This window comes from Salarias fasciatus, chromosome 8, assembly GCF_902148845.1.
Source record: "Salarias fasciatus chromosome 8, fSalaFa1.1, whole genome shotgun sequence".
Taxonomy (NCBI): Eukaryota; Metazoa; Chordata; class Actinopteri; order Blenniiformes; family Blenniidae; genus Salarias; species Salarias fasciatus.
The window spans coordinates 10,975,304-11,097,199 of record NC_043752.1 but is presented as its reverse complement, the minus strand read 5'-3'; the positions used below and the strand labels follow the sequence as shown (position 1 = coordinate 11,097,199).

The 121,896-nt window shown below is 43.9% G+C and overlaps 11 protein-coding genes, 1 long non-coding RNA gene and 1 other non-coding gene across 22 annotated transcripts in view; 8 read left to right on the top strand and 5 right to left on the bottom strand.

The window, feature by feature from the left end:
- Positions 1-949: 949 nt before the first annotated feature.
- Positions 950-9,770, top strand: fshr (follicle stimulating hormone receptor). The gene is made up of 14 exons (XM_030097616.1): positions 950-1,137; positions 2,952-3,023; positions 3,679-3,753; positions 4,103-4,177; positions 4,282-4,356; positions 4,954-5,028; positions 5,463-5,543; positions 6,547-6,615; positions 6,730-6,804; positions 7,196-7,381; positions 7,866-8,086; positions 8,232-8,413; positions 8,490-8,681; positions 9,167-9,770. The coding sequence occupies exons 1-14, from the start codon at positions 950-952 to the stop codon at positions 9,701-9,703; spliced, it is 2,103 nt and encodes a 700-aa protein (XP_029953476.1). The 3' UTR covers positions 9,704-9,770.
- A 4,228-nt stretch (positions 9,771-13,998) lies between these two features.
- On the top strand, positions 13,999-24,724 carry fbxo11b (F-box protein 11b). 4 transcript variants are annotated; one of them, XM_030097615.1, is made up of 22 exons: positions 13,999-14,321; positions 15,519-15,682; positions 15,924-15,984; positions 16,213-16,354; positions 16,466-16,595; positions 16,795-16,878; positions 17,014-17,146; positions 17,313-17,419; positions 18,954-19,065; positions 19,815-19,921; positions 20,046-20,183; positions 20,271-20,488; positions 20,561-20,741; positions 20,988-21,110; positions 21,689-21,774; positions 21,872-21,948; positions 22,034-22,177; positions 22,307-22,417; positions 22,513-22,620; positions 22,705-22,813; positions 23,033-23,131; positions 23,221-24,724. In XM_030097615.1, exons 1-22 carry the CDS (start codon positions 14,234-14,236, stop codon positions 23,348-23,350), a joined length of 2,652 nt encoding a protein of 883 aa, XP_029953475.1. In that variant the 5' UTR covers positions 13,999-14,233; the 3' UTR covers positions 23,351-24,724. The 4 variants fall into 4 exon arrangements, with proteins under 4 accessions (XP_029953475.1, XP_029953474.1, XP_029953473.1 ...); XM_030097614.1 differs by having other exon boundaries at positions 16,210-16,354; XM_030097613.1 differs by having other exon boundaries at positions 15,924-16,005.
- A 575-nt stretch (positions 24,725-25,299) lies between these two features.
- On the bottom strand, positions 25,300-31,895 carry msh2 (mutS homolog 2 (E. coli)). Its single transcript, XM_030098825.1, has 16 exons — positions 31,681-31,895; positions 30,275-30,423; positions 29,892-30,185; positions 29,610-29,756; positions 29,165-29,314; positions 28,945-29,078; positions 28,659-28,858; positions 27,560-27,669; positions 27,350-27,473; positions 27,117-27,267; positions 26,947-27,044; positions 26,497-26,742; positions 26,191-26,395; positions 25,849-26,096; positions 25,589-25,764; positions 25,300-25,505 (listed from the first exon to the last, which is right to left on the bottom strand). The coding sequence occupies exons 1-16, from the start codon at positions 31,886-31,888 to the stop codon at positions 25,329-25,331; spliced, it is 2,817 nt and encodes a 938-aa protein (XP_029954685.1). The 5' UTR covers positions 31,889-31,895; the 3' UTR covers positions 25,300-25,328.
- A 1,907-nt stretch (positions 31,896-33,802) lies between these two features.
- gch2 (GTP cyclohydrolase 2) lies at positions 33,803-36,443 on the top strand. The gene is made up of 6 exons (XM_030098439.1): positions 33,803-34,088; positions 35,149-35,258; positions 35,381-35,436; positions 35,945-35,976; positions 36,090-36,174; positions 36,264-36,443. Exons 1-6 carry the CDS (start codon positions 33,803-33,805, stop codon positions 36,391-36,393), a joined length of 699 nt encoding a protein of 232 aa, XP_029954299.1. The 3' UTR covers positions 36,394-36,443.
- A 2,833-nt stretch (positions 36,444-39,276) lies between these two features.
- On the bottom strand, positions 39,277-49,719 carry cript (cysteine-rich PDZ-binding protein). Of its 2 annotated transcripts, XM_030098768.1 has the most exons (7): positions 49,709-49,719; positions 43,524-43,534; positions 41,908-41,935; positions 41,654-41,719; positions 41,461-41,515; positions 40,940-41,043; positions 39,277-39,658 (listed from the first exon to the last, which is right to left on the bottom strand). In XM_030098768.1, exons 3-7 carry the CDS (start codon positions 41,921-41,923, stop codon positions 39,594-39,596), a joined length of 306 nt encoding a protein of 101 aa, XP_029954628.1. In that variant the 5' UTR covers positions 41,924-41,935; positions 43,524-43,534; positions 49,709-49,719; the 3' UTR covers positions 39,277-39,593. The 2 variants fall into 2 exon arrangements, with proteins under 2 accessions (XP_029954628.1, XP_029954627.1); XM_030098767.1 differs by lacking the exons at positions 43,524-43,534; positions 49,709-49,719 and having other exon boundaries at positions 41,908-42,171.
- Positions 42,673-44,846, top strand: pigf (phosphatidylinositol glycan anchor biosynthesis, class F). The gene is made up of 5 exons (XM_030098766.1): positions 42,673-43,030; positions 43,777-43,868; positions 44,015-44,131; positions 44,218-44,326; positions 44,481-44,846. The coding sequence occupies exons 1-5, from the start codon at positions 42,803-42,805 to the stop codon at positions 44,592-44,594; spliced, it is 660 nt and encodes a 219-aa protein (XP_029954626.1). The 5' UTR covers positions 42,673-42,802; the 3' UTR covers positions 44,595-44,846.
- Positions 49,720-51,648: 1,929 nt separating the features above from the next.
- On the bottom strand, positions 51,649-56,121 carry cox7a2l (cytochrome c oxidase subunit 7A2 like). Its single transcript, XM_030098032.1, has 3 exons — positions 55,941-56,121; positions 52,056-52,190; positions 51,649-51,966 (listed from the first exon to the last, which is right to left on the bottom strand). The coding sequence occupies exons 1-3, from the start codon at positions 56,010-56,012 to the stop codon at positions 51,826-51,828; spliced, it is 348 nt and encodes a 115-aa protein (XP_029953892.1). The 5' UTR covers positions 56,013-56,121; the 3' UTR covers positions 51,649-51,825.
- A 5,787-nt stretch (positions 56,122-61,908) lies between these two features.
- kcng3 (potassium voltage-gated channel, subfamily G, member 3) lies at positions 61,909-65,780 on the bottom strand. Its single transcript, XM_030097811.1, has 2 exons — positions 64,985-65,780; positions 61,909-62,865 (listed from the first exon to the last, which is right to left on the bottom strand). Exons 1-2 carry the CDS (start codon positions 65,608-65,610, stop codon positions 62,220-62,222), a joined length of 1,272 nt encoding a protein of 423 aa, XP_029953671.1. The 5' UTR covers positions 65,611-65,780; the 3' UTR covers positions 61,909-62,219.
- Positions 65,781-67,269: 1,489 nt separating this feature from the next.
- On the top strand, positions 67,270-88,288 carry mta3 (metastasis associated 1 family, member 3). 3 transcript variants are annotated; one of them, XM_030097804.1, is made up of 19 exons: positions 67,270-67,488; positions 69,843-69,910; positions 70,977-71,070; positions 73,802-73,928; positions 74,132-74,195; positions 75,164-75,281; positions 76,217-76,319; positions 76,994-77,093; positions 77,186-77,374; positions 77,915-77,989; positions 78,670-78,728; positions 78,839-78,957; positions 79,870-80,027; positions 80,588-80,810; positions 82,484-82,576; positions 82,666-82,827; positions 83,405-83,436; positions 83,520-83,638; positions 88,006-88,288. In XM_030097804.1, the coding sequence occupies exons 1-19, from the start codon at positions 67,461-67,463 to the stop codon at positions 88,175-88,177; spliced, it is 2,103 nt and encodes a 700-aa protein (XP_029953664.1). In that variant the 5' UTR covers positions 67,270-67,460; the 3' UTR covers positions 88,178-88,288. The 3 variants fall into 3 exon arrangements, with proteins under 3 accessions (XP_029953664.1, XP_029953665.1, XP_029953666.1); XM_030097805.1 differs by lacking the exon at positions 88,006-88,288 and adding an exon at positions 84,536-84,698; XM_030097806.1 differs by having other exon boundaries at positions 67,271-67,488; positions 83,520-83,648; positions 88,006-88,085.
- A 4,407-nt stretch (positions 88,289-92,695) lies between these two features.
- On the top strand, positions 92,696-92,789 carry trnai-uau (transfer RNA isoleucine (anticodon UAU)). The gene is made up of 2 exons: positions 92,696-92,733; positions 92,754-92,789. It is a non-coding gene; the product is annotated as a tRNA-Ile (tRNA).
- A 5,924-nt stretch (positions 92,790-98,713) lies between these two features.
- Positions 98,714-119,113, top strand: ppm1bb (protein phosphatase, Mg2+/Mn2+ dependent, 1Bb). 3 transcript variants are annotated; one of them, XM_030097809.1, is made up of 7 exons: positions 98,714-99,107; positions 101,038-101,066; positions 109,205-110,047; positions 111,637-111,754; positions 112,622-112,733; positions 113,440-113,497; positions 115,126-119,113. In XM_030097809.1, the coding sequence occupies exons 3-7, from the start codon at positions 109,217-109,219 to the stop codon at positions 115,477-115,479; spliced, it is 1,473 nt and encodes a 490-aa protein (XP_029953669.1). In that variant the 5' UTR covers positions 98,714-99,107; positions 101,038-101,066; positions 109,205-109,216; the 3' UTR covers positions 115,480-119,113. The 3 variants fall into 3 exon arrangements, with proteins under 3 accessions (XP_029953669.1, XP_029953670.1, XP_029953668.1); XM_030097810.1 differs by lacking the exon at positions 101,038-101,066 and having other exon boundaries at positions 118,301-119,113; XM_030097808.1 differs by lacking the exon at positions 101,038-101,066.
- Positions 118,390-121,896, top strand: part of prkcea (protein kinase C, epsilon a) — a 42,599-nt gene continuing 39,092 nt past the window's right edge. Inside the window, exon 1 of one of the 2 annotated variants that reach the window (XM_030097802.1) lies at positions 118,390-118,611. In XM_030097802.1, the coding sequence (XP_029953662.1) occupies positions 118,540-118,611 (72 nt within the window). In that variant the 5' untranslated portion in view covers positions 118,390-118,539. The remainder of the gene's footprint in view (positions 118,612-121,896) is intronic. The other variant, XM_030097801.1, reaches the window with a different exon arrangement.
- LOC115393051 (uncharacterized) overlaps positions 119,734-121,896 on the bottom strand; it is an 18,575-nt gene continuing 16,412 nt past the window's right edge. The window contains exon 3 of the long non-coding RNA XR_003931921.1: positions 119,734-119,832. This is a non-coding gene — a long non-coding RNA (uncharacterized LOC115393051). The remainder of the gene's footprint in view (positions 119,833-121,896) is intronic.

Genomic DNA, 121,896 nt, shown 5'->3' with positions numbered 1-121,896 from the left:
AGTTTAAATCCATTCGTTGAGAATTTAGAATTTTATAACAGTCATATAAATGTGACTGTGTCACTCTTGCAATAGAATACATGGGCTTAACTCTCTCATAGAATTGTAGTCCTGTAGCTGAAACTATATTTTAATCCATAATAATTGTGCAGGTTGTAGAGGGACCTGGCAGGATCTGACCCCACAAGGACTCAGAAATATTTGTCATTCATTAAATACATTAATTTGAGTAAAAAAAAAACAAGAAATTTATGCACGCTGAAGCAAGTTTGTAAAAGTTGCTGTTGTTTGTGCGTCTCAGGGCAGACGGGAGGGAAACCATCACGGAAATAACACCATCATATCAATCTACTGATAAGACCAGGGAAGGGACAGAGAGTTTGGATGTACCTTCTTATTTAAACACATTCATAAATTCAGACCTTACATTTTAACAGCTTGCTTGATTTACATTTTTGTGTGCACTTCTGTGATGAAACACGCGTGTGCACAGTGGCATGGGGCTCACCCTCCCATCCTGAGAACCTCCTGACCTCAGCTCGCACCACTTCCAGCCGGAGTCGTACCCCGGCCGCACTGCATCAGGATCACACTGGTCCCCACCAGTATAGCAGAAAACACACACAGATACTCAGACGCTCACCCTCCGGCAGAGACCTCCTACATTCTCGAACACCCATGCAGCTTTTCACACGCCCCCAAAATTCACTACTGCATGGCTGAAAAAAAAACTCCACAACACCTCACGTTGCTTTCTCTCTCCTCCTGAACCTTGAGTGGAAAGACGGACGGCCGAGGAGTTTTATTGGAGTGTGGGCGCCGGTGGGAGACCTGTGTGCTTGTAAACACTGCAAAGGACTCAGAGGCAAAAAAAAAAAAAATCTCAGCGAAAAGTACAAAAGAAGAGAAGACGAGGAGGTTTGAAACGTGTGGACCCGGACAGGCTGACATGATGTTGGTAATGCTGCTCATCATGCTGATGGTCGTGATGATAAAGATGGCAGCGGCCTCGGTGCCCAGCTCGGAAATGGACGTCAAACCCGGGCTAGAGATCAGCAAGCCGTCCCCGTGCACTCCCAAGGTGGGATTTGAGGTGACAGAGGTTCCCTCCAACATCTGCAGTGACGTCCAGTCTTTGTGAGTAACCACACACGCACACACTAACACACTAACAGGGAAATATTGTGGTAAACGTTTGGATCTTCCTGCTCTTTCTCCTGGAGCTCCAGTGGAGAGTTTGATCTCAGTATGAAGGCTTCCGATCAATCGATTAATCTCTGTCTGACATGTTTTGATCCAGCCTAACATCAAATTCTTCTCAGCAGTGTTGGTATGATTATTCTAATCTCTCCTCTTCCCTGAGCAGCCCCAAAAATGAAATCTATTTTTAGCAGCAGTGTGTTTCTATTTATATTTCTCTTGTTGTTAGAATGCTCTAGTTTTATTCATCGAATAATTTGATGTTGTACTTTTACTATTTTAGGCCTCAAAAGTGTTCAGCACTGAAGCAGTGAAGCGAGACTTATTTTGAACATCTATATCTGAGAAAACTTCACATTTTTACAATAATATGAAGCATTACAACTACACTTGATCAAACTTCTTCCCCTCATGTTGTCACAGACTTTATAATGTCTTTCACAGTTCTTTCAGTCACAGATAAATTGACTTTCATGTTGAAAACTGATCGTTTCCCTCTACTCAGCTACACGCTTCATCGGTCAGTATTACAGAGTATATCTAAAAATAGTGCCTCCCATTCAACCCTGAAGAGCCAGAGGATGTGCAATGTTTACAAAATCCGTGAGCATGCATAATCATGTAGACTTTCCCGTCTAATCCTCATTCATGTTCTCTTGGACGGAATTTGCATTGAGTTTGCCAACGCCGGTTTTCATTAAACATTCATTAAGTCAGGAAACGGCGTGCAAAGTGTGTCTGGCTGCTCACCCTCAGCGTGTTGCAGTCACGCAACAGTTCCTCCTACTCCGAGCGACTGAGTAGCCGCAGGTTCAAAACGCCCTGTGGTGTTGATTCGCGAGGACGAAGAAATGGGCTTTCTGATCCTGTCAACGTCTATCCTTCACTGCAAGCAGAAATAGACGGAACACGCAGTCACTCGTTTCCATTTTAAGGAACCCACGTGTTCCCTAAGTGGCTTCAAATGAAGTGTGGGAGGTTAACATGCATAGTTTCCTTATGAGCTGCTGTATGTTCGATCCGGCGCTGCACCTCTCAGAGGTTTCAAGGTGTTGCTCTTACCTCCAAACATTGATGGAAAGCGCTGGAAGCATAAGGTGTCCTTGACTCATCCACACAGTGCTGAGGGTGATGGCCACTCGACGAAAACACTGACCGTGTTTTTTTTTTGTTTTTGTTTTTTTTTTTGGCCGTCAGTACATTTTCAGGAGATCTCAAGGTCTACTAGAGAAACTGGGGGAGTGGTGAAAGAATCAGGCCCACCTGGAGCATTTTGCAAACCCACACCTGTGTGCTAAAGGAAACTTTTGACAATTTCAACAGCACAAAAGCAAACAAATCTGCCGCACACTCGACATAAGCATGAACATTGCGGTATGCGCTAGTGACTATTCCCCAGAGACACGTAATGAATTCCTGGGCGGCTATGTGTGTGTACTCATCTGTTCTGTTCAGCTTGAAGGTCAAGGCTCAGGAACAGTGAGGATGTTTACAAGTATGCAGCGGTAACCAGACTTTCAACATGCGCTCCAAAATTACCAGATGCAAAAGTCTAGAACTCTTAAAAAGCTGTCCAGCAGGAAGAAAAAAAAAACTCAAAAGTAACTGAAAGTAAAGCATCAAATTCAGCCCCAAATCATTAATCAGAGTATAAATATAGCTGTATCCCACACACTTCCTCCAATATAAGCGAACTGTTTTCCACTATGTATGTCCCAGTGATCAATAAGTGGCTGTTCCTGCATCTGCAGGTCAGTCACCCGGACGCAGATCAGAGAGATTCCCCTGGGAGCCTTCACCAGCCTGAAGAACCTCCGGAATATGTGAGTGTGTCTGTGGCTCGCGTTTATTCTCGGCTGTGGACGAAGGGTGAACAGAGGAGACAGAAGCGCTCAGGAGGATACAAGAAATGAAGCATTTATGCTGAATTTTAAAAACATGATGCAAAGTTGCATTAAATATAAAGCACTTAAAATGTGTTTCTGCACTTGAGCGCTCAACAGACTACATTTGAGTTCTAAACTTGCTCTGTACTTGTAGTAAATGATCAATCAACTGTGAGCATTAATTATTGACATTTTTTAAAATTTCCCCCAAGTCCGCACCACCAACAACTCACACTGGCGGTTTTATTTTAGCAGGATCTTTGAAGGCAGACATCATTGATATAGCCGTTTGGCCTATTTTATCAATCCTTGCAAGAGATTTTCAACAAGCTGAGAGATCATGCGGTGGTGGTTTCCAGTGCTGGACTACAATCTTCTTGGCCGCAGTTTGAGCTGACAGGCAGGGAATTTAGTGCCATCTCCATGAGGGAAAGACAAGAACCGTCATTTAGAAGATGAGACTGTGATGTTGTGACTGACTGCTACAATTGTACAATTGTTGGGAATATACTTGGGTTTTTTTTTTAAACTATCACTTTAAAATAACTATCTGAATAGCTCTATTCAGACCTGTTACTGATTTCCCTCCTAGAACCATATCGGAGAACAGCATGCTGAAGTCAATCGGTGCATATGCCTTTGCCAACCTATCCCAGGTCACTTTTATGTGAGTATACTATTTTTATTTTTTAGAACGACTTTAATTTTACAGTTTAGAGTAGAAACACGAGAAAAAGTGCAGACAGAGACCCAGTGCAATGACATGCCCCCAAAGGTACAGCTACTGACGGCATTTGCACACATTTGCTCTGGTCCATTTCCTCCCCAGACAGTTTTTAAAAGCGGCAGCGTTCGCCATATTCAATCCCCCCCGTGTTTAGTCTCTGCATAGGAACACAGAAAGCTGGAAACTGTGACAGACGGAGTTGAGTCAAATGTTCATCAGAGACAAAATACATCAATGAACTGTGGCTGAAGGCCTGGTTACCGAAATGTTGCGTTTCATGTTTCCATAGCATGATTACTCAACACGTGGCTTTGAAGAGCATCGGCGCTTTTGCTTTTTACAACCTTCCTAAACTCGTTGACATGTAAGTAGAACTGTCGGGGTAATAGTGTTGCAACACTGTAATTCCAGGATCAGCCACTTTTGTGAATGATTACATGATTACTGATATGAATGCATTTCTTTCAGACACATAACCAAGTCGATACGTCTGACCTACATCGACCCAAACGCATTCACCAACCTTATGAAACTGCGGATTTTGTGAGTGCTGAGTGAAAGCGCTGTTAAGATGAATATTCTCTTTCTCTTTTATTGATATGGTCGTGAGTCTAAAATGAGTTGTGTACTATTGATGGCTTACACAAATGTCATTTTTATACGTTAAAAAAAAAAAGATTTTTCACTCATTGTGTTCATTTCTCACGGATGAAATCATGTTCATATCTTTTGAAACAAACTCAAGGTGATGATTTCAGAAAAGTACTGTTGAAATCCTTCAGCAAAGTTAACTGTTATGTTTGTTCTGCAATCTTATAATGCAGAACAGGAGCTACATGGAACCAGGAGGGGAGAAGACTAGTCAACACTAGATATGCGGAGGAGAATTAGGCTCTCTGGTGTCTTCAGTGACTAATTGTTGATTTTGTCCAGAAAACTCGACTTATTCCTGAAAAAGTCCATTGAAAGTGACGATGGGCATAAGATCGTTATGAGGTTCAAAAATCCATTCATTTGTAAATATATTCAAACTCATTCTGGCTTTTCACAGATGTAGTTGCCTCAAGTGTTTGTCAGGTGTTGTAGTGTGAATGAAGTAACATTTGGTGATTTTAACATTTTTTTTTTTTTTAATCGCAGGATCATTTCCAACACCGGGCTGAAAACCTTCCCAACCTTCTCCAAGATCCGCTCCATGGCCCTCGACTTTCAGCTGTGGGTCTCAGTGCAATAAACAAATGAGCTACAAATGAGATACACGCCCACACACCACTATTCCCACGCGCGCTTGAATTTATAGGCTACTGCGCGCACGCAGACTTAAATATGCCCCGAAGAAATCACACCATCAGACATCAAACGCTGCAGTCGAACCCCAACACGCTGCACTAGTCCTCACACAACAGAATATCAGCAACACAAACCGTGCCTCCCTACAGCCTCTCTTCCCCTCGCCTTTGAAAAATCCATGTTCAGACCATCTGACAGCAGCTTTACAGAGAAAGTGGGTTTATCAGAGACTGGATCAAATATATTTCAGCGGCATAAGCACATACATCTTCTGTTGTCCTGCTCGAAATGTTCCTTTGCCGTCTAACTCCCCAGCATTTGTGGTTTATTGTCTGTTTTTGATCTTTGTGCTGTTTCAGTAATCTGGAGGACAACAGCCATATAGAGAGAGTCCCCTCCAATGCCTTCAGAGGCCTCAGCACTCAGACCATCAAGGAAATGTAAGGGATTCGTCACATTTGGACTGAATCGTGCTCTGACTGCAACGTATTCTGATTCAGCTTCAAGTGCATGCCAGCAGTTGCTTTTCTCGGTGAACGGTGGCAGATAAGATCAATAGCAGAGGGCTCACTGGGCATATCTGTTCAAGTACTGTAATGCAAATTTAATTAAGGCTTCCTTTATTTAAGTATTTATTTAGGCTGCTGTTCCTTTTAGGCACATAGTGTTTTTACCAGAAACGATCCATCGTTCACTACCTAAAGGTAACACAGCCCAGCTCTCTGCACCTCTGAAGCGCAGCAGGATCGGTGTGTTTCTGGGTATTTCAGCGCGTTGAAAAATGTGGAAACGCTAAGAGATGTTTGTGAGGGATGGCTGCTTGGCCTAACAGTTGCTAAGCAACCAGTCAACTCCAGGAAGTTGCTGGTCGTAGCCAAATAGCTGTCTGGCACCTCACAGCTTGTCAAACTTTTGTTTTTTTTTAAAATTACATTTTGTTTTCACACTTCCTCAGGAAAAACAATTTAATAACCAGTAGGTGGATTTTTTTTTTAAATGTTTTTTTTCAAACCCTGCTTTCTGCTTTGTTTTTCTCCTATTTATCTATTTTTTTGTACTTAACACTGCTAACTAGCAGTAGATTCTTTTAAACTGTGGTGTTAATGTGTCAGCAAGGCTACAGTTTGTTAATTCTGCCTGTTATTCTGGGATACGCTTTAAAACGCAGGGTGTACACATGTGAAATGTGAATTTCCCTAACAACAAATTCACTGCAGCTTTAACAATCTCCCTGGATAAATAGCAGAAACGAAAGAACTCATTTACAATTTGCTGGTGGCTTTGTGCTGAAGTCCCATGTCTTTGTTCAGCTTTACTTACTGGGAACGAAAAAAAAAAAAAGGTGCAAATACTAAAATTAGCATGGGTCCAATAAGTTTGCTGTTGGGAATGTTCCGTGTTGGAGCCACATGACTCTAGTTTGGCTTCTCTCTCTAATGACAGACGGCTTTCCAGAAATGGCATCAAGGAGGTGGCAAGTGACGCCTTCAATGGAACAAAGATGGGCACGTTGTGAGTCACGGGCAGAAACACAATCGCAAACACACAAAATACAAGGGGGAAAATATCAGCTCACATTTTTTAATTCCTCTCTTTCAATCTCCTTTTTTTTTTTTTTAATCTTAGGCTCTTAAAAGGCAACCAGCAGCTTACTCACATCGATCCCAACGCCTTTGTGGGCTGCAGTGAGTTGGTGGTACTGTAAGCATGATGTCCAACAGTAACATATACCGACATGATTCACTCTGTTAATCATCTTTTATTAAACTCGAGATGAAGGGTAACACTAAAAATAATGTGGCGTGTGGGAAAACACAGATTCTGGGTACAATATTCTTCAAAGAGGCACTTTTTTTCCATTTGCAGCTGAATGTTATGGTTTCTTCCGAGCTTTCATCAGCACCGTGTTTTCATCTCCTGCAATTATCACTTGGCAATCAGAGAACGACTTTCATCCAGTAATATCGCTGGCTGATATTTTCATAAATCTCGAATCCCCGTTTGTCCAACAAAAACTAATTATTCTTCATTTTCTGAGCCCCCCCCACTTTAACAGAATTCCCTCAGTGTTAAATCCCATTTGCTCCTGCAGGGACATATCACAAACCGCCCTCAGCACTCTGCCGCACTCCATCCTCGGAGGACTGGAAATGCTGATCGCAGAATCTGCCTTCCATCTGAAAGAACTTCCTCCTCTGCAGTTCTTCACCAGGCTGAACAGTGCCAACCTCACGTATCCGTCACACTGCTGCGCCTTCCAAAACATGCACAGAAACAGGTACGGTCAGAACATTCCCGTGCACACAATCACGCCATCTTTTGTTTCGCCACTTGCGTTGCACATTTCAGTGTTTAGATCATTTGCGATGCCTTCGTCGTTGTGGTTTTGCACACAGGCAAAGCAGGGTAAATCCTACACAAACATTTGCAAATATTTACTCAGATAAATGAACTGGGAGAGCCAGTTGCAATTGGATGTGCCAGTATGTTATATTAATTAACAAGCCACAGGCTCCGTTTTCCCAAGGCAGTTAACTAATTTCATATGCAGGCTTTTGATTATTTTTAGTATTTATAATATGGGAATATAATCTAATTTGTGTTTATATTATACTATATACATGAGGATAGACAGCAGCAATTGCCTAAGTGTCAGATTTGGGTATAATAAACTTGTATCTCAAATGAAAGATGTTGTGAAAAGAATATTGACACTTTTGTTTACTGATGTTTTACACTTCTTATGTGTTTCTTTGCGCTAGATCGAAGTGGAACAGCTTCTGCACCCGCCCTGGAGCGATGGATTATGAGCATTTCTACAGGGACATCTGCTCCAACTCCACGTCTTTCCCCTGCAGCCCAGCACCGGACAAGTTCAACCCCTGCGAGGACATCATGTCCCCCAGCCCTTTGCGGGTGCTCATCTGGATCATCTCCATCCTGGCACTGCTGGGCAATGCAGTGGTTCTCTTTGTGTTACTAGGTAAGAAAAAGTCACGTTATGTCAAAATACAAGCAAATACATGCAGTTTTTCAATGCTCTGGCTTGCGGAAGTATTTCCAAAGTGTTTTTACAATTAATATACATACTTCCTCTTCAGAAAATGACGTTGCTTTCTTCCCATCAGGCAGCCGCTCTAAGCTGACTGTCCCTCGTTTCCTCATGTGCCACTTGGCCTTCGCCGACCTCTGCATGGGCGTCTACCTGGTGGTCATAGCGGCGATGGACATCCTCACCCGAGGCCGGTATTACAACCACGCCATAGTCTGGCAGATGGGTCTGGGCTGCAATGCCGCAGGCTTCTTCACCGTACGTACGGCGTGCACGGCAGCGACGACGCTCGGCAGGCGCGCACGTGTCAGACTGCCAAGTCTCCTCTCTGCAGGTGTTTGCCAGCGAGCTGTCGGTGTTCACGTTGACGGCGATCACGGTGGAGCGCTGGCACACCATCACGCATGCTCTGCGGCTGGATCGCAAGCTCCGCCTCAGAGACGCGTGCGTGATCATGACCGGGGGCTGGATCTTCTCCCTGCTGGCTGCGCTGCTGCCCACGGTTGGGGTCAGCAGCTACGGCAAAGTGAGTTCCTCCTTCTGATTTATGCAGATCCTTGTGATTTTTGATGCTTAGTGGCAACTGGAATTATACTCCCAAGGAAACAGGAATGTAAGATTTTTGGAACATAAACAGCCTGAAGTGAGCAAATGTGCTTGATATTCTGCACTGATACTTTAGTTTATGAGTCATACGAGTCACTGCTTACTGGGTTTATTTATCTTTTACACATTGTCCCAGTGGCCTTTCTTTCCACTGATAGGATGAGAGCAGCCACAGACAAAAAGAGCAAAGAGAAAATGTTCTCAGCTGGAATCCAAAGTAGCAGTTGTAGAGTTTGCAGCTGCGTCTTTCAACATCCCGGGTATGACTGCTCTTCACGGAACAGCTGTGTGACGGAGCCACAATAACTTCTGTCATCGTTTGTTTACTCTGAGTCTATGACACAATTTATTTATTTAATTATTTTGGTAACTACACAAATGTTTTCTTTATTTTTCTTCCTGCAGGTGAGCATCTGCCTCCCCATGGACGTGGAGTCCGTGGTGTCCCAGGTCTACGTGGTTTCTCTCCTCCTCCTCAACATCGTGGCCTTCTTCTGCGTGTGCGGCTGCTACCTGAGCATCTACCTGACGTACCGAAAGCCCTCGTCGGCGCCGGCCCACGCAGACACCCGCGTGGCTCAGCGCATGGCCGTGCTCATCTTCACCGACTTCATCTGCATGGCTCCCATCTTCTTCTTCGCCATCTCGGCCGCTCTCAAGCTGCCTCTCATCTCCGTGTCGGATTCCAAACTGCTGCTGGTGCTTTTCTACCCCATCAACTCGTGCGCCAACCCCTTCCTGTACGCCTTCTTCACCCGCACCTTCCGACGGGACTTCTTCATCCTCTCGGCTCGCTTTGGCCTCTTTAAGACTTGGGCACAGATGTACCGGACAGAGACTTCATCCTGTCAGCAGCCAGCATGGACTTCTCCAAAGAGCAGCCGCCTCACAATGTCTTCTTTGGCCAATACGCTCAGTGTAGACGGGAAACAAGAGTGCTGATCGTCACACGTCACACAGATATCTGCTGGTCCAGACTTTTGCTCAACTGCCTGAAGGAGCATTGATTTTATTCCCCCCCCCCCCCCCCCCCCCCCCCCCCCCCCCCTACACAAGCCATATTATCTCAGGCAGACAAAGAAAATATTAGTTTCAAACATGTTTAAATAGTATGTAGTAGAAGTGGAAAATGAAATATGCACTTGCTTTATTAAAGGGGCAATTGAACATGCTGCTAATTCCTTGAAGTAATACCTCTGCAATTCACTTTCATGATCCGACTCACAATGTGGACGTACCGATTGTTCTTATTAAACTCCATGGCTCACGGGTAAACTCGCCGCTGTACTCTCGGTGGCAATCCGAGCAAAGATAGAAACAAAAAAGCCGCAGATAGTTTGATCAAATCTAGGTCAAACAGCTGTCCTAGATACCCGTTTTGTTTGTTTTAAATTGACTGGAGCATCAGGAAGGTGGGTTTTTGGTGCAGCATCCTGCTTCAGAAATAAAAGTAGAAAGAGTAAAAGCAGCAGACGGATGAATTCAGTCTTACGTAACAAACAGCATCCATCTGGTGTCCAAGATAATCAAACAACATTATGTACTTTTGTAAACAGTTGGACTGAGGTTTCATGGGTGGGATCTCAGCACACACGCGTCAAGAAATCAACATTGATTTAACATTCAACACGGTGATTGAATGATATTCATTAAGAAGGTCACCGCAGGGACCTGCTGATTAATAATCCTCTCATACCCTCAGCCTGCCTGCTGTTTCGCTCCACACCTCCAAATCCCCTTCAAATGTTCACTGTCTCTGTTTTTCTGTAAATGTGACAACGTTTTGAATCTAATTATGTTCATGTTTGTAAATGAAAGTATTATCAAGAGTCGCTTTTTGACATTTCTGCATTTTGTATAAAGTATTTTCTTCAGAAGGTTTTTTTTTTTTCCATTCCTTTTCATAAAGCTCTATTATGAACGCCCGCTCTCTCTTCTTGAGCACATTTTGTGGCGTGACTGTGAGTGTTGGGGACAGAACACACACACATACACACACAAACGCACACATGCACACAATAATTGGGTTCCCTTTATCTAGTAATGCCGTCCTTCATTGCAGCCAAAGCTCTCAAGGACAAAGTGACCCTACCAACCTCGGCTCTGCGTACCAAGATGGGTGGGCAGGTGTAGGAGCAGAGACGACACAGCTGCTCTCTCTGCTCATTACAGGAGGATGGAAATGGCAGCGCGATAAGACGCACATGCACACACTGAACAGAGTTTCAAGGCTGCAGCTGCGAGAAGGAATCCTGGTCCATCTCATTGATATGGATACACTGCCTCCCACATGCCAGCATTGAGCCTGTGGGCGCACTTATACCCTTTAACCACGAGGCGGCGCTATTTACGGGGTGTAATTGTGATCACTGTTCTATTATGGTCTGCAGGTTGACTTTTACATGTGACAATGACATCAAAAGCAGCGATCTGCTTTTGTATGCACTCACATAAGTCCTAATTAAAAAAGAAAGAGAGAAAAAGATCAAATCTTTTTCTGTAGTTTATTCCATTGCAATGACCTCCACATGTGTGCATTCATCCATCCGTCTTTGCCACATTCAAGGTCACTGTAGCAGATCCCATCTGTCGATGAGTGAAGGCAGCGGAGACCCTGGACAGATCGCCATCCGTTAAATGACAGAGAGTCCCAGCCACACACTCCCGGTCACACCTGTGGGCCATTTGGGGTCAGCGCAGTTCATGTCAAATTCCTGTTTTTGGACTGTGGGAAGAAACCAGAAAACCTTCACAAACACACAGGTAGAACATCCAATCAGAGAGGCCCCCCAGACCAAAGCAGAGTCAAACAGGAGACGCTGTCACCGTGAGGCAGGACTGCTAACCAAGACATCCTTGTGTATTCGTCACTGAAAATATATGTGTTTTCTTCCCCCAAATCCGACAGACATAACATTTTCTTCCAGACAGAAGAAAGGATTGCAACAATGCAACAACAGTCTCAGTGCAGAGCTGTGACCGCAGGCGGTTTCACATTGGACCTGTCGTCCTGCAGCTAAACAACGCCCTCTAGTGGCTCGTTTGCATAATAGGAGATAAATGGAGCAAGATCCTTCTTTCCAAAACTTGTGCTTCGAGCCTCAAAGACTTCTCTTTATGAGATTTAAAATGTGGCTGAACCGCAGAGGGATTTTTATTTCATTATTTTAGCTAGATTTGACTCATAATACAGAATGAAAACCGAAACAAATACACCCACTGATCATATTAAGCAATAACAAATACAGTAAAATGCTAAAATAAAAAAGAAAGTGGCTTTTTTGTCAATATTCTGCATTACCCTTATGTCTCAGGAATTATTGTCATTGTTTTCTGCCCTCCTTCTATCCAGCTTCGTCTTGATCTGAGTAAAGAGAGGCTGACTATGCAACTGACTATTGGTAAGAGCAGATTACACCCTCTGCCGGTCACCAGTCCATCACAGAGTCCAACACAGAAAGACACAGTCAGGCACTCACATGCTCACACATAAGAAATGTATCAATAACATCAGCAACTCATCAAAAGTCATGTTTTAGAACTGTGGTAAGAAACTGCAGCACCAGAAGACCCACATATACACATGGAGATCATGCAATGTTCAAACTGAAATGCCCTAAATAGAACACTCTATTTCACTGTGCCACTATCCATCCATCCATCCATCAATCCATCCATCTATCTTAAATGTTCTGAATCTTAAATAACCACAAAACAGAGCAAAGAAATCAACCAGCAAGAAAAAAAAACAGATAAATAAACAGAATGTAAAAATAAAAGATTAACACCTAGTGCATGTTCCACCCTTCTTCTTCCCTGTACCTGCTGAACGCCATTTGTTTGAACTGCCTTTTGGCTGAACACTGCATCAGCTCTGCCTCCTTCTTTTCCAGTTTCACTACAGTTATTGAAATACTAAATGTTTTCAAAGCTGTGCCTGCACATGGATGTTCCAGTGACTTAATCAGATGCTTTATACATAGATTGTGCAGATTGAAAATTAACTATATCAGTGAATTTGATTTTTTTTCTTTGACTGTATGGATAGTGGATTATTGTGATCTCTAAAACCAGTGTTGTAAATTATCCCCTATTGCTTTTTTACTTATTATTTTATTTTAGTAGAGCCAACAAATGGAGTGTACATTTATTACTTTATTTATTGCTTTGGAAGAAAAGTCGCAGTATCCACACACACAGGGAGAACATTCAAAGTTCACAAGACTCAAAATGTATTTATACCCAGACAAGAGGCAAGAGCACTTACCACTGCTCCACCGTGTGGCCTTCTGTACAACCTTGTAATCTTATTTATAGGATTTAAATCACAGCTAACCTTTCTTAACGCTTCAAAATAGGAAATGGGAAGAGCTTGATATGTAATTTGGAACCTATATGCACACACACACTGATGCTACTGACAGACACACACAAAGAAGTATCCTGTTGTCTGGTTTGAACAATAAGTGGTTTATTGATTTTCAATTATTTTTCAAAAAATATATTTATGTAACATTTTCATTAATATTAACCTTTTTTTCATACATCAATGAAATCTCATGTTTTGGTTTTTCTTTAAAAAGCAGTTTTAAAAATGCTAAAGCACTAAATATTAATAACCCAAAACTAATGTTAATTCTTAAGGTTTTTTTTAACAACGTTTTTATATTACCAAGCTTTAATGATGGCAAAGCTACTATTTGTTAAATTTAAATTTGTATTTTGTGAACACAATACATGTGCGAAATTCAAATGTCTGCCTATTGATTCTGATTTGAATCTTGATACATGTTGTACACTGCACTGAATGGGGGGGGGGGGGGGGGGGGGATATAAAGCAGTGGATATCAGCACATGAATTTGAGTTTTTTGTTAATTCGGTGACAATGAAATTGATTTTACATTCAGGTCCAGTCCCTGTCAGTGGTGCAAACACTGCTACAGATTACAACATGTAGCTTCAGTTTTTCCTCATCTGGACACCTGCAGCTGTGAAACCCGGGACAGTATTCTGCACTTGATTTTGGACCGTGTCGCCCCTCGGTGTGACCGCACATTGATCGATTCACCGCTTGACCGATTCCGAACCCCAACAGAAAGGTTTTGTCGAGCTGATTGAACCGAAGCTCGTGATTGGTCGCCGGCGTGAGAGGTTATGAAAGACCGAATGTGATTGGCTGAACTGACGTTCTGTTCTTTTTTTCTCGCGATTGTTTCCCGTGTGGGTTAATGGCTCCTCCTGCTTCAGAGTGAGACGGAGCTGGCACTGAGCAGTGAAACGGGGGGGAGCTGTGACACCAACGGAGGAAAAAAAAAACGCGATTACACCCCAAATACCAGCGGGTTTTGATCGCATTTGTTTGGGTGTATCTGGGGGAAAAAGGCTGTCCGAGTGGCAGTTTGGGTTGTGGGCCGATTATAGGAGCGGGCGCTCGAGGATAGCAGGCTATTTTTCAACAACCAACTCCCCAGATGAACTCCGTCAGAGCCACCAACAGGAGACCCAGGCGAGTGTCGAGGCCGCGCCCGGTGCAGCCTGAGCGGAACAACGGGGATAGAGGTGAGCTAGGCCCTAGTCAGCTAAAGCTTTCTGTCGGAACCGTGTCAAGCGCGGCCGGTCTTTACATAACACTCTACTCCTCACTAGCGGGACGCTAAACACTCCCAGAGACGGCACTTTCATCAGGAAATACCGAGGCTTCTTGCTCAGTGGCTCAGGCCAGGCCGCGCTTTGTTTGGCTTGAGTGATTGGGGCTAGCTAGCACCGCTAGCTTAGCCTATCGGGGTAGGTGGAGGTTGGGGGTTGTCTTCGCTTAATGCGTATGTAGCTACACGGTTAACATTTACGGCTCGTATTCAGGTAACCTCAATTGTGGGCGAAGGATCGGCCACCCTTGCCCGTAGACACAGTCTTCACGTCGGCGCGGCCGCTGCATTCTCAGCTGTCACAACCGTTTCTGAGGGTGTAAATCTGCGGTGTCTTTGGACTGCCATTTTTGGGGTGTAACGTTAACAAAAACATTAGCAGCGAACGGGGGCAACTGTAGCTAGCTGCCCCTGCTTGAAGAGGCCACACAGATCAGCTGTGATGAATGATACGGTGTGATTGTGGATGGATTCAGTGGGTCCATTTTGCGGGCTTCGTGCAGGAGTTAGAAGCTAATGCAGCCCGCAGTCTGAGCCATTATCCCCTTCCTTATTCGCAGAGCCTGCTAGCAGTGGGTTGATTTGTTTACACCGCGGATTTGCCAGCTACGCAGTTCAGTTTTTAGCCATTAGCCGCACGTCTTACCGACATCATTCGCGGCCCTGAAACTGACAGCACCGTCAAAGATGGGTCCGATTCTGCTCACATATGACCCGGCTAAAGTCAAGCGCACACGCACTTATATCTGCAGCAGTATGTAAACATGTAAGACTGGCGACGTGGTTACAAGGGGATGCATCTGTCATGATCAATCACTAACCTTTGTCTGCCTTGTCTACCAACTATTACCCAGGCTCTTAGCCTGCGCAGTTGGCATACAGCTTGCAAGCTAAATGCAATGGTTTGTAGAATCAAGAGTGCTGGTGGTTCAAGCGTTTGCTGCAATTCCCAGAATCACTCCAAGCGTATAAATGAAGGATGCATTTTACAAACGTGTACCCACTGTCTTGTTAATTGCATGATCTGGCTCGACACTGCATAATTGTTCTTTCAAACGCCTCTTGAGTAAGTGATGTCTATATAGCACGTATGTTGCTTATCTATCTGTAGATGAAGAGGCTCCTGCAGCAGCCGCAGCAGAAATGGCTATTGAGGAGTCTGGTCCAGGTGCCCAGAACAGTCCCTATCAGCTTCGACGCAAGACCCTGCTTCCCAAGAGAACCGCTGCTGCCTCCGCCACCGCCTCTGCCTGTCCCAGCAAGGGTCCAATGGAGGTTAGACTGAAAGACTTGCATGCATTTCGTTTTTCATCTGTGTCAACTGTGCTGCAGTATGCATTCCTGCAAACTAGGGAGTGTACATGTGTGATTGAAAGAGAACTGCTGATTGGTTACCCTCCTGTAAAGGACCAATAATTTTGTGGTGGAGTGAGTGGTTACTATTCCAGTTGATGACTCAGTGCCCGGGTCTTGATTCATATACTACTTTTTTTCTTTTCTTTTTTTTTTTCAACAGGGAGCTTCCACTTCTTCAACAGAGGCCTTTGGCCATCGAGCCAAGCGGGCACGAGTGTCCGGTAAGAGCCACGACCTGCCAGGTGTGTGTTAAATCTCTGCAGCTGGGCAAGGAGAGTTTTTGCTGCTTAGTTGAGCTTGTATTGATTTTTTTTCTGTCTGCTGGTAAATCTTGTTTTTCATAATTCATTAGATAGCATGAGTCCCTAGTTTATTGTGCCTACAGTGAAAAGGTTCTGTAAAACTGAAATTTTGTGTGTGTGATTGTGTCTTTTGTATATTTTTAGCAGCCCCAGCAGAGCAATATCTGCAGCAGAAGCTTCCAGATGAGGTTGTTTTGAAGATTTTCTCCTACCTACTGGAACAGGACCTTTGTCAGGCAGCTTGTGTCTGCAAGAGATTCAGCCAGCTAGCAAATGATCCCATCCTATGGTCAGTGCTGGATGAAGAGATGAAAACTTCTCTGTTCCTGTTTTGCATGTCATAGTTTTTAAATGGCAGGTAGTTGAATGTTCTTTTTGTATGTGATATGCAATATTGTAGGAAGCGTCTATACATGGAAGTGTTTGAGTACACCCGTCCCATGATGCATCCAGAGCCAGGCAGGTTCTACCAGGTCAGCCCAGAGGAGCATGAACACCCAAACCCATGGAAGGAGAGCTTCCAGCAGCTGGTAAGATGACCATGCAAATTTATTGTTGTATTGTTTATTCTTGGAGATTTTAAGCTGTCTTGACATTGTTCTCCTTCATTTTCCTTTACTCCTTATATCTTCCACAACTAGGACAGCAAAGAAAGTTCTGTCAATGGATTGTGTGGTGTGGAAAAGCACTTGAGGAGCATTCATGTATATATTTTTGGTTTGTTTTCAGTACAAAGGTGCACATGTAAAGCCAGGCTTTGCCGAGCACTTCTACAGTAACCCGGGCAGATACAAAGGCAGGGAGAATATGTTGGTAAGTTATAGAAAGCCCAATCTGAAGGGTTTTTTTATTTTTGTATTGTACAGCTGATTTGAGGTTTCCCAGAAGCCCTCTGATGCACTGAAGATCTATAGGCGGCCCAAAATGCATTTGCTTTTTCTCCTGCAGTATTATGACACCATTGAGGATGCGCTAGGTGGGGTACAAGAGGCCCATTTCGACGGTCTCATCTTTGTTCACTCCGGCATCTACACAGATGAGTGGATTTATATAGAGTCCCCCATCACCATGATTGGTGCAGGTAAGCATGTTGTCTTTATTACAGTGGTACTGCAATGTACTTAAGATATGACTGATGCCAGTGCCGCGTGTAATCCGTCTCTCTCTCAGAAAGAGAATGCACTCTCAGCTGTGTTTAAGTCTGGACGTTTGAGGATGTTAACGGGTGTTTTCTGCTTTTCCCTCAGCTCCCGGTAAAGTTGCAGACAAGGTGGTGATTGAAAATACCAGAGACTCAACGTTTGTCTTCATGGAGGGCTCGGAGGATGCTTATGTGGGATACATGACCATCAAGGTAACTTTTAAAACAAAGCTATTTCTCTGTTTAACAAGCGTGAAGAATAGCCGGATGTCAAAAACTCACCTTTATATCCCCATCACAGTGCTTTGTGGTTAAACTGTGAAGTTACAGAGGGAAAACCTCTGTCTGTGTTTCATAACTTATTTATACTTAAGGGCACAAATGTTTCTTTAATGGACTCCTGGCTTTCTGTGGGGAATAAAGAGAAAATATAAGTAAGCAAGAATCATAAATGGGCGCAACAACGGACACAGGCTCATTAATGATGCTTATATCTGGCCCTTTTAACAACAACAGATGGCGTTGTCAACTAGGAGGCTTGTCTCTGTAGTTTTTAATTTGAAGGGACGCCATAAAAGACGACCTGTGAAAGGTGCTTTGTTGTCTTGAAATTTTAAAATGCGACGGGGTGAAATCTACTCCAAAGGTGTTTTGTTTTTCCTCCATCAAAAATAATTGATTGATGCCACTGACTTGATACATTTCGCTTTTATTTAATATTAAATTAATGTTTAGAATATGTGCAGAGAAGGTCGACATATAAATTTTTCTGAGTTCTTTGGCTTTTTTGTGCCATTTGATGATGAGAATGAGTTCGTTTGGCTTCTTTGTAAATGATCGCATATACATTTGAATAAATTAAATTACAAATGAAAAGAACAACAAAATATCAAATTAATTATACGTATACCCTTATTTTTTATTTTAATTGTGTATAAGAAGGAATCATTAACTGCTATCTGAGTTTATTGACTGAGGATCGCTGTGTTTTAGGGTGCTTTGATTACAAGCATATTCAGATTAAAGTAGTTGGGTTTTTGGCCCAGGTTTGATGCGGCTGTGCCAGTGTGGAAATCGATGTGAAATAATAAAGCAGCTCTGGATGAAGATAATAAAACATCTCCAGTCTGTAGTCATGTGACAGTTCCCAGCAGTTATAGGAACAAGAAGCTCCACTCTGTTAGTGTGGTGTAGGTCTAAAGAGAAAAGCTCCTCTGGAAGCTCCAGATCCCCCCTCTGGTCCACACTGACCGGTGTAAAAGGACCCTCGGTAAGAGTAGCTCACATACCAGAGCAGAGTTGAGCTGAGAGGTCAGTGATGCAGCATTGAAAGCTTGGAGTAGCTTCAGCAGCACAGCCGTACTGTGCGAGAATGTGTGAAAACATGCATGCTGAAGGTGACAAACTGTGCCCCCCTGAACTGCTTTTTACAACGTAAGCTTGAGAGGAGGCACTTGTATGTTTTTCTGACCTAAAATATCGATTTCTGTCTTAATGTATCAAATTTGCACTCATCCTCGTTGATGCCGTTGATGATGTTTGAAGAAAAAAGAGAAAAGATCTTGACTGACATAAAGCGATCAGGCCTCCCGTGGTGTCTTGTAGTGTAAGTTGTCACTACGCTTCAAGCACTAGCAGTGATCGTGCTGCCAGTAGGAAGCGTTCAGTGCGGATGTTTTGGGTGTGTTGACGTGTCGTCAGTGATCGCAGTCTCAGTCTGACTCGTGCCACTCTTCTCTCTGCACAGTTTAACCCTGATGATAAGTCGGCGCAGCACCACAATGCCCACCACTGTCTGGAGATCACCGTCAACTGCAGCCCCAACATCGACCACTGCATCATCCGCTCCACGTGCACAGGTAACACACACTGAGAAAATATAATTGAACATTCAGCTTGTTAACAAATATGAGGTATTTGTTTCACAGAAGTAGCATTTATTAAATGGCTGTTGTTGTTAGATGGCACTGTACAGCTCTTTCTTAGACTTTGTTTGTGCTTTTTCTTTCATCTGACAGCCGTGCGTGCTCCTGATTTTTCAATATCAGTAAATGACCAATGTGTTCAGCGTGTCCCAGAGTGAAGGACTAAATTTAATATTTGGGTCTTGGACTGAAAACTAAAAAAACCCTGGAACAGTTGTGGTTTTTTGGGGCAGTTTGACAGCTCATGGTAATCCAAATGGTCCTCCTAATGCAAATAATGGTTAAAGCTGTGGGAAGTCTAAAAAATGTTTTAAATCAGTGTAACACTTCTTTTGTACTTAGAGGTTTTAGAAGTGTGTTTGAGGAAGAGCTCGGAGAGGATTGGTGGATGTAGTGTCGGAGGTGGTTGAGGATCTGATGTGGTAACCCGAGAAGGAGCAGCAGAAACATGAAGAAGAGCAATATTTCTGAATATGTAAAGTGTGGTATTATTCTGTTGGTTTTTAATCTGGTTTTAACGCCCACATTGATCTGAGGAAAGTTTGTGTACCTTCAGTTATTAAATTTAATACATTTTCATGGTATTTGGTTATGAAAGCATCCATATCTCTCCCAGAGGTGCATTGGAATAATTCTTGGAATAATTGATGTTGACCTGCCCTGTCCTCTGTTTTTGTGTGCAGTTGGTTCGGCGGTGTGTGTGAGTGGACAGGGAGCGTGTCCAACCATCAAGCACTGCAACATAAGTGACTGTGAGAATGTGGGGCTGTACATCACAGACCATGCACAGGTAAAATGCTCTCAGTGTCACACCTGCAGCGGCCTTTCACAGCCAAAACTTGGATGTATTTTCCAAAAATAAGATAGAATGAGCCAGGAGAAAGGGAATCACAAAGCTGATGTTTGTGTTTCAGGGCATTTATGAAGACAATGAAATCAGCAACAATGCGTTAGCGGGAATCTGGGTGAAAAACCACGGCAACCCCATCATTAGACGTAACCACATCCACCACGGAAGGGACGTCGGCGTCTTCACGTTCGACCACGGCATGGTGAGGACTGCTGAATGCTTCACCTGTGAGATTTTCCGTCCCCTGGAAAGTCTCCAAACAGCTGATCGATCTTCTCCTTTGTTTCAGGGTTACTTTGAGAACTGTAACATCCATAGAAATCGCATAGCAGGTTTCGAGGTGAAGGCGTACGCCAACCCCACGGTGGTGCGCTGCGAGATCCACCACGGGCAGACGGGGGGCATCTACGTCCACGAGAAGGGCCGGGGCCAGTTTATAGAGAACAAAATCTATGCCAATAACTTTGCTGGCGTGTGGATCACGTCCAACAGCGACCCGACGATACGGTGAGAACGAGAGCTTGTCTGAAAATCTTAGTACTCTGTCTCAACACTGCCGTTTTCTGTCTTTGAATTCAGGGGAAATGCGATATTCAACGGTAACCAAGGAGGCGTGTACATATTCGGAGATGGCCGGGGTTTGATAGAGAGTAACGACATCTACGGTAACGCGTTGGCGGGAATCCAGATCCGAACCAACAGCTGCCCCATCGTACGGCACAACAAGATCCACGACGGACAGCATGGGGGCATCTACGTGGTAAAAACTCTGCATTTAACACAGAGCAGCTGAAGTGTTCTAATAAACCAGTTTGGAAGAAGGAAACAAGACTCACAAGTGCTTCACAAATGATTTATCGGTTTAGTTTTAGTTAAAAATTCACACTTGCACATCTAAATTAGGAATGGAGAATCACATCCGAGTAATTTTAAAACGTGTAACCCTGTGTGCAGAAAGATTAATTTTTAGACGTGTTTTGACGCATGATCCTGTTTGATGTTTCAGCATGAGAAAGGCCAGGGAGTGATCGAGGAGAACGAAGTTTACAGCAACACTCTTGCGGGAGTGTGGGTGACCACAGGGAGCACTCCCGTCCTCCGCAAGAACCGCATCCACAGCGGCAAGCAGGTACAGCGGGACTCAGTTTGCAGATTTATTACATTTTGTTATGTAACGCTTAAAATAATACTCATTAAATGTCCTCTGGCAGAGGTCATGTCAGGCCAGCGTTTGAAGCTCAAGGCAGCAGTAGAAGTATGCATGAAACTAACAATAGATTATGTAATGGAAAAACTATCACTTACGTTAAAAAGTGTTTTGTCTGGGATGTAATTAAAATTGAAGTGATCTGTTTCATTGAGCACTTTTTTTTTTCTATCCTTTTTTAAGCTGCTGTTGTTTTTGTACTCTTTTCTGATCACAGTCCAAGTTGTGACATTTTCCTTTTTGTCCAGCAGCAGATTAAAGTAGCAAAAAAAAAAAATTCGGTTTCCAAATTTCCAGGCCTTTCACTCCTCTCCTGCCGCCGCTGACTGGCGGTACATTTTGTTGTGGTTTTCTGTCAGTTAGGCTGAGAAGCCTAGATTTGATGATGTGACTAACAGCTGCAGGTTCCTCTCAGTAGAAATGTGAACTCCTTGACAAAACTGTAGTATCTTTGCTTCCACCTGTTCAGTCTTTTAGTTTTTCTCTTTGCTTCTTTTCAGGTTGGTGTGTATTTCTATGACAATGGGCACGGTGTGTTGGAAGACAATGACATCTACAATCACATGTACTCTGGCGTACAAATACGGTAATAACCTGTTTTCTGTCAGAGCATATGAGTTTCTTTATTCTTAGATTTTTATGCCTGTTAAGAACCGTCTGTGACAAGTGTGGAATCTCTTCAGGACGGGCAGCAACCCAAAGATCAGACGCAACAAGATCTGGGGAGGCCAGAACGGAGGGATTCTAGTCTACAACTCAGGTCTGTGTCTTATTCCGACTCTCTGTCCGTCCGGCATCAATGTGAGATTAGAATTTAGGCTCAGACTGTCTGTCAATGTGAGCAGGTTTGGGATTCATCGAGGACAATGAGATCTTCGACAATGCCATGGCTGGAGTGTGGATCAAGACGGACAGCAACCCCACGCTGAGGAGAAACAAGATCCACGACGGCAGAGATGGAGGGATCTGCATCTTCAACGGAGGACGAGGTACAGAAACAGTCTGCCTAATGACTAGTGGAGACGTCAGTCTATCACTTAGTTATAAACTTCATTTTATGGCTTGTTTCTGCTGATTTGGATCTGGTGTGACCGCGGCTCACTGTGAAACCTCCACAGGTTTACTTGAGGAAAACGACATCTTCAGGAACGCTCAGGCTGGGGTCTTGATCAGCACCAACAGCCATCCGATTCTACGCAAGAATCGCATTTTCGACGGCTTTGCAGCAGGTCAGCGTCTCCACAGTCAGCAGCATCTCCACTCCTGTCTCCGCCGGATGTCGATGAACCTTTTTTTTTTTTTTTTTTTTTTTTTGCCTCTTTAGGTATAGAAATCACGAATCATGCCACTGCAACACTGGAGGGCAACCAAATCTTCAACAATCGCTTCGGGGGCCTCTTTCTGGCGTCAGGGGTCAATGTCACGATGAAAGGTGAGTAGCTGCTGTGTGGGTCTTAAAGCTGTCTGTTCCTTCATCCTCCTCCTCACTCCTTATTCTCTTTCTGCTCAAATCCAGACAATAAAATTCTGAATAACCAGGACGCCATTGAGAAGGCGGTGAGCCGGGGGCAGTGTCTCTACAAGATCTCAAGCTACACCAGTTACCCCATGCACGACTTCTACAGGTAAAAGCAGCACTTTTGATTAGGGACAGGTTCACACAGAATGTGAATACGTGGTGATTTGAACCACTTAAAGACATTATTGAAACAATCTCACGGGTTACTTTCCGCTTTCTGAGCTTTAATGAGCAAAATACACCTGGTCCACGTAGGAGACAGTGCTGCTCTTTATTTTATCGTGTCTTCCTGATCAGATCTGAACAGTCTGTTTCCTGTCTGCAGATGTCACACCTGTAACACAACAGATAGGAACGCCATCTGTGTGAACTGCATCAAGAAATGCCACCAAGGGCACGATGTAGAGTTTATACGGCACGATAGGTACGCTTCCTCCCCGTTACCGGCTTTCAGAAGCTCGAATCGGCAGCTCAGAGTTTCAGGTTCTAACGGCCGGTGTTTGTCCGCTGCAGGTTTTTCTGTGACTGCGGAGCAGGAACGTTGTCCAACCCGTGCACGCTGGCCGGAGAGCCCACGCACGACACAGACACTCTGTATGACTCGGCGCCGCCCATCGAGTCCAACACGCTGCAACATAACTGAGGGCGCCTGGCTGAGTTCCGCTCTCACATAAGCATTCAGACACACACACACACAAACACACACACCCACATACACACACACACACTCACACAGAAACGCACACGGTTACATACACTCATCCACCTGCAGCCATAAGGACCCGGAGAGAGACTCTGTGATAGCGGCGCTCTCCAGACGGGATCGAGGTGGAGGAAGCGGCTTCCTGCCTGCTGCGGCGCACGCAGCCGCCAGCAGAGGGAGCAGCGGAGCTGAGCGAGGACCAACCGACCCACCGGCCACAAGAGATTCCTCACAGGAGGCTTTCTCAGCGCAGCCAGGGCAGAGAACAGCCGCGTAGAGGGGGCTTTCCACCGTGGCGGAACGAGAGGGAGCGCCCACCTGTTACTCTTCGTCCTCCTCCTCCTCCTCCTCCTCCTCCTCTTCTTCTTCTTCTCCTCAAGAACTGCAGTCAAAGACTTCCTGCTTCCTCACTGCTGCCATCCAGAATGACTGCACAGCCAGTCGGAACTTGGCAACAGATGGGCGGACATTGCTCTGTGTGTTTGTTTGTGTGCGTGCGTGTGTGTGTGTGTGAGAGAATATAAAGCAAGGTTGTGTGTGTGATGGAGCACTTGGGCTTTTTTTAAAAAAGAAAAAAAAATACGTTCTGATCAATGGATTTTATTTCAATGCTTTCTCATGTAGTTTTGTATTTTCAAGCAAAAAGCTGACTGTATTTGAATGTCTTTTATTTTATTATATATTATTATAATTATTATTATTTTTCTTCGTTTAGCGTCCCTCCTCCCGTCCCCCCAGAAAACCCCAGAAAACTGCAGAAACTCCCGACGTTTCGGTGGCGAAGTTCTTTCTGTGAAAGAGAATCTCATTTAAACACTAAAAACCCCTCTCCAGCATATTAGCTTCGATGGCAGGTGGAGCGACTCCACAGTTGTATAAAGGTGTGTGTGCGCGCGTGTATAAATGTGTGTATTGTACAGTGCAAGTATTGGGTGCGTGAGCGTATGTGTGTGTGTGTGTGTATATGTTGATGCAGTCAGTGTTTTGTGGAGAGGGTTTAAATTGCAGGCGTCGGAGCCCATTTGAACTGGAACCGTGGAGTCGGTCTGCAGTTTTCCCGTCCCCCCCCGCCCCTCCCTCCCTCCCCCCTCGTCTTCCCTCCTGTGTATCGTGGTGACTGTGGCTCCTCATGCAGCCTGAATCGTATGCATGTACCATAACATCTAGACTTAATATATTGTGAAGTATTCAATAACCATTATGTAGATGCTAGTTGGAATTCAAAAAGGGGTATACTTTCTTAGAAAGATTAAAAGAAAAAAAAAGAAAACCGGTAACTGGCCATTTCTAAGAAAATAAAACTTTATTAGATCAGCGGTGTCTGTCTTCATATTCATATTCTTGGCAGCTTTTTTGGTTTCCCTCCCCCCCCAGTGTGATTTATTTATGGTGCAAACGTCATTATCTACACTGCAGCCAGTTATCTGAGCTGGATAAAGATCTCAGCTGCACAAACAGGTCAGTTTAACGTGACCAGGACAGGAAACCCTCTCGGTTCCAGAAACCAGAACACGGACAAAACCAGAAACAATCGTGATGCTGGAGACGTCCGTCATGGAAGAGGCCCGAGTCGCTGCTCGGTGAGGCAGACGCCTGCTCCAAACGATGCGATCGGATCAGCTGAAGCTTGATTTGACGCAATAAAAAACCAGCTGCGTTTTAAATCCCTTCGATTTCCTGTTCACCTGGAATGTTTTGAAACAATCGAGCGAACTGCCTGTAAATAAACTTGAGGGATTGCGTGTTGGGAATTGCCACTCAAATAGCTTGACTTGGATGAATTAAAGTGACAACAAGCTCAAAACATTTAGGATCAGAAACCCTGGATCACAGGTGAAAAAACACACTCACAGCATTTAAGAAAAAAGAAACCTTTATTAAGTTGTTCTACATTTTAATAAGACATTGTGTTTGACCGTCAAGCAGTTTTCACGGAGACGCAGCGTGCGAGGATCTCGCCGATGTACGTGTTGTTTTTGGCGGCCAGCTCCTGCTTCATGGTCCTGAGCGCCTCCTTCACCTCCTCCTCAGACATGGTGGCGACAGGAAGTGACTTCACCTTCTGCAGGAAGTCTTGCATCAGTTCTTCTCCCACCTGGAGGAGAGAGACGAAACGCAGAGTCACATGAAACTCAATCAGAGGAAAATGTAAAACATGATAGAGAAAGTTAAACGGACCTGTTTGTCGGTTCGTCGCCTCTTGGCCTCGGGGCCGTCGTCCTGCTCCGCAGCGTCCCCGGCAGGTTCCTGAAACTCCTCCAGCTCTTCGGCCTTCTCCTTCGCCACGGCGAGGACGGCCGGCGGGAAGCAAGCCAGCTCGGCGACGTGGATCCCGAAACTCTGGTCGCACACTCCTGCGGGCAGAATTCAATTCCCGTCAACTTCACCATTTCTCCCAATAATTTGACGGAATGAAGAAGCTTCAGGACTGTTTTTACCCGGTTTGACTCGGTACAGCATGGTGAGCGTGTCGTGCGACGTGAGCGCCGTCACGTGCAGGTTGTGCACGGCGGGCTGCTGCGCCGCCAGCGCCGTCAGCTCGTGGAAGTGCGTGGCGAACAGGCAGAAGCAGCCGATGCGGGAGGCGATGTGCTCGCTGATGGCCCAGGCCAGGCCGAAGCCGTCGTACGTGGACGTCCCGCGGCCCAGCTCGTCGATGATGATGAGCGAGTCCTTCGTGGCCGAGCTGGGGGGGGGGGGGGGGCGGACGCAGCGAGGGAGGGGGGAGGTGAGTGAATGAAAGCAATCGCGGACGACGCGGGCGGGGCGTGCGCTCTTACCGCAGGATGGCCGCCGTCTCCAGCATCTCCGCCATGAAGGTGGACACCCCCTTCACCTGGCTGTCTCCCGCCCCCACCCGGGCCAGGATGCTGTCCGTCACGCTGAGCTCCGCCTTCTCGCACGGCACGAAGCAGCCGATCTGGGCCATGAGGGCGATCACGCCCACCTGCCGGATGAAGGTCGACTTCCCGCCCATGTTTGGTCCTGCAGACGAAGAGAAGAAACATCTTAAATGAGACTGAGTTGTTCTTTGTATTCTTCGTAAATAAATCCTGGAATAACTTTGGCGCCGTTCGTCTCCTCACCCGTTATGATGTAGAAGCTCTTCTCGCCCTGGACGAAGGACACGTCGTTGGGGATGAAGGCCGTGTCGGCGTCCGTCTCCATGCAGGGGTGCCTGGCCTGCAGCAGCTCCAGCCGCCGCCGGCCGTCGGCGGCGAGGCGCGGCCGGACGAACGGCACGGGCGCCGAGACGGACGCCACGGCGAAGCTGGCCACCGCGTCCAGCTGCGCGATCACGTCGCTCAGGGTCTGCAGGGGGTCGACGTAACCTGGCGGTCCCAAAAGGTTGAATACAGCTTTGATTAGTTAAAATAAAACCTTCAAACTGGAAACTGAGCACGAAAAAAAAAAAAAAACATCAGATAATAATCTGAGGATGAATGAAATTACACAAAGAGAGCGAGCAGAGAGAAGCTGATTATCTCTGTCATGGTGGAGAGACGCAGACTGAGGCATGTGATTCCAGGCGTCACCTGAGGCGATGTTGATGATCTCCTTCACGATGGCGTTCTGCGCCTCCTCGTACTCCTCCCTGCTCTTGGTGTACTCCTCATTCAGAGAGCTCAGCTTGCTGCAGACACGAGGGAGGCCATCAGCTGACATGAAGAGAAAACCTGAAGGTTGCGGCGGCGGCGAACCCGACCTATTGGTGAAGCGCACGCCGTTCTTCTGCACGTCCAGCGTGGTGAACTTCTTGTTGTTCCTCAGGCTCTTCTCCTCCTTGCACGTGACCCGCAGGTAGAAGCCCAGCACGGCGTTGGACTCCAGCTTCACCGTCTTACCGGCGTCCAGACCTGCAGCACGGATTCGCCAAAGTGAGATCAAACCGGGACGCGAATCACAATCTGTGATGGACTGATCGATCGATTTGATCACCGAGCTCTCTGGCGGCGCCGCTCAGCACCGCCTGCATGCTCTTCTCCAGCGCGTCCATCTTCTCTCTCAGCTCGCTCAGCACCGGGTCGAACGACGCCTTCACCAGGAACTCGTGGTGGTCGATCTGCATTTGACACGCGGCAAAGCAATCAGCACGCGACATCACACACACACACACATACACCGCCGTCCAGTAATTCGCCGCCCGACCTGGTTCATGTCCAGAGTCGTCTCGATCATCTCCTGAAACTTGGTGAAGTCGGACTGCAGGTCGGCGAGAGGAGACAGGAAGACCGCCTGCAGCAGGACCTGGAAGCTTCCTACAGCAAAGGCAAACGTTCACAAGATGAGAGATCTGTGCATCCGTGTGTATTTGCTTGCACAAATGTTTCTGGCATGTCTGAAATTAAAGTTTAAAATTCCATTTCTATTTCATCAGTTCAGCAGGAACGGCCGGCTGCAGTTTGGATCCGTTACGTAACGCCACGCTCAGTTTGAACAGTCACACTGACTTGGCAGCAGAGCAACACTTCTAAGAAATCCAGATTGATGAAAGATCCTGATGAATAAATAATACATTTTGCCCGTTGTAATCTCGTCTGTCGCGGGTAATTCTGTATCTTTTGATTTGTGCAGTAAGTCTGCAGTGTTGGGAAAACTCAGCATTTTCTTTTACAATAAATTGGAACATCAGAATAAATCAAATACATTTTATTTTCTGTTACCAGAATACTGAGCTTTACCTGCTTGTTATTAAATTAATTTCTATTATAATAAACTTAGAGAACTGTATGGGACTATCAATTCTTATGAGCTGAATCGTGCTGTATCAAGTGAACTTTTTAAGGATCATGAGACAAACTCCCCTGATAAACAGGCTCTGCAGAGATTGCAGGTCATTCAGGGTCAAACGGTTGAGTGAATCACTGCTACAACTGGTAAAATCCTCACAAGCAATGAAGTAGAAGAAACAGTTGAACCAAAAAGGACTGAGTCAACTTCTTTGCGCACATGGAAAAGAGGAAGTCGTGGCAGCAGCTATTAATATTGTAGCTTTTACATGTGACACTTTCATGATGGGAAACTCTTTGATCCTTTCACTGTGGATCTCTCCCATCAGTAGAGATTAAAACACAGCGTAAGAAGGAGAAGGTCCAGGTATTTTGTGTAAAAACAAAGACACCACTGGATAAACCTGGTCTCTGACAACCCCGCCTCCCAATACCTGCAAAAATTATTCTTGAAAATGTTTCTATTCACTGTCCCTCGAACACCGATGTGGACTTTCTGCCAGTGTGGAAGTTTGTACCGGAGTGTCTCTCCAGGGCTGCGATGAGCGCTGGGATCTGGCTCACGGCCTGGTAGACGCGGTAGCAGTCCTGCAGGGTCGCCGAGTGACGGTGAAACTTCTTGGCCAGGCGGTGGAGGTCGGGGAAGCGCCGCAGCAGGTCCTCCTGGCAGGTCTGCCTCAGTTCGGCGTCGCACACGAAGCTCTCCACCAGGTCCAGCCTGCAGACGAGGTTCCACAGCAGATTACCGTCGATAAGTCTGTGGAACTTTTTTTTTTTTAAAACCACAGCAACATTTTCTCTCACCTCTCTTCTATCTTGGTTTTGTCCATGAGCGGCTGCTTGATCCACTGGTTGACGAGCCGCTGACCCTGAGGAGTGCGGCACTTGTTGAGCAGCCCGGCCAGCGAATGAGCCCCGCTGGTGTCTTCAGGCGAACCCTGACGGGAAACAACCCACAACACTGCCAGTCAGAGTGTGTGTCTGACGGTTTTTGGCGGGATTCGCTTCGTCGGCAGCCGCTGACCTGGAAGAGGTTGAGAGCCCGCACGGCGGCGTTGTCCAGCCTCATGTACTGACCCAGGTCCAGGGTGGACAGGCTGAACGAGTTGAAGTTGGACTCGTCTGAAAGCAGCTCAAGGAAACGGACCACAGCCGCCAAACAGGACATGGCGACCTGCGATTGAAACCATTTTTTGAGCAACAGTTCAAAAGAATTCAAAATGAAATGTAATCCAGTTTACCGGTCGTCACTTCTCCTCTATTCCTTCACTGAATCATGACGTTTTAAAAATTCACTGTTACAAACTGAAAATGAGCGTCCAGCTTTGTGGTATAAATGACCTACTGTGAAAATTACACACCCTTCTGGGAGAATAGAGCTCACAGTTGCTGCTGTGGAGATATTAATCTCATCACATGATGTAAGATGACTCTGGAGCGCTCAGAAGTGGAATCTGGCTTTTCGTCACCTGCTTATCCAGCTCAGGAAGAGTGTTGCTCGCCACCGTCTCTCCTCTCTTGGCCCTCAGCAGCCTGTTGAGGTCCTGGACCATGTCCTTGCTGTTGAACTCTGCTCTCTTTCTGTCCGAGACCAGCACGCCGCCACGCTGCACGACCTAGAGAAACACAAGAAATGTGACAGCAGTGTAAATCTGTAATCAGACTCTACATACTGCCCTGTCTAGTGTTTGGTTTAATTTGGTAAGTTTAATGAATTCCGATGACCAGGTGTAATCCTGACTGCCACGAACCTCTCGCAGTTTGCTCCCATCCGCGTTGCCTTCGCCCTGCACCAACAGACACTCTTTGGGGCTGATTTGAACGAGCAAAGACTCCAGGTTGGAGAAGATCTCGTTGTCGGGAAATTCGCAGACTCCCATCTTCCTCTGGGCTGCGTCCACGTAACCGACGCCGACCACACGCTGGCCGTCGGCTCCCGAAGCGAAGCGCACGGCGACCACGCCGGCACAGCCGTCGGCTCCGGCTCCGCCACCGGACCCACCAAACAAGATCTCCTCGAACTGAGTCAGGTTTCCCGGAGAGGCCTGCATTCAGAAGCAACAGCGTTCGACTCATTTCACGGTTTATGGAAATCGTTATCGCCATTTTTAAGGTTATGGTGCTTTCACTGTACCTTGTATTCAATCTTCCAGTCATGCTCCTTGCTGCTCTTACTGTGGTTCTTGTAAACCTCCACTCGGTACTGTCTCACCAGCAGCAGGTCTTTCACAAACGCCTCAAAGTTCGACTTGCTCAGGATCACACTCTCCAGCTTACGATTTCCTGAGAATCATCATTAATACAAAGTACAACCATATTCACCTTGAAGAACAGAGAAACATTTTTTTTCTGTAATTAAACAATATCAACACATCTTTGGTATGACTCAATCAGCTGACAGTTTTCCTGGAGAGCGGTTTTGTACTCGCACTCTGTTACCTCGCTGAACCTCTGCGCCTCAAACCGTTTGGTTCCAGATTAAGCTTTGGTGATATTTTTCTTGAAAATTGGGTCAATTTCATTTTAAAGTAGAGCAGGCATTCTGCAGTGACGTGCAGAGCTCTGTGTGTTCATATCGAGGACAAACCCAAACGAGCTGTCGAATGTTTCATCAGAAGTGCGAGACAAGACTTTTTTTATTCCATTTGTATCATATTTGGGGATCAACTTCAGAAACCCTCGGGTGACTAATACCAGGATTCAACCTGTAAAAGTCACCATTAAACAAGAGAAAGGGATAAATAATAGGGAAACATTGTTATATCGTCAAATGCAAATGCCTTAGATCCATGTTTTGGGACTGTGAGAGGGAACCTGGAAAACTGTAGAAACTTAATGCATGCAAAGGAAAAGATGGAAACTTCACATTGAAAGTGAATCCAGCCCACAAGCTAGTTCCTCTCACTGTGAAGCAAGAATGCAAACCACAAGGGTCACAACTTATAGGTACACAATATGTGTGTACTTACGTTAACATATGTGTTACTGAGGAAAACCCACACACACTGCTGCACCAGAAAAGAATGCTTTTATAACTAACAGAGAAATCCTTTTTAAATCTGTTTTAAAATGAAATCATACACATCTCAGTTATGTGCAAGTGGTTAGAATAACATGTCATGTTGCCAAAACGTGGTCAGGCTTTCTAAATAAAGTGATTTTGCCACAGTTGGAAAAACTAGGTGGAAAAAGAAGTGAAAATGTTGTTAAACTGACTGTATATATCAATTAATTTAATCAATAGTGTCCCCTGGAAACAGTGCAAAAATGAACTTGATTGTATGGGCTCAATTTTAATGATCTGATCGGGATTTTGGAAGGATGTGGGTTCTATTCCCTGTAACTGAGTTCATCTTTTTTTTCTGCAGCGACAGCAAGGACTGAAGCTAGCATGTGGGATTCAGGCTAGCTCAGGAGTAGCTGCATTTAACACCAAACTGCATCCAGAAAAAACACAGAATCTGCATGCTGGAAGGAGAAATCAGCCTGTCAGCAGCCTGCAAGCTTCAGTCAAGCTAGCCGAGCCACAGGCCAGGTTACCTGCGCCCAGGTACTTGATGACCCCGTTAGTCTTGAAAACCTCCTTCGCTGCGAACAAAGCGTCTTTCCCGTGGACGGTGTAGTACTCGTTACGGTCGAATATCCTGAACGTGGTGTCCGGTTTCTCCGGCATGGAGAAAACAAAGCTCAGGAAGCCTTGCTCCGTGGCGCTGTCCATGGACAGGTTCTGCTTCGGCTGCACCGCCATGCTGGAATTTCCCGCACTGTTTCCCACTCCGCAGTAAGGAGAGATGCTATTGGCTCTCGCTGCGTGACGTCACGTCTCAATTTGCATAATTTCACTCCTGCTCGATCCTCGTTTTATTTATGGTCACCTTCATCCAGGCTAAAGTGACTAAACAGACAGCCTAACGGATTAAACTTTATTTTTGTTTTGTTTTTAATTATAAAAATAACGAACGAATAATAAATAATGAACATTTTTAACCATAGCATTTTTTTACTTCGATGTTTTTAGAAATAGAAATAGAAAAGCTGTCATTTGGAATATGAGAGTCGAAAGCTACCGGTTACATATTCCAAATTCTCAGTGTGGACTCACCCAAAACATGGTTAGAATAGAGGCAGTATGGACGAGCTCTACCAATGAAGCAGGTCAGCTGTGATTCTGTGTTCAACCAAGTTGTTTCTTGTACTGAATCCAAAACTGAATTACCCTTAAATTAATTGTCCAACTTTTGAAGCTAGATACTGCCAAATCACCACTGCCGTTTGGTCTCTGCAGCAGCTCTCTCCTCAGCCAAGGGGCTAAAAATTCATTATTTTTTTTAAAATATCTTTTTATTTAATTGTTTCAGAGGTCACTTTACTTTGACACAATTCTTAGACTACAGTTAATTTTTCCACAGTAAAAATGTTGTTTCCCAGATGTTGGCTCTCCAATGAACTCTGATGAACTTGAAAAACGAGGTCCTCCAAACAATAGTTTGTTGCTTAGTGGTCACAAAAAGTCATCCATGTAAAAAATGTGACACAGCGCTATCTTTCTTTTTTTTTTTTTCCTGGATTTTAAAGAATGCATGAAGCCATTGAATTTCCAAGAAATTAACCATAAAGCCCACTTCAATCTCAGGGGGGTTTTCTAAGGACAAGAGGATCACACGTCCCAGTATGTGATGCTTGATACATCCTGGACAGTTCACTGAGCCATCCCTGGGTCCCTCACCTTCACACAAATTAGACTTATTATTACATAAAATAAATTGTAGTTTGTTTGTTTGTTTGTTTGTTTGTTTGTTTGTTTGTTTGTTTTGGGGGGGTGGATGGTATGAGGACAATATCCATCCTCACTTCATCATGTAAAGCCAAAAAAAAAAAAAAAATCAAACCTATACCCCACTGTGTAGCCAATATGGAATGGTGTATTTTGCTTTGGCCTTCAGGAATAGTAAAAAGGTTGAAGATGGCCAGGTTTAATAGAAAAATCTTCAGGCAAGTATGGCAGCAGAAAGTAGAATCAGACTGTGCACAATCTGATAAGATGTTGTCATATCAACACAAAAATCTTAGCACTCAGCAAAATAAAAGGTAAATGAGTATCAAAATGTATTTATTTGTTCACTCTTTGCCTTGTTTTAAAATTCCTTTTACACATTTTAGGCATGTTCAATGAAGTTAACAATGTTTCAAACCCAGGTTGTAGATTTCAATAGTTTTCTTTTAGCTTTCACAAAGATACAGTTTGATATCTGTGTAATTTGAGTTTTCCAGAAGCACGCCTGAACTCCACGTGGAGTCATGAGCCTCATGCGAGGAAGTTTCACCTAATCAGAAGATAGTAAGTGATAAAGTGATGGGATGCGGAAAATGTGGAAACCCGTCTGATTTTTTTTTCCCCAGTCTATGTGAATGGGAGAGGATGTGTCCTGTCTGTGACACGCGGCTGGCCTCTCTGAATACGCCCATGTTTTGACGCACTGACGAATGGGGAACTGATGCGCAGCAGGCCGGCTTTATAAACCCGGCGAGACCCGGAGAAGGGATTACCTTCCATCCTCACCGGCTGAATCGTCCTGCGAGATCCTCTGAGCTTCTCCTCCTCTCTCTCTTCTCTCACTCTCTCCATCCACGTCCAGAGCATCAAGGAAAAAAGCGCTCCAGCATGAACGGCCACTGCAACGGAACCGTCAACGGCGCCACGGCGGATTTCTGCAATGGCTTCGGCGAGCTCATCATCGACAGCAAGAAGTCCGCTGCGCACCGCCAGCACGAGACCTCCCGCAAGCAGTCCGAGGACAAGAGCCGCTTACCGGCGCTGGAGACCGCCTACACCAGCATCCTGCGGCACCTGGGGGAGGACACGGACCGCGAGGGGCTGCTGCGCACCCCGCTGCGCGCCGCCAAGGCCATCCAGTTCCTCACCAAGGGCTACCACGAGACTGTGGATGGTGAGTAAACACTGAAAACAAAAAGTTCATGTGTGATTCAGACAGGTGTGGAGCCCCTAAAGGCACACAGATTTATTTTTTGGGGAGTTTTACGCGACCTGTTCTACGTGCGCTCTTAAAAGTAATAAGCGCTCCTTTAGTGAGCGCCTAAAACTCACAAAAAAAAAATATAAAAAAGTCTCAGTAACTCTTAAACAGAACGTCATTGAAACACAAAGGACACCTATTCTCCATGTTGTGAGGTGAATAATATGTCACAAACTTTTCTTTTTCATCAGAAGTATCTGTCTATCACGCATCAGGAATAATATTGATCTCTATGTGCAGTGGCGTTCAGGGACCGTCTGCAAATTACTAGATGATGCAACAGTGAAGACAAATACCACAAAATTATACACGAGTGTCACCAAAATCACTTGTTTCCTGCTGATCATACATGCTGATCGCAGTTTACTAGTCATTGAATGTTATTATTCATTAAAGAAAATAATGTGAAGAAGTCCTCTTTCATCAGAACAGTTACTGTGATGTGATCAACAGAACTCCTTTGATGGTTGAGTCAAGTCTCATACAGGACATGACAGTGGTGATCGAATTTCATCACTCACAGAATCCATTTAAACAATGAAAAATACATTTTTTTTCTATTAAGACAAGTGTTGTAGCATGATCAACAGGAGAAAAGGGAAGGTAGTAGTGATTTTGGTGACACTACAGTGAATACCAGTGGCAGTATTATGTATATAGACACCTATGGGTTATTTAAAGTCACCAATAAAGGTGCACTCAGGACGGATGAGCAAACACAACTACAATACAATCACACCCAAGTCTGGATTCCAACCTGCGACATATAATGAGAGCCTGCATCACTGTGCAGCCGCTCCTGCAACATTCAACATTCCAGGATTTGATGTAACAACATAAACACGGAGTGCACTGGGTTCATGCCCGGCCTTGTAAGATCATTGTAGCCATGTTCCCTTGTTTGTTTTGGACCAACGTGAACGTTTTCAAATTAAATATCTATATTAAAGTACGTGTGTGTTTCTGCCACCAGATGTCTTAAATGACGCCATATTTGATGAAGACCACAATGAGATGGTGATCGTGAAGGACATCGACATGTTTTCACTGTGTGAACATCACATGGTGCCATTTTTTGGCAAGGTATGTGTGTACACTCTGGGCATAAAGGCACTGATGAATTTAAAGCGCATAAAGATGTTACTGACATATTAGGAACATTTCGCCTGACTTTACCCCGACTGTGACCCCTGCTCCCGTTCCAGGTTCACATCGGGTATATTCCCAACAGGAAAGTGGTGGGACTGAGCAAACTGGCGAGGTAAGGCGGCACGCATGCGCCGCATCTGTCACCGCGGCTGTGCGTGTTAGTGTCAGGCGACTGCGTTCTTCTGTTATCTCAGTGTATTGACCTGGAGGCTTAGAGCCTAAGCCCACAGACCAGCGTCTCGTCCCCTCATCGGGCACACTCACAGATCACAAGTCTGAACTCCGTCCGCTCTCCGGCCATGAGAAAATCCCTTTGGTCCTGTGGGAATGACTCGTTATTATCACAGCCTCTCTTTTCCAAAAATATCGCACCAAATCTGAATGAACACACCCAGGATAACAGTTTCAGAGTCACTGTGGTTTTTTTTGTTTGTTTTGTTTTGTTTTGTTTTTTTTACCAATCCGCTGCTGATGGAACCTGCATTCCAGATTCAGAGAATCCTGCAGGGTGAATAATTCACAGACGATGGGACCAAAGCCAGTTCATGTTTATAAAAAGATTAATCATTAGAACAGCTGATGTGTAATCAGTGCTTTCCACTTTGCTTGTTTTCTTTCAGGATTGTGGAAATCTTTAGCCGGAGACTTCAAGGTAAACAGTCAAAATATTTGTATAGAAGCAGTATTCACCTGCTGGATCATGAATTAATCAAAAGCACAACAACATCAAGTAATGTCTGTGTTGGATTCTGTTGCTTCTCTCAGTTCAGGAGCGTCTCACCAAGCAGATCGCCGTGGGGATCGCTGATGCTCTGAAGCCCAAAGGTGTCGCTGTGGTCATTGAAGCAACGTGAGTAAACAAAACACACGATCATCTGGCCTTAACCTGCAGATTAATATGCGTGCTGTGAAATTTGAGACGTGTGTGTGTGTGTGCAGGCACATGTGTATGGTGATGCGCGGCGTCCAGAAGATTAACAGCCGCACGATGACGAGCACCATGCTGGGAATTTACCTGGAGGACCCCAAAACCCGGGAGGAGTTCCTGATGCTCTCGCAGCGCGCCTAGGAGGAGTCGCCCGCCATCCAGTCTCAGTTTTTAACAGCACACTGACAGCTAGAGAGCCAAAACAGATCCGCATCTGACTGATTCTCACACACACACACACACACACACACACACACTCACACAGACACACACGCATTCTGGAGAAAACCTCGACACACTGAAGCCTGAAATCAATCAGTCCTGCCACTGTGAACGCAATACCCTCACAATCATGGTGCCTTTCTTACATATTTTACAGTCTTACGTGGCAATATTCTTATCATAAAGTATGAAAACTGAGTGCAATATTGTGAAGTGATGCTTAGAATTCCCCGTCGTCTCTGATGGGGACTTTCACTGGTGCTTTGCACACCTTCCCTTTCCGTTGTTGATGTATTTAGAGGTCACTGATTTTATTAATTTAAAAAAAAAAGACATCTAGTGATAGAAAGTGTTCATTGTTTTGTATTATATGACCCTTTTATCTGTTGTCCAGAGAGGAGAGCTGATGGATGTACGATCAATGGGTGCATGTCTTCTGAAAAAAGCCTTTGTTGAAATAAAATCAGTAACAGCATGAGTTTAAGTCTTCTGCCTTGTTTTATATTCGTGCATCTGAACAGCTCCCGTATTACTGTCTCTTATGTTTATTTGAGAAAAAGTGGAAAGTAAAGAAAATTTGTAGACAAGTACACCTATACTGTTGCACTATTTTAATTGTACTCAGTCCCAGTCAAAGTATTGTAGCGACAAAATAATCTCTGCAAACAGTTCTCAAAAAAACAAGAGTAAATATGTCCACATGCATCTTTGCTTGGTAAACAAATATATGCATGAAATAGACATTTTGTTTGTGAAGATAATGAACTTACTGGCAGCACACACGCAGATGAAAAGATCTGAACTTTTGAAGTCTCACCTGTAATTAAAAAAATTGAACCTGATTGCATGCAAACAGGATTGGAAGGAGCATGAACATCTGGACGCGGTACGATTATACATGTGGCCTTTTGTTAAGTGTTGTTTTCTTTTACCCCTGTGTATTTTACCATAAACGTTTCTACTGGAACATTTCCTCTAGGGTTTTGTCCCAAATGGATCGATTAAGTTTTATTTGACAGAAATGGTACATTGAACTTTAATTCCTGTCCAGTAACCACTAACAGGACTTGGCACGTGCACGTCCCATCACTCCTTCACCATTTACCACGGGCAAATTCAAACCAGAGCAACGGAGCTTCGCTGAAACACAAGTCATGATCATTAACGTTTGACCCTGGTAGAGGAGCTGCAGGGTGATGCAGTGGGTTGCATTCTTCGTGCAGTGCATGTCTGGGTTTCCTTCCCCAGCCCATAATCATATACATGAGGCTGACTGTAGGTGAGGATGTCTGTTTCTCCGATGGACCAGTTACTTTCCTCCACATTCATCTGGAATTCACATCTTGTTGGATAAAACCATAAAGAAGATGAACTGACTCCTGAGCAATTAAAATGTGGCAATGAATGCAAACCTGTAATAAAAGCTTTATTTATCCTCTGCAGTGTAAAGAGGAGAATCCCCAACTGATTGATGAGCTCCATCCAAATATCACCATCTGCTCTAATAAAAAAATACCTGCATCACTCAGAGGTTGATGACCTGAGTTTGCAGCGGACATCAATGAGCACACATAAAAGCAGCGTGCGCACGTGGCTGATGGCCTGAGGGAGAGCAAGGCCTTTAAATATCAAATAAAGAGCCAGTCGTCACTCAGCCTGTGAACTTTGACCTCCCATCTCCGCGTGTGTGTGTGTGTGTGTGTGTGCGTGCGCGCGTGTATATGTGAATGGGGCGTCGGTTACACCTGGAAGTGCAGCGTGCGCTCTCCAAACATAATCATGTCAGAGTAAACCGATTATCGCAGCAAACAGGAGTCTGTTAACTCTCACGCAGTGAGACCGAGAGTCACGAACGTGCACGTTTTCTTACGCCCTCGAGTCAGTGCGAGAACACGTCACCTGGAAAAATTTGCATGAGTTTAGGAACATTACATCTCTCATGGACATCAGCTCTGTCGACTTTCACAGCTTCTTTTATACTACTTGCTGTCAGTTTGTGGATTTTGACATTTCACTGTTCTCGGTAACAATTTATGACAAATTATGCAGCACTTTTTTAACTACTTTTCCTTTTTTTTTATCTGTGTCTACATGCAGTCTGGGTTCTGTGTTTGGGTAATTTCTATCATCATGCAGATTTACTGACTCACTGCCAGAAGAGCTGGAGCTGTTATCTCAGAAAGACCAGAACTATCTTATGGTGGCCAAATTTCCAAGCTTACATATTTCTCTTTTTTAATCCCCTGACGTTTTAAGCATGCTGTAACAATCAGACAACGATAATATCTAATATATTTAATTATATCAAAATCCCCAGGTTCTACTTTGTGGAACATTTAGCACAGTTAAAGATTACAAAGCTGAAACAACAGAAATCTGTATTTGACACCTGACACTAATTTGATAAATCACTTATAGTTTGTTGAAAGAGTTCAAAGTTTTTTTCCCATGTGACTCTGGCACGAACCTGATTACAAAACTCCCACACAAACTGTGAAGGGGAACAAAGTTTGTACATTAAATTAAATACAGAGACAACTAAACATTGTCAAATTTGCTGTTTAATGAAAAAAAAAAGGATTTCTTTAGAGAAATGTTCTATTTTATTGTAATTTCAGGAGAGTCACGTTCCTTTACTTAAAGTACAAATAATTTAAATTAAGATTATGGATACAGTGGCACTGAAAATACCTCAGCCAACTTCCCTGGAAAATAAGCTGACCCCAAATTTTCTTGACAGCCCTGCAGGAAAAATGTGAATCTGCTGCGGTTAAAGTGATTTCACAGAGTAATCCTGTCAAATCTCTTCATATTGGAAGCTTTTAATTCAACCAAAAATCAAACATACAGAAATCAAAGGTTTACAAAGCAAAAAAAAAAGGTCAAGGTATTGCATTTACAGCTCACTGAAGGTTAGAAAGCCTTGGCTTGAGGAACAGGTGCTAACTGGTGGTGTATGGCCACTGGAGTCGTTTCCAGGAGCATTGTGTGATATTTTATTAGAAGAAGACAAAACTACATCCACATCTCTTTCTCTCTCTCTCTCTCTCTCTCTCTCTCTCTCTCATTCAGTCTGTGCTTTCTGCTTGTACGAGACTTGTCCAATCCACACCACGTTGTCACACGGACGTCTGTTTGTAGTTCTTGGTGTCCAAAACTTTCTTTCCGCACATCGCACAAATTCCTGTGGAGACAAAGAGAGGGGAAGAAAATGAAATGACTGGAGAGTAGAGAGAAGTCAGGAGGCAGGAGCTGCACTTTATCTGGAATCTGAACGGACACAGATATGAACCAGACATTTGCACGTTTTTTTAGTCCTATTTTTGGCCACCAGTCATTCCTGTGCATTCTTGGTCAGTGTCTTCACCGCCACCTCAGGCTTGTTTATTTTTTTTCCCCCCACAAGTGGTTTTCACTATTATTTTGCCCATGCACAGATTCATCTATAACAAGGGTTTGTTTGCCCTTGATAAGGACTGGCAGGCTCGCACTTGTAGGGCTGCGTGCCCTTTGGTCAGCACTGTGTCGTGCTGCGCAGCCTTTGGAATAATAAGCAGCAGTGTAACACACAGACCTGACATCGCAGGAACTGACAACACCTGGCTGAACAAACAGGACTTTTACAATTTACACTGAAAGGAAATACTTTACTCATCTGTTGTCGTGTCAGAACAGCAAAATCCCCAAAAAATTACAATTTTCACACAGAGTGAAAGTGGGATCCTCTCAGTAGAAGAGTGCACAGATTTACCAACTCTTAATATTAAATATATGTAGATTGACACAGCATTAGAAACTGTTCATGGCTTACAGATAAAACTGCACTGAGTAAAATGTGGGAAAGCTGAGCTTAGCATCAGTCACTGAGATCAACCAGCTGTTGAAGTATTAGGAGCACATATATGAAGTACTTCAGGGTAGCTTTCAGTGCAATACGTCACAAAGCCGGAAAATAACCTGAAATCCACACAGTTTCTGACATCAGCACCACAGGAAAAGCTTCTAATTCAACAATAATAATCCAATTTCGGTTCAAGGCCTTGGCTGAATGGAAGGTATTATCAGCTGCTCACTAAAGACCTTTAGTCAGCCTCCTCTTTAAAAAAAAAAAAAAAAAATACTGTTGCTGGGAGTGATTTTTTTTTTTTTTTTTTTAGATCAAAACAAAACACAGTTCATGGCCAAACATCGAAAGTGAGCTACTGGCAGCAGTTGCACACGTGTTTTCAGAGAATCTTCAGCACACGAAACTTCCCAGGATAAAATAGTGGAGAGTAACACTTTGAGGAACAAACATGCTTTGTGAAGAGGAGGAAAATTTACATAGCAATGAATTTTGTGATTGGCCACTTAAACTACTGAATAAAATAACAAAATAAAATAGGAAAAGGATGACAAAGTCATTCTGATATAGTTTCTTATTCCTAACGTAATGGCACAATGCCTCATCATGGTGACTGTGTACCTTTCTTGTAGGCACAGCCCTGGCAGTAGTGTGATCCAGACTGATGAACTGAGCTCTTGCAGATCCTGCAGATAGCAAATCCTGTCTTACTGTAAGGGTCAAACCTGAAAGAGATTCATACAAAGGACACAGAGCATACCAATTAACAAACATATGCAAAGGTGCGGAGATTCCATCTTTATTCTCTTGGCAAGTCAATGTCAGTCACATAAAACAAACTAAAGCAAATGAATTAATGCACTAATGAGATTGGACAGTGCCAACAGGTTAGTGTAATAGCATGTCTTTCTCTTCCATAGTATTTTTCCCCTTCATTACTTATTTAGACCATACAAACATGTGTTGTCCAGTATATTGCATTAATAGTTTAGACTGAGTTATTAATCAGTAGTGACGCAGTTAAGAAGCTATTTTTTGTGTTAGAAAAGGATCTTAACATTTAAATCCTAACCATCCAAATCCCATCCATGGCAAAACACTAATAATAATAATAATAATAACATTTTCTGAAGTCTGCTCACCTGGCTTTCTTAGAAGTTAAGATCTTGTTTTCGTTCAGTTTTCGTCCACCGCTCTCTGTACAAAAGGAAGTTGATTTAGAAAGTTAGGACACATCTCTGAGAACAAGTAACAAAGTTCAAGGTAAATATAAAAATTCTCTTAATGTCCAGGATAACGCAGAAGCTTTGATTGTGGACATAAACCTGAGCTCACCTGTGGTATTCCGTGCTCCATCCTTCCAAGTATCCGGAGTGATGACTTTACCGAGCTTCTTCTCACCTAGAAAGTCAAAATACAGAATAAACACTTACAATGAAGGACTCATTTTTGAAGGATAAAAGCGTATGTTGTTTACTACCTTGGTCACGACAGCTAGCGTCACAGAAAGAATATCAGCTAACAACGATAACATCCACTCAAATAAAAGCAGATTGCACAATTATGCCAGCAAATAATGAGATACGCACACTTTTCACAAACCATCTTCAACTCTGTCTTCGTTAAAATCGCCTCAAATCTTAAATAACACGAATGTTTGTTAGCTACTTGAAGCTAGATGAGAGTTGTAAACTTCCGGTTAAGGCTTGTATGCTTTGCGCATGCGCGTGGTTTTAGCATTTTTGTTTTTAATTTAGATTCTTAAAAAATATATTGATTTAGATTTCTTTTAAGATGGAATAAGGTATAAAATAAAATACTAAATTATAAATACATCGATTATTTTTCTGCCTCAGTAATAGTAAGCAATGTGATTGGTCCGTTTGTGTCACACGTCATGCTATGACTAAATAAACATTTCCGGTTCATTACAAAATAATAGTCTTTCTTCGTGTTGCATCCCCTTCATGAAAATACTGTAGGATTTCAACAAAGCATGAACGTGCTTAAAAGTAATTAAAACGAACTGGTAACAGTTTACACCGTTCGAATACTTGATAAATAAATACTGTGAAATCCAAACCTTTTAGTATAATCACACCACAGACATATTCGACATTTTCTATGTTGCAAGTTGGATTGTATGGAGCTCCAGACATAACATCTGACATAAAACTTCAAATTGTGTCTCAAATTAATATTTTGTGGCCTCTAATCAGTATTTTGCAGCCACAAAATAGTATTTTGTGACAAAAATAAAGTATGAGGTTCAAATAGATGACATGGTTTAAGAACTTTCTGTTCACTGGTTAAATATATACTTACACTCGAGGACTCTTATTCTGAAATGTTACCGGAAGTGAGATTAAGCGCCTCCTTCATGGATTCCTCTAGGTCTGTGTGTCATTTTTAACATTTAATGTATTTCATTTGAATCGTCTTCACTGTATTGGTGTGAGATTATCCAGCGGTCCCGCCTTCACCATGTGGGACCATGAGATCAAAGCCATGGCGTCCACGCACGCGATCATCGCCTCCTCGGTGTTCATGGCCACCGTCCTACCTGCGGTGCTCGTGCCGGGCTTCTCGGTGTACGGCGCTCACCTGTTGTGGCTGTACTCGGTGTCCGGGGCCGTGACCGTGGTCAGCGTGGCCGTCTTCTGGCTGCTCGGCATCACGCCGCCCACCAAGAAGCACACGCTGGGATACAAGGTGCTCACTTTACCATTTGAATGTTTAGATTTTTGTCGGGTTTTTACGAAGGGACACTGGAGGAGGTGGGTCACCAGTTGACTGGGAAGCCACTTAATCCGAAACACCTGCAAGCTCTACTGTTTTCATTCATTATTGTCAGAATAGATGTCAAGGTCAGGCAGATGAAGTGTGCCGGTAAAGTAATGACGTTTATTAATACTGAAAACAAAATCATGAACATTTTAATATTCTAGAAGATAGTCTTTTCTTTTCACCTATAATTTAGAGTCAATCAGCCTAGATTGACTGACTGTGGATCGAGGCACAGGAAGAACATGCAAACTCCACACAAAAAGGTCCTCAAATCCACCCCTAGTCTCAACCCTCTGTGAGGGGAGATTGTTCAAGACAAAACACAGTCCTTCAGTTAAATCACAAGTTCACAAGTGCTCCTTTTTAAGAATGATTTATTAATTTTTGAGCAGATATGATGATAAAATCTATTAAATACTCACATTTAAACTAAAATCATTGTTCAGACTAATTGAAATAATGAATACATCAGTGTGGAAGTATTAGTGTACCAGACTGTATATACAGTTTCTTTTTCCTAATTATGACTCATATTGTACATGTTTGACTACTCAAATCAAAACAAACTAATCGATTTAAGAACATCCAGGCGTATGCAGGGCCTTATTTGTTGCTGTTTTGTCTCCTTCTTACACTATTTCTTCATTTTAATCTTCTTATTCTCTCTGCAGCTGTCCAGGGTGGTCCGCTCCTGTCTGTACTTCTTCCTGTCGTGCCTCTTCTTCCACACCGTGGTCGTCCTGTACGGAGCTCCGCTGATAGAGTGAGTCGTTCATGTGCTACACTTATAACAAAGCGCTAAAGCTGAATTTATCACTGTGATGTTAATAAACACTGCACATAAAAATAAAATTGATTGGACAAAGTGTTGTGCCGGCTGACATCTGATGTGTTGTGTTGGCGTCTCAGATCGGCCTTGGAGACGTTCTCCCTCTCTGTGCTGCTGACCTCTCTGACCACTCTGAGGTGTCTCTGCGTCCTCGGCCCCAACGTCCAGGCTTGGATCCGGGTGTTCAGTCGACATGGGTGAAGCTGACGTTTCAAAAAAAAGAAGTTCTTCCTCCTGCTGTCGGATGTTTGATCTGCTCATCACGCCTTGTCTTTGTCCCCAGAGCGATGTCGGTGTGGGACACGTGTCTGCAGATCACAGTGGCCTGCACTCTGGTTGGAGCCTGGCTGGGAGCTTTTCCTATACCTCTGGACTGGGACCGGCCTTGGCAGGCAAGTACTATACTTACGTCTTTTCTTATTTAGCTCAAGTTATATTTTCTTTATGTTAATCTTTTAATTCTCTCATATTACTGTGGAATTGTTCATTGAAACAAAAAGACTCAGCTCCAGCGCAGCATCACGTCCTCTGCTCTCCTTTTCGTAGGTTTGGCCCGTTTCCTGCAGTCTGGGCGCGATGATCGGCTACCTGACCGGACTTGTCGCCGCTCCGGCGTGGATCCACTACCATCGCAAACAGCTCACATACAAGTGCAAGTGAGAGGCAGGCGGCTGCCTGTTTTGTATCAGTATGTCCATGGGGGGGGAATTCGTTGCGTTCCTGCTGAAGTTCTTTGACTTTATTTATTGAGTGTTCACTGTGTTTGCAGCCTGGAGGATGATGAGATGATTTTTTTAACAATGCAGAGGTTATTTTCTACCTGTGAAGCTGAACCTGAATGTTTTTTATTCACATGAATAAAACATACTTCATTAATGATTTGCAGCAGTGTGAGTTTCCTTTTTCAATATCATGAATATCAATAATTTACTGAGTCTTTTTGTGTGTTCTTCCTAAGTCTGTGTTTTTCGTTTCTTCACCATCAGAACCAAAAACAAAAACACACTGTTTTATTATACTTTCTCAGGTATCAGGTGTTTGGTGTTATGGATATTTTCTGACAGGTTTTTACTTGTACTCCCTACATGTTAAGAAAAAGAATCCATTTTTTTTTATCCTTATATTCTTCAAACTGCGTCGCTGCTTGTTTTAACTTTGATGAGAATGATTCAGAGGTACGGTCACGATACAAATCCCCCGATGGTAACAGGGTACATTCTGGATTTGCTTTTTGTAACCAAGGTATTGATGAAAATTCTACATAACTAATGGCTGAATTTCAAGAAATAAAGAGTATAAATGGGTATTTATGGTATTTAAATGGTATAGTGTGTGTGTGTTTGATATGAACATGTATGTTCATCATATTGACCCCTCCAACCGCCTCCAAATAGTCTTGAAAAGGAATTTTGTATCAAAGCTTAAAAATATTTCACACTTAAGAATCTGTTCTTTAATTTAAAAAAAAAGGGTAATTACAATGTTGTACTCAAGTCCTCCAACCCTAGGTGGTGCTGTTGACTCAAAAGCTGTGTGTGTGTGTGTGTGTGTGTGTGTGTGTGTGTGTGTGTGTGTGTGTGTGTGTGTGTGTGTGTGTAAGGATGTAAAGCCTTCAAATTAGACCAGACATTAAGCCTCATTTGCACTGAAATGCAGAGTTATCAGTGTTATATTTGAGCAGTCAGTTATTGAAAGCCTAAAGAATGGAAAGTCAAAGAGTGTGCCTCTTCTCCAGCACACACACACACTCACACACTCGCACACACAGCTGACTATAGCTGATGAATCCTGCTCCCTTTTAAACAACCATTAATCTTGCTTCAACTCTACTCCAGCACCCTCCTCCCGCCACAGCCCTCATTCTCATTCCACCTTTTCACGTCCTCAGGCAACCATATTGATTCACTTTCATTTTAGGGACATTAATTTTCCTCTTCCCAAGCCGCCCACATCTTTTGTCCCCCCCGCCCCCGGCAGGCGCTAACCACAGCCAAACTTACACTTTCTGCATTGCGGTGTCAAATGGTAAAGGAAATGAGGGATGCTGTTTAACAGCAGTCCAAACACTTTGAAAACAAAGCAACTAAGCATTTACGCCAACGTTATTAACAGAAGTGACTGGTCTACGCCGTTGGAAATGTAGTGTTGAGTGTAACTGAGATTGGTGGACGTTTTCAGTGCACAGCTGAGGGCAAAGCTGTCCATTTGCCCTGTGTTTGAACTCTTATGTAAGATTGTTACCAGGGACAAGGATGGGAAAAACAGCCTGAAGGTAGAAGAGAAAAGAGGGAAAAGCAGGAGAGAAGCCTTTTCAGAGGGCTACATATGCTTACAATGGCAATCAACACGCCTCGTTTTTTTTTCATGCTCCAATCTGCTCCCCCATCCCTGATGAAATCCAATCTGACCTCATGCTGTTAACTCCATTCTCCTTGTTCAACACACTTTTCTTTTTTTTTTTTCCCTCCATTTTCCACCTCACTTCTGATACGTCATTATCAGCAGAGAGCAGAGGAAGTGGCAGGAAGGGTCCTTGGAGATCAGAGGGTGTGAACAAACTGATTTCGCCCTGACCTGTGCAGAAATCGCACCCTGGTTTCACCTCCGAGATCATGTCAGTGTGAGTGTGTATTTTTAGTGGATGCGTCATACGATTCACACGTATGTCGATATATTTGAGGGTGTCTTTTTCAGAGACTTGATGGGGTTTTCAGGGGAAAACGGTGCAGTTTTTGTGGAGATTATTCTGGACGGAGCTGCTTTGTTCATCTTGCACAGATCCACTTGTGGTTGTTTCATCTGTGGAACAAGCACAGGGCCATTTGCTTTCTCCCTCTTTTACACACACACACACACACACACACACACACACTCACACACTGCTGCTTCACACAGATTGCTCTCCTCATTCAATCTCAGAGAACTTTATTTATTCATTATTTGTTCCCAGGCAGTGCCATTGTGGCAGGGCATTGTGTGGAAACATAATTTGTCACTCCCTTGCCAATCTCTCTCTCTCTCTCTCTCTCTCTCTCTCTCTCTCTCTCTCTCTCTCTCTCTCTCTCTCTCTCTGTCTCTCTCTCTCTGGTCTTTTCTTGCGAGGCGGTTTTCTGTGCACGAGTTTGCAGGCTTGTTATGTTTCTGTTTTGTTCCTCAGAGGAGCAACAAGCAGGATAGTGGACTCTGATCTGGACTGGATCCCTTTTTCCCCTCTACAGTAAATAGTATCACCTAAAAAGAAATGAATGAAGGGAAACTGTGACAATGCATTATGCTGATACTGTAATGTAATGATGTAATCTCTCTGATTAGACAATAACACTGAATCAGTGCTGGAGGACTGCAGTGTGAGGAGAGTGCAGACAACAAGAGAGAATTAACAAACAGTCTCACATCATTTTCCGTGCAGCCGCTCGGCTTTAGATCATTTTGCTTATACATCCTACATATTTAATGTGCGGCTCAGCTCATTCTTTCTGCTGTTTCCAGATCCACAGGCAGCTGCTTTCAGCCGGAAGTTCCTGATTTATTCACCTTGAAGGAAAAACGAATCACTTTCTCCACGCCGTGATTTTAATGCGAGGAAAAGCTCATTTGCCTCAAACTGAATTTATTACAGCTATTTTACATTGTTGTATCTCAGAAGCAATTGTCCAATTATTATGGTGTGAAAACTTTGACCCATCAAAACAAGCTTGTAATTAATGGTTTTTAAATCCAATGCAGTCCTTTTATTTATATTGCCTCATCCTCTGCTTTCTTCTTCTTCTTGTGCTTCATGTTGTTCTGGCTTTTCACTTTCTCTCATTGTGTGTATCTACGGTAATTCACCGGCAGGTTTTCTCACAGCCTGGCTCGGCGCCATGACGAAAACGAAAGGAACAACAGATGCCTGGCCCCAAAACATATTTATTTTGACTCATATGTAGATGGATCGAGCAGAAGCCAAATGAATGGAGCATGTGTCATCAGCGGTGAAGAATGGTGGAAGTGTGAGAATGGTTCTGAGAAGAAACCAAGGAAACCCAAGGAGAGCGTGAACTGCAGCACATCTCAACAGGAAGTGGGGTTTTCTCTCCTCTCTGGAGCATCTGAGCAATATTTCCTTACACTGCTTTTGACAATGTTTTTAACGTGTCTTTTTGTTTAAGTATTTCAAATGTAGATCACACGAAGTCAAAATACCTGAGAACAAACAGCTTCCTGTTAACACAACTTGAAATTGGCTCAGATTTCATTTTGCTCCTGATAAGTCACACCCATCCTCCATCTCACACCCTGCCCTCCTCCCCTCTCCTCACATCCCACTGATTTTTCTTTTTTTTTTTTGTCTGTTTTTGCCCCAGTTTCCGGTGTTCGCACTCACTCCAGCATGCTTCATTAACAGTCAGGAGTGGTGCGTCGTAAACACGTCGCTGCACGGCTCCCCTGTCAGCTCCAAGAGTGGCAGCGAAAAGGAGTCGCTGCCACCGAGTGAGATGTCATGACGCAGGAGGGACGGGGGGGGAGAGCGAGGGCTGGTATGAAAGAGGGGTGCTGAGGGAATCCTTCATAAAAACCAGGTACAAGGTTTAATGTCAAAAAGAAATGAGATGAGTTCTCAAAAATTAATGAGTTCACATATTGGATCTGCTTTCCAAAGAGAACATGCTTCCCAGAGGTCCAGCCCCCACGATGATCCCCAGACTCACAGCACTATCCGCCGATTGAACACTTTAATGACATTCCCCACAAAGATGGCGGCTCGGACACTTCTGCTTGTTGCTTCAGTTTTGGATGGAATGGTCAGTATTATTCATTCAAACTTCTTGAGATGATTTTACTGATAAACAGAGACTGATTTTGTCAAGACTAGTCTCACAACCATGGTGTTGTCCAAAATTAATAAAAAAAAATGCTTCCCTCTCATGCCCTCCTCAAACTAACTACCCTGAACTGTTTTGTTTTTTCTCCCCTCTTCCTGTTTATCAGCAGTATACTGTATTATATGATTGAAAGCCTTTTAGTGTCAGAACAGTTTTCACTCTCGCAGCTGGAGGAGCGAATATCCTTAATTGTTATTGACTGTGTCTTATAGCCTCCTCTCTTCTGTGTGTATTTATGTATTCGGTTTGTCATCAGTTTATTCTGCTTATTCAGTTTGACTGCGATCTCTATCTGTCCCCGTCTGACTCTCAGTCTTTCTTCTACTTCGGGGTTGCATGTTGTTGTTGATCTTTGAGCCCTGCAGGGTCCGTCCCTTTGCTCCATATCCACTGGCTGCTTCAGAGGCTGATCTAATTGTCTGTTGTAGCTCCTGCCCACGGACTCCAAATAATCTTCCAGAAGCCTGATGGTGGAAGAAGCGTCTTCTGTCCTTCTCAGATGAATGATGGGATGGGTGGCAGCATGTATGCAGAAGCAGTTGATCGTTTCCATCTATCTATCTCATATATCTTTGCTTCCTTTCTATTTTTTTTTTTTTTTCACAATCCATCTGTGAGCGGGGATTGAGGTCAGGCCTCTGAACACTGTGCTGTTTGGCTGACTGACTTCCCTCTGCTCTTGGGATTGCTGTCCTTCTGCGCTCAACCCTTAAATAGCCCTGTTCTCTATGTAAAGCACGGCAGAGGAATCAGACGAGGCCGCCAGTCGCGGGGATTCAGCTGCAGAGCTTCACGTGACGCCGCTCGACTGCGCAATCAATACAAAGTGCCTCCGAGCAGATCAAGGTCTGCTAACTGCTTTTCAGCAACAGACGAAGGTTTCAAGTCTTCTTAATACCTTTCTGATACATCGTCTTGAAAAAAGATCACTTAAGATGACAGAAAGAAAGCGAAAGAGGTGAAAATTTCTTGAAATGATGACATGAATTAATACACTGCCAATAATAAGAAACGTGACATTTGTTACGCTGAAGTTAAAGAGGTCCACAATGTGCCAATAATCGATCCCCACACCCTCCCTGCATCACCATCAGCCTAGACTGTGGACACAAGGCAGAGCGGGTGCATGGATTCCTCATGCCAAACTGAGATTCCACCATCTGCCTGCCTCATCAGAAACGGGGCTTCATCTGACCAGACTTTTTCTTCTTTTTTCAGGCTTCATCTGTGCGGTTATGGTGAGTCTGCTGCGCCCACTAACGCCTCACATTTCTATTCCTGGCTGACAGGAGACCAGGAGCCCGGCGAGGTCTTCTGCTGCTCAACATGCTGGGCTTTCGGAGGCGCTTCTCAGCTCATCGCAGCGATTCAACACCCTCTAACTGGGCCGAGCCGACCAGCCTTTCAAAAAAAAACTACAGACGCTGCTGTGATCTCAGGAGGCAAGAAGTGTGTCAAATTGTCATTGATGAACAGTCCAGTGAAACTTCTAGTATTTCAGGGATCTGCTGCTACCATCTGGGTACCAGATACCACAATACGTACGTCTGCAGAGGATTAATGGAGTCAAACGCCCCAACTGGTCAGTGCTGTTCTCTTTCATCCATATTCCTTCAATCAACTCAACATTACTATATGCATATGCTAATCACCGCCATTTTCATACATTTAATAGTGACATTATTTAAAGAAATGTATTCAGACAGATGGATTAGACCTTGGAAAATCTGTATTTCATTCCGCTATGGCGGAATATGAAAGCAGTGATCTCTTTCTTGAGGGTCGGATGAAAATTGTTGTGGTCAACGAGGCAGTATGACTTCAGTTAATATCGAAATTAATTTATCTCCGAATAGAAGGCCGCAAACATGATTTCAATGAGCTGTTAATCATCTGCTTCAGTGTTAAATGTCACAGCACATTACTTCACTTTAGCGTTTAGTAAATAAAGACAGAAATTCCTGGGAAAAAAAAAAAAAATCCTTTAAAATCTGCAATCATCTTTTTTCATCTAAGAGACCAGATGTTTGTAACTAATGTAAATACAGTGGGTGAAAAGATAAATTAGTTGAAAGCAACAGTGAAGCAGCTGTAATGCATTATGGGAAAGTAAAGAGTCACATGTGGCTAAAAGCTAAAAGCTGACCTTCTCAGACAGTTCCGGCGATTCTACTGGCAGATGCAGTTTTTGTGCTGCGAATAACAGAGTAAATGTTTGGTAGAATAGGAGGCTGTTCAGCATGTCACTGTGCGCTTGTATGTTTCCCTCTCACTACAGAAAACCGCATTTGAGACTTTGTCCTTTTTTTTTGTAATTACAGTGTTATAAACTGCCTCATTCAACACACTGCATAGAGAAAAAAAAAAGCACTTTTCCTCTGGAGTATAAACGAGCTGTGAAATCAAGAGAATCATTCGGTATACGTCGAGGAAAAAAAAAAGGGAGAAAAATGAAGCGAGTGAGGCCGATCGCCGGATGAGACGGAGAGGAGCATCTGACATCACACTCGGGCCCACACATATAAATACTGTATGAGACATTACTTAAGCCAAGTGAGCAGCAGCCATGTTCCAGACGAGGTGTCTCCAACATGCTTGCTCTCTGTCACACACGCATGGCTGACTACACCCGCACAAGCCTGTTGAAAGCTCAGAGGAAAAAAAACAAAACAAAAAAACAATCCCTCCGTTTCATCCACGAGTGGAATGTCGGAGGTCTCAAGATTTGAAGACTGATCTCTGCATCACGGAGGTGACAAATTATAAGAAAACAGAAAAAGACAAAGAATTCAACCAGTTTTCAACCTTTTTCCCCATTCAAATTTATTCACATGCACATTTTTTCTTTCAAAGAAGACATATTTTTGTTGTTGTTATTGTTCTGATGTCCTGAAAACGATAAATTCTCATCTAAAAGGAGTCCCAAGAGCTGGCACGGCGAGGGCAGATGGAGACTGCGGCTGCCGAGCCGATTTCGGTGGCGGCGTGTCGGAGGTGTTAAAGCGAGATCCGGGCGGAAGCGTTGGTCACTTTTTGCTGGGCTGGGCGGCGATGTAAAGAGCCACCATGCAGTAGATGACTCCTCCCACCGTGAGCGCCATGGTGGTGCGGTAAAGAAGCTTGTCGGGAACCCCGCGCTTCAAATGGACGGGGAGACCATCTGACGACTGGGAGGGAGGTGGAAAACATATTCATGTGTGTTCTCTCATTTAAGTCTTTCAACTTGACGTTTTTGAAGACGTGAGTTCGGGATTACCTGGAATAGCCTCTGGAGGTCTGGAACCTTGTTTGCTCCCAGGTACTCCACTGTGCTCACGCCCTCCGACACCACCTTGGTGGGCGTGGCAAAGATCATGGTGGGGGCCTCTGCTGGAAGGCCTGGCTTCAGCCCCTGAGGAGGAAGGAGCATCGGGTCAGTACCAGCTGGAAACACACCAGGAGGGTGAGAATTTCGTCACAGTCGCGTCAAGTAAGAGATTAATTTGCATCATTAAATCCAAATTTTGAACAGCGCCTTGCAAATAAACACTGAATGAATGTGAGGGAAGACCAGCCTATCTTTATTTATTAATGTATTTTTTTTTTTTCCACAGAAGGATCCAGAGTTGTTTTATCGGCACTTTACTGAGCTTAACAAGTGATTACATGAGTGCTTCATTGATTTTATTTCGTAAGTTATGGCTCCGCTTCTTACACTGTTCGAGTGCCTCTTCAGGAAATTAAACAGTACGCACTGACGGAGTGTTTCAAAGCTTTAAGTGAGAGAATGGAATTTCATGGGGGTTCCCTCTCAAAAGCAGAACATCCTCAAGAAGAATTCTTCATTTTCAGTTTCTTTTCTTTTCATGTCTGCATGTTTCTCATCCGGAAATCTCAATGTTCATACATCTCTCACGAAAAGCAGCTTCCTGTGAAAGTTAGTGGCGGTCTCTTTACCCCGGTTAGAGCCTGTGGAGGCAGCTGGAGTGGGAGCGGGGAAAATTAAATCTGACATATGAAAATACAGAGGCAGCGAAGGCCGAGTGTTTGTGCTTGCCATTTTCTAAAGGCCTCTACTAGACAGGCGCACAGCGGGGGAACTCTCCGAGGATTAAACCGGGAATGCGGGGATGAGTGGTTTGTATTTTCTGCTGCTTGTGATCACAGAAAACGCCGAGGAATAATAAGCAGGATGCGAATTGCGAAATAGTAAATGCACTCCCCCACAGGTGTCTGTCTGCTGCAGGTCAGATAAACTCAAAGCTGCAGGATGCGACTCTAAAGTGTCGATTTGCTGGGGTTTTCTTTGACCTGTCTATATGGAAATAACAAGTGTCTGCCGGCAGAGGCAAGACGGGCAAAAGAACAGATGGAGGTGAGGTCAGATGACCAGCTTTCAAAGTGATAATTACTTTTGGTGTGAAAAGAACCGGTTGCTATGACATTACATCTGGCACTTCTATAACAAACCTGCTGGTGGATTTTTCTGGGAATCTCAGGGTTTCAGTTATCACTGCGTGACGCATGTGGGGTCAAAGTGCACGTCTGCAGGCTCTTCGTGGTTATTTGTTTCAAAGGTAACACAAATTAAAAGTACTCTATAAGACAAAGGGTTACCAGAGGAGGCGGTATAGTGGTCAGCTCTACATTAAATGATGTTCTATTTCAGTGATTTTATTTACAAGTACATCTGCTATTTATGTATTCTCTCATTAGTCTGAGTCCCATCACAACATATGGGACTGAAAAACGACTAATTCGGCTTGATTCTGTAAATTAAACAGCTGCGGGGAGGAGAAAACAGCAGACAAAGCGTGGGATGATTTATAGAATCGGCTGAGCTGAGGAGATACAGGAAAAAGAGAAGCAGATTGTGATGTAAACAAGGCAGCACATGATCTGTAAAGAAAAAAAAAGACTTAATCTGCTGTCGTCGTCAGTGCTACATTTACATTTATTTAATTTAGGGCTTTTATTCCTCACGTCCTTTTCTACATCCATTTCTAAAGCTTTCTAAATTATTGAAGTTGCGTGATTTCCAGAGAAAGAACACGGTTCCAATGTTGTTCAATTAGTTTCTATTTTAAATGAATAAATGTATAAAACCAAAAATGCTCTGCTATTTTATTCACAGAACTGAGCTAAATTCCAATAAAAGCCCTGGTCAGGACACCAAATCTGCCTTATTGCTATGAGAATTCATCGCTAACGATGTCATCCACAAAGGTATTACAGAAAGGTTGTAATCAAAATTATCTTTGGGAAAAAAAAAAACAGCACGAATTATTATTCACGCCATGAGTAATACTAGCTTAAAGGACACAGGAACTGCAATAAAGGTCACATCTGGCAGATGATGAATCCAGAAATTGGCTGTAAATTTACAGAGAAAGGCCAGATCGACAGATCGGAAATAACCTTTGTGAATAAAGGTTAAGTAAAGGCTTTGTGACAAGCCGGTGAACCAATGAAAAAAAGTCCAAAGAAATGGAAAAGAAAGGCCACGACTGCCTGGTGACGTGGCTCATCCTTTATTAACTGTGTGGAAGATCAGTGCAGGCAACATTATCTAGAGAGTGAAAAAAGGAGCTCAAATTAAGCTTAATCCTTAATTTTCTTTCAATAAATACATTTGAAAGAAGAACACTGGAGTATTGTATTATTTTATTTTTGAAAGAGATGGGCCAATTTTTATTACTGGAATTATGTGCTGTAATTTTCTTATTGAACTCACTAGTTAATGTTTCCTCCCATTTCTTTATATTATTTTTCCATTTTACCTTTATTATTATTAATTCATTTTAAAGCACTCTTAGCATTTTCATTTTAAAATATTTTAAAAACAAATCCTCTATGTAGAGAAATACTGAAAGATACTGAATCGTTCTTTGGTGACTTTTTACAAATAATAAAAATGAATTAAAGCATATGATAAATAGTTGAAGAGAATATATCTACGTCAAAACAAATTTAAAATACACCCTACCACACGTAAAATATAAAAACATTATGATTCACTTGATGCACTGGGAATAAAATCAAGTGTCACCAATCGATTCGATCAGCAGTGACATCGCTGGGTTGAACAGTAATGCATTGCTCGGTGCTTTTGTCTCACATTAAGAGGTTGTGGATTCAAATAACCGCTGTATGGATTTTGCATGTACTCCCTGTGTGTGTGTGTCCGTGTACTCCACATTCCTCCTACAGTGTGAGGTTAATAGGTGACTCTGAATTGTTCCTGGTGTGTGTGGTTGTGTGCCTCTGCGTTTGTCCTTAGATGAACTGGTGACCTGTCCAGGTGTCACTCTGGACAGGAGGGACTGGCTTCAGTGACCCACAAGGACAAAGCGGTCCAGGAGACGGATGGATGACCAATGGATATCAGCATCTCTCTCTGACAGGAGTGGAACTGGAAGTGTATGGCCTGAGGCAACTGATGAGTGATTTTATGACTGTTGCTTGAACTATATTTTTCTTCCTTCCATCCACCAACCGCAACTGGACCGACAGAAAGCACCTCTGAGTCTGGTTCTGTGGTTTATTTCAGATTAAAAGGGAGTTTTCCCATTTTTACTGTCACTTATCCAGGTTCGTGTGGAATTGTTGGGCTTTAGTCTCCAGCAGTGCCTTGAAATGACTATGTTGTATTTGGCGCTATCGAAATAAAATCGATTTGAACAGAATTTAAAGATAGACGCAAAAATTCGCTTCACAGAGGTAAGATGTGAGAATAAGGGGCAGAACAGTGAATGTGTTTCGAGAAATGTCGACAAATCTTTAATTAAAGAAATCGGGAACTAAATCTGATCTTTGTGTGAATAAAAGAAACTACAAAAAACAGAGGAAGTTAACAAAGTCACTTGTCTGATTAAAGGTTAAGTGCAGCTAACTGTTAAGTAAACAGTATCCACATCGTGAGTGTACGAACACGCTCACAACCATCATTTCACAACCCAACAGCATATATAAAAGTTAGAAAAACTTTCCGTTTAGCAGACCACGGTACATTCTATTGGCTTGTTGTCGATGTGACTCTTCAGACAGGATCGTTTAGATCCGTTTAGCTGCTCGGCTACTGCTACATGTTGCATTAACCGGATCAAGGTCACGCCCGCCGGATACCAATTCCCCACACTGACCCGCCGCTTCCCGGGCTTACCTGAGGGCTGAAGGAGGCCCCAGGGGCAGAGCCGGTCAGCTTCTGGGTAAAACCGCTGAATTTGTAGTACATTTTCACCCTGAAGGGCAGGAGAAAGACGCTACCACAACAAATCCTCACCGGTAAGGACCTTCCGGTTGGCGGCGAGCGGCGAGGGAGAGTGACGCAGATCGAGCTGGCTAAAATATCGCCTGTTCAAAAATGGCTGCAAGTTCCGTGTCAAAATTGTGAGTCTTTTGATTTTGAGTTCAAAATTTAGCTTGTATGACAAAAGACAATATACTATAATAAGAAAATTTAATATTGTTATCGAAACATTAGTCAGTCTATTCTGTTCTTTTAAAATTAATTTCAAAATACTGTAAAACCATTTCCTCCCTCACCCTTGATTGACAAAGTATCAATTGAAATTTGAAATTCTTATATAAGACAATAAGACAAATTTTCATTAAAGAATTATGTCCATTTTCATCAAACAGAGTCACAGTTTTGCAATTCTTTAACAATAATTTTAATAAAAAAGAATCTGAAAAGTTAAGATGCAACTTTTAAAATTCCCCTGTGGCCCCAAAAGAGAGGAAGTTCCCATACAAACACACACACACCCACACATTCATGCATTTATTACCAATGGAGACAGAGGACCTATGAGTAGAAGAAGGAGGCTGCAACAAAAAGATGCTCTCTGCAACACCCATGAGATTACAATCAAGTATCTCACGAAGGAAATCACGTCGCTGAGGCTCACTATGAAGGACTCCCTCAACGAGTGGAAGGAGCGCTGGGCAGAGAGGAGAAGGCAGCTGCACAAATCTCTGCACTGGATGAAGACTACTTGGATAGTGTGGCCAAGCTCATTCAGGTGGAGACTCAGATGCACATCATGGTGTACAACTAGAAGAGGAGGTTTAATACTCTGGAGCAACAGCTGCAGTTAGAGAACAGAGTGAAAGAGGAGCAAAATGAGAAGCAGCTGAAATGATCTAAAGAGGCAGAGGAGACCTGGAGGGCCAAGAAGGAGGAGTGGATGGAGAACAAGAGGAGAAAACTGGACATCCTGGTTCGCATCAATCAGATCATCAAGCTGGACAAGCTCGCCTCGAAAAGAGACCAGGAGAAGGCCAAAATGAATGAAAGAATTGCAAAGGAAACAGAAAAAAAAGCACAGTGGAGAAGTAGTTGCCTCTGCTCCAGCCTGAAGAGTGTCTGACTTTTCTGTGTGGACCTTCCATATTTTCTCCACATTCGTCTCACTAAGAATCTAAATTGTCCCATTTTACTCATCGGTTCGATCATAGAAAAGTAGATCATCGCATCAATTGAATCACAACTGCATGTCTGTCTGATTGATAAAATTTTTTGGGGTCATATTGTCTTGACATTGGATAAAGTTAGGACTTTTAAAAGTCCTTGTGTTTTGGTTGTTCTTTTCACATCTTATTCCCAGAGGACACTGTGATTCTGTCAGCTAATATTGTTGAATACACTTTTCACAGTCGCCTCTTATGTCTTATATCTATGTATTTTGAACTGCAACTTTTATTAGGGACTGAGACCCAGAGGGTAAGGACCTGACTGTATTTATATTACTTTTTTAACACTTTAAATTCATTTTATTCTGGTGTATTTTCATGCTTCAGAAATTAGAAAGCCTGCTCCTCTCACAATGCAAATGAATAAAACACAACAACAAAGAGAATGCCACATAGCAAAGAATAGTGCAATATGACAACAGGTTCACTGATGTTTCAAGGCGGATGTTTGAATCGTTTGTGTAGGTGTGGTGTGTGATGTGCATAAAGTGTGTGAATCAGTAAATGTGTGAATTTCAGGTGGTTATAGCTATGGCAAAGAAACTGTTTTGCTTTGATATATCCGCAGCGCCTGCCGAAGGCCGACAGGTCAAACAGGTGGAAAACAAGTGTGAGCTGTCCTTGATATGGTTTAGTGCTCTGCTGAGGCATCGGCAGGTGTGAATGTCTGTCAGGGAGCGGGGAGGGCAGCCAGTGATCTTCTGCGCCGCTGTGATGATCGTCTGCAGCCTCCTCCTGCTTCAGCGCCGTACCATGCTGTTACACAATACGTCAGCTGGCTCTAGACGCTTAAGCGGGCTTTTTTAATAATTTAATGTTATTAATACTCATTTGTTGTTCATATTTGTCAGTGTAAAACACTTGGCGTCACCATGTTGCTGAAATGTGCAGCACACAGGCATGGTTGCCTTGGCTTGCAAAATAACTCATGTTGATGAAGCTTGAACATCAAATGTGACATAAACCAAAATATTTGATTGGGATTGGATTCCAGCACAACATGATAAAGAAGTATAGAAGATGCATAGGTTAATGGCTGAACTGATGGGTGGATATTTTATCATGCATCATAACACATGAGGTCTTATGAAATTGACACTGAGTGTTAGTGTTATCTTCATTAGAAATTTCAGAAAGTAAAAAAAAAAAAAATAATCATTTCCTTTCCACATGCTGAACTCTGCCTTTTGAATATGAATGGAAACATTTTAGAGCAGCTAGAACAAATCAAACAAATGAGTTTCTATAGAATAAATGTAAAAATCCATTCTCACTACAACAACTGTGAATACATTTTATCTCACAAATGATTTTTTTTATTTTTTGATTATTCTAAAATAGACCTGCATACACACTATTTCATACCATCTTTTGTCAATCGGTGAAGGACACATTAATTAAAAAAAAAAAAAATTAAACAGAAGGTTTGTTAGAGGAAAAAAAAAATCATCAATTCTGAGCAGACAACCGCTCCGCTATTTATTTGGTTAAATATATTCAGCAAGCGTGACAGCTTGGTAAACATTAATTAAATCCACTGTGTTCTCATGCAGCTTAATGTGGGCAACATATGAATTTCAGTCCATCACTCGGGCCCGTCGTGATACATCTCAACAAATGTTGGAGGGATTTTAATGACTTTTTTCACAAACATTTTTTGGTACCCTGAGAAAGAATGGTAATGACTGTGGTGATCCCCTGGATGTTTTTCTGGTGCCAGCAGCAGGACAAGAAGCCCTAGTTATACAGAAAAATGTCTGATCATTAACTGGATAAACAGTGGCAGAAGCCTGTAGACACACTTCTGGGGAGAACAAGCATTTTCAGATAATCTTTCAAAGATTTTAGTTTTCTCTCATCCATCCATCCATCTGCTCTTATTTTATCCAAGAATGCTATAAATTCTTTCACAGTTATTTTTTTTATCTTTGTTAATAAAGGTTTATTAATTGCATCTTTACAATTATGGCCAAATGTTCTTAACAGTCCCATCAACAGATATTTGGAAAAAACACATTAAGGAGGTTGTCATGATATTCCTGAAACTCTACCAGAAAAATGTGGAAATATCTTCTGAATCTGGGTTTGTAGGTGTTTTAGTGTGGGGTTTCCATGGTCTCTGTTTGCCTCCAAAGGTTTTCTTCTCTGACTTTAAAAAAAATACATTTAAAGTTAATTGGTTCCTCTGAAATTGCCCGTAGGTGTAAATGTATGTGATTACATTTCTGCGTTTGGGCTGGTGAACTGTTCAGGCTGTGCTCTGAATGAACTTGCTTTAAACACAGGCACGTCTCATAAAACTACAATATCATGAAGAGATTCAATATTTTTTTTCAGTCATTTCAAGAGAATAAAACCCAAATATTATATAAATTCATTACACATAATGTTGACTGCAGACTGCTGTTCGTTTATTGAATGTCATCAACAAACCCGACATACCTACAATATCTGTTTATAATCTCAGGTTCATTTAAAACAAAAGGGGCCAATATAAAGCAAACACAGCTGCCAAAGTTCACTCTCAGACGTACAACAGTTTGATCCCAGAGAGCCGCACAGCTGCTGTTTGTGATTCAATAACCCTTTCCGCTGCACATTGTGAACCAGAGTGTGCTGCAGTGATTGTGTGAGTCCTGGTGAATGGTGAATACACCCTTGCCCAAGGGCTCAGGTGTTTTTAGGATTAAAATATTACACCTCAGTGCCTGAGGGAGACTACCAAACACATCATTAATGACAACCTGAAATCAACGACTGTGTTATTAATCTATTTTAGTAATTTAATGTAATAACTAGAAAACTGTATGTCAGAAATAGAATAAAGAACTTTGGCTTACACATTCAAAAACATTCTGAAATTCATAGTTTTATTATAAAAAGACTCATACATCAATCACATTAATTACAGCTTCATAGTGTAGAGAGCAAAAAAGATTTTGACTGATGGTTTCAATCAGGCCGGCCTTGACCAGGATCCACTGAGCTATATCTGCTACATGATTTATGCATCATAAGGTCAATAATAAAAAATTTTTCCATGACGGTACTTAAAAATGCACACCAATAACAACCAGAAGGATGTAGAAATGGCTACAATACAGACGAAGCTCATACAAGGCTACAAAGATAGAGAAGGAAGGACCTACAAAGACTTTAAAGGTGAAGACAGACAGATAGAATACAGACTAATTATTGATTCCACTGCCATTAAAGCCAAAATGATGGATCCTGTGTGGGTTTAAAAAGGGGATGGATGATGGCAACGGGAGGAAGAGGAGAAGAGACGCAAGACTGTTGTGTGGGAGAGGTGTTGACTTGTTTGTTTGGATCATGTGCCTCCTCAACATATCACATCATCTCGGTGAACCACGAACAGTGCAAACATGTCTGAATCACCGGTGACACAAAAAAATATCGGTGACAACCTGAGCTGTTCTTTTTATCCTCTCCATGCGCTTGCCTTTTCTCCATCCTTCAGTGTATTTAGTTATTTTAACATCTATTCTCATACCTTGCAAACAAGCCGTGGTAATAGGATGTCAGTTCTTGAATGTACCATTAAATAGTTCAATGAGAAAAATGATATTTGTTCAAGATTTTTAGAATCTGTGAACATTATACTTCTCTTGCTGATGTTGAGTTTTGCCCTTTTGATCTGATTGACGTAATGTCAAGAAAGACAAGAAGATATACACAGTATTGACATATGGCTCTCGACTATTTAGAATATGAATCAAATTCAGGTTGTTGGTTGAATTTACTTATTTGTTGTAAGTTTTCTTAAATTCAAATAACACATTAGATTATAGGACTGTGGTGCTCAAGACTGCTGTGATTTCATAAAGTGAATAACCACTTGCAAAAACAAGATATTACTTCCTTTTTACAGCTTCTTTTTGATCAACATTTGACTTTCCAACAGATTTCAATCTATAATCTCAAAGTGTTTATTTTCTTATAAAACGCTACAAAAGGAAAACGGTATTAAATCAATCTTAAATAATGCCCTCATGTTTAGAATCGGTATTTCCAGATAATTTAGAGACCGTTAAATGGTTTGAAGGAATTTCTGATTTCTGATTCTGTGATGTTCTCAATAAAGTGCAGGAGAGAGGAGCCATGTGCCAGCTACGGCGTGTGCGTGGATGTAGCCTATTTGTGTGCACACGAATCAACCAGGATTATGATTGACACGTTGGAGGATGCGGTTGCCTTGGAGACGGAGACATACAAAATGCCTTACATTCACCCACAAATGGAGAAGCAATCCACACTATTCATCCCTGGTGTTCAGGCTTGCGTCGCGTTCTATCATTTCTGTCCAAACATCTTTTATCCCTCGTTTCACGCTCCGTCTGCCTCGTCGTGTCTGTCTCTCTGTTTTATTGTCTGCCACCTCAGTCCTTGCTGACCTGTCTCCATATTTCATTACTCCTGGCTTAAGCTCTCCCGCTCACTAAGCCCTCTGTGCCCCCACCCTCCGACTCCCCACTTTGCACTCACTCCTTCACTCATCTTTATTTCACAGGTTGAACGGATTGCATCTAGGTCACACGTCCGTCTTGTGTATCTCGCAGCATCTGGCCGCAAAACTTAAGACAAAGTGAAGATCTCACGGTCAGATGGAGGAAACGCGAGCACGCTTGATGCAGCCATTTCTGGATGTGCTGTCGCCATGGGAACACAGTGTAAACAGAAAAAACTGGATCGACTGCACCTGCGTGTGTGCTTAATAAATAATTATCTGTGTTTTCCTGTTGTGATGTTCGCTCGGTGTTGTTAGGGAGACTGTTGCAGAGCATGCTGGTTGAAGACAGCGATTGGGAAATCATCGACACACCAGTCAGCCCAAATAAAATCAGACAGGAAACGGGGTCGTTTGCAGAGACGATCATCGCTCCACAATGGCATCAGCAGGTCAGTTGGTTTGTTGAGCTTATATTTTTGTTCTGCCAGCGCAGGTTCACCGCAGCACCTCCGTCGACAGGTTGCGTGCGTATCTGGCTGAGCGGATCTTCAGTTCATGGTAGCACTGGACGAAGCTGTGGTAGATGAAGGTGATGGGCAGCGCCAGCAGGACGATGCCGCTCACGACGCACATTCCCCCGAGCACCCGTCCCCCAATCGTCACCGGGTAGACGTCCCCGTAGCCCACCGTGGTCATGGAGATGATGACCCACCAGGCGGCGGCCGGGATGCTGGCGTAGTCGTGGTTCTGCGTGCCCAGGTCCAAACCGTGCTCCAGCAGCTGGGCCAGAGCGCTGTATATCGCCATGGCGACGAAGACAAACACCATCAGCATGACCATCTCACGGTAGCAGCGCCTGAGCGTCATCCCCAGCGTCTGCAGGCCCAGAAAGTGTCGGGCCAGCTTCATGAGCCAGAACACTCGCATCATCCTCAGCACCCGCAGTATCACTCCTGCAACCCCGAGCCCGGCGCCCGGCATCCCGGCCCGGGCCATCGCCATGGTGACATAGTAGGGGGTGATTGCAATCATGTCGATGATGTTCAGCGGCCGGCGGAGGAAGTCCCACTTGTCTCTGGCCACTAAAAAGCGCACTATGCACTCTGCTGTAAACCAGCCAATACACACTGCCTCCACGATCCTACAGAGAAGAGCAGAGGGGAGAAAAAGGAGTTTAATAAACAGGAAATGGACGAGGAGCTGCAGAGACGTATGGCTGACACATGATACTGCTGGACAGCTCATGCATTATGTGCGTTATATACAGTCGTATATTAATTTATGTTGTTGATAATAAATTATTTGGACAATGTGTACATTACTTCTATTGCTCCTGTTTAAGTTGTCCTAATAATGTGCACAAACTTGCCCTACTGCAGTGCTTCTGTGACACATTCGCTGAGCTGTCAGCACAGTGTGTGTGTGTGTGTGTGTCTGATTCATTTGAATAAATTCAGCTGAAGTTACATCAGTTGGCTGGAAGGGGATATGTTATCAAAGCTTGGAGAAAAAAAAAAGATTTACAAACTAATCAGAAAGAACAAGCTGCAACAAAGGAGCAGAGATGAGGTCCAACAATGCAAGCAGGAGCAGACAGCTTTTCAAAAGGTGAGATGGAATGTTAATTCATTATCAACGGATCTGTGGATACAGGCAGGAGAGAATACACTTTACAGTTCTGAATTAATGAGGTGCTTCCACTACAGTACGGTTAAGAGAACTGCCTCTGCTTGACGTAGAAGTCTACGTCTAGAGTAAAACTGAGAACAGCAGCTCTGGAGTATGACAAATGTATAAATAACAAGTTCAGAGAAACTTTTGTTAATTTTAACTGCAGTTAATGTCATACCAGTGATCAGTCATAGCCTCACTGCCAAAAGAAGTGTTTTTTTTCCAATGTTGTTGGACTTTATATTCCCAACACCGAGCAAATCTGAGGCAGGGACGGAAAAATAAATTACAAACAAGAAGGAACACGTTTCGGGGCATTTTGGGTTCACACAATCAAACCAAGACAGGAGGAAGGCTGCACAGTCAGGACAGAAATCTTGGAAATGTTCCATAATCTGCACAGGGGGGAGGCATTAAAACCCCTCAAAGAGAGACTGTGACAAAAACAGTCACATAATTACCCCATTGATTAGCACAGCAAAGGCAATCAAAACCAATTAGAGAGAGGAGGTGCTGGTAAGAGTAGTGAAGCCAAGCAAACACGCAGGGCCTCAAGGGGAACTGCCAGCACAATAAAACCAAACCAAATTACGGAGCAGCTGACAGAGCTGCAGCACAAAGTGGCATGAAGCTGAATTGGAATCCATTTGACCTTCTGCGTATAAACTACACTTAAAAAATATATTTTCCAACTACTGTAACAGGTCTGAAATACAAAACTATATCCAGCATCTGTGAGAGAAGCTGCCTCAGGCTTCTTAGAGAAGACAGACAGGATGTGAGTAGCATAAGCAAGAAAGAAGGACCCATGTTGTCACTCCTAATCTGTAAAATCAAGTTAATTTAACAGGTCAAAGGCCGAGTACACTGGAGGTAGTTTAATTTATTTTGTTTGCTTACATTATGATATAATCCCTGAATAAACATCATACTTTCACGTCATTACCCCCTTAAATATTATGAATCTGTATTATCTGCTATCCTAATGGTTTACTGTAACCTTAACAAAATGTAAACATATTCAGGGAGATGAGGTGAATTGGAGGGGGATAGGACCAGGGGAGATTAATTAAGTATTTCCTGTGTCATGATTACAGCTCTCCACTATTTTTGTTGATAATATTGATTTATTACTGATTTTCTTTCCTGGGAGCTTCTCTGATTGTCATATCAGATAATTAAAGAACAGCAATTCACTCAGGACACATTTCTTAATGCTTCCATATTGTCAACATCTTGTTTCAAAATTCATTTTAGTTTATCTTAAATTAAATAAACATATATTCTCATTAGCACACACAGCAAGCAGCAATCAAAGAACAAACGGCTCAATAATGCATCTTTCTAATGAATGCATGGAGTGCAATGCACACACTTGAGTGAGGTCCTCAAGTGTTTTAAGGCTGTTTGTATATTCATGAACGCTGTGAGGCAGAGCAGAAAGCGTCCTTGACAAACAATTCTCTTCAGCGCATCTGAATTCACTTTTACGCACAGATCTCAGCATCATCTGTGGGACACCGGCACGCATTGCGCCTCCAATATTTGTCATGATTGGAACGCCACCGTGACCCGGGATCATCGCCTACCTGTGCTCCTCCACGGTATTTCTTTTAGCTGTATCCCAATCCGGCAGGGTGCTCGCGCACAGCATTATCATGGAGACCAACACAAAGATCACGGACACTGAAGCCAAAAGCTGCGCAACAATTGAAGAGTTGGGCTCCTCAAACGTCTGGCGCATCCTCTCGAGCCATTTCGCTCTCCCCGTGAGCGCAGTCCGGGGCACCTGTTCCCCCGGGCTCTGGGACTCTTCCCCCGACAGTCCCATCTCCCCTTCTGACAGACTGTCCAGTCCGATGTCGGACATCCTGTCGTCCAGGCGCTTCTGGCAGCAGGAGTCCAAGTGCGCGCTCTCCAGCCCCCAGTAGAGCATCTCAGTGTAGAAAGACAGCTCACACACTCCTGGAACAAATCGGAGTTTACCGGAGCGCACGTAGAGCATAATGAACATGAAAGCCTGAGCGTGGCGATCGAAGAAAAACTCATTAAGGTCCCGATCGTAGTCGTCGCACAGTTCCAGGACCTCTTTCTCGGTAGCGCAGGCATGCAGGCGGCTGACGCGTCGGAGAGGGAAATCCCTGATCACCTCACGGGTGAAGGCGTACCGGGTTCCCCCTACGTTCAGCACACAGATGCTCTTCCCGAACTTCATCTTGTCAACCTGCAGCCCGCTAGAAGTCCTCGTCACGGTCCATGATCGCGGGAGTTCGGGCAGTTTTTTGGGGGGAGCTTTCCGTCCCCCTGCCCCGGGGCGTGGTTCGCTCTGAGTGGCCGTGCGCCGAGACCCGCGCCTGCTGGAAACTTCCCTCTGTCCCTCACTCTCCTCTCCACCTCTTCTTTCTGGAGCCTTTGGAAGAGACTCTCCTCCCCGCTCGGCGCGCGAGCCAATCCCATCAATGATGTCACATGCGCGCGCGCGCGCAACGGACGCACGCGGCGGAGAAGAAAAGCAAAACATGGAAATATTAATTTTAAACAATTTTATGTTCATTTTGTCTGTAGATACAACGTTGCATGAATATATTTTTTTCACACTCCTGACATCCTGTAACACAGTTTTCATTTATTTCTCATCAATTGTTTGTCTGAGCTATTTATACTGAACGGAAATGATAAATAGTCATGATACTCCATACTGCTTTTCACACGTTACAAAGTGAGATTGAGATGGCGACACATTTTAGCACAGTAGGACACTTCATCAGTCACAAAACATGTTGATCTAAAGTTTGCTTCATGCATAATATTATTGGAAAAGACGCACCGGCTCTCATTGGTGACCGAATTATACGTTACATAAGTATTTAACTATATTAAGAGAGTGAAAAACCTTTTAAAATATCTGTCAACTCTGCACTTTTCCAAATATAAACATTCATCATGTGATCTACAGAGAAATCAAAACGCTAGGGGGGTTCACAAAAAGTACTGTGGCGTGTGTGAACAAGAGGTGTAGCTTCTGTTGAAAACCACCCAAAAAAGCAAAAAAAAAAAAAAAAAAAAGCAAAAAATAAAATAGACTGATATATCTAAAAATAATTATGTAGTCTTGGTGACAAATAAAAAAGTAAGTAAATAAGTAAATAAATAAGTAAGTAAGTAAATAAATAAATAAATAAATAAATAAATAAATAAACAAATAAATAAATAAATAAATAATTAAAAAAAAAAACTTTGAGGTGCGTCCCAGAGGAAAGAACCATTCAATTCCTCAGGTAAAACTTTAATATCGAGTTTTGCAGAGCATCGGAGTGAAACTGAGAGAGGTGGAGACATGGTGTGAGTGTGTGTGTGCGTGTGTGTGTGCGTGTGTGTGTGTGTGTGTGCGCGCGCGCGTGTGTGTTGGGGGTTAGATTGTGGAGATCATGAGACGATTAAAGAACACACGTGAACTGATCATTACCACGGAAAAGAATAATAATCAACAAAGAAAAAAAAGAAAACAACGGCAACATGTAGAATTCTTCACTTTTCGTCCAATCTTTGAATGAAATGTGACTTTACTCATGTAATAATATAACACATAATCTTAGTCACAGTGAGATCTTTGCTGGGATTGTATCCCCTGCCGGTATCTAATGTTCACTGTGTGGATGAGCTTGAATAAAACTCCCCCCTCGCTTTTAAGGACATCTTCCGAGCTCGGCGTTCTCAGAGGTGTCGGTGTTTGTTTGTGCGCGTGTCCGTGTCTGTGTTTACGCGTGCGCGCCCCCTCGCCGCGTCAGTCGGTGGTTTTTCGGGTTGATCTGACTTCTTTGGGCTGCCGTGAGTTCACTGTATTGTAAACGCTACTGTGAAGCGGAGGAGGAGGTGGAGGAGGAGGGGGGGGGCTTGAATTGCCAAAATTCTCCCGATAGGGTACACATCCGGAGTCTCCACCATCATAATTTAACGCACCTCCTGTCTCTAGAGCAACCGACTTTTATTGTTTTTTTTTTTAATTTTTAATTTATTCTATTTCTCGTAGTTTATGGTTTACGTTAACACTCTGGGAGGGCAGAAATGGCGGCCAACATGTACCGGGTCGGAGGTATGTATGTCAATGTGGATCTTTTTTCCCCCCCTATCAAACAGAAACCTGTCCGGTTTTGCGTGCTCCGGGCTGCTTTGCGGCGTTACTTCACCGCGTTTTGCATTTAGCGGTCCCGCACGGCTGCAGCACGCACGCGGGGACGCGTGAAAGTTGAAGCAGGAAGGTGAGAATTGTTAAATATTTGGGATCCAAAATGGGTCAGGCCTCGCGTCTGTCGTGGCCACAGCAGCTAGCCGCCAGCCTGCTAAGCGGCTAGCTGCTCACAATGTAAACATTTTTCCAGCTGTCGGCTCCTCGGGAGCCCGCTGCCTGTTGGAATACTTCCACCGGGGATACCGGGGAGCGATACGCCGCGGTGCTCCGCCGCCAGACATATGTTTAAAAGCTTGCTAGATTGTTACCACGGGCTGTCTGAGGCTGCCTTTGTATTTGCCTCTTCTGGCATGCAGCCATTAGTACGACTCCTTATTTAGCTAACGTTAGCACCACCGATGGCCCCTCTGATTAACATTGTGTCGCCTCGTAGCTCGTTTGCTCCACAAGAGCGATGCTTTTAACAGTCTTGGTAACATTGCACGGCGGGTTTTGGGTGCACACTCCCCCCCCAGATTGATCTTAAGTGTAATTAATTAGCAGACCGGGGGGGTTGCTGGGTGGTTGGCTAGCTAGCTCGTTAGCAGTCTGCTGGAATTCAGCATCAAATTATTGTCTCGGTTCGTGGCGTCGTTTCGTCTGGATTAAACCCCTCGCACCTCCGGTCACACCATCCCCACATCTTTAACAAGAATTATGTTAAATGTATCCGCATCTGCCACCTATTCAATTACGATCCTGTCGCTATGGGATGTTATAATGACGGTTTTACTCTTTATCACTGCTGTGTTACAAGGTGCTTCACTTTATGGTCACCTTTCCCCAAGTTCCGATGCTGCCTTCACGTTCTCCACGTAAACTTCAGCTCCTTCAACTTTTTTGGGATTTCCACAAAGCTGTCACATAACTATCACTTTTCACAGATTACATCTGGCAACATGTGGTCAGATCTGATTTAAACAGTCAAATTAATAATTAGGTAGATGTTTTACTTTGCAACAGGGTTAGCAGTGATCCCCTACACAATGTAATATTCCTTGAAGTGTATGTGCATAAATTCACTCAGTTCTTGTGTACCAATCGATGTGTGTTAATATATCCCAAAGTCTCCCCCTAACTTTAGACCTACTAAAGCATTTAATAGGTCAGAGTACATGCAAGTATTGTTTTCTGATTCTGGAAACTCAGTAAATCTAAACTTGTCTGCTAGATAACTGTCTCCAGTCGATTTCATAATTAATGTTGTTTTTTTTGCAGCTCCATTTTACAGAGTTCCTCCTCATTTTGTTCAAAGCACACCTGAAGATGCCCACGTGTCAGTCTATTAACCCTGGCTATAAATCAAGCGTCTGCAACCTTAATAACTAAAACAACCTGTTTTTCCCGCTTTCCACCAAATAGAATTTGCCCGGAGCTGCAAGACATGAGAATTCTTGAAATAAAGAAAGACAAAAATGCCGAATAACCGAACTGTAGCTTACGGTTGACTTCTGAAATTTAAATCTATAAGGACAGTTAAGATTTTCTCATTTTTTGGAAGTCCTACCATTGTTTTAAGAGCTTTCTGCATATCTGACATGCAGCTAAACCTGCATCCTGACAGAGAAAGCTGATTCCTCTATTTCAATATTAAGACTCATCTTTTTTTGGATTCACACATGATTAGTTTACCAACATTCAATGTGAAAGGTAGCACATGACCGGCTATTGAACTGTTCTTTGATCTAAATATCAGAGAAACTTTGACCTGTCTGACATGTTTACCCCTGCAAGCGGACTGTTTACGAGTGTGGAGGACAGTAATTACTATCTTTTGGACGCAGCTTAAACACAGCGTTGGCCATGGACTGAAACTGCACAGAAAAGTCATGGTTAGGTTGGCTGAATTCATGGCCATTAAAAAAGAAATCTTAAATTTATAAATCTGACTTTCCCACAGACTTTGAAAGCCCCACGGTTTACCAGAATCATCCAGGCCCTTTTTTTTTTTTTTGGATCCAACTGGCTTGGAATTTGATATTCTCGGTTCAGATTGTTTGCTTTCAGCAATCCATTTTTATTAACGGCAGATCTGTTTTCAACTTTTTCTTGCTTCCAATTCCAGAAAGACTAGTTTTCTCTGCTCATTACTACACGGGCGCCTTTGTCAACTTACATGGTGCTCATCAGGCAGTTGGACTCTCTTCAACTGATTATTAACTCGCTCATCACCAGTGTCTGCGTCTCAATTTCTTATTTTCTCCCCATGTGTTTTACAGATTATGTATTCTTTGAGAACTCGTCCAGTAACCCTTATTTGATCCGCCGGATAGAAGAACTCAACAAGGTACTGAGGTGTTTGTGTGTCTTAATTATGTGTGTTTGTGCCTGTTTATGCCTGTGGGTGAATAGCTTGGATTCCTCCTCTTCCCTGCCCCCACTGCCCCCTCTCTCTGTTTGCCATTGTGTGTGTACGTGTGCGCATTCAGTGAATTTGGATGTTTGCAGTGTGACTGAAAGAGGCAGGTGTTCTCCTCCCCTAACCGTCATCACAGCGGACACACCTGTAGGAGTGTACGCACGTCGACAGTTTGATTGTTGTAATAATGCTCATTGAATACAATTCTAGAAAAACTGCAGTTTGATGTTTTTTCCCTGTTTTAGTTGCATCCCGAAGAGATGATTTCCAGAGTGAGCCCAGAGTTTAGTGAAAAATGCTTCTCAAGCGGCTTTGAAAACAAGCAAAAGCTTCAACCGTGCCGCATTTGAAATATTCAGAAATTCAGGTCATTAATAGATTGTGTGGGCGGGATAATGTCTGATCAGACCAGTATCAGCCTGAGACGGACGCACTGCATCAATATGACGATATTTTCACTTTTACAGCTGATATAAAAGAGCTTTCTGCAGCATTAATGAAAATTTGAACTTTTCTATTGTATTGAGAAGCACGTTTATGTAGCCCATAATGGTATTATCTTATTAAAGACAGGCTGTAGCCTGCAGTAGTCTTATCATTTCTATGCACTGAAGTCTTCTGTTCCACTGTTTTCTTCCGCCGTCGACTCAAACCAGCCCAGAAAATGGGCAGAAGTTGGAGTCTGCGGGGTTACGCTGCCTCCTTAGCCTTTCACAAAACCACCTGCAATCACCCCACATCAGTCATGGCATTTAATACCGGCTCAGTCCTCCAGCCTGTCGGCCTAATTACACAGCGAGACAATGAATCAATCATCTGATCAAAAACACGGCCGCGGCCCCCGGTCGCCCCGTCGCAGCGGCGACGCTCGGCGATCGCACAAAGGAGCCGGGCCTCCTGGGAAATTAGAGGGTCCACGCAGGGAGGTGTTGCCACTTCTTTCAGTCAACCTGGCCGTCTCTCTGCTCTCCTCCTTTTTTTTTTTTTTTCCCAGACCGCCAGCGGGAACGTGGAGGCCAAGGTGGTTTGCTTCTACAGAAGGAGAGACATTTCTCACAGCCTCATCCAGCTCGCAGACAAACATGCAAGTGAGTCGGAACCGTTGTCGAGAATCCCGACTTTTTTTTAATGTCACAACTGTGAAATACTCAATAGTACAGGTAAATACTTGGAAAACAACACAATACTGAGGGTGTAGCATGTTCCTGCTGCTACTTTACTGCTAGAGACAAAGCGTGATCTTATCTTTCTGCTGCTGCGGCACTATTGAGATCTAACTATTGTGTCCGTGGCCCCTGAGCCACAATGAGTTTGACGCCCGTGTCAGAATCAAGTCAAATCCTGAGCCGAAACTTCCAACTCGACAACGCTGCCGCTCCAGGCTAATTGGCAGAACCCGATCTTCTCAGCGTCACAAACATAAGTGTGATCCCTCCGTTTCGTCAAATAGATTGTTTTCGTGTTTTAGGCCACTGTGCTGATTTAATAAGCAAACTGAGTGTGTGACCTTTGGGGAATAATCACCTCTTTATACCAAGCAATTAATGGGCGAACGCGTGTGTTGTTTGTGTTTTTTTGGTGTCGTTTAGATTTGACAAGCGCTCAGCAAAATTAAAGCAATTAATTAAAAAAAAGAGAGAGAGAGTTGGAAGTAACTCGTTTAAAAAAAAAAAAAAAAATCTGTTGAAAGAAAAATTAAATGATTGAAAGACTTTTTAATAACATGAGACTAAGTGGATTTTCAGCCGAAGTTGAAAACAGGAAATTTGCCATTATATGGTTTCTCCTGTCGTTAAGAGGTCATTTCCACCAGGTTTTTTTTTTTTTTTCCTTTCCATTTAATGCTTTTAGACACTGTAAGATTTACAGTGAATAAAAATGCTCTTTCTGAGGAGACAATCGGAAAACAAGTGCTCAAGTGCAGCTTGTCAGTTTGCCGATATTCGCATTTAAATGCGGTTTATCACCGGGTAGCAGAGCATCGGGCCGGCAGTGAGGCCGTCTCGAACGAAAAAAGGGAAGGAAGAGAAGGTGTCGTTGTCACAATAACACCTCTCCTGCGTGGGAAGGCTTCTACCTGCTTCCTGTGGCTTTCTGTCACAATTAAACAAATTATTAGTCAGTGTCTGGAAGTGAAAGGCTCCCCACTGCCGGAGCAATCTCACAGTTCGGCTGATGTGCAGCCGGCGACCAAGTCAAGCGTTTCTGAAGTTTTTGCGAGCGACACCCGGAACGGACGGGACAGAACCTTTGCTCTTTGTGTCATGAAGAAACAAGCCTTGCTGTGTAAACATAAAGAAACCTTCAGAACGGATGTGTAAACTCGGCGCAGCTGGTTGGGAAAACATGCCGCGATCTCAAAGCCAAGTCCTCGCTCACATGTCGGCTCCCGGCGAGTCACAAGAATGAGAAACGCAACGATAAACTTTAGTGCGGCCGACCGAGCTGCAAGGAGAGATTTGAGGCAGAGAAGAAAAGTACAGCCATTAAATGGGAGTTATCAAACAGTATTAAGCTTGTGCAAGAGTCCGGGCTGAACGACAGCTCTTCGGGTTGAGTAAATGTTCCAACAGACCCTCAAGCATCACAGTTTAACGTCCTAAAACTGGAGGAGTTTGTCTGAGAGCAGCGAGAAGTATTGAAACATTCAAAACTTGATTTTCCAAAGAAGATGCAGTATTTACATTCTGTTATTTTTTTGGTATTTTAAATTATTTAATCAGCAGTTTTATTGTTGTATCACTCTGAAAAACTTTAATTTACCATACTGATACTAACATAAGTTGACTGATTAAAAGACTAGTCGGCTTGTCTTAAATGAACTTTGCCTTTCAGTTCATAAATACCACTACTTCTCTCTTTTTTTTTTTTCTTTGTAGACATCTCTTAATACATTAAATTTGTCACCAAAAAAGAGGAAACAGTCACCTTTTCTGGGTTTCGGTTTGGACTTCAGACATAATTATCAGTTCTTGTTACGTCCCGACTGCACGGCGAGAGTTTGGGTTTTTATTTGACAGATCTCCCATGATTTCCCGGGACAATAGAGGCGAATTGAATCATGTCAGCAGCTCTCACAGCGTCCAGAAATTACATTTGAAAAATTAAGCTTGCGCTTTTATTACTTTAACCTGCCGTCTTGTGAAGCGTTAGATTTGTCAGAAACCCCCTCAAATGTTCATTTTTTTTTGTCCTTTTTCTTTCTCTTTTTTTGTGTTCCGTGCAGCATTTTAACAGTAGGGGTTCAGTTAGTGCAGCATCGTGGGAAAACAAATCAGTGTGATAGTTCCCAGCAGAAAGTAACTTTCATTTACGTTATTTTTGTGGATGACTGATTTAAAGAGTTTTTTTTTTTATGCAGCGTTGCATTATGTGCTGATTCAGCTGCATCGACGCAGCTAATCCAGTATTTATAGACGGGACGCTGTTTGAGAAATTCCGTCTCTCCTCGGCGGTATTGAGCTCGGCGGCCTGAACGGCGGAGCAGTTATGTGGAATCACGAGGTCTGAGGGATTAGAGGCTGAATTTGGGATTCTGTTCACACTTCTGTCACAAAAGTACATTAAAACTTGTACATTTCTGCCCCGTCCACGTGCGTTCGTGGGGAATTGAACCCTATTTGACACTGCTGGAGCCTGTCAATAAAGTCCATTTATTTTCAGTGTGAGCGCTCCAGTTTTAAACTCGTGTGCACTTCAACACTAAAATGAGAATGATTGATAAAATCTGCAAGTCAGAGTTTATTATTTGCCAAAAATGCACAGAATTGATCCTACTTTTTGGATTTGTGTGTGTGTGTGTGTGTGTACGTTTTGCAGAGGAGCTGGAAGAGGAGAAGGAGAGCCCAACAGAAACAGAGCTCACAGAAAAACAGAAACACCAGCTTCGTCACAGAGAGCTCTTCCTCTCCCGGCAGTATGAAAGTCTACCTGCGACGCATATCAGGTACCGCGCACGCCGCCGCCGCCGCCGCGCTCGCCAGGCGCAGGCAGCGCTCGTGAATCGTTGCTCATTCAGCCATGAACACCTCCATCCAGCAAGGCTCACTTCCTTTGTGTGTTTTTACATGGTGCGCGCCTCTCCCTCTCTCTCTCTCTCTCTCTCTCTCCCCCTCGCTCGCCCTTTCTCTCTCTCTCTCCCTCCATTAGGGGAAAGTGCAGTGTCGCATTATTGAATGAGACTGAAGCCGTTCTTTCATACCTTGACAAAGAGGTAAGCCTGAGAGAACAACGTTTCATGTCTCCAGTTTCTTGCCAGCGTCGTCGACGGTTACGTCACACTTCGTTTCCTTTTAAAATGCAGGCATTTCTGAGTGCAGCTGATGATGGTTGAATGTTAAAAAATTAAGTTTAAATTGAAAAATATATATCTCTTTCCACCATTGTCCTCCTCATAATGCCATTAATCTTGCTTTTATAATTGTCGACCTGCATTTTCGGAGCCAAAAGAGCATTTATCACACTTGCCTTTATTTATGAGGCACGTCTTCATTTCAGGACCATGAAGTTCCAGCAAAATTTCCACGGAACTCAGAAATACCCTGTTTTGCGACGGTGCCCGGGGCGAGTGTGTTAAATCCTCCCCAGCGCTTTAAAGGAGCACTGAAGTGTCAGTAATTGCAAAATAAAACATTCAAATGCGTGGAGGGATGGACATCTGAGCGATTATTGATTTCCTTGCATTCATCCGTTTGTACTTGAGGCGTTTTCCGGGAGATTTCGTTGAAGCGCTTCGCACCAGCCTGAGCTGGTGTAAGGAGTCACTGCTGCAGCTGGTGCAGAGGAGACGATTAGCCGAGCTGCGCGAGAAGAAAACATCACTAATGGAGGCAAAACTATTAAACAGCCTCCAGTGCAGAACCAGTCTTTGGATATTTGAGGCTTTCGAGCAAAGGTCTCAGAAATGTGGGAAGCGATGGCCTTTTGCCTACATTAATCCGAACAGAAATACAGCAGCGGGATGCAGGATTTAGTACATAATATATCCGACTGCGTATTGAACATGAAAACGTTTCAATCTCTGAGAATTTATGAGGAGAGACTCTTTATAATGAGAGATCCAAAGTATTGTTTCAGTCTTTATTTTTGTCTTCATCCGAGCTGAAGGGAGGATTAGCTGCGCTTTAAATGACGAAGCACGAGCCTCAGTGTTTTGTTGATTTATGAGCCGTTTTCCCGCAGGATACCTTCTTCTACTCGCTGGTTTACGACCCGACGCAGAAGACGCTCCTGGCCGACAAAGGGGAGATCCGAGTGGGACCGCGCTTCCAGGCGGACGTGCCTGAAATGTTACCAGAAGGTCGGTCAGACGCGGAGCCCTCCGCCCAGAGGCTGACGGCGCTCCGCCGCCCGCAGATTCTGTTGTTGGCTGCAGTGTTAACGCCTCCTCGCCGCGTGCGAGCGGGCGATGATTAGTCTCATGGGGTTACAGCGGGGAGAGCATTTGTGTGTTGTTGTTTTTTTAAAGAGGTGAGAATATGCTGGCTTTGTTTTAGCAGTTAGAAAACATGGCGGCTTCTCTCTCCCTGCTGAAGCTGCAGTGATCCATTCATCAATTTCATTATTTCACCATAGAGTTGCGTTTATGTCGAAAGCGTGGATTTTAAAGAGTGTTTTTCTTCTCTGTCGCAACGATGTCAACAGTTAATCTCTCCTACATTGACACGTGAAGCTTAGTCCTGCTGTTTGTACGTCCAATAAGCTGTTTAATTGGACTTTGGCTCCATTGTTGAAATGGCCTCACCTCAGCAACAATAGCTGGCTGTCGACAGTCTTTAAGATGGTCAGTATTGGAGGATTCCAGTATCTATGAGCCAGCAAGTTTTCAATCCTCAGACTCGACGGTGTTGCAATTTGTCAGTCAGCTTTTTTTTTTTTTTTAAAGTGTGATCTCCATTTTTTTTTTTTTTTTTTACATGCTGTTCAAAGTCCGGGACATGATTTGTTGCTCTAATCCTGCAACACGTGGATTTCAGTCGAGCCAACAAATTTTATGTCCAAATTTAATGTTATATGTGACAAAACAGGAAATGGTTATTTTGCGGTTTTGCATGAAAACTGTCACCAAAATAGCAACTAAAAATTCCTCCTTTGCTGTTGTTAAACAAATATATGTCGGACTTGCTGTATTTTTTTCTGCTCTTTTTGTACTTTGTTCCAGACGCTGTATAGATCCCTCCTCACTGATTCATTCAGGGTTAGGGGTTCACTGTGGTTTTTGCGTGTGTTTTGCAGGCGAGCCAGACGACAGGGACCAGGCCAAGCTAGAAGAGAAGCTGTGGGATCCGGAGTGTCCCCTCACCAACAAACAGATAGACCAATTCCTAGTAGTGGCACGGTAGGTCGCCGCTCACAGCAATGGGTGGGGGGGGGGGGGGGGGGGGGCATGGTTCGATCCCAGCTGAGTCTGGAGGAAGGCGGCTCACTTCCTGAACAGATCTCCAGTCGGACTCAACCACACATCTGGGGCCAGTTTTAGTCAATGTAAGCAAAGAGAGCACGCAGACTGTAAACGTTCAGGCCACCAAGCCGAAATTCAAACCAGGAGAACTGCGTCACAACACAGCTGTTCAGAAAACCAACATCGCTCTCGTCCAAAACGAAGCCGTTCGGTATAACGTGAGCCGAGGGACTGACTCTCCCCAGACCGATCGGAGGAACGGCTCTCCAGTTATTAACTTATTTTTATTCACGATATGAGATTATCTCTGTTTTGGTTCTTCAGAAATGAATGGAATTGAATTAAAAACCAATCAGGAGCAGATCTGCTTTAAAGTCATTGTAAACAACTCGGCAGTAATAACCTGTAAACGGCTCTTGATTGTGTTTCTGGCACCAACATCTCATCACTGGAGGCTGTTTGTGAGCCACGAGACGTCGTTTGATTCATTATAGTAAAGACGGCGAAGCCCCACTCGTGTGCAGATGTTTTGCAGATCACAACACACACACACACACACACACACGCGTGTATTTTTCCTGAACCTGTGTGTTTGGGCGCATCTCTTCCAGAGCGGTCGGGACCTTCGCCCGGGCGTTGGACTGCAGCAGCTCGGTCAGACAACCAAGCTTACACATGAGCGCGGCCGCAGCCTCACGAGATATTACACTGGTGAGCTGAACACACACACGCACGCACACACAGATGTGCACACACACCCTACAGCAGGCGGTTTAACCCCTCTCTCTGCGCGCCGGCTGCAGTTCCATGCGATGGACACGCTGCATCGTCACAACTACGACCTGTCCAGCGCGCTGAGTGTGCTGGTCCCGGCGGGCGGCCCCGTGCTCTGCAGGGACGAGATGGAGGAGTGGAGCGCCTCCGAAGCCGCCATGTTTGAAGAGGCACTAGAGAAATATGGGAAAGATTTCAACGACATCCGACAAGACTTTGTAAGTGATTTTTTTTTTTTTTGTTGTCGCTGAGTTCATTGGTCGAGCTGTTAAAATCCTGAGTGTCACTGCTGAAATCTGCTATAATCATCATAAATCTGACCGCAGCTGCTTTCCCGTGAAGACAGATTTCCCCGTTTACACCCTGCCTTCAGCTTCATGGCAGCCAGGAGTGACTTCTGATGCTTTTGAACTTTTTTTCCCTTCCCACCGTCTACCTTTACTGTCCTCTGAAGCCCGGGCGGCAGCACCAGGTGCTCATGAATACATATGAAATGTGCGCGTCGGTGTGAGGGGAGCTCGTGTATTTTTGTCTCGGGCCAGAACTGAGCACAGCCAGCAGCAGCTCTCTCAGCCACTGTGGTCACGATGCCTCCATCTCATGAATATACATGAAGGCTTTCGCACCCAGATGGCAAGAACATGAGATATTAATATCATTAATTTGCTCTCTCTCTCTCTCCTCTCTCTCTCTCTGTCGTCCTCTTCCTATTTTTCTCCCCACTCTTGCATCACGTTCGGCTCTTTCTGCCGGTGAAGCTGCCATGGAAGTCCCTGACCAGTATCATAGAGTACTACTACATGTGGAAGACCACAGACAGATATGTGCAACAGGTGAGACTCTCGAAACTCTTGAGTATTTATCCCTCTGACAGTTTGACACTTTCATTCTGGACATTTTAAAACGCCCATTTGTACTTTTAATTCTTATCATGTTGAGCATTTCCTTCAAAATAATAAAAAAAAAAAGAGAATTTCCCATCATCAACAGTGATTTAGATTTAAATGAAAGAAACAAGAATTTGTCTATTTCATAAAGAGCTAACTGAAAAAGTTGATGTATGACAGAAATAAGCGGATTAGTCAAATTTGGAATTTGTTACCACAGAAAAAAATAACATTTTTATTAAATATGGATTTCATGTTTTCACCTGAATATAAATATTCTTTAAGATTTATTCCATTATTCCGTGTGTCCTGAAAGTAAATCATTTAGCCAATTCTATCCTCAGATCTCCTCAGACTATGAAATCAGCTTTGCGGCGAAATGTTGGAAAGGTTGCGATTGTTGGATGATTTCTTCATCGCAGCAGAGATTCTTGCTTCTTTCTATTGTAAATTATGCAGGTTTGGTGGCAATCCGCTTGTCAGTGAAGAAAAGAAGCAGCACCTTTTGGGAAAAACTCTCACATGAAGCGGTTTTCTTCATAATCCCACAGCGCTGTTTTCCGAGAGGATGTTTGTTTTGGTGCCATTAATGAATAAACCCCCCGGGTGTCTCTCTCTCTGAGCAGAAACGGCTGAAGGCAGCAGAGGCAGAAAGCAAACTGAAGCAGGTTTATATCCCCACATAGTGAGTCTCTCCTGCTTTTCCCATTAAAAAATCTTTTTTTTTTTTTTTTCATTTAGAATCCCTCCAGAAGACGGCAGCCGTAACTCTCTCCCCTTTCTTTGCTCCGACAGTAACAAACCCAACCCGAACCAGATCTCAATGACCAACGGCAAAATGGCGACGGTGAACGGCGCCGGGCCCGGGGCCTACCACGCGGCGGGCGGCGGCCGAGCCTGCGAGAGCTGCTACAGTGAGTCCCGCGCGAGCGAGTGTGTAGTTAAAGACGGCAAGTGTGAAATTAAATGGCCGCCGCGGTGACCACAAGTCAATTACAAATGGAAGGGTCGTAAATGGAGTGTTAAGTCGGAGGGAGGATTCCTGACTGCACAAGTGGCGTTTTTATTTTTAAGCCACTCCCACTTATTAAACAGCTGCTGTCAGTAATCCAGTGATCAATACCCGCTTCATCTGACTTTGAACGAGGGTTTTGTTCTGCATAGAAATGTTTCTTTCTTTTTTTTTAAATTGGTGCTTTGAATTTTGTCGCCCACGGCTCACATGCGGCCCTTTTCCTCATTCTTAGGCTCTCTGTGGCTCTGACAATTAAAAAGATGTTAATTAATTATTGCTTTTAAGGAGTATTTTAAGCACAATTGAAGTGGGTGTCAATTCTGTAAAATAATATCTTCCACCTCAGAGATGAGATTAAAACCAGAACAACTGCACTGTAAGTACATTAACACCAGGTGATTCTCTTCTGTAGCCGCTGGTCGTCGTTCAAAGCCTTAGAAATAAATAGGCGTGATTAATTCTGACTGTAATCATCGCCCGTCTCATTCTGGGTTTAATGCTCCTCCCTGAGCGGCTCCTGGATGACTGATGCTCGCACTGCAGCTCAGCTGCCCTGAAATCACCTGCGTGTTCATCGCACTGCGTACTGAAGGAGCCGCGCAGTAAAACGCGACAAAACCCTGCCTGATTTAAAGATGAATCAATTTAAACACATCAGATTTACGGCATTGGAGTCATCCATGGGTAGCGTGTGGGCCGGTTTAGAGGTTAACGTTTTCCACGGATGACCGAGGCTGTGGAGAGGAGCTCTGAGCGCGCTCCCGTCGCAATCCCCCTCTAACCAGCATGAATTGATGTTGTGCGTTGACAGCCATGCAGTCGGCTCAGTGGTACTCGTGGGGCCCTCCCAACATGCAGTGCCGGCTCTGCGTTTCCTGCTGGATGTACTGGAAGAAGTACGGCGGCCTGAAGATGCCGAGCCGGGCCGAGGCCCCGGAGGAGCGGACCTCCCCCAGTCCGGCCAGCAACGTAAGATCAATGAGAGGGCGAAGGGCGAACGCGATGCTCAGAGGGGCTTGAATGTGACCTCAATAAGATTCAGCTCAAAGCACTTTGTACCTCCATCATTCAGCATGATGTCACACATGTTTAGTAAGAGTGAGATGGAGCATGATTGTTGCTCTTTTACCATCTTTGAAAGAAGAGCATCGTGCAAGAGGAAGCCATCTGATTGGTTCCACACTGACTCTGCAGCAGGACGCAGTGATCCCAGCCTTAACGCTGATGCTCCGGGATCAATACCACTTCAGGGTGTGAAGTCTAATTAGGGGTCCCTGCAGTAGTGACAGTCCTGATCTCATCTGGGATTAATTGTTGGGGGGAGAAGAATTTGCTTCAAGGTTGTGGAACGTGCCTTCCGGAACGAACCACAAATCGGATGCGGAATATTTAGATTGTTGACTCAGGTCGGAGTTGGAGGAACAGATGGGTGCCCGGTCTTATAGTGGACCCTGGGTTGTATTTTTCGATTCTCCATCAGCAGTTTAACGATGTTTCCTCTCTCCTCTCTGTCCCGCCGCCGACCCCAGGAGTCCCGCTCGAGAGGCCACGCCCCCCGCCAGTCCAACCACATGGTGCCGATGCGAAACAGCGGCAGCCCCAAGTCCTCCATGAAGACCAAGCAGGCCTTCCTGCTGCAGGCCACCCGCCTCACCAAGCTGGCCCGGCACATGTGCCGCGATATCATCCGGCTGCGCCGCGCCGCGCGCCGCCCCTTTGTCCCCATTAACTGTGGGGCCATAAAGGCAGAGTGTAAGAGCTCTTTCAATTCCTCCTAACTTCTGCCCACATGGAAGCACACACACTCATAGACACACACACACACACACACACACACACACACAGACATAACACACACGTAACACACTCGCTCAGTCACAATCCCTCCTCAACCCGACCGCTCCCGCCATCAACCCCCATCTCTGCTCCCCGTCTGTCCCCTCCTGTTTTTATTATTATTGTTATTATTATTATTTTGTTTTTTGTATTCTCCCACCCCCTGTTTCCAATAAAGACTGCCTGTCCTCATAACTATGAGTTCTGATCATCTTTTCATTTGTGATTTTGTTGTTGTTTTTTTTTTTTTATTTATTTATTTTTTGTTGTCATTTTCTTCCGTTTGTTCTGGTTCTCGTTCACAGTCGTCTGAATCAAAACGACTGATTAAACCGGACCGTTTCACATAAAGCTCGCACACTGCAACAGCGCATACGAATAATAATAATCCCAGTCGCTCCCGTCATTAAACACGTAGACTGTTGCAGCGCCCGAGAGGAGCCGTGTCGTAGTCTGAGCCGTGCACTTGCCTAGGTTAGCTGTAGAGAAGATGTATTTTACTAAGAGAAGCTCTATTTTGCACGGCGCTCCCGGTAAAGGCCGACCGTCACTGTAAATACCGAAGCTTTAGAGTGTTTGCCATCGTCATTTTATTATTTTTTTGTCCCTTTTTTGCTCCTCATTCTGTCCATAATGTGTGTTTCTGTGAGTGTATTCAGACAAAATGAATGTTTGATTGGAAAGCTTTAGACAGACTGGGATGAAACTGAAACTTGGGGAAAAAAAAAACAAACAGGAAGGAACCATGACTTTACCGTCATACGCTATAAAAATGTCGCTGCTCTTGACTTCCTTGCTGCTGGATCATCTGCTAACGTAGATGGACGTGCGCCGCTCTGCTCATCCTGTTAATTTCCATGCAATATTCATCTGAACCCATCCTGTCGCCTCCTCCCGTCTCGTGAATCCTGCGGACAGGATTTACCACCCAGCCTCATTTCTCCCTCCCCGGTTTTTAACCCTCATTCTTCATTTTCCTAATGACTGTTGCAAATGTTCTCATCTCATCCTCTACCTCTCGTTTGCTCTCCTTCCTTTTTTTTTTTTTTTTTTTTTAATTTTTTCTTTCATTACTGTGTGAATGTGAGAGTTACACCTCCAATAAAGTCTCACCTGAAAGCATTTCTTCCGAGTCTTTGTGCTTCATGTGTCTTGTGTTATCTGTCCCATCACACTCCACCACACTGAGAGGAAGCCCAGCAGCACCCCCCCCCCCCCACTCCCTCCTCCTCCTCCACCCCCACCCTCACCCCTCCAGCATGGACTCGACCTCATGTCCTCACGTCTGTGTCCTCACAGTGAGCATGTCCTGACTCCTGCATGCGATGAGGAAGGAGATGATTTTAATTTTGTTTTTTCCCCCAACAGTTCTCATTCCATTGCCTCAGTTTTAACTCTTTTGCGCCGGCCGCTGCATCATGTGACGTTCCTCCGCACCCGTCCGCAGCCAAAAGAGGCCCTTTCCATCCTTCAACACTTCCTTGTCCTCATTAGAAATGGATGAGGAGATCTCGGTCAGGTGCCGTCCCAGTGAACCCGGGGAGTTTGTGGAGCCTGACTGACAGAAATGTCTTGTGTGTTTGGTTCAGATATGTTGAGGGTGTCGGAAGGGCAGGGGACCCGCCTGCCCAAAACCAGAGCGGCCCAAAGGAGCACTCTGACCAGTGTTCTGCAGTTTCTAGGTAAAGTGGGTCGCGATCACCCCCCCCCCCAGGCCTCCCGTCTGGAGGAGTCAGTCTGATGCAGCTGAGGTGTGGTGTCTCTGTTCCAGAGTCCCGCCCGGCGACCCACGCCCCGCGCTCCCACCGCACCCCGGGCCTGCAGACGCCTCCGCCTCGCCGCCTGCTTTCCTCCCTCCCTCATGGCCCTCACGGCATGCTGGGAAAACGCAGCTACCATCACCACAGCAGGGCTGAGCCGGACAGGCGCTCAGGTACACACACACACACACACACAGCTGAACCGCTTCCCCCAGAGTGATTATTCACCCTTTGCTTATTTATGAGACTTTCATTGCTCAACTAAATCCTGGCCTAAAGCAGGAAGTCGTTGCTTGTTGTGTGAGAGCCCCCGACACGCAGTCCAAAATGCATCCCCAGTATTATTAAGCCTCCTGTGATGTGAATGAATCCTGGGGACCAAACCGTGTTCATATCCAATGTCTTCTTCTGTCCTCTTTCTGTTTGATGAAGTGCAGTTAGTGGACACACACCTGGACTCGATAACCTTTTTCTGCCGTTTCTCATCTAAACTAGCTCGTTGGAGAGAATGACAACTAATTCTAATGAAAACCAATCAGCAGATGGGGGTCATTTGGATAATTTGGATGTCTCAACTTCAGTCTGACACTTTGTTTTTTATTGGTAACTCTACTATTTCTCCTGACATTGAAAACACAGTTATTTGTTGCACCACTTTTAAAACCAGGAAATTGAATCAATACTGCTCACAGATCCCCTCACGTGTTCTCTGCATCTCTCTCTCACTGCTGTGGCTTTTGTTTTTTGCAGAAAACCCAGGTACGACAAGTGGACCTCTCATGGTATTTACCTTGTTTTCATTGTCAGTCATTGATCAATATGTTGATTGTAGCAGCTGAACTGAATTCAGCTGACATATTTGCAGCATAACGGGCGAAGCAGCAGCGGCGGGAGCAGCCGCGGAGGCATGATGATCCGCAAGAGACGCCCCAACTGGATCGATGCCCCAGACGACAGCTTCTTCCTCGTCACCCGGGAGACCAGGTAAGCAAAGGTGACCCTTTATTGATCTCTGATTGGTTGACAATGCATGTGTGTGTGTGTGTGTGTGTGTGTGTGTGTGTGTGTGTGTGTGTGTGTGTGTGTGTGTGTGTGTGTGTGTGTGAAGGGAAAGCCGGGAATCCCGAGAGGCGAGAAAAGGCGCATAAGAGGAAATGATGGGAAAGAAGTTGTTGTCAGAGAGCTGTGCAGGCTCATGCACACAAACATCCTCCAGAGTTTGAGACTGTAATGCAGGTGTCAGACCCTTTAGAATGACTTCAAAGTTCAAAATTAATTCAACTTCATGGTCGGTTTCCTTCTATATTATGTTTCATCAGCTTCACGGTTTTGTTGTTGACATGACTGAATGTGCTAGTAAATAAATAGGCATTAATTTAGGCCCGGTGCACACGCGGAAAGAGGCACGCACTCTCTCCTCTATCTGCGCTTATGAAATAAATCAAGGTTTGCATGTCCGCATGTGAGGGAGAAAGATGTTCCTCCATTAGGCCCCGTGTCTAAATGAGCCATAGCACCCGGCTCGCACAGCCGCCCTCGGACCGGCGGGGCTAAAATTAGAGCAGCTAACTGGTGCAGATGGAGCCAGGCACCGCTGGGCCCTGAGTGGAAATATCATTACCACATTAGCCATGGCGGCGCTTGCATGGATCACTCACTTACCAGCAGACGCAACATGGACGCAGAGATAACATCAATCTGAATTTCTCTGCCCTTATTGTCGTATCATTCTGCCATTCACTCCCCTAATAGGCACGTGTAATGCTTCTGTGAATAAAAGGCATTATTAGATCTGCTCTGAAAGGCTGGTGCAAATGATTGGAAGTTTCATTTTCTCCGATTTTCAGCCTCTTTATTCCCCTCTCTCCCTGTCTTTCTCAGTGTGACGGAGAACGCAGCGCGTTGCAGAGCAGAAAGAGGGAGTGGGACAGCACTCCCGCTTATTCAGGGAGGGGAGAGAGACAAATCAAAATGGAATACAGATGACAAATTAACACTTTTCTTATCATAGGTAACACTGTGGCTTTTTCGGTGACATAACAGCAATTCAGCCTGCAGTCAGGACAAAATATGAACATCTTGCACCCTAAAATATACAAATATGCCTTCTTTGAGTGTGGAGCTGAGAAAAAGTCAGAGGATCGTTGAAGTGGGTAAGAGGGATCATCAGGGCATCGTAAAAACTGGCAAAAAAAGAAATCTACGAAGGAGATCAGAAATGGCTGCAGCCTTTTTTCATTTTTAACCATTTCCTTCACAAATGGATGCAAACTTGTTGCATGTGTCTGCTGTTCGACGGTGGTGCAACTGAAACACGAACTGAACGTGCACGGTTTAGTTTCATGTTAAACATCATCCTATGATGAGCTGCAGTGAAACTTTGGGCTCAAATTGGGCATTTCCAAGCAAGATTTGATTTTACTGAGCATAACTCTGCAGCTGAGTCAAGCACGCTCAGAGACTTTATCATTAATAAAACATTGCAAAATGGGTCATGTGCACCACTATCGAAGGTGTGTATGAGTGTGTGTGCATGCATGTGTGTGTCCGTGTGCCTGTCCCATCATGTGTTTGTGTAGTTGTGCCTATGTCTGCATGTCTATTTCTACTGAATGTGGGACAAAACCTGAATACACATCTGTGACCGTTAACCTGATTTCTTTGGCTTTTTGTCTGCGTGTGTGTGTGTGTGTGTGAAGCTGTGAAATGTTTCAGAGAAAAGACGCGATCGCTTGTGGAAAGTTGGAGCACAGTCACAAACAACTCAACAAACCCAGACTAATAACTCCTCATGAAGGAGCGAACCTTAAAAACACAGTTATACAACAAAGTCATGCAGTCCCGCCGAGGAAATCGGGTGCAGCGTGTAGCAGCCCTTATCGGGAAAATGGATATTTTAAATCTTTGGCTTTACAGTGAATTTGACCACGGCTTGAACTCCAGCAGCTGCATCCACTCTGTGGATCCCAGCCCATCAGCATATTGGATAAACAGCATTTCTAACTCCTGCTTGGAGAAACTGGCCGCGTTCCAAATGTTACAGCCGTTCCCAGCCTCACCGACATTTAGCTGGAAATCTCTAACATACTTTACATGATATAATTTACAGGTTTTTTAAAAAAAATCTGGTTTTAAATATTTTTAGTGGCTTCGTTTTATCAGATGATGATTTCATAATATATTATTGTGCAACACAAAAGTACCTTTCGACTTTCGTTACAAATAATATAAAAACAACCGACAACTTCTCCCTTCTTCAACTTTCTTCTGGAGTTTCTTCCATGCTTCCTCTTTCCTCCAAGTCGCAGTATTTGAACATCTGTTGGCAGTGGTTTATTGGTGGCCTGCTCAGTCACTAAACTGATGCTGTAATTTGCAAGCTGTTCAACGATTTTCAACCACCGTTGCATAAACACATAATTTTTGAGATCGTGCAACAAGCTGCACATTTGATGGTAGACCCTCCAAAACCCTTACAGGGTAAAAAAACATCTGAGAACATGTCGCACTCCAGCAAAACCAAACTCTGAGAATGTTTGGAACAGCGAGGTAAACAATTAAAGTGTTTATAATGGATAGAAAGAGCTTCTTTAACCAGTTAAAGCAGTGAAAAACAGCGTACAGTCCCCCCAAAAGGAGCAGCAATCAAATGATATCGTCGCTCTACGAATGGGAGCCGGAATTGCAAAAAAAAAAAAAAAAAAAACTAAGCAGAAATGTAAATGAGACAGCTTGTTGTGTTTGAGGATAGATTTACATGTTTGCTCTCCGTCTCCCGATAGACAGCTGAGCAGACAAACGGCGGAGCTTTGGATCCTGCGCCACATGAGCTTAATCGATTCTGTTCTCCTCCACAGAAAATGCAGCTTTATCTCCAAGAGACTAAATGAGAGCAACTTCCTGTGTCACAATTGGCCTTGGAGTATGTTGCGCGTCAGAGACGTGTGTGTAGATGCACGGCAAATGCAAATACGATAGACGATCGAGAGCGTATAAGAACAGGATGTAATGTGCTCATTTGATGCACAGCTGGGGACTCCGGCGTTGCGTTTCCCATCCGCGGAGCCGGCGGTGTTGCTCAGAGAGCTGCAGACGAGGAGGAAAATCAGAGAGCAAGAGAACTTTGCTGTTCATTAAATCGCAGACTACCGAAAGGGAGCCGTGAATAATCACCTATACATTGTGGTTGCGTACCTCGCATTTGTCTCAAATTGAATTCCATTAGTGCTGCGTCGAGCAGTCCTGAGTGTGTCCCCCGGTTGGGATTTTAGTGCAGTCAGTGGTTGTGGGCTGTTAAAAAGTGCCTTCCTGTCACAGAACAACGTCCACTGCTGCCTCCAAATGACTCCTGAGTCCCTTTACAGGCCGGGAAATCCTGCAGGGATGCATCTCTTCTCTCTTGCCTCCTACCTGAGAAGCGTACTTGTGCGTCCGTTCCTGATGCTAATTAATTGTTACACCCTCCTCCAGTCAATCCTGTTAAAACAAGAAGATTTGGTTGTTTCTAATTACTTGCTGGGCCGCCTGCAGTCTTAATTTGTTGCCCTTAGTGTGAACTTTTGAGCTTGTAAAAACATTTCTGTGAACTCAAACTTTATGGCTTTCTCTTTTTATGAGTTTTTTTTGTTGTTTTTTTTCACCTTATGCGTCCGATTTATCGAGCTGCCGCCGGAGAGGTTTACACTTTCCACCTCATATAAAGCTTGTTATCTGTGCCCAGCTCAGAAGACAGACGGTGTCAGAGGAGAAACACGGCAGGAAACGGCTTCAGATCATGACGCTGGCAAGACGTCCCTCCTGATTGACTACAAACAGTCCGACAACGAAATCATTTTTCTTGTGCTTGCTTTGCTTAATTTTGTTATTTTTTTCACCAGCTTGCAGAAGTACTGTAATGTTTTAATTAGTTAGATGTACAGATACACAAAGCACCCATTCAGCTTATTTTATTTCAGTCAATTTATTTTTCAAACATAGACCAAAAATAAGATGAAAAAGGCAACTTCGAAACTTGAGTCCCTTGTAAAGTATTTTAATATTTCCCATTAAGGCTCTGGTGCAGCCCTGCATTCACCCTGGATTGATGTCAGCTGTGCTTCATACAAATGTGAATAAAACAAAACTACTCCAGCTAAAAAGACTACTTTTCTCCTTTCCGGTACCGGAAGCCCTGAGTTTAGCCACGTATTTCTAAAGAATAATCATTAAACTAAATTAAATTAGCACTGAGGAGCGCAGCTCCTTGATGGTGTGCCAGTGTTGATGAATGTGTCTTCACTGTAATGTTATCAGCTCTGCATCTCCGTGCGTTTCTCCTCGCTCATGTCCCATCTCGTCTCCACCCCCCCCAGGAGGGCCCGGCGGCTGCTGTCGCGCTCCCAGCTCCGACACGCCTGCCGGCAGCCCTGCGAGCAAATCACCCTGCGCAGGGTCTCCCAGGGCCCACCGCAGGGGCTGGTCCTCGCCCCGCCGCACCCCCACCCGAGCCTCAGGATGCGAGGCCCCATCGTCATCCACGACTGACCGGATATGGACTCTACTATCCCCGACAACACACACACACACACACACACACACACAAACACACACACACACTGCTTCCCAGTCGACATACACCGTAACGAACTCTCACCTCCTGTCGTCTCATCTTATCGTTTGATTTCAGACTTCTTGACACCAGAGTAACCCCAACAGGACTTCAGCAGGCTGTCTCACTGTTAGACTGCAGAACGATGTGAAGAGCCACGATGCAATAGAAACACACACCTGTCCCGACTGCAGGTGCTGACTGTATCACCCCCCCCCTCCCCCCGTGAATGTGTTTGTATGTGTATATACTGTATCTGTGAGCAGAGAGAGAGTGTGTGCGTGTGTGTGTGTGTGTGTGTGTGTGTGTGTGTGTGTGTGCGCGACTGTGTGTGTGAGAGCGAGGGGACGCTGTTCTTACTTTTTACGGATGGACATAACGACGGATCTCAGTGTGACCTTTGTGTTGATGGTGAATTGTCGTGAACTTTTATCAGTTTGTATAAAGCTAATTTTTGGGGAGTCGGGGTGGGCTGGGGGGGGGGGGGGGGGGGGGGGGGGGAGGGGTGGGGCGGGTTGGGGTGGGGGCATGAGGTTGGGATTTCTGGGCCTTGAGGCCCTTTTATCATGGGAGAAGAGACACATGTCCACCGCTGACATTAAAAAAAAAAAAAAAAATGCACTAAAGTGAGGCTGAACCAGCGGCCTTTTGGGAAATACAGGCTTGAGAACTTCCAGGTTTTTTTTTTTTTTTGTTTGTTTTTTTAAGCTCATCTTGAAGTCTGACCCGGAGCCGGCGTTGAAGAATGATGACCCGGAGACAGTATTATTTGACATACCCCCTAAAAAAAGAAAGAAAGAATCACATCTCCAGGTTTAACACTTTCAATAAAGCATAAACCTTGCAGATCCAGCTTACATCAAACAGCATAAACCTCCCTCCTCCTCTGTATATAGAATATATTGTATATCTCATGACAACACTGTAAATTCTGCTCACCTGATTTCTATGGCCGACTGTACCTACCTAGCCGTGACATGGGTACTAAAGCACTTCCTTTGCAGCAGAGAAGGGCATGGATCTGTCTTATTTCCCTCCAGGCTGCGATACACCGGCAACCTTTTGTGGCAAAAAAACAAACAAAAAAAAAAACGAGTAACATTGCCAGCAGCTGCTAGCCGTCTGCTGACTACATCGGTCGATCCCCGATCATTTGTTCTATAAATCCAATAATCACGTTTTTCCTGTCGTTCCTCTGTCTCTCTCTCTCTCTCTCTCTCTCTCTCTCTCTCTCTCTCTCTCTTCCTGTCCCTCCTTCCCTGCTGCATGACAATGTTACAAGCGGGCGTTGCCCCACAAAGTTGCCGGTTGACCCCGTCAGGCCTTCAGGCGTGTTTATTCTGAGTTTTAAACTGGCATCGCCGCCGCATGTCTTTGAGGATGAGAGCCTCCGCTGACCCGTGGGTCACATGATTTCTTCTCTTTCATTCAGAATGTTTATGTTGGTGTTTCCTGTACGTCATGTGTTGAATTATGAATATGCTGACAACAATAAAAAGGAAGAAAAAAAAGAACAAAAAAAAACGACAACACCTTGACCGTTCTCGGTGAGTCATTTGTGGTCATTTTCTTTGCTATTGAAATAAATTAACAGATCAAGACAATTTCATGAATTCATTTAACAGACAGGACCTTCAGCAGCATGTGAAAGAGTCGCAAGCAGCTGGTCAGCAGTCTGCTCACTCCCTGCTGTGGGGCAGAGCTCATCGTTCCATCAGCATGTGGTTGCGTTGGTCACTTACACAAACAGCGGGTCCAAGCTGATCCCAGCCTCTGCCAGTTTTCACAAATGTTCAATTTGGTTGACGTCCGGAGATCATGGAGGGACTAGAAGCCATAAATGTACCACTTAAAAGGGACATAAACAGGCTCTTAGTTTAAAATTAAATGAAGAAACAGAAATGTTGATAAACGTCATGAGAACAAAGAATACTTATTCCTTTACTTTCTTTTGCATTTTTAGTTAAAGAAACTACTAGAATAATAGAATTTTGTTTTTGATCCACAACTTCAGTGAATCATTTGCTTCGAGAAGCTTGCAGTGTATGAGCCACCCACTTCATCTCTTCACATGTGTTTCTCTCCTTTCACTGCCTTCAAAGGGAGAGAAGCGGGCTGGATGGTGCTGAGGAACACGGCGGCCTTTTGAGAAGATGTCGTAAAAAAAAAAAATATCCCTGCCGAAATATGGCAGTTTGACATAGTGATGAGGAACAAGGAGTGCCGTCGGAATATAAATGGCATTGGAGGGAGCTCCGAGCCGGCCTTGAGATACTTTGCTGCCTTTTATACGAATGTGTTGACGCTCGCTCTGTTATTGTGCTCAGAAATGGGTTTCATTTGCAGATCATGCTCTATCATCACGGCTCTTTAAACATGAACATGGTGTCCAGCTCGATGTTTATGTCTCAATATTTCCAATCAGCAGCATTATCGTAATATCGTGTTTTATGATTGCATATTTTGATCTTTTATATCTGCTCAAATGACTGATTGCTAATTAAACATTTGCCTTTACACAAGGAACCATGAAAGAGTACAAGATGTGCTTCTTATATAGCAGCCAACACAAAAATCATTAGAATGTAACAATCACTTTTTCTACTCTTGGCTCATGGAGACGGTATCTTCAGTATCTTGGGTTCATTTCAGATTACTCATCGCTGGTGCATGTGAATGAGTGTGTGATGGGTGTAACCTGCCTTTCTAATATGTGGTATACAGTATAAAGGTATCCCGTCTCTATCTGATGATAGTATTCTGCTTACAGCACTAAACAGCAATAAAAAAAGTTATTTTCTGTTTATCAAGACACAACTCCAAAGTTGCTTCGTTATCCAGCAATTTCAGTGTTATTATTACCCAGATTCAGATTAATCTAGTTAAAAGAGTTTTCAATCATTTTAAAATGATCTCCACAACCGTTGATGTTGTCCGGACATATTAGAGGTTTTTCAAAAAAACATGTTCAACTTTGATGATTATCTTTGAGAAGAGACGATCTAATAAAGCACGACAGGCACAAAGTGGTCCAAGCTGTCTGCACCTCTGAAAAGGCTATTCATAATTTATTTACTTATATATTTATTTATTTAGTGAACCTGATTGCACAGATTTGCTTCATTTCAGCTCATAACACCATGACTGAGTTTGAGCGGCTGTGCTGGGAGAGAACATCCGATTTGGAGTCAGAGTTACAGTTGATCCCAAAGCGTGACGGCAGGGATGGAACAGAGGTCAGGGCGCTGTGCAGAGACAAGATACAAAGTACGACAACATCTTCTGCATCAGTCGGGCTTGATGCGTAAAGGTGCTGCCACTTCAAGGCAGGAAAAGCGCGGTACACAGATGTGGCTTTGCTTTGCTGAGTTTGTTGTCCAGTCAGCTGTGAAAACACTGCTGCCGTTATCTCAGTCATTCACATCTAAGTTATGCCATGAATGCTGTTAATGAACAATAAGTGTTCTGGAGAACAGACACTGTTTTCATAAATTGGGTGAAAGTGAAAGTGTTTAATACTCTACACCTCATGGTAAAATATCCCAGGATGAAGTCCAAGTTCAGGGCCCTTTCTGTGTGGAGTTTGCATGTTCTCACTGAGAGTTATCAAAGTACTTTCTCTGACAGTCCAAAACATACATTTGAGGTTAACTGGCGACCCTCCATGTAAATGTAAACGTCAGTGTAACTTGTTTGTCTTTTGATGGACTAGCAATTTTTTTAAAGATGAGCAATGCTGGATAAAGCAATGCAGAGTATGAAGTTACTGTGTGAAGCATTATATAAAAACATTTTTTTAAACCTTACTCAAAAATTATTAAAGGCTACTTCATAAACTGTCATTCCCTTCATTCATTGTGTAATAAATGTTAGCTTTGTTTTCTGAAAAAACATTCTGATGTAAAAATCACTATGACGGGAATCCAAGGGGCAATTTGTGGTGTAGCTATTCTGCTATCTTAATGATAAAACCTTTGTGCACAGCTCAGGTTAATGATGGATTTTGACAACAACAACAACAACAACAACAACAACAACAACAACAACAACAACAACAACAACAACAACAACAAAAACACACACATTGCAACCAAGGCAATTAAGAAAAAATCAATTAGCAACAGAGGAAACACATATAACCGATTTGGAAGTGAAATTATTAAACTAATCAATATATTTACGCTTTTAAATCACTCTGAAGATCATTTGTTCCAATACTGATTTTTCCGAGCTTTGTGAGAGGTACGTGAACGCAGCCCATGCCTTGGCTCCACGGGGCTCCCGTCCTCTGTCTTCACGCGACCGCCGGCGTCCCGTCAGTCACACACCTGCTTTTTACTGTCGTTTCCCTCACGGCAGAACAAAAAGAATGACCCGCACGCTGCAACGAGCGCGAGGGTTCCTCTCAGGTCCTTGGCTTTCTTCAACCCACTTACCGGCCGCGGACAGCTGAAGCTCCAGTGGCGCAATCGGTTAGCGCGCGGTACTTATATGACAGTATTCAGCTGAGCAATGCCGAGGTTGTGAGTTCGAGCCTCACCTGGAGCAGAGTTTTTAGTCTGACTGTCGCTCTGGACAGCACGTGAAGCCTCTGAAGTTAAACACCTGCTGACGTTCATGACAAACCATAGCCAGGTACACTCAGAATAGTCACGTCACAGCACTCTGTCTGTTCACACACTTCTCACCTGATGACTGGATTAAACCGGCGGCTTTATGCTCGAACAGAAGAAACAATGAATCCATTTGATTCATTCAATGGGATACCAATAACTACTTTGCACTTTTATTGTTCTGAAGTCGAGTGGTGGGTTCCCTCTCAGGTATGGTGTGTGACACCGCCCCCTATTGGTTGACAGTTCAAACTACTCCCCCGTTGTAAAACCAGAAGAGAGCCGCTAGAGGGCAGTATGACCGCAACAAACAAGCAAAGAGGTGAAGTGCATGGTAACATCAGATCCATTCATGTAAATAATAATAATAATAATAATAATAATAATAATAATAATAATAATATAAAATAATTTCAATAAATTAAAACATGTTTACAACCTCGAAAAAATTTGATCTATTCACATTTATTTGCAGAAAATTGAATTCAAGTTGTTTTGTATAACAAAACCAGCCTGAGTGCACGAGATACCGTTTTTCTGGTCCCTGAGTATGTATATAAATTCAACTAGAACCTATAACAATTGTTTGACAAATAATGTATGGATGAAAATACCTAAAGGTGTAACCAAATGCAAATAAGCAAGTGTTAATCTCTATATTCATTAGGTGGGAACAGAAAATTGGATGCAGACATGGTTAAAAGGCAGCCTCTGTGAAATAAACATACCTTTTCCCAATTTTTTTTTTGTGAGCCAATTTTCAGAAATAGTTTATGCAGGTTATGAAAGGTGAAGAGTCATTTTAAGCATTTCTGTGTATTTATTGACCATAATTCTTTAATGCACCCTTAAAGTATTCATGAGTGGTGACAATGTTACTTGCTTGTAAAATGGTGTGAATAATTTTGGGAATTATAAAAAGGCCCTTCTATACTCTCGTGTGATACAGTGAAACAAACTAAATACAATTACTTCTTGAAATTTATTGGCATGTTCATGGTAAGTTCATGATTAGAGGGCTGTTTAAATGGGTGACATGATGCCAAATTTTTATTGCATTCATGATAGCAAGTTTGTGAAAGACTTTTTTGTCTGTGCTTCTTGGAATCCATCAGCTCTGTCAAACCTGTGCATGTCTTCAAAAATGCTGCAGATTTAGATTTTCAGGAGGCTGATTCCACCCAGCCTCTCACAGCGTCCCAATAAATCACCGTGAAGACACTGTCCAAAATGTAATCTTTTCTAAGATGTCATTTTATTTCACTGCGCACAACTGTTACACGCAGCGTACACGTCTTTATCCCTGTGTGTCTGAGTGTTGATGTGCTTTGTGTGTTTTGGTCTCTCTTAAGCCCAGTAAAGCTGGGAATGAACAAGCAGAAGATTGCAGTAATGACGTGACCCAGATGTCCCGGGTGCAGATCTCCAGGCTGAAAATGAGAGTGCAGATCAGGACCTCGTACCACCTCCTGTCACCCCCTCCCCTCTCCTCTCCTCCATCCGGCCCAGACGCACAGCGTGGAACAGTGGGGGTACACTTCTCTATGTGCACACACACTCACACACACGCACATGTGTTTAAGCTCATCCAGGTCCGTGTTAACATGTGAGATCAGATTTTGGAGTGTGTGCCACTTGTTCTTGGTGCTCCGGATTAAATGTAACAGTTTTTTAATTTACTCTCCTCAGCTGCCTCCATAAGACACTAAAGCCTGGCTACGACCCCGGCGCAGCCCTGCAGCGCCTGCCTCTGCCATCTCCTCTCCTCGCCCATCCCCGGAGGTCACCAGGTGGCTGAACAATCACATAACACACACGGCCCCGACAGGAGGCTCAGCAGGCCACTTTACTCGATGAGGAGCGGCGCAAAGCATCTGTGTTTTGTGTGTGTGTGGAACTATGTTTGTGTGCTGGGGATTGAGGCAAAAGGGGACAAAAGACGGAGAGTTTAATATTTGGGATAAGCTGTGATTGAACATCCTGAGATCAGAGCTGAATGATCAAATTCTGCCAGTGATAATCCCTCATCTTGGAAAATTAAATACCACTCTGAAATCTCTCCTCTGCTACTCACTCATTCTCCTTCACACACACACACACACACACACACACACATACATACACACACAGTATTTAAACCGGGTCTTAATCTTACATGTGTCTCATAACCCTGGTTGGTTCCTCAGGGAGCTGTTCTGATATCTGATGAGTTTTTCATTAATAAGACACAAGTCTAATCCTAAGGGAGAGACACAAAATGACAACGGATAAGCCCTGATTTCCTGGCATCCTCTCTCTCTCTCTCTCCCTCTCACTCCCTCTCCCCCAACACACACATGCACACACACGCACACACTTTTGTACAGCATTACTTGTGGTAGACACTCATTGATATAATGGATTTTTTGCACATTTTTTTTCCTTAAAAAAAACTAAAAAAGAGACATTTTCTGTCATCTACAGAGATTATTAATATTGTTATGCAAACTGTGAGGGTCTCTGGTGAAAAATAAATGGGAAACATTCATTTTGGTTCTAGCAGGGTAGGCCAGACCATGCAGGGGTGATGTGAACAAACACAGACCATCAAGTTCTCCTGAAGATAAGATAAAGTTCATTTAAGGCTGCTGTTACACACTCGCTGTGGCAACAGGCTATAGTTACTTATTTTCTTGTCGGTCAATTCAAGATGAATGAAAAGCTCCTCTTTCAGTGAACAAGAGTTCTGTGACATAGAAACTGAGCAGGTTGGAACACCTGCTGGTGAGCGGGACAGAGAAAGCAGCTCCGCAGCTCCACAGCTGTTTTCACGAATGATAAAAAGAAAGGAGTCAGGATCTCACTCAAACGTCAGCATCTGCCTGAGTCGTGATCAATACTAATATATCAGGTACAGATAGAATACAATCGGATGTCGGTTGTTTATCTCTCCTTTTCTTCATTTCATGTTAAAATATTTGCCTGAACTTTTTGATGGGAGTTCCTTGTTTTTAATGTTTAACATTCAAGTTCGGGGAATTTTCTATTCACTTATATACGTTCTAACAGTTTGATTAAGCTTCACATTTCCATAGGAAATCATATACTCACATGAGGGTTCAACACATAAATCATTAATGCTGTATATTTTTAGAATACAATTATCGTAGCTGTGATCAAGCTATAAAAATTTGTTTCTGCAGTTTAGAGATTATTCCAAAGCAGCATGTGACACAGTGACAGCAAAATGTAAGATTGAAAGTGTCTTTCTATACTGTTAAACATAAATAACTTGATGAAAAAACATGTGCAGAAACATGTGAAGATGCACATATGATAGTTCAAATATGTTTATTTTTTGTACAGATGCTGCCCTGGGGAAACAGTATAAATGTTTGGAGATGTGTTGGACAAGACAATGAGCAACACGCTTAATTTTATTGATGTACTAATTGAAGGAAAATGCTGCAATACCTGAATTATGCAAGTTAGGGTCATTCCAACAGACAGCGAGGACAGTGAACTTAAAGATGAGAGCGGCAGTGGGGGAAAGAAGAACTGCAGAATCAGATTAGAGATCCGGTTGGTCAGGTGATCGGGTGTCAGGTGATGCTCAGAGGTCAAAGTAATATGTGAAACAACCATATCTGTCTGCCTGTCTGTGCTCTTGCATATCTGTGTATGAACAAACACTTCAGTGTATAATCAATGCATTACAGAGGAGCATATGATTCATTCAGATGTTTCTTTTCGAAGCAGAAGGTGGGTGATAATGAACCGACTGAAGAGAATGAAGAGAAAAAAGAAGAAAAAAGAGGAAAATAAAGATGTATCTTACTTTTCAGAGCCTGGTATTCCACACCTACCCAGATGGAGAACAGCAAACCAGTGCCAACTTCAACAGATAATTACAAAGGCGCCTCCAAACATCACAAGATATTTTATCCTCCAATCAATTTCAATTCACGCTGTTTTTTTTTTTTTTTTTTAATTCTGAGAATATCCTGAAATCTGCATGACTTTCAGAGTGACACCAACAAAAATAAATGGAAGGCAACTAAGAAAGCCCTGCACTTCAATAACAATGAAACAAGAATGCAGGATCATCCAGATCCACTGCCTAAGATCCACCCACAGGTAGATCATCTCACATCAAAGCTGAAAACTATCCCAGTGAGTGAGAAGCTGAACAGAGGATGAAATATATGATAACCATTCAATCAACCTTCTCAGTACCTACAGTGGCGTACATCCAGCCACTGAGGTAGACAGATGGGACCACCAGAGGAACAAAGCCTTCCATGTCCCCTGCCTGATGGCAGTGAGAGAGGAACAATAAAAATATGGGTGGGATGGATTTGCTGGACTCCCTTATTTCACTGTAACGCATCAAAATCAGGTCAAACAGGTGGTACCATCAGCTTGTTCCACCTTACTGACAGGACTGTGACAGCCCGGTTGTTGAACAGCGGAGATTGCAGTGACAATAAAGGAGAGAAAAGAATGGTAAATAATAAGTTACAGACGTGCTCCTCGTTATACAACAAAGGGTGATGTAAAGCCCGACAATACGAAGGTTCACCAAAATCCATATGCCTGACATATATTGTGTGGTGAACAAACTCTACACAGAAAGGACCCGGCCAGTATTTGAACCTAAAATCTCGTGCTGTGAGAACTATAACCACCATTATGCAGCCCCCAAAACAGATTATTTATGGTTAATAATGGATAAACCATTGTGTTTGTGTTTTGACATTTCAGTAAATAAAACTTTGCTGTGCTTACCGCCTTGGCACATCTTTGCCCTCAAGCAACAAATCTGTGTCTGGTTGGAAGTTCCTAATAATGTCTCTGATTTAGACATTATAAAAAAGAACCATAACCCTCTCGATGACTGATATGTACCATAACATAAGCAGTCATGTCACACAGGGCTGAGACTTATCCGACAGAGCAGTGGGAATTTCATCAGTTAAGATTTCATGAGCTTTGCTGAAAGATTTAGTTTAACTCACATTTGTGGCATCAAATACTGCATGATCACATTCATTACGAATAAATTAAGTACAAAGGACAGAAAAGGCTCTATGAAGTTAAAGTGTTTTTAACTTTATATGGGTGAAGCATGCAGCGTCTCCCTCCACACCTACGAAAATATTTTCCCATGGCTATCTTACTACTGTAGATGCTTAATAACAGATACAGCTCAAATATATAGCATCTCAAACTAGGATAAAAGCTTGTGGAGAGTGAGATTTGGTGAACTGTATTTTATCTTTCATTTATTTATTTATTTATTTGGGGGTGGGGGGGTCATCCTCCCATACTTTGATATTGATATCAGTTGACAGATGACCTGCAGATGGAGAAATGTTGTGGTTACACGTGAGATGTGAAAAGTCGTAGGAGGCAATCTCAAGAAAATGTGGTTATTCCCTCATGTATGGAGAACTCTTTTCAGTCACCTGTGTTGTACTCAGTTTACGTTGCGCTTGTTATTCTGTCTTGGACACTGCGGCTCATGTACGCTAACTTTCAAACACTTCACGTAATCGGCCGGTTTAACCCAGCCGTGCCCCATGTTACTTTTGTATAGATCCTAAAGTCTGACAGGGAAGGTTGGGGTCAATCTCCTTCCGCCGCGGAGTTGAACGCTTCTATTTCGAGTCTGCCTCCGCCCATTCAGACTACCTTCGGCGTACGCCAGTAAAAGTTACGAGTGCATCCTACAGAGCGCGCAGAACTTCGGAACAGACCAATGAAAACGCAGTACGGGACAGGGGCAGAGCTGATTGGCAGGAGAGACAGCCAATGAACATGCGTTATGCCTTGACGTGAGAGCCAATCACCGCGCAGATGCCAAAAATAACTCCTCCTCTTGTTCAGCACCCAAAGTCGAAGGATAGCTCTGGCCTTTCAATGGAAGAAAGTGCTAGATTTGTCACTGTTGTATAATATAACGAATTCTCAGTGTCCATATTTGTTTGGGAGCGATCGGAATTGTCTTCAGATATTGTGAGAGACAGAACTGGCGTCAAACATGCGTAAAAATCAACGCTGTCCAAGCAGGGGACCACCGAGAAAGGAATTATCGCCGCTCGTCTGAGGCCAATCTCGATTATTTTTTTTTTCAAATAAGGAAACATAACACAGCTAGCCAGCTAACGTTAGCTCCCCAGATAGCTTAGGTTAACGACATATCTTCACAGAGAAAGCGGCGTCTCCCAACACCATCAAGATTGGATCTACATTCGCACAGCAGCAGGAAAACGTAAGTAGCATGCTAGTATGTGCGCTAACGTCATTAGCTGGAGTTTGACAACCCGGAGAAGTGCGCTGGCTCCAGCGGCGGCTAACTGTTAACTTGCCGCTAGCACGCCGGCTAACGTTAGCGCACATCAACAGCAAGCAACCAAAGCAGGCCTTTTCGTGGAGGGAGCAGCTAGAGGTGGAGGGGAGTTCAGCGTGTGGTCAGTGGATTGGTATTTAACACACAAACGCATTTCCAAAATCAGTCACTTGGTCTCTGCATCGTAAAGCTGTTGTGCAACAGCTTTAGCGTTCAAATCCACGGCTGCCACAACAAAACTTGGCGTCTGATTATGAGTTCCAGAGCAACCTGGTAAAGCCAATTCTGTGTGAAGCTAATGTGAAGTGTGTTTAATGGGAACACTTTGACCACACGTTGGTTCCCAGTGCTTAGTCTGGTCCCGGACTAGCTTTATTAGCATACATGAGCTATGTAATTAGCCTCCTATTCGACAGTTGCTTCACCCTTTAATGCTGCTAACACGACACATTACAAAATCCAAACGATGAATTTAATTTCTTTTTAAATGGGGAAACATATTTCCGTGTCTTCCACGTGCACACCCAGCTAAACAAACTGTCGTGAAAACCACTACTTCTACTTTGCAAGTCTGTCAAGATGTTCCAAAATCCATGAAAAGTTTCTGTCTTCTGAAATGTGTTATTCTGGGCTCGGTCCAGCATGGCAAACGTGAAGAAAATGTCAACTTTCAAGAAACAAAACCCATGTTTTTTTTTTCCTCTTCTTTTTGAGTGAAAGTCGCTTTGAGACGATCCACTTGAATTCTAACACACAGGCAGTAGTTTTTGAATGAGGTCTGATTCATGGGATCCTCGTGCTAAATCAGAATTTGTCATATGGGGTATAAATTTTACTGATGATCAGTCAGGTTTCAGGGAACATGCAGACTTTATTATAGCAATGGGAAGATGCAAAAAGTTTAGAGCGAACTGTTTAAGTGCTGTGAAACTGAGGCTCCGGCTATAACAAGCTAATGACACCTTTGTGGACTTTGTCATATGGGTGTCAGTGGTTGACTCTATGACGTTAGCTTGGCAGCCTGGTGGCTTTTGTAACCGTGTTAAGTATTTTAGCAAACTGCCCAGGGGTCCCATTGATTTCAGTGAGTTTCCAGTTATGTGTCGGTCATAATGCGCAGAGTTAGTCATCAATATGTGTCAAACAAAAATTCATGCTGAAGCAGAAGGTACTGTATGTTCTAATGCATATACAGCTATCTTAGAAGGAAGTCATGACCACAAGGCCTCACGTTTTATGTGCATTATCCTTGTCTAAGCTAATTCAATCAATCGGGCATGAAATATTTAAATGAAGGGCATTTTCATCATTGTGTTTCACTGTGGCACCAGTACAACTCATCACTTTACAGATTCTGTTCTGTTTCATATTTTCGGATGAGTTGCTGGAGGAAAAGAGGTTTCCAAAACAACTAACATTAACTATAAATTCATAACAGTACAATTTAGATTAAGCATTAACTATTCATTTCAGGTGAAATGGTTTCATTAGTGCGCTTGTGAACTTGTCAAAAGGTGTGGCAGTCCTGCATAGTTATGCGCTACGTGTATTTACATTTTACCGATTTGATATATGTCTTGGTTTAAAAGGAACTGCATGGTCACGACGATAAGGCTCTAATGTAAAGTGTGCATATGTCTGCTCTAATGATGAAAAGGACCTGGTTATAGAGTGCTACTCATGGTTATTGAAGCAAATTTATCAGCAAAACGCATTAAACTCACATTAAAAAGTCACATGCAGCACACAGAGTCTGATGCTGAGCAGAAAAAAATTAGACTTCCAAATAAATGTCTCCTTTAATTATCTTTTTCACAGTCATATATGTGAATTTTTTTTTTCTTTTTTTTAGGATTGTGTTCTGTCCAACACAAAACCAAAGTAAGTGGGCATAGTTAGAACAATAACAACATAAAAGCGCCTAAATCAATGCTGGGAGCGTGCTTCCTGTGGCTCACAACCATGCTTGAGTCAATCTATGTTAGTCGGAGCAACATGCAGATCAAAATAGACATGGTCATCCTGAACTTAAGTAGCCAATATTTGTCTTGTGTAGAAAATGGATACTATTGACAAACGCTTGCTTCTTGAACTGACTTCTCTTCTGTATTACAAACATGATCAGGACATTTTTTTGCCGTCTATATAATGTTCCAGTACGTTATTACCAACCCCTGGTATTCAGTCGTCAGTTCCTGTATTTTTCAGTTTATTGTGATGGGAATGTCATGTTTATTCGAATTTCATGATCAAATGTCACACAAGCCCTGAATCTATGAAGGGATAATCATTTAATGATATTTTATATTTACCATTTAGCTCTTGGCTTCCTTTAATGATTATGAGCAAGTCTATGTCCACGCTGTTTCCTTACGTTTTTTTGAACATTTCATTCAATCTCTAAAGATTAATCCGCTTCTTCTTGTGTGACTATATTGCAATAAAAGTGCCATCCTAGCCAGGGCTTATGTTAAATTTTATCATGAATTTTTCAGTGTTGAAACGCAGCCGGCCCACTCACCTTCTCCAGTATATCAGATTGCGATAAGGTGCACAGGTGACTAGTATATGACATCACTTAGCGTTGGACCTGTGCCCTGCCAGCCAGATAGGCGAGGAGTTCAATAGCTGCTAATCTTATCTGAGTCAGCAGTCACTGTGTAAAGACTGTGGAGCCGATGAAGCACAGTGTCAGTAGGAGACTGAGACAGTCAACAAGCTTATTTTAGAGTTTAACAGATCTTATTGGCCTTAGCCGTGCGCTGATGGAACTGTAGGCGTCAGAATTTTCTTGTGAAAACTGTAAATTGCTCCAGGAGCCTACACTGGTATTTTAAAAGGAGGAATTTGCACTGGTTCAAAAAAAAAAGAAGAAAAAAAAGTTCCCCTGTGACAAATCAAACTGATTTAATGGAGTAAATTTAGAGCAGATTTTTCATTTGTTTACACAAATTATTCACTTTGGACAAGAAGTACTTTGTTAACATGAAACCAATCGTCCGTGTAAATATGGGCCGTACATTTTTTTTTGCTGCTTGTACTGATTCTTGTACTGACTCTCAGGCTCTAAGCTGAGGCACATGGGCAGCAGGCCTAATTGGTACAAATGACGCATTGATTTCAAGCGCTCTATACTTCATACTGGATTTAGATTATATATAGACGGTGAACAAATATGTGTTGACATTGCAGAGCTTCAGCAGTTATGGATTAATCAATCTGAGTCCTGATGACTGATTAATTCTTAATGTATTTTCTTTAAGGTAGAAATCTAAATGTGCACTTTCCTGATGAAGGACTGAGCAAGGAACTGGTATTTTGATAAAGACAAAAGGCTTCAAGCCTGCCCAGTGGTGTAGTGGTTAGTTTTCTCACTTCATAGCTATAAAATCCTGGATTTGAATCTGGCTTGGGGTTCGGGACCTTTCTTTGCAGAGTTTGCATGTTTTCCATTTCCGTCCGCAGGTATTGCACTCCGGTTACAACTCACAGTCAGTGACTCTATAGTGGCCGTAGGTGTGAGTGTGTGTGTGACTGTTTGCCCGGTGATGGATGAGTGACTTGTCTTCACTCTTGCGTTCTCCCATAAGCAGATTGGATCGATTCCATCAGCCGACAACCCCAAGTAGGACCAAAAGGATTTTTAAATGAAAGTGTTTATTTATCAGTTTTATTTAGAAAAGATCTCCTCTGACCTTAAACAATTTCTTCTGATTCTGCTGTTTACAGATTATGAAGGTTGTTTGCTGCAGTTGTTGGCATCATAGTACCTCCATTTTCTGTTTGTCATTCACTTTTGAAAACAGTTAACTCCATTTTTTTTTAATCAGGTAGGATTACTTTGTGATTATTCTTAAGGTCTTGATAGAAAGATGTAAATGCTGGTTTTGTGTTATTTCAAGTCAATCCTGTGTGTGTCAGAGTGAGGTAGTTTGCATGCGTTTTGACTTTTCACATCCTGTGATGAACTTTATAATTCAGTAATGTTAAAAAAAAAACCTTGGCTCTTCTCTAATGCGGTCGTTACTCAGACTTTATGGGTCCGATTAAGCTGTAAATTGTGATTTTTATTTTCTTTTATTTGTTGTATTGGGTTGTCTGATGCTCGTTTGTGCACTTTGTGCTTCTGTCCTCGAGTGCTGCACAAACTTACCTGTGTCGCCATTCTTTGAACTTGCTTTGCGTGTGACATTAAAAAAAACACCCTTCAATTATGAAAGAGTTTATACCTTTATGACACCACCAAAGCTATCACAAACATATTGTGCATTTTAGTTGTGCAGGTAATTGAAGGAGCAGAAATGGAGGGGAAGCGAACTCGGAATTGGATTATAGCAAAGGTTCGATGCCTTATCTTCATAGGCCTTTGTTAAAAGTGTCAGATAAGATTAAAAAGACAGATTCGAAGGTGTAGTGTAAGTTTAAGGTGTGTGAATGGGAGAGAAGGTGTGGTTGCAGAAGGTATTACTGCTGTACAGTAAAGCAGTTGCATAATGTGAGCTGTGTCTCAATTCAGCCTTGGTTGCTCCAAAGTTCGTATTTCCAGACTGATAACTTCACCACAGTTCGATGAGGCCTTTCTTTTCCAGAGGTCCCTGCTATTCACTCTCTGACCCCACTCCCTGGTTCTTCTGGTTTACTGACCCATTCAGGAGGTTTTCATTACTAAGTTTATGTTAGTGGTTTATTGGTTTGATCATGTTCTAAATGTTTTAGTGGGAAACTTCATAGCTGATAGAGATCCTTTGAGTATCATGGCACTTGTAAATGTATCTTTCTATTCCCTTTTTTAGCCTTTTTTTTTGAGGGGGGGTTCCTTTTTGCAGTGCTCATTTGCATGGGTGACACTGTTCTGTAGTCCTTACTGTGTTTCCCTCACAGAGAATATCCCTGGGTTGTGTCTAATTGGAGGCTTTTATGTGTGGAGACAGCATGTTCTCCCTGTGTGTGCACAGGACACGGCTTCTCTCCTGGGATTCTGGTTTCCCCCTACAGTCCAAAAACATGATCCTGAGGTGAACTGGTGACTTAAGATTGTATTACCTGTCAATCTTAGTGTGTTTGTCCTGTGATGAACCAGTGACCTGTGCAGAGTGAACCCTGGTTTCGTCAGCCGAGGTCGACTCCAGAGTCCAAAGACCTTCAACAGAATGAAGCAGTTTGCAAGATGGATACATGCTGTATTGTTGTTGGTTGTGAGCCAGAGCTGTTTAATAGAAGAAAACAGAGGATTCCAGAGTATTTTTAAAAGAGATTGTTCCTAAGATGGGGTTCGGCAGTAATAAAACAACCACAGTGATGTCAGCAGGGAGCTCATGTAAACGTCACATTCAGAGTACATCATTATTTTATCACTTCCTTGTTATTCCATGTATCGTTTCATGAGCCATTTACTTTAAAGAAACGATGAAGTTGTTTTCCTGTTGGTTACTGTGCATTCATGTTTTTCAGTGAGATGGCTGTTGCTGCCGTTTTTTTTTTTTTTTGAGACTCTGCTCAGGCAGTATGTGTTTCCAAATATGAGAAATTGAGTGTCATATCAGATTCCATGTTTAACCAGTTGTGTTGCTTTGTTTTCAAACCAACAGGTGTGGTAACTGTAATTTCTTTATTGTGGATAGTTGGAAAGGGCATCAACGCTTTCGAAGCTTAGAATGTGGATCCAAAAGTCTTTTTTTTTTTCTCTCTCTGAAAGTTGTCTTCAGGTTTCGTTCCGTTTCATGCAGTGTTCCCAAGGCTGTCAAACTGTTGTGGTGGGAGCTTGCAAGAAATACATCTTAAATGTGTGTTTGTGTGTTTTGGATCCTCTTTGTCTCGTTTCACAACTCTGACGGTCCTTATGTGATTATCGATCACTGGACCCAGCACTGGCGGAGCTCGCTGGAATGGTGGCTAACGCTGCTGCTGCACCGCCCGACGCTCCTCGTCTTATGAGTCATAGTTGAATGACTTGGAACAAGTATTTGCTGTCCTAACCCCCTGATCCATTTTGTCAGCACCACCATGCTTCATAGCCCCAACAAGTAGCGAACATGAACAAATGCTAATTGACTGATAGTTCTGGTGCCGATTAACCAGGAGAAGATGTTTTAGCCACATACAAGGATTAACTGCATGACATTATTTCGAAATACCAATCAAAGATTTTGGTCCTATTTGTGTTTTTATAGGAAACTCATAGAACACAAACACACTTGAGTAAAAGTGTTTTAATATGTGTAGCAGATGGTCAGTAAACGCTCCGTCTTTGTGTTAATAGGATGCAGTCAGTTACGTCACAGAGCAGAGAACACTGACAGGAGTATCTAAAATACATGACGACCGCCGTGCCTCAGGAAAACGGCCATCATGTCTGTTTGTTTTTTGTTTTATATTCATTCCAGAAGATTTATTGTTCACTGGTCAGACACTCTTGTTGAAAGCAACAGCCAGTGAATTTATACTGCTTCAAATTCAATATGTAGGCAGCAACACAAAGGTTTCACAAGTTGCAGAGAAAGTCATCAAGGGTCTTGGATCTCATTGAAAAAGCTCTTGAATAGATGAGAAAGTATGTATTCCAGCCTCTCCTGACCCTCGCGCTGTTATCTTAATCAAACTCCACAGACATTGTGTCTTCAGTGTGACCCAGGAGATGGTTGCATATTAATGTGTACACATCGATAGTGCTGGATGGTGTGTGTTAACCTCGCTTCCAGGATGGCATTAGTTGTTTTGCGTTAAAGAGACTACTCTCGTAGCAGCGTTTAAGCTCTCTGCAGCATTATGTAATCCCCAGCCCTCCACTTCCCTCTTCCTCGCCAGTGGTTTTTGGCAGGCGTGAGTCTCGGCATCAGGGGGTGTTGGTTTCGACCTGTGGTTCCAGCGTTGGTGACAGCAGTTTTGAGAGGGTCAAGTGGTTAAGGCTTCCTGGTTTCTGTCTGATGTCTCAGAGGAGATATTCTCTCAACTTTTCGAGCCGCGAGTGGGTTTTATTTGCCGGCAGTGTATTGTACCATTGTATTGAAACAGTATCTGCATGTGATTCTGCAGTCTGCACGTCTCCTTTCAGTGTCTGGTTGCTGCAACTGCTTTAATGGACGGATGATGCAACTCCCTCCTTCCTCTTGCTACCAAGCGGTTGAGTGTATTTGTGTGTGTGTGTGTGTGTGTCTTCTAAAGTGAGTGAGAAAACGACATGGAGAGGGGGATGTCGCTGAATGAAGCTTAGCCTGGATGCTTGCACTGCAGGGTGGGTGGTTGCTAGGCAATGGCAGTGTGTTTGTTTTATTTTTAGAGAGAATCACTGCTACCGAACATAACAGATTTGCCTCTCTCTCTCTCTCTCTCTCTCTCTCTCTCTCTCTCTCTCTCTCTCTCTCTCTCTCTCTCTCTCTCTCTCTCTCTCTCTCTCTCTCTCTCTCTCTCTCTCTCTCTCTCTCTCTCTCTCTCTCTCTCTCTCTCTCATACACATATGTGAACAGTTTCTTAACGTGCCCGAAAGTCGAGCTCACACCTGAGTTGTAATGGTGACGGAGAAAATGGTCGTAACGGTGCGGCAGGGGAGCGGTGGAAATGTGAATGGCGCGGCCCACCGCCTCACCCCGGTCATGAAATCTAAACCGGCCCGGCGTATTTATAGAGCGTCTTTTTTTTCTCGCGCATACACTGTGACACTGCGCACATGCGCACACCCAAACACTCATACATGTTCTTCTGAAACCAGCTGTAGTGACTGCTTGCGTGTAGCGGCCTTTTTTGGGCACATGCCTGCCGTGCCATGTGTGCGTTCATGTGGGAAGTAATGCAGAGCGAAAGATCAATATGCTGCCAGGGTGCTTTCGATTTTTATCGCTTTTCATCGATTCCAAGACCTCTCCAGTGCTTCAATACCAGCCAAGCGAGGCATTCTGTAAGTTGCTCCGTACTGTTGCACTTGCTGACATTTAGGTCAGAATTGATCAGCGTGATGGGAGAATACGTGCACAGGTCAAAAATGCCAGTGATATGGCAAAAGGCGGTTGAGCATTTGAAGATTGCAGTAGTTCTAAGAATCTTGAGGAGCTGCTATAGCAGTGGCTGTAATGGAATATGAATAATTATTTGATTAATTAATTCAGTTATATGTTGTACAGCCACATATTCTAATTTCCTCATGAACCTGAGTTCTATTCTTTTCAAGGCCGATACTAAATCACAAATGTTTACACTACAGATTGTTTGAGTTACATTTCACATTTTAAATCTTTTTATTATTTGCATTTTTCATCATATGGTTAAGGGTATAACCAACTGTTGCTTTCACCATTTATTTCTTTTCTTTGTGGATAGTCATGTTCATGTCACAAATAGGTGAAAAGTGTTAAACATTCCCTCAAACCTGAGAATAATACAGCTTAAAATGTCTGGTTTTGTTCAGATCAACATTGAAAAAGCTACAAGTAGTTCCTTAGTTCATCATTCAAGTGTTATTATTGATCACAATGACTGAATTTTAGTTTAATAATACCAACTAATGAGCTGTCTGATATTCCAGTGATTGATCACTAATGAGCCATACAGTGATGTGGTGGTGTGAGAACAACCCAGTTAGTTTTTGGGTTCAGGGCCCAAAACCTGTGTCGAGTTTGCATTTTCTACCTGTGTGTTTGAGCTTCCTTCAGTTTCAACTTACCATTTTTCACTTTTTGTCTTTTCACTTGAAAAAGTAATGTCCAGACGGAAGCGTTTTGATAATGATTGCCTTACAAGTGGCGCCTCAAGAAACTTCACAATGCTGTATTTTTCCTGCCAGGCCACGAGTCAGCAATACGTTTCTTATAATGCAATAGTGAATTTTGAAAAAAAAAAAAAAATACAGGCTAAAATGAAAAGATTGAGTCGTAAAAATGGCACTCGTCTATTGATACAACAAACTGTTGACTGAACGCTATGGTACTTGTGTGTGTATGTGTGTGTGTGTGTGTGTGTGTGTGTGTGATGTTTCAAACCCCCCAACAGAGAAATCAGGAAGCGGATTTCAAAATGGGAAACGCTCAGGAACCCAAAACGCTATGGTTGTGTAATCCAACAGCCAAAATGCAACGTATGGACGGACGATTGATCACTTATCAGACTGTCTCAGCTCTGACTGCAGCAGACTGCGCCTGAGTTATTTCCTTAGCCACGGCGAAGGCTTGAAGAGAGGCCGGTCTATTGACACAGCTGCACTGCCAACAGCGCAGGGTTGTCAACAGAAAAGTGTAGCCTAACTCCACTTTGACCAGACAGAAAGACAATGCCAACGCCAAGGCTGTGGGAATCAGTGTCGTACTTATTGAAGCACTTCGTTTCTTTGTAATGTCAGTGTTTGATTTCTACAGTCTTCCCCCTGTTGTTGCAACAACAGATTAAAGCACTCATGTATGTAGTTTGAAGTCTGATGTTATTCCGATCAGCTGGTATCAGTGGAGTTTCTAACACTGAGAAGTCCTGTAATGTGACACTATTACTTGCCAGCACCTGAATTAATAGTATTACTCGCCCTGCGTTGAGAGAGAAAGAGGCTCTACGTCCTTAAAGAAGCTTTGCATCCACACTGTAATCCTCAACTCTGGTTGTTGCTCAGCTATCTTTGTCCTGTCGGGATCACTGACTCACACTATCCATTGAGTAATTAAAAGCTCTCAGTGCTCACACTAAGTAGCAATGAGCTAAGCTGTCATTTGGAGAGAGTTTTTTTTGTTTTGTTTTGTTTTGTTTTTAATAGAGAGCACAGCTTTGTTTCACTTGCATTTTTGTAAAGTCATGTGGTGAATATAAAACCTTTTGAGTCGCATAAAATATTACAAATGTTACAAGAATTAAAAAAACGCTGTTATTTTGAAGCACGTGAACATCAATCTTATCTATTTTTTGTGACTTATATTAGAGTACTTATCGCATGTTCACCTCATATCATGCTGCTTGACCACTTTCATTGTGGCTGACTTTAGGGTCTGATGCATCGTAAAGTTTATTTACCGTGTCCCTCTGTTCTCTTCCCCTCCATAAATCTCCAGCTATAGGCAGCAATGGGTGCGTTCCTGGACAAGCCGAAGACGGAGAAACACAGTGCCCACGGCGAGGGCAATGGGCTGCGCTATGGCCTGAGCTCCATGCAGGGCTGGCGGGTGGAAATGGAGGACGCCCACACGGCCGTGGTGGGCCTCCCCCATGGACTCACCGACTGGTCCTTCTTTGCCGTCTACGACGGCCACGCGGGCTCCCGGGTGGCCAACTACTGCTCCGGCCACCTGCTGGAGCACATCCTGTCGGGCGGGGCCGTGTTCGGCTCGGGCCCGGGCTCGGTGGAGGGCGTGAAGGACGGTATCCGCTCGGGCTTCCTGAACATTGACGAGTACATGCGCAGCTTCTCCGACCTGCGGCAGGGCCTGGACCGCAGCGGCTCGACGGCCGTGTGCGTGCTGCTCAGCCCCACCCACCTCTACTTCATTAACTGCGGCGACTCGCGGGCCGTGCTGAGTCGAGACAACAAGGTGGGCTTTTCGACCCAGGACCACAAGCCCTGCAACCCCCGCGAAAAGGAGCGCATCCAGAATGCTGGCGGCTCGGTCATGATTCAGAGGGTAAACGGCTCCCTGGCTGTGTCCCGGGCCCTCGGGGACTACGACTACAAATGTGTGGACGGTAAGGGCCCCACAGAGCAGCTGGTGAGCCCGGAGCCCGAGGTGTGCGTGCTGGAGCGGGCGGCCGAAGGCGACGAGTTTGTCGTTCTGGCGTGCGACGGGATCTGGGACGTCATGTCCAACGAGGAGCTGTGCGAGTTCGTCCGCTCTCGACTGCAAGTGTGCGACGACCTGGAGAAGGTGTGCAACTCGGTGGTAGACACCTGTCTGCATAAGGTAAGGACTCGGAGGCAAAAATTTTTTATCCTGTCTTCATTTAATGACTTGAATTTCAATTTAATCTTCAAATTATTTGAGGGATCATGTCTGATTTGTTTCCAGTAAGAAAATGAAGGAAAAAAAAAAAAAACCCAAAACAAAGCATGACTGCATTACAAAAAAACCACCTAATGTACCAAAGTGAAGTGATGGAAAACCTGAACCTGATACTGTTAAAATCATCTTAATATTCTTCTGTCAAACGTCATGATAAATAATAAATAAGTGCTTTGGATTTTCTTCCTGCCCATTGACTTTCTCAGCAATCGATTCGAGTTAAAAACCCGAACCTCCCGTCAGCTGGTGCAGATCTCGCTCAGCAGTCCACCTCTCCAGCCGCCGGATTTCCACATATCCCTTATTCTGTGTGTCTGGAGTACTCCAAGAATCAGGGAGAGCACAGCGGCCCAGTTATTTTTACTTTACTGGATGGGCGATCTCAAGTAACAGCCACACGCTGCCATAAATCTCCCCCCGCTGCCACTGCCTTTTGTGATGTATGTGACTCTGAGCGCTTTCAGAAAGTTACTGTGAACACGTTGACTTTTACAAGGTAATGACAAGGTGACTGCTGGTTTGGTGGAGGGCCCAAAGTTTAGTCCCATCTGTTAGTCCTATAAATACCAATTAATATGCCCTGCAGTGTTTTATATGCAGTGTCATGTACAGCAGGATTTGATTTGGTCGAGTGTGTTTAACAGTATGTTTCACTGAATCCTGTCCTGTTATTATTTCCTTTTTTCACATTGTTCATCACTTTATTCTTTGATGATCCACAAAAGTGAAGCAAAAGGAAATAATTCTGAAACTTCAAATTCTGGAGAAGAAAAGTACCAATGTGCTGGAATCCTGTATTCAAACATGTTTTTTTTTCCCTTTACAGTTCCCTTCATTTAAGCAGAATGCACAGATCTTGAATGGCACATTCCTGATGACAGCAGAATAACGGGCCTTGTATTGTTTGCTCCTCCACCGTGTGGCTCAGTGCAGCGTAGCTGTGAACATCACTGCCACCTGTAGCTCAGTGGAACACTGAGAAACTGAGATGAGATTGTGCAACATTAAAAAGTGCTGTTAAAGAAGGCCATTTCAAAATTGTTCAGCTTGTACACAAGTGGATCTTATATATTTGACTGAAAATCTCAATTACAATCTGTTAGCTATAGAACAAGGATGCATATTTCATCACTTTGTTTAAAAATAATAGATACTTTTTTTTATTCTTCACACAAGACCAAAAAAGGAAAAAAAAATAATGAAAAAGCAATTTGAAGATAAAACCAAAGCCTTAGACAGCTCATACTGCCACTTGTTGACTGAGAAAAGATAATTAGAAGTGGACTTAAAGTAATTGATGCCTTTCTGTGGTTCCCCTCTGGCCTGGTGGGATGGGGCCTGCTCGCCCCATGTGCCGGGGGTGTCACTATGAACACACACATATAGAAGACCCTGCAATAACAAATGCGTTTGATTTCAGTTGAATGTATTTTATCCTCTCTGGATTCGCTGTGCAGATTTCACTGATCGGTTTGTCCCCCATCCTGCAGGGGAGCAGGGACAACATGAGCGTGGTGTTGGTGTGTTTACCCGGAGCGCCCAAGATCTCCGAGGAGGCCGTGAAGAAGGAAGAGGAATTGGATAAATACCTGGAAACCCGTGTCGAGGGTCAGCGCTCATCGGCATCAACACACACACACACACACACACACACACCATTATTCTGGATATTATTATAATTAAACAGTGAGTTCCTCCAAATGCTGCGTGACCACTTTGCATTGCAGCATTATGGATGGTTGAAATACAGAGTCAATCATTTTGGGATCTTTTCTGTTTTGAAACGTCTGATTTGACTGAAACTTGTTCTCGTTTATTGTAAAGTTTTAGATCAGAGATTCCTCTCTTTGAGACTCATTATGTATTCTGTGTTACAATCATGCTGCCCCCTCTGGAAACTGTTAAAAAAAGAAAAAGAAATGCCCGCAGGCGTTTCAGTTGCAGCACATCAGATTGACATTGTGTGTGTGATACGAGCATGTAGCAGCAGCACAGGCCCAGCACACCGGACACTCACTCAATCTAAACAATATTAGTTATTGTAATTTTGTGTCGTCATTGTTTTCTAATATTGGGCTGATAGTTATTGGGGCCTAATAATGACTGTGAATTACTGAGATTGTCTACGATGTACTTTGTAAATAGTTCGGTGCCTTTTCCCAAAAGGTTAAGTGGAAAAGTGGCTGCAAACTGTGCTCAGATTCTGTGTGCATAACCAGAGCAAAATAAACATTCTTTAGGCAGTACAAATATTTGAAATCTGTCTGCTACAGAGCAGCGCTGCAGAAAAAAAAAACAAAAAGGCGCAAGCAGTGGCCTATCTGATTTTTCCCCGGCCGAGGAATTGTTTCTTCCACTGCTGTCGTTTCTCAACCTCAGCAGAGAGAAGCAATCATCGAGTCCCTGGAATATACGATAATGTCGTTTTTCCTGCGCAGCGTAACGTCTCACCTCGTCCTCATCTCTGCTTCACAGAGCTCCTGTCGAACTCTGGAGAGGCTGGAGTCCCTGACCTGGTGTCTGTCCTGAGGAGCATTGCCACAGAGAACATCCCCAACCTTCCACCTGGCGGAGGCCTGGCGAGCAAGTAAATATACAGCGAACGCCGTTTCACACACGGAGCATGTCAGCGCTGAGCTATCAGTCAGACACATGAAATCATATAACACAGCGGATGATTTACAGCTTATGAACAACTTCTTTTTTTTTTTTATGTTTCTTATACTCGGAAAGGTCATCAGTGAATAAATAATCTATGGAAGGCTACGACCGTGATTGTTTCCATTGTCAGTTGTTCTAAAAGTTTTTTTCTCTCCATGACACGATGTCTATAAATGTTAGAAAAGGAGTTGAAATGTCCAGCTATATTTTCTTCCCGCCCCGGGCTACATATTGAATACGTACTTGTTTAATAAATGTTATTCCAGTGGAAAATCTCATTATTTTCCTTTTGAAACTATGCCACATTCTTAAGGAACGCGCATTTGTGGGATGAGCAGCAGAGTATGCGCCTCTTGCGTTCATCAGCAGCATCCTGCTCACACTGACAGGCAGGCGTTAGCAGAAATCCACTGGCAACACTTATCAGAACAGTTCACCTGCACGCACGAATAAAGAGCGACTACAGCCGCTTTATGCTCTCAAATATCGACTCCGTTGCTTTTTTAGCTCCATTAAATCTCAATCAATAAGCATTTGCGCAGAAAGAAGAGACTGACATTACGTTGGGAGTTGTTCCATTTCTCTAAGCAGGAAGCCGTGCGCTGTTTGTGTGTGCGTGTGTGTGTTTGCAGGCGGAGTGTGATCGAGGCTGTGTACAACAAGCTGAACCCTCACAGAGAAGAGGAAGGGGTGAGTTCACCTCCCTCCAAACCCCTCACCTCTCCGACCTTTCACCCCCCTCTCACACCCTCATAAACACACACCAGCACAGACAAGGACACTCTGTTATGCCAGTGTGTGTGTGAGAGAGAGAGAGAGAAAATGAATGTGATTCAACGTGTGTGTGTGTGTGTGTGTGTGTCGGGGGTGGGGAGTTTAACAGAATAACCTTGGTAAGCTCAGTGAAAGTCAATTGACAGCAGTTGTCATTGAAAAGCAGCGGAACTCTGCAGTCCTGTGAATTCAGTGTTTGCAGCGATTTGCTCGCAGTCACTCAAACAAGTAATGTGCTTCTTTTTTTTTTTTTTATGGTTCTGCATTTAGAGCCCGAGAGACACAGAAAGTTTCAACGGGTCGATTGACGTTCATCATCAATGACCTTTTAACTGAAATGAACTTAGTGATTCTTCATTAGTCCCGAGGTCTTTCTGTTTGTTTCAGGTGTCAATATCAGCAGAGCAGCAGATCGTTTTCCCAGAGAGAAGACACTTGTTTTTAAACAATAAACATGTTCATTTTTCATTGCAGATATCCTCAGTTCAATCACTTATTTGCAGTTTTCTTTTTTTTTAATTCAATTAATAGCCTTAAAAGATAAGTTTGAGTATTTGTTTTATCTTACAGAAACGGTAGTGAAGGCTGCAGGTTTGTTTTTCGACAAACGCCTCTATTCTTCAGAAAAATCCAGCACGCAGTTAAGATATGATCGTCATCTGATTGCTGAAGTGAACAGATTATTGATGAGTTCATGTAAACGGCATGTGTGCCTTATCATGCAACCAGTCATCTGATTATGAGAAACAAGATTAACAGATTTTTCACCGTTATTCTGTTTTCCCGTGCGTCTACTTGGTAATCTGTTTTTTTTTTTTTTTTTTTTTTACATCTGCGTGTGTGTGTGAAGAACAAAGTCGTAGAAAACCTTGATGGGGGGGAAAAAGACGACACACCATCAGTGTAGCAGTGGAAAGTAAATGAAGAGACACATTGAATGCTTCAGGAAAAGAAAGCCCTCGAAATGCCAACATCGCCATGATGCTGTGAAAATAACGGAGTTTGACTGCCTCACTCTGAAGGATACCTTACGTTGGACTGAAACGTTTAAACCAGGATTTTTCTCGTCCTCACATTTCCGAAGCGCTGAGAAACACATCAGCATCCATTTGTCATAATTCTGCATCACTGCCGGCGATCGCAGGCTCAGTGTCAGCTCTTAAAGAGCCTGCAGGCATCAAGGTGAAGGTGTATGCATGTCTTTTTTTTTTTTAAATGTCAGTGGAGCGCCAACTTCCAGTCTCTCTCCTCTCTGGGCTGTGGGTACTGACCGACCGGCCGACCCCCACCCCCACCCCTTTGCACCACACGGTGAATCTCACAAAGGGTTGTTGGTCGCAGGGTCAGAGGTAGTGTTTGCATGGGCCCGTCTACCTGGTGCGAGAAAGTCTCTGAGTCTGTCGCGCCGCCGTGTGGGAGATTTCTCTGTGGTGATGATGAGTGCACTGTGCCGCCGCCTGTCAGATGTGCGTCCGCGAGTGTTTGGTGTGCTGTTTTAACCATGGAGCGTGCCTGCAGAGTCTGACCCTGGCGTGTCACCTCAGGCCTGTGCGGGGGGAGAGGAGGAGGAGGAGGAGAGTGAGGAGGGAGGTGGCAGCACGGCGGCTCATCTGCTGGAGGCTCTGCGGCAGTTCCGCCTGCACCACCGAGGGCAGTACCGCTCGGTGCTGGAGGAGTCCCTGGCCGCCTACAGCCTGCGAGGGGAGGGCGCTGCCGAGCAAGGAGCAGGGGACGGCGGGAGGAGCCCCGGCGACCACCACCACCACCACCACCGCCACCGCCACCACGACGGCCAGGAGACCTCCGCCTCCCCTCCCTCTCCCCCTTCACCCCAGCCTTCACCTGCCACTGCAGAGCCGGAGGCCAGCCGAGATGCGCCTGCCCCCAAGTCTGATTGATCCCTCCTGCGACCGAGCACCCGCCTGCATTGCCCCCCCTCCACCCACCCACTACTCCACCCCACCCCAAAGCAAAGCTCTAGTGAGGCGTGCTATGACCTCTCCTCCTCCTCCTCTTCCCCTTATCACAGAACTTGAATGAACTTGTTGGCCAGTTCCAGCTCGATTGTGTTTATTCGTTTACGATAAGTCACTCAGTAGAGTTTAAAAAAAAAAGAAAGAAAAGAAAAGGCTTTCTAGTCTGTTCAAGTTCTGTCCTCAAGACACAAATTCAAACTCTTTCTTTCCTCTTTTTCTTTATTCCGTTTCCTGACCACCTTGGCTTGGATCCCCAAACTTGCCAGTCATCCTGTCAGCTCGGCCACGCAGACTGATGTTTACAACAGGAGACAAGCGCTCGAAAATTCATTATTCCACGCTCAAAGTGGCTGGGGAAGCCAAAGTGAACCTCGCATTCTCTGGCCTCCATTTACCGGTTTCCTGCTTCTGGCTGACCCTCCCTTCTCAGCTCCCAGCCTCACCGCCCACAGAGCTGCGTTCAGCAGAACAACTGACTCAGACGAGGCGAGGAGACGCTGAACTCCAGCTGTGCAGCGCACTGCACCGTCTCCAGGCCCACTCCATCCGCAGACTCAGAACACACTCTTTTTTTGTGTATATATGTGTGTTTGTATGTCTGTTTGCGCGCGCGCGTGTGTGTGTGTGTCTGCATGAATTTGAGAGACCGAGCAGGAGACCAATCATCACTACTGAAAGTTATACCCAGTCGTCAGCATGCTCTGCGATGCTCAAACCCATCAGTGTCCTCTGCACCACCTCTATCCATCACATCACCCTCTCAGTGCTCCTGGTTTGGAGCAATATGTCATGTAAAGTTGCACTTGTGCCACTGTCACTTTTGAACTCCTTCAAATTGCCGAACGTATGGAAAAGTGTTGCGAAAATATTCACGCCAGTTTTAGAAGAAAAGATCCAGTTTTTCACGAAATGTTGACTCATTACCGCGGTGAGACTTTTCTTCGAGGTGGAACAGCACATCTGACTCAGGGCTCCACCGTGTCGTCAGGCTTACGGTTATTTTCAAAAACTTTGGTTTGCAAATTTCAGATTACGAGCTGCCGCTGGCAGCCTGTCATCGTAAGCGTTCAAATCGGCGTGGCTCCACTAGAGTGCAGCAATCAGATCAGTCGTTATTCACTTCTGTCTCTTATGTTATTTCTTAAACGGTCTTACCCAGTGTATGTAGTTGAAAGACATTTAACAGAGGTCGTATTGGATGTTTATCACTAAGCCCTTCAAATTGATATTCATTGGACCATTTTGCTTTTCCACATTTCAAACTTGAATATATATTATTAATCATGTTAGATGGATAATTTGTTAGCATTTGCTTCCAGGTGTTTCCTCAACTTAGTGGCTCCAGAATAATCCAGTCTCACACACACATATCGGAGTGAACACAGCAGTTTCGTCATCAGACTCCACCGCTGGCGTTGGAGCGGTGATGTCCAGTCGAGGCCTTAAATAGCAGGTTTAGCGCAGTAAACTTGACGCCCGTGTAGCCGTAACTACTTTACACTGCCGCTGAAACATTAATGAACCCACTTTAACGGATGTTCTCTTTACTCAAAGCCGAGTCTCACAGCTTGATGAAAGCCCCCGTGCACCTCGCCGCGCTCCTCGCAGGTTCTGACGCCGCCTGTTCAGAACGACACCGTCTCCAACACTTACCTCATTGCGAAAAGACGGATGCAAACGGTGCCGCTTACCGCCGCGTTCATTCTCCTTCAGAAGCAGGTAGAGGCAGGGGATTGTGAGCCCGTGTAAACCCAGAGGCTGGCAACGCATGCGCTACACTTCTTCTCAATATCTAAAGCACTTACCTACCGGGAGGGGAGGTTAAGCTGAACACCGTGTGTGTGTGTGTGTGTGTGTGTGTGTGTGTGTCTGTGTGTGTATGAGTTGTATTTGTATGCCGTTGCGTGGGACACATCGGTCCTGCAAGTGACAAACGAACAAATAAAAAGGATCTGAGGTGCAACGCTACCATTTGTGTCGAGTGTTTGAGTATCCTCCCCCCCCCCCCAGCGCAGGCTGACTGTAGCTCGGGTTGTTGGCTCTGTACCAAATCCGTCACCGAGCAAATGTGTCGGAGCAGCGGCCTGATGGCACCGACAAATCCTGGAAAACGTAATGTGGTGGCATTTGATACAGGGCCATTCCCTGACACCTGTAGGAGAGGCTTTCAATGTCCTTCCTCCTCCAACCTGTTGTATCTGTGTCTGTGTAGGCTGTGGAGTTTGTTTTTTTGTTTTTTTTTCTTTAATCCTTTCTTTTTTTTATTTATTTTGGAAACCGCTATAGCAGAAAATAAATCCTCACCTTCCTCGCTCTCCTCTGTCAGCTTTTAGCCCCAGCGCAGACTCATAATTTCATCTGCTTAATCTGTCGTCTCCTTCGAATCAGTAGCAGCCCTCAGGTAGGAGACCCCTTCAGAATAAGAGCTGGCAGCACGGAGCGAGGGGGGGAGCTGCGTAGACTGTAGGCAGCCCATTCTCTCCGCTCCTCCCCTGTTTTTCAGTCCGACAGCTGGCCTGGTGATTCCCCGCAAGGTGAGTCATCAGACAGGCCGGACAGGGGTAATATCACCGTCACCCACTCGAGTAGATGTAAAAATAAGACAAAAAAAGAGGGCTGGGGTTCAAACTCTGCCCTGGTTTAAGGCATCGGGAGCAGCATCTTAAAGTAACTTCTGCTTGTGGTGAACGACGCCCGGCCTGACGCACAACTCTCCCCATCTCTCTCCTCTCTGCTCACCCAGAGTGCCGGCGAGCTGGATGACCCCTGGTAGCCGTGGCAACAACACCCCCCCCCCCTCCCGTCTCCTCCTGGTGAAGTGTGCAGCCACGCCGGAGGAGGAGGAGTCTCTCTCTCTCTTTCTCTCTCTTTCTCTCTCTCTCTCTGATTCTCTCTCTCTCTCCATTGCACCATGTCTTTCTCCACTAAAAGAGGACATGCGGTGTGTGCTGGAGTGCGTGAGTGTGCGTATGTTGGTCGTGCATGTGTGTGAGTGTTTGCAGCTGTGGGACAAAGACAACTTACACACACACACACACACACACGCGCGCACGCATACTGCTTTAAACCTGGAGGAAATACAAGAATCACTTTTCAGAAATGTCAAGATTTTATGAACTGAAACATTGTGATGGTAGACATGATTTTTACCATTGACGTGTGTTTTTTGTTTTTGTTTTTTTTTTTGTTTTTTCCTTTTCTTGAATGTTGACATTGAACACCTGACTTCACAATGACATGAGGACCTATTGTGTGTGTGTGTGTGTGTGTGTGTGTGTGTGTGTGTGTGTGTGTGTGTGTGTGCGTTTGTGTGTGTGTGTGTGCGAGATGCAGTTTGTGGGTGAGTGTGTTGTGGAAGAGGGCCAAGAGGAGACAGGCGGTGGATAAAGACTTTCTATGTAATTCTTTTTCTCCTGGACATTTTATTTTATTTTTTTTATTTTTTTTCTTCTTCTCGTGCTCCCGGGTCTGATAATTGCCTAACACCCTCGCTTCTTCCCCCCTCTTTTAAAGACACACCCACGAACACACACTCTCTAACACACACACACACACACACACCGACGCACAAAATCATGAACACCCCACTTCCACCAGTGCACGTGACGTGATGTGCCACCGCAGGGCACTGCATGAGGACTCTGGCTCTGCGTGTACAGCTACGTGGTTTTTCTACAGGACCCGGAGGGACAGCCGCTGGTTGGGCCTGACCTGAGCCCGAAGGACCCCTGAACACTGACAGGCTCCTGCCGCGCGGCCAAGTGGAGATGATTTTGGATTTTATTTTTATTGATGCTATTAGGATGATGACGATAATCACGGCTGTTTTTTTTTTTTTTTGGGGGGGGGGGGGGGCTAAATGGGAGGTTATTACTGAAGAGCCGAGTGCGAGTTGGACTCACGGCTTCGGGGTGGGGAGGGCGGTTGTTTAATCACTGGTTGGACTTCCGGTATGAGGAGGGACGGGAGGGGCGGGGCCTCCTGTGGGCTCCCCCCCTCCCGCCTCCTCGCCACCGTGCTCGGAGGTGCACATGACAGCAGACTGTCCTGACAGAGGAAAGTTGTTTTTTTTTTTTTTTTTTTTTTAAAATGTCCATGAGGTTACTAGCTGCTCGCTGTGTAGAGTGAGTGAATTCCCTGTTTTAACCCTGTTCCTGGTTCTCAGACTGCATTGGTAATGTTTGTATTGCTGTTGTTTGATTGCACTCACATTTGATTACAGAAAGCGTCTATATATGAAATAAAATACCTGCCAAGGACTCCCGGTGTGGCTGCCTGCTTTACAGAGACGACTTCCACATCTCAGACAGCACAACCTCAAACTTCAATTCAAGTGGATTTCAAATTTATAAAACGCCGGTTTAAAAGAGATGTAAAGTCAGCATCACTCATGCATTGAAAGTTTCTTCACTGACACCATCAAACATCCCTCACACACACACACACACACACACGCTGTCTAATCTGTCACTCTGTCATAATTTGATCATAATCCCTAATCATAATCATGTCATATCTTGAAGGTGTTCTCAATCTGGAGCGGGATTATGGGATTGCGCAGCGTGTGTGTGTGTGTGTTAGAGTGTGATGAGCAATCCAGATACATTATGATGCCCACGGTGTGTTCGGGGGTGGTAAATTTAATTTGATGATGGCGGGGTGCGGAGCGCGCCGCCGTCCTGCCGCCGCTTCGCCCGGAGCATCCGCTCTAAGCCTGATGGAGCCGAACAATGGGGCCGACACTGACCTGCTAAAACCGTGTGGGCGCATCCCTGTTGGGTTCATCTTTAATCTCTCTCGCTTTAATTTGTTTTTTGGGACAAAAGATGCAACAGATGCTTCTTCAGATGAACAATCAAACTGCTCCTTTTGTTTCTGTTCAGTTGTGGATCTGCTGGCAGGCAGAGGTCAGGACGCTCATTATCACTCAGTCCTCATTAACTTGAAGCCTCATTTTTTATATATTGTATTATTATACATTATTATAATAATGCTAATTCATTAAACTTATGAAAGATACCTTGCAGAAATGGATGAATGTTTGATAATAATCTCTTTTGGACAGTTTAATGATAACTTTTTTTTCATATATTTCAGGCTGGAGGTGACAAACTCACAAACTGACCAACACAGTATTTTCAAATGACTTTATGGACAGCCTTTACTGTTCAGCACCGTGTTTCCCCCACTGTGCACTCCTCACTGTGGTTTGGTGTTTAACCAGCACGGACGCTCAGTCCCTACAGAAAAGTCTTTTAAATCATTATTAGTAATTTGATTAAAGTTGATGGAATTTTCCTTTTTTTTTTGTTCATGCAAATGCATTAAAACAACCGACTTTAGGTATAGAAACTGAATTATTACAGTCAGATTTTTTGCAGCCTTGAATAGATAAACTCAGTTACACTTTGTAACTCTGCCAATCTTGACATCTTAGTGCATGGAGCACAGGTCACAGTTTTTGTTTATCTCTCCCATCTTTTTCTTTTCCTCCACCCTCCCCACCTCCTCCTGAGCTTTTTCCAACTGCCCTCTCTTGTCTTTTCACTGCGGAGGATTATCTGCTTGTGGCCGTAACCTTTGGGCGAGAAAGCAGACTGACCGGGTCACGTCTCCAACGTATCCCTGCGAATTTGATTTCAGCCCTCTGAATGACGCTGAAAGGAGCCGGTGGTGGGATACAGTGAGGGCTGGAATCTGTGCGCGTGTGTGTGTGCGCGCGCGTGCGCGTGCATGTGTGTGTGTGTTCCAGCATATGATTTTGAGTGGAGTAATTTAGCAGATGAGCGGGTGGCCATTGTTAGAGGGATAATCTGGATCTTGCTGCTCAGATAGGTTAACATCCAGCAGATTAGTGCAGATTACCCCCAACCACACCAGACAGGACAGAGGCCGGCCGGCCGGCCGCCCTCCCCCCCCCCTCTGCATCCCTCCACTTTCCCCACCTCCCTTTCCTCGCCCTGCTTTGCTTTCTTCCTTGTTTTAGTCTCACTGTGACCCCGACTTCATCTCGTTTCCTCCTCGCTCGGCTTTTTATGCCTTCATCTCTGCGCTTTTGCACCGTCCACTCCCCTCCATGTACATTACAATCATAAATAGCTGTATTTGTTCTATTTTTTTTGTTCCAAACATGACATAAAATAACTTCTCTCTCTCTTGTTTTTTTTTTTTTTATTCAAGTTGAATGCGTCAGTTGGAAGGTGAACCAAAAAAGAAGCCATTCAGGTTAACGTAACAGCTGTAAAGCACAAGTGTTGCATTATGGTAACATTTTGAAATCTCGGCCAAGCAGCACTGGTCTCATCACGTAACACAACTGTTGAATCCTCTGATTTTCTT

Bases quoted from the DNA above. Each gene is read 5' to 3' on its own strand.
- fshr (XM_030097616.1), top strand. From the start codon at position 950: ATGATGTTGGTAATGCTGCTCATCATGCTGATGGTCGTGATGATAAAG. The intron at 5,029-5,462 runs GTGGGTCTCAGT...GTGCTGTTTCAG, and splicing joins ATGGCCCTCGACTTTCAGCT to TAATCTGGAGGACAACAGCC. The intron at 8,682-9,166 runs GTGAGTTCCTCC...TTCTTCCTGCAG, and splicing joins GGGTCAGCAGCTACGGCAAA to GTGAGCATCTGCCTCCCCAT.
- fbxo11b (XM_030097612.1), top strand. From the start codon at position 14,234: ATGAACTCCGTCAGAGCCACCAACAGGAGACCCAGGCGAGTGTCGAGG. The intron at 20,184-20,270 runs GTGAGGACTGCT...CCTTTGTTTCAG, and splicing joins TCACGTTCGACCACGGCATG to GGTTACTTTGAGAACTGTAA. The intron at 21,111-21,688 runs GTACAGCGGGAC...GCTTCTTTTCAG, and splicing joins GCATCCACAGCGGCAAGCAG to GTTGGTGTGTATTTCTATGA.
- msh2 (XM_030098825.1), bottom strand. From the start codon at position 31,888: ATGGCGGTGCAGCCGAAGCAGAACCTGTCCATGGACAGCGCCACGGAG. The intron at 27,670-28,658 runs GTACAAACTTCC...CCTTTGCTGTAG, and splicing joins AGCCCTGGAGAGACACTCCG to GAAGCTTCCAGGTCCTGCTG. The intron at 26,097-26,190 runs GTAAGAGCGCAC...CCCCCCCCCCAG, and splicing joins GAGACGGCGGCCATCCTGCG to CTCGGCCACGAAGGACTCGC.
- gch2 (XM_030098439.1), top strand. From the start codon at position 33,803: ATGAACGGCCACTGCAACGGAACCGTCAACGGCGCCACGGCGGATTTC. The intron at 35,259-35,380 runs GTATGTGTGTAC...CTCCCGTTCCAG, and splicing joins TGGTGCCATTTTTTGGCAAG to GTTCACATCGGGTATATTCC. The intron at 35,977-36,089 runs GTAAACAGTCAA...TGCTTCTCTCAG, and splicing joins CTTTAGCCGGAGACTTCAAG to TTCAGGAGCGTCTCACCAAG.
- cript (XM_030098768.1), bottom strand. The intron at 41,044-41,460 runs GTGAGCAGACTT...AATCTCTTTCAG, and splicing joins TTAACTTCTAAGAAAGCCAG to GTTTGACCCTTACAGTAAGA. The intron at 39,659-40,939 runs GTACACAGTCAC...TTGTCTCCACAG, and splicing joins GGGCTGTGCCTACAAGAAAG to GAATTTGTGCGATGTGCGGA.
- pigf (XM_030098766.1), top strand. From the start codon at position 42,803: ATGTGGGACCATGAGATCAAAGCCATGGCGTCCACGCACGCGATCATC. The intron at 43,869-44,014 runs GTGAGTCGTTCA...TTGGCGTCTCAG, and splicing joins TACGGAGCTCCGCTGATAGA to ATCGGCCTTGGAGACGTTCT. The intron at 44,327-44,480 runs GCAAGTACTATA...TCCTTTTCGTAG, and splicing joins ACTGGGACCGGCCTTGGCAG to GTTTGGCCCGTTTCCTGCAG.
- cox7a2l (XM_030098032.1), bottom strand. From the start codon at position 56,012: ATGTACTACAAATTCAGCGGTTTTACCCAGAAGCTGACCGGCTCTGCC. The intron at 52,191-55,940 runs GTAAGCCCGGGA...CTTCCTCCTCAG, and splicing joins GGGCCTCCTTCAGCCCTCAG to GGGCTGAAGCCAGGCCTTCC. The intron at 51,967-52,055 runs GTAATCCCGAAC...CCTCCCTCCCAG, and splicing joins ACCTCCAGAGGCTATTCCAG to TCGTCAGATGGTCTCCCCGT.
- kcng3 (XM_030097811.1), bottom strand. From the start codon at position 65,610: ATGAAGTTCGGGAAGAGCATCTGTGTGCTGAACGTAGGGGGAACCCGG. The intron at 62,866-64,984 runs GTAGGCGATGAT...TCTTCTCTGTAG, and splicing joins AATACCGTGGAGGAGCACAG to GATCGTGGAGGCAGTGTGTA.
- mta3 (XM_030097804.1), top strand. From the start codon at position 67,461: ATGGCGGCCAACATGTACCGGGTCGGAG. The intron at 71,071-73,801 runs GTGAGTCGGAAC...TACGTTTTGCAG, and splicing joins GCTCGCAGACAAACATGCAA to AGGAGCTGGAAGAGGAGAAG. The intron at 83,437-83,519 runs GTATTTACCTTG...ACATATTTGCAG, and splicing joins CGACAAGTGGACCTCTCATG to CATAACGGGCGAAGCAGCAG.
- ppm1bb (XM_030097808.1), top strand. From the start codon at position 109,217: ATGGGTGCGTTCCTGGACAAGCCGAAGACGGAGAAACACAGTGCCCAC. The intron at 111,755-112,621 runs GTCAGCGCTCAT...TCTGCTTCACAG, and splicing joins CCTGGAAACCCGTGTCGAGG to AGCTCCTGTCGAACTCTGGA. The intron at 113,498-115,125 runs GTGAGTTCACCT...GTGTCACCTCAG, and splicing joins CTCACAGAGAAGAGGAAGGG to GCCTGTGCGGGGGGAGAGGA.